At 49.7% G+C, this 144,179-nt stretch overlaps 4 protein-coding genes across 5 annotated transcripts in view; 3 read left to right on the top strand and 1 right to left on the bottom strand.

The window, feature by feature from the left end:
• MGP (matrix Gla protein) overlaps positions 1-11,238 on the top strand; it is a 12,141-nt gene extending 903 nt beyond the window's left edge. For both annotated transcript variants that reach the window (XM_089665273.1, XM_089665274.1), the window contains exons 2-5: positions 3,711-3,834; positions 6,333-6,368; positions 9,329-9,401; positions 10,496-11,238. In XM_089665273.1, coding sequence (XP_089521399.1) covers positions 3,774-3,834; positions 6,333-6,368; positions 9,329-9,401; positions 10,496-10,637 — 312 coding nt within the window. In that variant the 5' untranslated portion in view covers positions 3,711-3,773 and the 3' untranslated portion in view covers positions 10,638-11,238. The remainder of the gene's footprint in view (positions 1-3,710; positions 3,835-6,332; positions 6,369-9,328; positions 9,402-10,495) is intronic.
• A 13,580-nt stretch (positions 11,239-24,818) lies between these two features.
• Positions 24,819-35,086, top strand: LOC149432299 (osteocalcin-like). Its single transcript, XM_089665276.1, has 4 exons — positions 24,819-24,876; positions 26,819-26,860; positions 32,160-32,232; positions 34,568-35,086. The coding sequence occupies exons 1-4, from the start codon at positions 24,819-24,821 to the stop codon at positions 34,695-34,697; spliced, it is 303 nt and encodes a 100-aa protein (XP_089521402.1). The 3' UTR covers positions 34,698-35,086.
• Positions 35,087-37,554: 2,468 nt separating this feature from the next.
• LOC149432298 (WW domain-binding protein 11-like) lies at positions 37,555-61,100 on the top strand. The gene is made up of 12 exons (XM_089665272.1): positions 37,555-37,675; positions 39,994-40,106; positions 44,052-44,083; positions 45,058-45,151; positions 47,045-47,240; positions 49,274-49,408; positions 52,470-52,669; positions 55,001-55,195; positions 55,276-55,380; positions 55,581-55,880; positions 58,884-59,057; positions 60,547-61,100. The coding sequence occupies exons 2-12, from the start codon at positions 40,043-40,045 to the stop codon at positions 60,975-60,977; spliced, it is 1,926 nt and encodes a 641-aa protein (XP_089521398.1). The 5' UTR covers positions 37,555-37,675; positions 39,994-40,042; the 3' UTR covers positions 60,978-61,100.
• Positions 61,101-83,526: 22,426 nt separating this feature from the next.
• Positions 83,527-142,475, bottom strand: LOC149432297 (uncharacterized). The gene is made up of 25 exons (XM_089665277.1): positions 142,389-142,475; positions 140,931-140,969; positions 140,282-140,570; positions 134,905-135,059; positions 134,765-134,806; positions 134,373-134,658; positions 129,359-129,513; positions 126,345-126,368; positions 123,596-123,631; positions 120,702-120,761; positions 118,699-118,831; positions 116,931-116,941; positions 111,662-111,947; positions 108,871-109,028; positions 108,745-108,789; positions 107,305-107,346; positions 103,813-104,071; positions 100,024-100,178; positions 95,495-95,542; positions 93,487-93,772; positions 93,176-93,330; positions 91,208-91,240; positions 87,905-87,937; positions 87,586-87,618; positions 83,527-84,193 (listed from the first exon to the last, which is right to left on the bottom strand). The coding sequence occupies exons 1-25, from the start codon at positions 142,444-142,446 to the stop codon at positions 83,586-83,588; spliced, it is 3,429 nt and encodes a 1,142-aa protein (XP_089521403.1). The 5' UTR covers positions 142,447-142,475; the 3' UTR covers positions 83,527-83,585.
• Between the last annotated feature and the right edge of the window lie 1,704 nt (positions 142,476-144,179).

Here is a 144,179-nt window from a genome sequence, read left to right as displayed (position 1 = left end):
CACATTTATATGCATTTATAGTACATTTATATATATTTATTTCACATTTATAGCACATTTATATATATTTATATCACATTTATAGCACATTTATATATATTTATATCACATTTATAGCACATTTATATATATTTATATCACATTTATAGCACATTTATATATATTTATATACATTTATATCACATTTATAGCACATTTATATATATTTATATCACATTTATAGCACATTTATATATATTTATATACATTTATATCACATTTATAGTACATTTATATATATTTATATCACATTTATAGTACATTTATATATATTTATATACATTTATAGTATATTTATATCACATTTATAGCACATTTATATATTTAAATCACATTTATATGCATTTATAGTACATTTATATATATTTATATTACATTTGTATATTTATACCACATTTATAGTACATTTATATATATTTATATCACATTTATAGCACATTTATATATATTTATATCACATTTATAGCACATTTATATATATTTATATACATTTATAGCACATTTATATATATTTATAGCACATTTATAGCACATTTATATCACATTTATAGTACATTTATATATATTTATATACATTTATAGCACATTTATATATTTAAATCACATTTATAGCACATTTATATATTTATATGCATTTATAGTACATTTATATATATTTATATTACATTTGTATATTTATATCACACTTATAGTACATTTATATATATTTCTATACATTTCTATCACATTTATATATTTCTATCACATTTATATTACATACGCTGTATACACAGGTATATTTATAGTACATTTCTATTTATTTTAAATGTTAAATATCACAATTATAGTATATTTATATATTTATATCGCATTTATAGTACATTTTTATATATATACATTTATATCACATTTAAAGTAAATTTATATCACATTTATATATATATTGATATACATTTTATAGCACATTTATATTTCCATATATTTATATACATTTAGGTTACATTTGTATTTTATATTAGAGCTGACTGCGCTTTACTGTTCCACTTCCAAGACTAACCTACACTCTGGTAAACTGATGGCTCCTACTGCCTGCTTCTATCCCAGTACTTGTTCAGCATAGATGCTGATTGCAATATCTGACATAAAGAGAGCCAGTAGAGGGAGAAGGTACAAGCTGTGCATGGAACAGAGTGATGGAAATACGGGACGGCAATGACTGGGAGCAAAATGTGAGGATCAGATACAAAACTGCCTTCCCAGAAACTTTATAATAATTTATACACAGTTCTATTTATAGTACATTTATGTTACATTTCTATACATTTTTATATATATTACAGCTGAGGGCGCTTTGCTGTCCCACTTCTCCCCCCTGACTATCCTAACCCCTGATAAACTGATGGCTCCTACTGCCTGCCTATATCCCAGTACTTGTTCATCACAGATGCTGATTGCAATGTGTAACATAAAGGGATTGATTTACTAAAGGTAACTATACTGGGCGCTGTGAATGCAGTTGCTTTAGATGGGGAACTCAGTAGAAGAAGGAACCAGGAACACTGGTGGGGGACCCCAGGTGGTGGGAGGGACACTGTGCTGCACTGTGTGTGTCAATGCACCCACAGAGCGCTGCTTAGGATCAAGCCTGGACGATTGCCCCCATAGCAAGTGGCTATGGGGCACTCAGTAGGGGAAGGAGCCAGGAACACTGGTGGGGGACCCCAGGTGGTGGGAAGGAGGAACACTGGTGGGGGACCCCAGGTGGTGGGAGGGAGGAACGCTGGTGGGGGACGCCAGGTGGTGGGAGGGAGGAATGCTGGTGGGGGACCCCAGGAGGCTGGTGGGAGGCACACTGTGCTGCACTATGTGTGTCAATGCACCCACAGAGCGGTGCTTAGGATCAAGCCTGGACGAGTGCCCCCATAGCAAGTGGCTATGGGGCACTCAGTCGGGGAAGGAGCCAGGAACACTGGTGGGAGACCCCAGGTGGTGGGAAGGAGGAACACTGATGGGGGCCCCCAGGTGGTGGGAAGGAGGAACACTGGTGGGAGACCCCAGGTGGTGGGAAGGAGGAACACTGGTGGGGGCCCCAGGTGGTGGGAAGGAGGAACACTGGTGGGGGACCCCAGAAGAGGAATAGCAGGTGTGCTCTGTGGAAAACCACAAGGTAGGGCACAAGTTCAGATTGTGGGGAGAAGACTGGATTTGGTCTTTAGGAACTCTGTTCAGCAGCATGCTTCTGTACATTTGAATGCCTGAGCCGCGATGACGTCACTCCCGCGCATGTGCCACAACTGTGACACAGCGCCGATAGAGTGACGTCACGCTCAGTGCGCCCTCAATCCACGTCCCTGGCTTCAGAAGGAGGCACATTGAGGAGATACTCATCGTACCTACAGCTCTATTATACACTTACCTGTAGCAGCGAGTGACCAAGCGGCGCCCACTACCATGTTACCCGGTGACATAATGCACCCTAACCTGAGCGCTTGGAACAGTAGGAAAGAAGGAGCACCTGACACCCGAAAGAATGCACTTTTGATGGTAGATTAGGATTAGGAGGCATTTATTGAGAGGAACGACAAGCACATCAAACAAACGCGTTTTGGGAGAAAAGACGCTCCCTTCTTCAGGGCTGTTGCTGCACGCCGCTGTCATTCCAGGAGCAGCTTTTCCTCCTAAACCCGGCGTGGGAATTTTTCCCATTTAACAACGTGCGGCGACAGCCCTGAAGAAGGGAGCGTCTTTCCTCCCGAAACGCGTTGGCTTGTCGTTACTCTCAATACACGTCTCTTAATCTACCATCAAAAGTGCGTCCTTTTGGATGCCGGGCGCTCCTTCTTTTCTATTATTATTTTAAGTCTGGAAACAACCTCAAGGCCGTCCCAGAAAGGCAGCAGTCCAATCCTGAAGAGGGCTGACCAACAATATCCACCATTGGGTGCAGCTGACTGGAGGGCCTTCTCACTACCCACCAACACAACCACCCACCTACGCAACCACCCACCCACCTACGCACCCACCCACCTACGCACCCACCCACCTACGCAACCACCCACCTATGCATCCACCCACCCACCTACGCAACCACCCACCCACCTACGCAACCACCCACCCACCTACGCAACCACCCACCTATGCATCCACCCACCCACCAACACAACCACCCACCCACCTACGCAACCACCCACCCACCAACACAACCACCCACCTACGCAACCACCCCCCCACGCAACCACCCACCTAACCACCCACCCACCTACGCAATCACCCCCTCACGCAACCACCCACCCACCTAACCACCCACCCACCTACGCAACCACCCCCCCATGGAACCACCCCCCCACGCAATCACCCACCCACGCAACCACCCCCCCCATGCAATCACCACCCAAGCAATCATCCACCTACGACCAGTGACTGATCCAGTCCATCCAGCGCGGTCTCCGATACTCACCTGCGTTCATCACCGATCCTAAACAAAAGGCGCAGATGTGTTTGATGAAACCTCAATTCCGACCCATTGCTGAACTCAAACCTTTCCCCTTTTGTTCAGCCGCCCACCTTCCCCACCCCCCGCCTCTTGTCCCCCCCGGCGCTCCTTTTCTGGGCAGCATCCATACATGCGTCCCGTCAGAACCGCCCAGCCCAGATGTCGGGTCTAACAGAGAGTTTGCTGTGTTTGATTCTAGACGTGATCAGCACCTCCTCGGGTGGAAGACTTCCTTTCCTGTGGGAACCGGGCAGAGAGCAGAATGAAGACCCTGGGCGTCCTCCTCTTCCTGGCGCTGGCCGCTGCGGTCACCATCGCTTACGGTACGCAAAACGCAAAACGGTCGCTGATGTTCCCTAATGACAGAGTACACGGGGGGGGGGGGCTGGGGAGTACATGGGGGGGGGGGCTGGGATAGATGGGGCTCCTCCAAATGATAGGCTGCACGTGGGAAAGGAACAATGTGACAGTATAGTCAATGCAAGGGCGGGGGGGGGGAGGAGGGGACTAACATTGCAAATAAAGAACGCCAAAACCTTCAAAACGCAGGAAGAGTTTGCATTTTTGTCTGAGTTTGTCCTGAAAGGACTCTCGGCTAGGATTGGCCGAACCTCCAAAGCTGATGGTCGCCAACAGCGCCAGTGTTAAAAAACGACAAAGTTTTCCAACAAAAAGAAAGAAACGTATAAAGAAAGAAGACGCAGCGAGTTGCATCCGGGTTCCTAAATCCACGTCTTATGCCGGCCATACACGGGTAAAAATTCGAAATTCGGACCTAAGAATAATCGGCCGATTTTTGCTCTGTTAGTGGGGTCAATGGCACCGGCCAATTTTCGTGGCTCCTCCCGTTTTCAGTGATCGGGCATGATGGAAAATTCGGGAAAAACAACCGATTTTTGACTCAAATCAAATCGTACGATCGTTTTTCCGAAAAGAATATGCGCCATGAGCCGTGACCTGGAAGGAACAGAAGTTTCACATGTTATATGGAGTGAACTATATGACTCGGTCGGCCGATTTTTGAAATCATTAATGGCGCCATTGGATTACCGAGCGAACGTTTTCGATTTTCGGACGAAAAATTGTTTGGAATTCGAATCATGTATGGCCTGCATTAGGAGGATTCCGGGATTACTTACATGGGGAGATCCATAGATCTGGAGATCTGGAGATCAAGGAGAGCAACCAAAATTCCTGGGTGCCGGTCCGACTTGATGCACTCCAGAAAATTGCTGCTTTCACAACGATCGACAGCAAAAGTACAGCAAAAAGTCATACGTGTTTTCACCGTGTTTTTACCGCGCTTTTTGAGCTTTTTTTAAAGGACACGTGACTTAAAACCTGCAACAAAAATGCTTCTTGGAGGCGTTTTTGAGGCATTTTTTTTAGGTGTTTTCCATTTTATTTATGGTTTTTTTAAATTCATTTAAATTCATGATATTAATTAAAAGTCAAATATTTACAGGTAAACGTATGAGTTTTCATTAATTCTTTCATCCGGGTTTCATCCATTCTTTCATCCGTTTTTCATTCATTTACTTAAAAATGCTCCTGAGAGCGACCCATTCTTTCACCAATGTTTGTAAAAGCAGTCTGCATGCCTAGGGGATGATTGTATACACCTGTGTCCATGCAGGGGATTGGAACACCTGAATCACATGATATGGAGGGGATTGGAGCACCTGAATCACATGATATGGAGGGGATTGAAACACCTGAATCACATGATATGGAGGGGATTGGAACACCTGAATCACATGATATGGAGGGGATTGGAACACCTGAATCACATGATTGGGAAGGGATTGGAACACCTGAATCACGATATGGAGGGGATTGGAACACCTGAATCACATGATTGGGAAGGGATTGGAACACCTGAATCACATGATATGGAGGGGATTGGAACACCTGAATCACAATATGGAGGGGATTTGAACACCTGAATCACATGATTGGGAGGGGATTGGAACACCTGAATCACATGATTGGGAGGGGATTGGAACACCTGAATCACATGATATGGAGACGATTGGAACACCTGAATCACATGATATGGAGACGATTGGAACACTTGAATCACATGATATGGAGAGGATTGGAACACCTGAATCACATGATTGGAGGGGACTGGAACACCTGAATCACATGATAGGGAGGGGATTGGAACACCTGAATCACATGATTGGAGGGGACTGGAACACCTGAATCACATGATATGGAGGGGATTGGAACACCTGAATCACATGATATGGAGGGATTGGAACACCTAAATCACATGATATGGAGGGGATTGGGACACCTGAATCACATGATATGGAGGGGATTGGAACACCTGAATCACATGATTGGGAGGGGATTGGAACATCTGAATCATATGATTGGGAGGGGATTGGAGCACCTGAATCACATGATTGGGAGGGGATTGGAACACCTGAATCACATGATTGGGAGGGGATTGGAACACCTAAATCACATGATATGGAGGGGATTGGGACACCTGAATCACATGATATGGAGGGGATTGGAATACCTGAATCATATGATTGGGAGGGGATTGGAGCACCTGAATCACATGATTGTGAGGGGATTGGAGCACCTGAATCACATGATTGTGAGGGCGGGGCCAATACTTGGGGCAATATAGTGTAGGTGACCATATAGACTGGCCTAGAAGATAGCGCCCGTCGCTCCCAACCCCCGACACAAATGTTCTGTATATAGAGGGACGTATGATAACAGATGAGAGCAAAGTCTAGAATTGTTTTATGGTTTTCCCTACAAGTCACGTTATGAATGCCGACCATTTTATTGGTTTCAGATTCCCATGAGAGTCACGAGTCGTATGAGAGATACGGTAAGATCATTTGTTTTTCTTCAATCTTACGTAACGCCGAAGCCGCCCCCATGCCTGAGCCGAGCATTTTACCGCTCTCTGCTACCCAGATGTGACATTTTGGACGGGATTGCTGCTTGGAGGGAGAGACATCTGAGAAGATAGAAGGGAAAAAAAACACAAATTTTATAAAGTGTCGTCCAATCAGAACAGTTTTTGGTGAATGTTAGGAAAAAAATGTTTAGTCGTTAAATTCTCCTGGACAACGTTGGTGAGATCGCTGGCCTGAGATCCCACATTTCCTCTAACTGCCAGATGGGCGGAGCCAGGAATCATGGCAGACAGTTGTCGCCACAAAGGCCTTGAGAAGTCTATGGGCTCATGTACACGACGGCTCCTAAACGGGCGTTCCACGCGGGCGTTACGTGTTTTTGCTTCAATTCAGTCACATTTTTTCAAAGAAAAAACAGATGAGTTTCCATCTGTTTTTTCTTCCTTTATCAGTTTTTCATCCGTTTACATTGGTTTGCATCCGTTTTTCATCCATTTAGATCCGTTTTCATCCAACTACATCCGTTTTTTTGTCCGTTTACATCCATTTCTCCTCCATTCCGTTTTTTTTTTCTTCAGTTCAGTCACATTTTTTCAAAGAAAAAACGGATGAGTTTACATCTGTTTTTTCATCCGTTTTTTTCTTTTTTATCAGTTTTTCATCCATTTAGATCTGTTTACATCCGTTATTCATCCGCCTACATCCGTTTTTGGTCCGTTTACATCTGTTGACATCCATTTTTCATCCGTTCTGTTTTTTTTTCTTCATTTCAGTCACGTTTTTTCAAAGAAAAAACGGATGAGTTTACATCTGTTTTTTCATCCGTTTTTTTCTTTTTTATCAGTTTTTCATCCATTTAGATCTGTTTACATCCGTTATTCATCCGCCTACATCCGTTTTTGGTCCGTTTACATCTGTTGACATCCATTTTTCATCCGTTCTGTTTTTTTTTCTTCATTTCAGTCACGTTTTTTCAAAGAAAAAAACAGATGAGTTTACATCTGTTTTTTTCTTCCTTTTTTATTATCAGTTTTTCATCTGTTTACATCCATTTGTCATCTATCTACATCCGTTTTTGGTCCGATTACATCCGCTGACATCTGTTGACATCCGTTTTTCGTCCATTCTGTTTTTTTTCTTCAGTTCAGTCACATTTTTCAAAGAAAAAACGGATGAGTTTACATCCTTTTTTATCAGTTTTTCGTCCGCTTACATTGGTTTACATCCGTTTAGATCCGTCTACATCCGTTTTGGTCCGTTTACATCCGTTCCGGGTTTTTTTGCAGAAGAAAAATAGGGTTTTCTTCCGTTCAAAAAAAACAGATGTTAACGGATGCGGACATTAATGGATGTACATCCACATCACGTTTACGTCCGTAAGTCCATAGAAATACACGGGGGTCCTTTTTTCTTCTGTAAACGGACATACGGAACGCCCGCGGGAAAGAGGCCTAAACATGAGTTTAGGAGCTTTTGGCGTTTTTTTGACAAAGGCCCCGAACTCCACAGAGTCCCATGTACAGTACACACAAGCTTTTAGCAGAGTTTAGGAGCTGCCGCGTTTAGTTGACATCAAACCTCCCTCTTCTGAACATGGAAGGAACGTTTTGACTGCAGCAAAACGCGGCAACCGCAGTACCACGTTTTTGCGTTTTCCCGCGGCCGGCGGTCAGGGTAGGCTCGTGTACATGAAGCCTAACACTAAATATACTCACTGGTCTCAAAATATCACCCAAACCGTCCTCTTCTCTCCTCCCGTAATCTCCTGCTCTCTAGTTCCCTCCTCACCTCCTCCAGGACTTCTCCTGAGTCTCTCCCGTCCTCTGGAACTCTCTACCTCAATCTTTCCGGCTATCTCCTACTTTGGCCACCTTTAGGGGATCCCTGAAAACTCATCTCTTTAGGGAAGCCTATCCTACCTCCACCTAACAACTGCACCTTGAATTCTTCCATCAGCTCCTCCCCCACAGTTATCACCTTTTGTACCACCGGGCCCTCCCTATTAGAGTGTAAGCTCCCAGGATCAGCCCCTCCCTATTAGAGTGTAAGCTCCCAGGATCAGCCCCTCCCTATTAGAGTGTAAGCTCCCAGGATCGGCCCCTCCCTATTAGAGTGTAAGCTCCCAGGATCAGCCCCTCCCTATTAGAGTGTAAGCTCCCAGGATCAGCCCCTCCCTATTAGAGTGTAAGCTCCCAGGATCAGCCCCTCCCTATTAGAGTGTAAGCTCCCAGGATCAGCCCCTCCCTATTAGAGTGTAAGCTCCCAGGATCAGGGCCCTCCTCACCCTCTTGTATTGAATCGCACTGTTGCTGTACTGTCTCCCTTTACATTGTAAAGTGCTGAGCAAACTGTTGGCGCCATAGATCCTGTATAGATTTCCAACAAGCCCCTTCATGAGGCGTTGATCATTAGATTGACTTCTCACAAATGGCCACAGATGGTTCGAAATTCGTCCAATCCAGCCAACGTTTTCATCTATGAAAAGGGGACAGGAGCAACTGATCAGCAATGTGATTGTCCACAAATTGGGCTCCTGGCAGGGGAGGAGCTGATAGGCAACAATGGGAGAAGGAAAGACGACATTATCTGCACAACTATTCAGCATTTCTTTGGATACGCATTTCTCCACTGATGTCAGAGAGCTAGTCTCTCCCCCCCCCCATCCCCCAGTTTTTGCTTGCCACCCCCCACCCCCACAGCATCCCCTCACTCTGCTGCCGCCACCAATCTGCCCCCCCTGCCGAGGTAACATGGCCGAGTGCCAGAAAGTCTGCTCCCCTGCTGTGTCTGCATGTGGATTTGCCACCCCCCTCGATAGCCCCCCCCCCTCGATAGCCCCCCCCCCCTCGATAGCTTGGACAATCCTATATATCCGATGCTAATTTTTCTCCAAAATGAACATTTTTTTTTTTTTTTTTACTGTCCGCAGATCCCTTTGTGAACTCCAGAACTGCCAACACCTTCATGCGCACCCAGCAAAGACCCTCCAGAATGAATGAAAGGTAAGAAGCAAGTCACAGTTTTTTGTGAATGGGTAGCAGTACCATGTACCCCATCATTCACATTGGGGGGGGGGTTGGGATCTAGGGGCCCCTTGTTAAAGCCTCCGGCCCACAACCACAGCCCAGGATTGTGGGGAAGAGGCCCTTGTCCCCATCAACGTAAGGATAAGGTGCTTTGGGGGGAGCCCCCCTGCCCCAAATCACCCCCCCATGTTGAGGGCATGTGGCTCGCTTGTGCCCTTGTTATAGGGGGCTTCCAGATTCCGATAAGCCCCCCGCCCACAGACCCCCACAACCACAGCCCAGGGTTGTGGGGAAGAGGCCCTTCTCACCATCAACATGGGGACAAGGTGCTTTGGGGGGGGAGCCCCCCTGCCCCAAATCACCCCCCCCATGTTGAGGGTATGTGGCTCGCTCGTCCCCCCCCCCCCTTTTCCTGACTTGCCGGGCTGCATGCTCGGATAAGGGTTTGGTATGGATCTTGGGGGGTGGACCCCCACACCATTTTTAAAAATTTTTTTGCATGGGGGTTCCCCTCAAAATCCATACCAGACCCGCAGGGCTTGGAACGGATGGGAGGCATGGCATGAATGAATGTCTCACTACTAACATACTGCGTGACTTCATCATAGAACCTCCGCCGGATTGTAGTCACTGAGCGGGATCTCACCACATACTCAGATGCTGGAAGATACCGCTCAGTTGTTCGTGTTCAAAGTTCCCGATCGAACATTCTGTAGGTTTGGATGTTCGACGCGAACCGAACATGGAGGGGGGGGGGGGGTTGTTCGGCCCATCACTAGTCATCATCAGTGCACTATATGGAGGCCATGGCTTCTCTCCATAATGAATGGGAACAGTTGAGGCATGTGAGGAGCAGGGGTGGACTGACCCGAGGGCCCGGGGTCAGTAGGGGGCCCCATGAGATGCCCCTGGTACCTTTTTCATAGGCTTTTTTGAGTTTGGGCAAGGACACAAGGGCCCTATGATCCCCTATTGCCCGGGGGCCCCATGAGTTGTCAGTCCGCCCCTGGTGAGGAGTGACCGAAAATAACCAACAAATCGTCCCCGTGAACGAATTTCCTTTATTTCAGAATCCGCGAGCGCAACAAGAGCCCCCAGGAACGCCAGCGCGAGGTCTGCGAGGACTACAAACCCTGCGACCGCTACGCCCTGCGACACGGCTACACCGCCGCCTACAGGAGATACTTCGGGCAGCGCGCCGGGAGGAAGTAAGACGATCGGATGAGATCAGCAACCCCCACACATGAAGATCTCGGAGTCCACAGATTAGAGCGGCTGACATCAGGACGACTTACCATCCAACTTCTGGTCCCATCATGGGGGGGGGGGGGGGGGGCAACAAAACCAAATACATATGTAAAAGAGCTGACACTCCATCCAGATCTCCGTGTCACAGAATCCGTATTGTCCAGAGACAATGTATCAATGTCACTGCTTCGGCCTTTTGTTACTTTGTAACCATTTTGGGGTGAAGTCGGTTTATAGGAAGCGATTGGATGGGATTCCTGGGCGGGGCTTGATTTCCAATAGATCAATGAATGGTATCGAAGTCACTTCTATATAGACGAACCTATAACCATCGCCTTGGGCCCCCGAGGGCCCGCTGTTATCTGTTTCTGTATTTTATTATCTGTTGTCTGTTCAGCACTTTATACGTTTTATTGGATCCGGAATGGCGGCTGCGGCGAGTCCCGGGAAGGCGCCCGGCGATAACGCAGAGATCGTGCGTTCTCGTATTTCACTATCGTCTGTGTCTTGCTTTTGTCACATGACCTTTTTTTTTCCACAAATAAAATGCTGCTTTTATAACGGATATGCGCTCTCTGTGGTGTGATGTCATCAGAAGTCCTCGCGCTCGCCGGGCGCTTTATGGCTGGAAAAAGAAAAAACACAACTAGGGGGTTTAGCTGTAAAACGCAGCAAAATGCAGTAAAACGTGGCAAACCAGCGTTTTTGGGCTTTTTTCAGCAACAATTGTATTAATTTTTTGTGTAAAAGAAAAAAAAAAAAACGCTAATTCCTCACGCAAGCCGGGTGTTTTTTGGCTTGGAAATGAAAAAACAGAACTAGAAGTCGTTTTTTTTTAGCTGTAAAACGCAGCAAAATGCAATAAAACGCGGCAAACCGGCATTTTTGTCTTTTTTTTTTAGCAAAAATTGTATTAATTTTTTGTGTAAAAAAAAAAACGCTAATTCCTCACGCAAGCCGAGTGTTTTTTGGCTTGGAAATGAAAAAATAGAACTAACGGGTTTCTATAGGTGTTTTTTATTTCACTGGAAAAACGCTCTAATGCTGAAAAATGCGGTAAACCGGAGTTTTGGGGCTTTTTTTGAGCAAAAATGTTATTTTTTGGCGTAAAAAAATACTAATTCCTCACACAAGCCGGGTGTTTTTTGGCTTGAAAAAAAAAAAAAAAAAAACAGAACTAGGGGGTTCTAGAGGTTGTTTTTTTTTAGCTGTAAAACACAGCAAAATGCAGTAAAACGCGGCAAACTGCCATTTTTGTCTTTTATTTTTTTTTTTTTAGCAAAAATTGTATTTATAATGTGTAAAAAAAAAAAAAAAAAAAAAAACGCTAATTCCTCACGCAAGCCGGGTGTTTTTTGGCTTGGAAATGAAAAAACAGAACTAATGGGTTTTCTATAGGTGTTTTTTATTTCACTGGAAAAACGCTCTAATGCTGAAAAATGCGGTAAACCAGAGTTTTGGGGCTTTTTTTGAGCAAAATGTTATTTTTTGGCGTAAAAAAAATACTAATTCCTCACACAAGCCGGGTGTTTTTTGGCTTGGAAAAAAAAAAAAAAAAAACAGAACTAGGGGGTTTCTAGAGGTTGTTTTTTTTTTAGCTGTAAAACACAGCAAAATGCAGTAAAACGCGGCAAACTGCCATTTTTGTCTTTTTTTTTTTTTTTTTTTTTTTTTTTAGCAAAAATTGTATTTATAATGTGTAAAAAAAAAAAAAAAAAAAAAACGCTAATTCCTCCAGGTGTTTTTGGCTTGGAAATGAAAAAACAGAACTAATGGGTTTCTATAGGTGTTTTTTATTTCACTGGAAAAAACGCTCTAATGCTGAAAAATGCGGTAAACCGGAGTTTTGGGGCTTTTTTTGAGCAAAAACTGCCATTTTGTCTTTTTTTTTTTAGCAAAAATTGTATTTATAATGTGTAAAAAAAAAAAAAACGCTAATTCCTCACGCAAGCCGGGTGTTTTTTGGCTTGGAAATGAAAAAACAGAACTAATGGGTTTCTATAGGTGTTTTTTATTTCACTGGAAAAACGCTCTAATGCTGAAAAATGCGGTAAAACGCAGCAAACTGGCGTTTTTGGACTTTTTTGGTTAGCAAAAATGCGTCGTACAGACCTGACAGCGGGGGTGGGGGTTAAACACAATCTGGTGGCTGCAAGCCGCCAGGGAAGTAGTTGGGCAGCCGCGCCGCCGCCCGATTGCTCCTGCCACACCCCCAGTATCAGCGCGATCTGCATTGCAATACACTAAGTGGAGCCCAGAAGAGACATTGGGGGGTCTTTTGGACCCCAGATGTCTTATTAAAGAGAACCTGTCACCAGAAAAAATCATCACTTGAAAAAAAAAAGAATATGGAAAGTATTGCAATTCTGTTCATGTCGTGCGACTTTGATGCGACTTTACACTCTCTGGCACTTGAGTCGCATCAAAGTAGCGCAGGAACCTTTAGCCCGGGTTCACATACGTGTGGTATATCGCATGTGATTCGCACTGGGACCGCACCGTATTCCTGCATCACATGTGATTTGTGTGCGGTGCGATTGGATGAGTACATTATACATGACTCTAATCGCACCGCACCAAAACACGCAGGACCCTTTTTTTTGGGTCCACACTAGAATCGGATCGCACGGGTATTCACACCTATGTGATCGATTCTGCACATCGCACAGCGTTTGGCGGACCGCGTTTGGAGCGTTGCTAACTTAACATTCACACCCGCAGCGGTTCGCAGGAACGAGGTGCGATTCTGATGCGGTGCGGAATTCACACAGAAAATGCTCCGAATCAGTATTGTCACCGTATCAGTGTGCGTCCAAAGTCGCATGTTACGGGTAACATTTAACCCCAACTATCACCCTAAACCCGAACATGTGACTTTGGACGCAGTAAAACGTTCCTGCTCTACTTCGATGCGACTTGAGTGCCAGAGAGTCTAAAGTCACTTGAAAGTTGCACTACATGGACAGAACTGTCACACATTCCTAATAGCCCCTCCCCCCCCCCATAAAAAAACCGCAGAACACATAAAAAAACGCAACACTCGGTTCTGGGTCTGAAAACTAGACCCATAGGAAGCCATGTTAGATGGACTGTCGTGGGTTTTCTGGAAAACGCAATAAAAACAAACGCATCAGTGTGAGCCGAGGATGAGCATGATTGTACAGAAAAGTTCCGAAGGATCGGCGGAGGGGGGGGGGGGCGACATTGTCTCTATAGAGGGGCGGGTCCCCGCCCTGGAGGCTGGAAAAACACGTGAGAAAGACTCCAGGGCTCCACCTGCTGGATGAAAATGAGAAAACAGAATTTGAATATTCAATGCGTCACGTTTAATGAATGGAAAAAAAAAAAAAGCAGAAATATTTTAAAAATGTTTATTTTCGGACACTGACCATAATTAATGCGAGACTTGTAAACCTGCCGCACATTCCTCGCCGAGGGACCCGCCTTCTCGTGTTAATGATCCCCATCCGGCCGTCAGTACATTCCTCTGGAAGAAGAAGAGAAGGATGAGGATGTGCAGCCAGCAGGATACTCTGTGCCCTCGGCAAGGCCGGCTACTTGCACCCCCCCCAAATAAAACATCACTTGTAGTTCTACTTCACCCCTCCCCCTTCCCCTCAAATACTCCTCCCCAGCACAAATCCTCTCCCCAAATCCCCTCTCCTAGTACAACCCCCCCAATCCCCTCTCCTAGCACAACCCCCCCCCAATCCCCTCTCCTAGCACCCCTATCCTAGCACAACCCCCCCATCCCCTCTCCTAGCACCCCCCCCCAATCCCCTCTCCTAGCACAATCCCCCCCCAATCCCCCTCCTAGCACAACCCCCCCAATCCCCTCTCCTAGCACCCCCCCAATCCCCTCCCCTAGCACAACCCCCCAATCCCCTCTCCTAGAACAACCCCCTCCATACCCTCTCCTAGCACCCTCCCCCAATCCCCTCTCTTAGCACAACCCCCCAATCCCCTCTCCTAGCACAACCCCCCCCAATCCCCTCCCCTAGCACCCTCCCCCAATCCCCTCTCTTAGCACAACCCCCTCCAGTTTACCATTCCCAGCACAAATCCTTCCTCTCCACCCAAATCGCCCCTCCTAGCACGACACCCCCCCCCAATTCCTCCTCCTAGCACAAACCCCCATCCTCAATACCCCCTCCTAACACAAATCCACCCAAATCGCCCCTCCTAGCACAACCCCCCCCCCCCGTTTCCTCCTCCTAGCACAGTTCCCCCCCCCAATATCCCCTTCTAACATAAATCCCCCCAAACTCCCTCCCAAACACCACCCCCCACACCCACCTCCCTCTCCTAGCACAACCCCCCCAATTCCCCCTCCTAGCACAATTCCCCCCCCCATACCCCCTCCTAACACAAATCCACCCAAACTCCCTCTCCTAGCACAACCCCCCCCCCCAATTCCCCCTCCTAGCACAATTCCCCCCCCACACCCCCTCCTAACACAAATCCGCCCAAACTTGCTCTCAAGCACCCCCCCCCCCCAATTTCCTCCTCCTAGCACAAGCCCCCCCCAATTCCCCCTTCTAGCACAAACCCCCGCCCCCAATACCCCCTCCTAACAAAAATACACCCAAACCCCCTCTCCTAGCACAACCCCCCCATCCCCTCTCCTAGCACAAATTCACCCCCCCCTACTGGCCTCCACTCCCACTAACCTATTCCCCCCCCCCCTACTGGCCTCCACTCCCACTAACCTACCCCCCCCCCTACTGGCCTCCACTCCCACTAACCTACCCCCCCCCCTACTGGCCTCCACTCCCACTAACCTACCCCCCCCCTACTGGCCTCCACTCCCACTAACCTACCCCCCCCCCTACTGGCCTCCACTCCCACTAACCTACCCCCCCCCCCCCACTGGCCTCCTCTCCCACTAACCTATTCCCTCTACTTACCCCCCCCCCAAACCAATTCCACCCCCACTAACCTATTGTTTGCGATGTGCAGATCCCGTCCATGTGCACCTTCCTGCCACTGCTGGTTGTTGGTCGGGTCGGTCGCCATTCTTTGTGTAGTTGGATCATTGGGAGGCGCTGGATGGCTTCATTGTCATCTATCTATAGCTGGGCGTCCCTCTACCTGTCCCTGGGGGGAGGGGGGCTCCTGTACCTGTCCCTGGGGGGAGGGGGGGGCTCCTCTACCTGTCCCTGGGGGGGCTCCTCTACCTGTCCCTGGGGGGAGGGGGGGCTCCTCTACCTGTCCCTGGGGGGAGGGGGGGGCTCCTCTACCTGTCCCTGGGGGGGCTCCTCTACCTGTCCCTGGGGGGAGTGGGGGCTCCTCTACCTGTCCCTGGGGGGAGGGGGGGCTCCTCTACCTGTCCCTGGGGGGGCTCCTCTACCTGTCCCTGGGGGGGCTCCTCTACCTGTCCCTGGGGGGAGGGGGGGCTCCTCTACCTGTCCCTGGTGGGGCTCCTCTACCTGTCCCTGGGGGGAGGGGAGGGCTCCTCTACCAGTCCCTGGGGGGAGGGGAGGGCTCTTCTACCTGTCCCTGGGGGGGCTCCTCTACCTGTCCCCAGGGGGAGGGGAGGGCTCCTCTACCTGTCCCTGGGGGGGGGCTCCTCTACCTGTCCCTGGGGGGAGCGGAGGGCTCCTCTACCAGTCCCTGGGGGGAGGAGGGGGGCTCCTCTACCTGTCCCTGGGGGGGCTCCTCTACCTGTCCCTGGGGGGAGGGGGGGGGGCTCCTCTACCTGTCCCTGGGGGGGCTCCTCTACCTGTCCCTGGGGGGAGGGGGGGCTCCTCTACCTGTCCCTGGGGGGGCTCCTCTACCTGTCCCTGGGGGGAGGGGAGGGCTCCTCTACCAGTCCCTGGGGGGAGGGGAGGGCTCCTCTACCTGTCCCTGGGGGGGCTCCTCTACCTGTCCACAGGGGGAGGGGAGGGCTCCTCTACCTGTCCCTAGGGGGAGCGGAGGGCTCCTCTACCTGTCCCTGGGGGGGCTCCTCTACCTGTCCCTGGGGGGAGCGGAGGGCTTCTCTACCTGTCCCTGGGGGGAGGGGGGGCTCCTCTACCTGTCCCTGGGGGGAGCGGAGGGCTCCTCTACCTGTCCCTGGGGGGGCTCCTCTACCTGTCCCTGGGGGGAGGGGGGGCTCCTCTACCTGTCCCTGGGGGGGCTCCTCTACCTGTCCCCAGGGGGAGGGAGGGCTCCTCTACCTGTCCCTGGGGGGAGCGGAGGGCTCCTCTACCTGTCCCTGGGGGGGGCTCCTCTACCTGTCCCTGGGGGGAGCGGAGGGCTCCTCTACCTGTCCCCAGGGGGAGGGGAGGGCTCCTCTACCTGTCCCTGGGGGGAGCGGAGGGCTCCTCTACCTGTCCCCGGGGGGGGGGCTCCTCTACCTGTCCCTGGGGGGAGCGGAGGGCTCCTCTACCTGTCCCCAGGGGGAGGGGAGGGCTCCTCTACCTGTCCCTGGGGGGAGCGGAGGGCTCCTCTGCCTGTCCCTGGGGGGAGGGGGGGGCTCCTCTACCTGTCCCTGGGGGGGCTCCTCTACCTGTCTCTGGGGGGAGGGGGGGCTCCTCTACCTGTCCCTGGGGGGAGGGGGGGGCTCCTCTACCTGTCCCTGGGGGGGCTCCTCTACCTGTCCCTGGGGGGAGGGGGGGCTCCTCTACCTGTCCCTGGTGGGGCTCCTCTACCTGTCCCTGGGGGGAGGGGAGGGCTCCTCTACCAGTCCCTGGGGGGAGGGGAGGGCTCTTCTACCTGTCCCTGGGGGGGCTCCTCTACCTGTCCCCAGGGGGAGGGGAGGGCTCCTCTACCTGTCCCTGGGGGGGGGCTCCTCTACCTGTCCCTGGGGGGAGCGGAGGGCTCCTCTACCAGTCCCTGGGGGGAGGGGGGGGCTCCTCTACCTGTCCCTGGGGGGGCTCCTCTACCTGTCCCTGGGGGGAGGGGAGGGCTCCTCTACCAGTCCCTGGGGGGAGGGGGGGGGGCTCCTCTACCTGTCCCTGGGGGGGCTCCTCTACCTGTCCCTGGGGGGAGGGGGGGCTCCTCTACCTGTCCCTGGGGGGGCTCCTCTACCTGTCCCTGGGGGGAGGGGAGGGCTCCTCTACCAGTCCCTGGGGGGAGGGGAGGGCTCCTCTACCTGTCCCTAGGGGGAGCGGAGGGCTCCTCTACCTGTCCCTGGGGGGGGCTCCTCTACCTGTCCCTGGGGGGAGCGGAGGGCTTCTCTACCTGTCCCTGGGGGGAGGGGGGGCTCCTCTACCTGTCCCTGGGGGGAGCGGAGGGCTCCTCTACCTGTCCCTGGGGGGGCTCCTCTACCTGTCCCTGGGGGGAGGGGGGGCTCCTCTACCTGTCCCTGGGGGGGCTCCTCTACCTGTCCCCAGGGGGAGGGGAGGGCTCCTCTACCTGTCCCTGGGGGGAGCGGAGGGCTCCTCTACCTGTCCCTAGGGGGAGCGGAGGGCTCCTCTACCTGTCCCTGGGGGGGGCTCCTCTACCTGTCCCTGGGGGGAGCGGAGGGCTCCTCTACCTGTCCCTGGGAGGGCTCCTCTACCTGTCCCTGGGGGGAGCGGAGGGCTCCTCTACCTGTCCCTGGGGGGAGCGGAGGGCTCCTCTACCTGTCCCCAGGGGGAGGGGAGGGCTCCTCTACCTGTCCCTGGGGGGAGCGGAGGGCTCTCTGCCTGTCCCTGGGGGGAGCGGAGGGCTCCTCTACCTGTCCCCGGGGGGGGGCTCCTCTACCTGTCCCTGGGGGGAGCGGAGGGCTCCTCTACCTGTCCCTGGGGGGAGTGGAGGGCTCCTCTACCTGTCCCTGGGGGGAGGGGAGGGCTCCTCTACCTGTCCCTGGGGGGAGGAGGGGCTCCTCTACCTGTCCCTGGGGGGAGGGGGGGCTCCTCTACCTGTCCCTGGGGGGAGGGGTGGGCTCCTCTACCTGTCCCTGGGGGAGGGGGGCTCCTCTACCTGTCCCTGGGGGGAGGGGTGGGCTCCTCTACCTGTCCCTGGGGGGAGGGGTGGGCTCCTCTACCTGTCCCTGGGGGGAGGGGTGGGCTCCTCCAGGCACCGCCCTTACCTGTCCATTGACATATGAGCTCCCACTATGGGGGCTCTGGGAATGTTAGAGCTGAGTCCGAGCACACAGAGGAGCCGTGACACGGGACTGTGGCCCACACATGTGTGCGATCCATGACCTCCGCTACTGATGCAGACTGTCACACGGCACATTGGTTGTCGCAGGCCGGGAGATCCTTTGTGTGCGACGTGCAGCGCCCCTCCATGTGCACCTTGCTGCAAACCCTGGTTATTACCTCTATTCCCCCCCCCATAACCTCTACCCCCTACTAACCTCTACCCCCCCCCACTAACCTCTACCCCCTACTAACCTCTATCCCCCCCTACTAACCTCTATCCCCCCCTCACTACCTCTACCCCCCCCACTAACCTCTACCCCCCTACTAACCTCTATCCCCCCCCACTAACCTCTACCCCCCTACTAACCTCTACCCCCCCCACTAACCTCTACCCCCCCCCCCCCCACTAACCTCTACCCCCTACTAACCTCTATTCCCCCCCCACTAACCTCTACCCCCCCCACTAACCTCTACCCCCTACTAACCTCTATCCCCCCCCACTAACCTCTACCCCCCCCCACTAACCTCTACCCCCCTACTAAACCTCTATCCCCCCCACTAACCTCTACCCCCCCCACTAACCTCTACCCCCCCCCACTAACCTCTACCCCCCCCCCCACTAACCTCTACCCCCCCCCACTAACCTCTACCCCCCTACTAACCTCTACCCCCCCCACTAACCTCTACCCCCCTACTAACCTCTATCCCCCCCCACTAACCTCTACCCCCCTACTAACCTCTATCCCCCCCAACTAACCTCTACCCCCCTACTAACCTCTATCCCCCCCCACTAACCTCTACCCCCCTACTAACCTCTATCCCCCCCACTAACCTCTACCCCCTACTAACTCTACCCCCTACTAACCTCTATCCCCCCCACTAACCTCTACCCCCCCACTAACCTCTACCCCCCCCCCTACTAACCTCTACCCCCCTACTAACCTCTATTCCCCCCCACTAACCTCTACCCCCCCACTAACCTCTACCCCCCTACTAACCTCTATCCCCCCCCACTAACCTCTATCCCCCCCCACTAACCTCTACCCCCCCACTAACCTCTATCCCCCCCCACTAACCTCTATTCCCCACCCAATCCTCTACTCCCCCCACTAACCTCTACCCCCCCCACTAACCTCTATTCCCCCCCACTAACCTCTACCCCCCCCCACTAACCTCTATTCCCCCCCTACTAACCTCTATCCCCCCCACTAACCTCTACCCCCCCCCACTAACCTCTATTCCCCCCCACTAACCTCTATCCCCCCCACTAACCTCTACCCCCCCCCCACTAACCTCTATTCCCCCCCTACTAACCTCTATCCCCCCCCCCCCCACTAACCTCTATTCCCCCTACTTTCCACCCCCCCCCACTAACTTCTTTTCCCCTACTTGCCCCTCCCACTAACCTCTACTTGTCCCCCCCCTACTAACCTACATTTTCCCTACTTGCCCCCCAACTAACCTCTATTCCCCCTACTCCCCCCCCCCACTAACCTCTATTTCCCTACTTGCCCCCCCAACTAACCTCTATTCCCCCTACTCCCCCCCCCCACTAACTTATATTCCCCTACTTGTTCCCCCCCCACCCCACTAACCTCTATTCCCCCTACTCCCCCCCCCCCACTAACTTAAATTCCCCTACTTGTTCCCCCCCCCCCCCCCCCCACTAACCTCTATTCCCCTACTTCCCCCCCGACTAACCCATTCACTCCTTGTTCTAATTAATTTACCTTTTTTTTTTTCCCCCCCCCAGAAGGCATTTATTTGATTCCGGGCTCCACCTCAGATCCATCCTCTGTATTAGAGGGCCGGTGACCCCCCCCTCCCCCCCCCATGCCTGAATCCAGCCTAGAGCCCCGGAATGAAGATGCGCCCCCTATCCAGGCACTGATCTCCCCACCCCCACACAATGGCCTCCTCCTAGAACAATCCTTGGAAGTCCTGCAGCAGCTCCTTAACCTGCAGTGCAGACCACAGCGCACCCTGAACCGCATGAAGTGGGAGCCGCGGCGCCACCTCCTGGCTGTAGAGAGGCAGCTGAAAATTGTGGTCAGGCAAGTTCGCCGCAACCATCTGTGGCAGAACCGCCGTCTACAAAACGTGATGCGTGTGTTCCGTTGCCAAGGCCTGTGGGCGGAGCACACCGTGACAGACGTGTACTCCACCATGGACCAGTCCATGGTCATGATGGGGGGGAGACCGGCCCATGGAGGCCCCAGCCAAGGGCAGAACTCGGCTGAGCCAAGAGGATCCCCCAGGGGCCCGGGGACAGCATACCAGCAAAAGAAGACACCAACGTGGCCACATAGGACACGACCAAGAGGATCCCCCCAGGGGCCCGGGGACCGCATACCAGCAAAGGAAGACACCAACGTGGCCATATAGGACACGGCCAAGAGGGACCCCCCAGGGGCCCGGGGGACCGCATACCAGCAAAGGAAGACACCAACGTGGCCACATAGGACACGGCCAAGAGGATCCCCCCAGGGGCCCGGGGACAGCATACCAGCAAAGGAAGACACCAATGTGGCCACATAGGACACGGCCAAGAGGATCCCCCCAGGGGCCCGGGGACCGCATACCAGCAAAGGAAGACACCAACGTGGCCACATAGGACATGGCCAAGAGGATCCCCCCAGGGGCCCGGGGACAGCATACCAGCAAAAGAAGACACCAACGTGGCCACATAGGACACGGCCAAGAGGATCCCCCCAGGGGCCCGGGGACCGCATACCAGCAAAGGAAGACACCAACGTGGCCACATAGGACACGGCCAAGAGGGACCCCCCAGGGGCCCGGGGACCGCATACCAGCAAAGGAAGACACCAACGTGGCCACATAGGACACGGCCAAGAGGATCCCCCCAGGGGCCCGGGGACAGCATACCAGCAAAGGAAGACACCAATGTGGCCACATAGGACACGGCCAAGAGAATCCCCCCAGGGGCCCGGGGACCGCATACCAGCAAAGGAAGACACCAACGTGGCCACATAGGACACGGCCAAGAGGATCCCCCCAGGGGCCCGGGGACAGCATACCAGCAAAGGAAGACACCAATGTGGCCACATAGGACACGGCCAAGAGGATCCCCCCAGGGGCCCGGGGACAGCATACCAGCAAAGGAAGACACCAACGTGGCCACATAGGGACATGGCCAAGAGGATCCCCCCAGGGGCCCGGGGACAGCATACCAGCAAAGGAAGACACCAACGTGGCCGCATAGGACACGGCCAAGAGGATCCCCCCAGGGGCCCGGGGACCGCATACCAGCAAAGGAAGACACCAACGTGGCCACATAGGACATGGCCAAGAGGGACCCCCCAGGGGCCCGGGGACCGCATACCAGCAAAGGAACATGCCAACAAGGCCACATAGGACACGGCCAAGAGGGACCACTGGACCAAGTGGACCCCCCCCAATCCCCCCATCCCAGGAAGGGCTGTTTTTTGTTTGTCTCTTTTTGGAATATAAATTCGTCCTCTTCGGGGGTCACTTGTATTCAGTAAAAGGAAAACCATTTCAGTTCTACAAGTTGTCTGTTTGTTATTCAAATCCTAACGGCAGGAATCCGCGGTAAGAAAATTGAGGTCTTCCGTACAAGTGGAAGCGATGCAGTGTGCGTGGGCCCTTGTAGCCACGCCCTGCCGCCCAGAGCAAGCGTCCCCACGCCCTGCCGCCCAGAAGGAGCGTCCCCACGCCCTGCCGCCCGGAAGGAGCGTCCCCACGCCCTGCCGCCCGGAAGGAGCGCCCCACGCCCTGCCGCCCGGAAGGAGCGCCCCACGCCCTGCCGCCCGGAAGGAGCGTCCCCACGCCCTGCCACCTGGCTTAGCGAATGACAGTAGAGAGTCCCACGTTTACTAACACACGGCTCTGTACACGGAGAAGGGATGTCTGGTTTTTGTTTTTCTCCCTGCAAAGCAAAAGTTCCCACCCGGTGTCAGTTTGCACCACATTTCCCTCCACACTAATGGCTGATTATTATTATTATTATACAGTATTTATAAAGCGCCAATAGTTGGCTCAGCGCTGTACATTACAGAGGGGGACAGAACATGTGACAGAACAATACCAATACAATGCAAAACATGAGGGGATCGAGGGCCCTGATCCTTGGAGCTTACAATCTACAATTACCACTATTACTAGTATAAAAAAAATAATAATTCCAGTATACAGTATATACCGCGGTTTGTAGACGCGATAACACACCCAATCCATATATACTACAAAGACACCGAGCAGAATACACTGGGGCCAAAATTGATAAAGAAATTTGATTTTAAAAAAAATGTATTTGATGTTTTATAACCGAAAGTAAAAAATCCCGCTTTTTAAACATTTTTCATTTTATTACGACGCCTTTTCACATCTGTATTCCTCAACAGGAGCAGATTTCCCTTGATGGCTGTAATCACATCTCTGCAATGAGGAAGCGCCGCCGCCTACGACCCTGAAACGCGTTGCTCGCAGTACAAATAAAGTAACATGGAACTCATTTTTACTGAAGGTTGCTGTAAAATACAAATAAAGTAACACTTCTTTTTACTGAAGGTTGCGAATTATAATGACGCCTTTTCACATCTGTATTCTCCATCGGGGGGGGGGGGGGGGGAAATTTCCCTTGATGGCTGTAATCTGATCTCCGCAACGAAGAAGCGGCGTCACCTACAACCCTGAAACGCGTTGCTCACATTATGAATAAAGTAACATGGAACTTTTTTTTTTTCCCCTGAGGGTTGCTGATTATTGGTTGGCCTTTTCACATCTGTATTCTCCATCGGGGGGGAAATTTCCCTTGATGGCTGCAATCTCATCTCTGCAATGAGGAAGCGGCGCCGCCTACAACCCTGAAATGCGTTGCTCGCAGTACAAATAAAGCAACATGTAATTCTTTTTTTTTTTTTTTTTTTTTTACTAAAGGTTGCTGATTCTTTCACCTTTTCACATCTGTTTTCCCCATCGGGGGGGATATTTCCCTTGATGGCTACAATCTCATCTCTGCAGCGAGGATGCGGCGCCGCCTGGAACCCTGAAACGCGTTGCTCGCAGAACGAAGTACATTTTATTACTGCAAGTTGCTGATTATTTCGCCTTTTCACATCTGTATTCCCCATCGGGAGGAGATTTCCTTTGCTGGCTGTAATCTCATCTCTGTAATGAAGACTTTTGTTTGCTACGTGTCCCCCCCCCTTCCCCCCCTTCCCATGACACGTCCGCCAGACTGAAAAAATAAAGAACAAAAAAAAGAAACAAAGTAACAGAATAAGTTCTGTCCTATACATGTGGTGTCTTCTAGCACACGTATGATGGACAAATCCCTCAGGAGCCGCGGGGCGATAGGGCGGCTTCCAGACCCTCCGGATCCCCCTTCTCCAAGCATGAGCCGCCCCCCCCAGGAATTTGGCGAGCGACACTCCAGCACACGGTGCCGTTATATAAGAGGACGTAACGCAGAACAGACCCAGTCCCTGCTGACTGCCAGACACTCTCCAGCTGGGGGAGCGGAGCGAGCGACAGGAGGGATACGACGCGCAGCGACAGGAGGAATACGACGCGCAGCGACAGGAGGAATACGACGCGCAGCGACAGGCGGAATACGACGCGCAGCGACAGGAGGGATACGACGCGCTGCGACAGGAGGGATACGACGCGCTGCGACAGGAGGAATACGACGCGCAGCGACAGGCGGAATACGACGTGCAGCGACAGGAGGGATACGACGCGCTGCGACAGGAGGGATACGACGCGCAGCGACAGGAGGGATACGACGCGCAGCGACAGGCGGAATACGACGTGCAGCGACAGGAGGGATACGACGCGCTGCGACAGGAGGGATACGACGCGCAGCGACAGGAGGGATACGACGCGCAGCGACAGGAGGGATACGACGCGCAGCGACAGGCGGGATACGACGCGCAGCGACAGGAGGGATACGACGCGCAGCGACAGGAGGAACACGACGCGCAGCGACAGGAGGGATACGACGCGCTGCGACAGGAGGGATACGACGCGCTGCGACAGGCGGGATACGACGCGCAGCGACAGGAGGGATACGACGCGCTGCGACAGGAGGAATACGACGCACACCGCCATGAAGGCGCTCATTGTCCTGATGCTGCTGGGGATGGCGGCCGTCCTGACCCAACAAGGTGGGAGGATTTCAGCAGCTCTCAGCTTTTATTTCGACCTTTTCCCGCACCTTTTCCCGCACCCTGAGATACAAAATCCTAATCGGGATTCATGTTTGCCGGGAAGAGCTGATCGTTACATAGTCGCAGCTTCGCTTGTCGCTAATCCTTCCTGCTTTGTGTCACGGCGGCTGCGCTTTACTGCTCTGTCAATGACAATCAGATCAGGGCTGGAACACGCTGCAGTCCCCCATGTCATTGCTTTTATTTCTGCAGTCGTTCAGCATGGATGCTGACTGCACTGTCTGCACACAAGTCATCAATAGTGGCAGGACTGCAAATCTTTAGATGATTGGGTAAAGGAGTGCAGTCTGAATGTGTCATGATTTATACCCGAGAGGACAGGGTGAACATGCAAAACTGCACCACCCCCCCCAAAAAAAAAAAAATCTAGCACTAATCTGCATGCTTACCCCCCCCCCCCCGAAGCATTAATTCCCTCCCCAGTACAAATCTGCCACCTTGCTGAAATTACCCCTCCCAACAGAAATCTTTGCCCCCCCCCCAAAAAAGAAAATTTCCCTCCCAGCACAAATTCCCCCCCACCCATCTCGACTCCTAGCACAAATCCTCTCCCACAAACTTCCCCTCCTAGCACCCCCCAGTACCCCCTCCTAGCACAAATCCCCCCTCCCCCAACCATATGACCTCTTCTAGCACAAACCACCCAAATCACTTCTAGCACACATTTTCTTCCCCCCACCCAACACAATCCCCCCCCCCTCCAAATCACCAATCCTAGCACCTCCTCTCACATTTACCCTCCCCCAACCCTCTGCCTGCCCCCAAATTCCCTATGCAATACCATCATTATATAATCACTGGGTCTCTGTGCTTCCCTATGCAATACCATCATTATATAATCACTGGGTCTCTGTGCTTCCCTATGCAATACCATCATTATATAATCACTGGGTCTCTGTGCTTCCCTATGCAATGCAGCTGGCTATAGCTTCCTGGAAACGTCAAAGCTGAAGTTTAATCTGCTTGTATTTTGCCTTCCCAGGTCCTCCCCTGCACCCCCTCCCCCAACATGTTAACATATTTAAGTAAAACTGTTCCAATTTCATGACATATCCTATTTTAGATGTAGTGATGTCATCACTGGGTCTCTGTGCTTCTCTATGCAAGGCAGGCATGTCACAACTCCTGGGAGGAGCTGGTTGGGTTCTCTGGATGCCTCAGTAACCCTTTCCAGAGCCCTCGGTCCTGATACAAGCAGTGGGAGGAGTTATGTAAATATCACAATGCTTTGATCAATATGGAGGAGTGGGTGTTCCTAGGTAGGCTGTATTTGCATACATAACACCCCCATGTGATGCTGAGCCTCACTGATTGGAAGGACTGAAATCCAATGAATGAAAGGGGCGGGGCCAGGAACAGTCAGGCTGGGGGAGGAAGGAGCTAGATGATGCTGGATGTCAACCAGCCAGGAAATAAGACAGGCTCCTATGAATAAAAGGGGCGGGGCCAGGGACAGTCAGGCTGGGGGAGGAAAGTGCTAGATGACGCTGGGCGTCCTCCAGCCAGGAAATAAGGTGGGCTCCTATGAATGAAAGGGGCGGGGCCAGGGACAGTCAGGCTGGCAGAGGAAAGGGGTGGGGCCAGGGACAGTCAGGCTGGGAGAGGAAAGGGCTAGATGATGCTGGACGTCTTCCAGCCAGGAAATGAGGCGGGCTCCTATGAATGAAAGGGGCGGGACCAGGGACAGTCAGGCTGAGGGAGGAAAGCGCTAGATGATGCCGGACGTCCTCCAGCCAGGAAAGGAGGCGGAGCTCTCTCTGACTGGCTGCAGCTTCTAATGCACACTGTGAGAAGCTCCCAGTGTGCGGTGAGTTTCAGTGAAGCGAGGGGATCAGCATGACAACCAGAACAGAAACCTTCTCTTTTTATGTCCCTCCAGGTCCCGCGCCTCAGAAATCAAGAAAAGCGATCGACGCTGAAGGTGAACCAATCACAGCCTTCCTTTCCCATGATTGCTTTGCCCTGAATCCATCATCATGAAAGCCGCATAAAACAAACATTTATTATATATATCCTCATTATGCAGCTTACAAACGCTCAGACGGGACGGCTGCATTCACTTTCTTTCTTTTATTTTTCACCTGGCGATCCGGCCAGTAAGTCTGTTGTTTTCAGAAGAACAAGCTGTCCTGCAGATGTAGCAGTTTACAGGGATGAGACAAAACATTGGCGGGGGGGGGGCTGACAATGATCAGCGTTTATTGATTTAAAACCTTTTATCCCAAAACGGAATAAATACATTCAGGGCCTCCCCCCCCCCCCGGGCGCTCCTTCTGTCCGGTGTTCATCTGTCCGTTTACGGGTGAAAAACGACCCCCCCATGTATTTCTATGGACTTACGGATGTAAACGAATGAACATCTTTATACATCCATTAATGCATCCGTTAACATCTGTTTTTTTTAACGGAAGAAAACTCTATTTTTCTTCCACAAAAAACCCGTAACGGATGAAAAGCGGATGTCAACGGATGAAAAATGGACCAAAACCGGATGCAAACGTAAAAAATGGATGTAAACGGATGAAAATGGACCAAAACCGGATGTTCACTGATGTAAAACGGATGTCAATGGATGTAAACGGATGAAGAAATGGATGAAAAACAGATGTAGAAGGATTAAAAATGGATTTAAATGGAGGAAAACGGCCATAAATGGATGTAAACGGATGAAACAATAGATGAAGAAACGAATATCAACTGATGTAAACGGACCAAACATGGATGTAAACAGATGAAAAATGGATGAAACATCGTATGAAGAAGCGGATGTCAACAGATGGAAATGGATGTAAATGGACCAAAAACAAATGTAAACGGATGTAAAGGGGTGAAAACAGACATAAATGGATGTAAAGCAGATGAAAATGAATAAAACAGATGAAGAAATTGATGTCAACTGATGTCAATGGTTTTAAACAGACCAAAAACGGATATAAACAAACCAAAAACGGATGAAAAACTGGATGTAAACGGATGAAAATGGATGTAAATGGACCAAAAACAGATGTAAATGGGGGAAACGGACATAAATAGATGTAAAACGGATGTAAACAGATGAAGAAACGGATGTAAACAGATCAAACACGAATGGAAACAGATGAGAAAACGGATGAAGAAACAGATGTCAATGAATGTAAACGGATGAAAAATGGATGAAAAACGGATGAAGAAACGATGTCAATGAATGTAAACGGATGAAAAATGGATGAAAAACGGATGAAGAAACGATGTCAACGGATGTAAAAACGTGACTGAACTGATGGAAAAAACGGAACCTCCCATGTGAGCGCACCCTAAGGGATTATAAAGTAATAGCTGCAGTTTGCCTTCGATGTGTTAGTGTATCTAAATCTGCTAGTCTGTGTAACACTCCCCTCCCTCCAGGCTGACAATGCTGCTGTCCAAAGGTGCCCCCTGTGCTCCGTCCTCCAGAGTGGGGGCGCTCTAATGTAGGAGGGGTGTTACTGGCCGGATCAGCAGGTGACAACAGAGGGGAAAAAAGAAAACGAATGCAGCCGCCACATCTGATGATCGGTGAGGTGTGATAGATGAGATTTCTGGTTTTGGGTTTAATACGTTTATAATATACACGGCTCCAAAAACTGAAAGGAAGACTTTGTAGTCCGAAGTCCATGACACTCCTGGGATATGGATCTGGTCAGGGAAGTCGCAGAGGGGGATGTTCATCAGTTTCAGCTTCTTTGGTGTTCATGAAATTAATAGTTGCACTAGATGGGCATCAATGAGACGACCCCCAAAACAGGAATGATTTTACAGGTGGAGGACACTGACATTTTTCCCTCCTCATCTTTTCTGTTTTTCACTAGTTTTGCATTTGGCTCGGGTCAGTGTCACTACTGGTAGCATGAGGCCATACCTGGACCCTACAGAGGTTGCACAGGCAGCCCAACTCCTCCAGGATGGCCCATCAATACCTGCCATTGCCAGAAGGTTTGCTGTGTCTCCCAGCACAGTCTCAAGAGCATGGAGGAGATTCCAGGAGACGAGAGCATGGAGGAGATTCCAGGAGACAAGAGCATGGAGGAGATTCCAGGAGACAAGAGCACGGAGGAGATTCCAGGAGACGAGAGCATGGAGGAGATTCCAGGAGACAAGATCATGGAGGAGATTCCAGGAGACGAGAGCACGGAGGAGATTCCAGGAGACAAGAGCACGGAGGAGATTCCAGGAGACGAGAGCATGGAGGAGATTCCAGGAGACGAGAGCACGGAGGAGATTCCAGGAGACAAGAGCACGGAGGAGATTCCAGGAGACGAGAGCATGGAGGAGATTCCAGGAGACGAGAGCACGGAGGAGATTCCAGGAGACGAGAGCACGGAGGAGATTCCAGGAGACGAGCATGGAGGAGATTCCAGGAGACGAGAGCACGGAGGAGAATCCAGCAGACGAGAGCACGGAGGAGATTCCAGGAGACGAGAGCACGGAGGAGAATCCAGGAGACGAGAGCATGGAGGAGATTCCAGGAGACAAGAGCACGGAGGAGATTCCAGGAGACGAGAGCACGGAGGAGAATCCAGCAGACGAGAGCACGGAGGAGATTCCAGGAGACGAGAGCACGGAGGAGATTCCAGGAGACGAGAGCATGGAGGAGATTCCAGGAGACAGGCAGTTCCTCTAGGAGAGCTGGACAGGGCCATAGAAGGTCCTTAACCCATCAGCAGGACCGGTATCTGCTCCTTTGTACAAGGAGGACCAGGAGGAGCCCTGCCAGAGCCCTACAAAATGACCTCCAGCAGGCCACTGGTGTGAATGTCTCTGACCAAACAATCAGAAACAGACTTCATTATTATTATTATTATTATACAGTATTTATAAAGCTCCAATAGTTGGCTCAGCGCTGTACATTACAGAGGGGGACAGAACATGTGACAGAACAATACAATGCGATACATGAGGGGATCGAGGGCCCTGCTCCTTGGAGCTTACAATCTAGGAGGGAGGGGATAGGGGTACAGGAGGAGATAGCTGTGGGGGTGGAGTGGTAGGAAGAGTGGAGGAGGTCGGCAGGTTAGCAGGGGGTGGGGTAGGCTTCCCTGAAGAGATGGGTTTTCAGGGTGCGCCTAAAGGAGAGGAGAGTAGGTGATAATCTGATGGGTTGGGGCAGGGAGTTCCAGAGGATGGGGGACACCCTGGAGAAGTCCTGGAGGCGGGCATGGGAGGAGGAGACCAGGGAACTAGAGAGAAGGAGGTCTTGTGAGGAGCGGAGTGTGTGTGTTGGGCAGTACTTGGATATTAGGTCGGTGATGTAACTTGGGGCAGTATGGTGGACAGCTTTGTACGTCAGTGTTAGGATTTTGAATTTGATCCGTTGCGCAATCGGAAGCCAGTGGAGGGATTGGCAGAGGGGGGTGGAGGACACTGAGTGGAGGCCAGTGGAGGGATTGGCAGAGGGGGGGGGGGGGGGGTGGTGGACACTGAGTGGAGGGATTGGCAGAGGGGGGTGGTGGAGACAGAGCGGTTGGAAAGGTGAATGAGTCTGGCTGCCGTATTCAGGATGGACTGAAGCGGGGATAGCCTGTGGCGAGGCAGGCCAGTGAGGAGGGAGTTGCAGTAGTTGAGTCGTGATATGATGAGGGAGTGGATGAGCTGTTTAGTGGTTTCTGGGGTTAGGAACGTGCGGATTTTGGCGATGTTGCGGAGGTGGAGTCTGCATGTTGCGGAGGTGGAGTCTGCATGTTGCGGAGGCGGAGTCTGCATGTTGCGGAGGCGGAGTCTGCACGAGTTTGTTAAAGATTGGACTTGGGGCTGGAAGGATATGTTGTAGTCCAGAATGACACCAAGTACTCTGGCCTGCGGGGCGGGTTTGATGGTGGCCTGAGGGCCCGACGTCCTCTAGTGGGCCCTGTGCTCACTGCCCGGCACCATAGAGCTGGATTGGCATTTGCCATTGAACCCCAGACTTGGCGGCTCCACCACTGGCGCCCTGAGCTTTTCACAGATGAGAGTAGGTTCCCCCTGAGCACATGTGACAGACATGAAAGGGTCTGGAGAAGCCGTGGAGAACGTTCTGCTGCCTGTAACATGGTTCAGCATGACCGTTGTGGTGGTGGGTCAGTGATGGTCTGGGGAGGCATCTCCATGGAGGGACACACAGACCTCTACAGGCTAGACAATGGCACCCTGACTGCCATTAGGTATCGGGATGAAATCCTTGGACCCATTGTCAGATCCTACGCAGGTGCAGTGGGTCCTGGGTACCTCCTGGTGCAGGGGGTCCTGGGTTCCTCCTGGTGCAGTGGGTCCTGGGTTCCTCCTGGTGCAGTGGGTCCTGGGTTCCTCATGGTGCAGTGGGTCCTGGGTTCCTCCTGGTGCAGTGGGTCCTGGGTTCCTCCTGGTGCCGTGGGTCCTGGGTACCTCCTGGTGCCGTGGGTCCTGGGTTCCTCCTGGTGCAGTGGGTCCTGGGTTCCTCCTGGTGCAGTGGGTCCTGGGTTCCTCCTGGTGCAGTGGGTCCTGGGTTCCTCCTGGTGCAGTGGGTCCTGGGTTCCTCCTGGTGCAGTGGGTCCTGGGTTCCTCCTGGTGCAGTGGGTCCTGGGTTCCTCCTGGTGCAGTGGGTCCTGGGTTCCTCCTGGTGCAGGACAAAGCCCGGCCTCATGGGGGGAGAGTATGCAGGAAGTTCCTGGAGGATGAAGGAATTGATACCATTGAATGGCCCCCACGCTCTCCTGACCTAAATCCAATAGAACCCCTCTGGGATGTCATGTTTCGGTCCATCCGACACCGCCAGGTTACACCTCAGACTGCCCAGGAGCTCAGTGATGCCCTGGTCCAGATCTGGGAGGAAATCCCCCAGGACACCATCCGTGGTCTCATTAGGACCCTCCCCCGACATTGTCAGGCATGCATACAAGCACGTGGGGGCCACACAGACTACTGAGGACCATTCTGAGTAGCTGAAATGACATTTCAGCCAAATAGACTCGCCTGCTGCATCATTTCTTCACTTTGATTTTCGGGGTGTCTGTGAATTCAGTCCTCTGTAGGTCGATCATTTCCATCCAATGATGGGGCGTCCTTACGTTCCTCACCCATCCCCCGTCCATGTCAGGATAGAGATCCAGCAGGAGATTCCTCCCCATTGGGATCTGATGGGTTCTCAGAGTCTTCCTTTCATGTTTTTTGGGCCGTGTAGATAAAAGTGAAATATGTTATTATTGATTACAATCAGATCGATATTTCTGGACGCGTTTTACTTCTTCCAGACGTGAAGATGGCGAGGAGCTCAGCACATTCCCTCATCAAACTACACAAACGAGTCTACGACTATTATGAGAGGTAAGTCCACCATACGGAGCATGAAGAGGTCACTGCTGGAGGACTCCTCTCCTTCCTCTATAACTCCTCTCCTGAAGTACTCTGCGCTGCTGGAGGACTCCTCTCCTTCCTCTATAACTCTCCTCTCCTGAAATACTCTGCACTGCTGGAGGACTCCTCTCCTTCCTCTATAATAACTCCTCTCCTGAAATACTCTGCACTGCTGGAGGACTCCGCTCCTTCCTCTATAACTCTCCTCTCCTGAAATACTCTGCACTGCTGGAGGACTCCTCTCCTTCCTCTATAACTCCTCTCCTGAAATACTCTGCACTGCTGGAGGACTCCGCTCCTTCCTCTATAACTCCTCTCCTGAAATACTCTGCTCTGCTGGAGGACTCTGCTCCTTCCTCTATACCTCTCCTCTCCTGAAATACTCTGCACTGCCGGAGGACTCCGCTCCTTCCTCTATAACTCCTCTCCTGAAATACTCTGCACTGCTGGAGGACTCCTCTCCTTCCTCTATAACTCCTCTCCTGAAATACTCTGCGCTGCTGGAGGACTCCGCTCCTTCCTCTATAACTCTCCTCTCCTGAAATACTCTGCACTACTGTAGGACTCCGCTCCTTCCTCTATAACTCCTCTCCTGAAATACTCTGCACTGCTGGAGGACTCCGCTCCTTCCTCTATAACTCTCCTCTCCTGAAATACTCTGCGCTGCTGGAGGACTCCGCTCCTTCCTCTATAACTCTCCTCTCCTGAAATACTCTGCACTGCTGGAGGACTCCGCTCCTTCCTCTATAACTCCTCTCCTGAAATACTCTGCACTGCTGGAGGACTCCTCTCCTTCCTCTATAACTCCTCTCCTGAAATACTCTGCACTGCTGGAGGACTCCTCTCCTTCCTCTATAACTCTCCTCTCCTGAAATACTCTGCACTGCTGGAGGACTCCGCCCCTTCCTCTATAACTCCTCTCCTGAAATACTCTGCTCTGCTGGAGGACTCCTCTCCTTCCTCTATAACTCTCCTCTCCTGAAATACTCTGCACTGCTGGAGGACTCCGCCCCTTCCTCTATAACTCTCCTCTCCTAAAATACTCTGCACTGCTGGAGGACTCCTCTCCTTCCTCTATAATAACTCCTCTCCTGAAATACTCTGCACTGCTGGAGGACTCCGCTCCTTCCTCTATAACTCTCCTCTCCTGAAATACTCTGCACTGCTGGAGGACTCCGCTCCTTCCTCTATAACTCCTCTCCTGAAATACTCTGCACTGCTGGAGGACTCCGCTCCTTCCTCTATAACTCCTCTCCTGAAATACTCTGCTCTGCTGGAGGACTCTGCTCCTTCCTCTATACCTCTCCTCTCCTGAAATACTCTGCACTGCCGGAGGACTCCGCTCCTTCCTCTATAACTCCTCTCCTGAAATACTCTGCACTGCTGGAGGACTCCTCTCCTTCCTCTATAACTCCTCTCCTGAAATACTCTGCACTGCTGGAGGACTCCGCTCCTTCCTCTATAACTCTCCTCTCCTGAAATACTCTGCACTGCTGGAGGACTCCTCTCCTTCCTCTATAACTCTCCTCTCCTGAAATACTCTGCACTGCTGGAGGACTCCTCTCCTTCCTCTATAACTCTCCTCTCCTGAAATACTCTGCACTGCTGGAGGACTCCGCCACTTCCTCTATAACTCCTCTCCTGAAATACTCTGCACTGCTGGAGGACTCCTCTCCTTCCTCTATATCTCTCCTCTCCTGAAATACTCTGCGCTGCTGGAGGACTCTGCTCCTTCCTCTATAACTCTCCTCTCCTGAAATACTCTGCACTGCTGGAGGACTCCTCTCCTTCCTCTATATCTCTCCTCTCCTGAAATACTCTGCCCTGCTGGAGGACTCCTCTCCTTCCTCTATATCTCTCCTCTCCTGAAATACTCTGCACTGCTGGAGGACTCCGCTCCTTCCTCTATAACTCCTCTCCTGAAATACTCTGCACTGCCGGAGGACTCCTCTCCTTCCTCTATAACTCCTCTCCTGAAATACTCTGCTCTGCTGGAGGACTCCTCTCCTTCCTCTATAGCTCTCCTCTCCTGAAATACTCTGCACTGCCGGAGGACTCCGCTCCTTCCTCTATAGCTCTCCTCTCCTGAAATACTCTGCACTGCCGGAGGACTCCGCTCCTTCCTCTATAACTCCTCTCCTGAAATACTCTGCACTGCTGGAGGACTCCTCTCCTTCCTCTCCTCTCCTGAAATACTCTGCTCTGCTGGAGGACTCCGCTCCTTCCTCTATAACTCCTCTCCTGAAATACTCTGCACTGCTGGAGGACTCCGCTCCTTCCTCTATAACTCTCCTCTCCTCTCCAGGTTCTATCTTCCTATAAAGTCCCCCATGGAGGTGAAGAAGGAGCAGTGTGAGAATTATTGGCCCTGTGACCAGCTCTCTGAATGGTTCGGCTTCCACCCGGCTTACCAGACCTACTTTGGACGAGTGTGATGGACGAGGAGATGAGGAAATCCTACCGACAGCGCCAGCAATACTTCTCCTTCTTCCTTCTCCTTCCTCTCCTTCTTCTTCCTTCTCCTTCTTCTCCTCCTCCTTCTTCCTTCTCCTTCTTCCTTCTCCCTCTTCTTCTTCCTCCTCCTTCTTCCTTCTCCTTTCTTCCTGCTTCCTCTTCTTTTTTTCCTCTCTTTTTCCTCTTTCCCCTTTTCCCTCTTTTTTTCCCTCTTTTTCCTTCCTTCCACGGCAGACATTTTGGCTTTTGCATTATCAGCTTTTGATTTTGCTGTAATCCTCATTATATTTGCAGCGCAGCCGCACCTTCACAGAACGCGATGGCTGACTCTGTACAAGAAAAAAAAATAAAAATTTTCTCTGCCTAGAAACATTCTTTTCATTATTCTGCCTATATTTTGCCCTTCCTGGTTCCCCTCCCCCCTGATCAACATGCCAATTGCATTTTTAAAAATAAACCCGAATGCATCCGAATTTCCGAATGAGGAACTCAATTAAACGAAAATGTGAAATAACAAAAAGAAATTTCACCCAAAATAATACGAACCAAACTCAAAACGAATTTGGAAACAAAGTGGAACTGTCAACATATTGCTGCCTCTTGCTGATGTCCTTGGAAGCAGAACGCCGGTGACCATGTTATCGCCCCATGTGGTGATCCTGCGCCCGACCTCCAGCCATCGATTGTTCCTTCTCTCCAGTCTAGGGAAAAGCTATACTTACCCCGTCCTCCTCCTACCTTACCGAAAGTATCGGGCCCCGCCCTTTCCCCGAACATGACCTTTAATGCCCCCCCCAGTCGTAGCCCGTAGTGTTCAATATTGAGTTGGCCCCGCCCTTTCCCCGCACATGACCTTTAATGCCCCCCCAGTCGTAGCCCGTAGTGTTCAATATTGAGTTGGCCCCGCCCTTTCCACACACATGACCTTTAATGGCCCCCCCAGTCTTAGTCCGTAGGGTTCAATATTGAGTTGGCCCCGCCCTTTCAACACACATGACCTTTAATGGCCCCCCCAGTCTTAGTCCGTAGGGTTCAATATTGAGTTGGCCCCGCCCTTTGCACACACATGACCTTTAATGGCCCCCCAGTCTTAGTCCATAGGGGTCAATATTGAGTTGGCCCCGCCCTTTCCACACACATGACCTTTAATGGCCTCCCAGTATTAGTCCTTAGGGTTCAATATTGAGTTGGCCCCGCCCTTTCCACACACATGACCTTTAATGGCCCCCCAGTCGTAGCCCGTAGGGTTCAATATTGAGTTGGCCCCGCCCTTTCCACACACATGACCTTTCATGGCCCCCCAGTCTTAGTCCGTAGGGTTCAATATTGAGTTGGCCCCACCCTTTCCACACGCATGACCTTTAATGGTCTCCCAGTCTTAGTCCGTAGAGTTCAATATTGAATTGGCCCCGCCCTTTCCACACTCATGACCTTTAATGGCCTCCCAGTCTTAGTCCATAGGGTTCAATATTGAGTTGGCCCCGCCCTTTCCACACACATGACCTTTAATGGCCCCCCAGTCTTAGTCCGTAGGGTTCAATATTGAGTTGGCCCCGCCCTTTCCACACACATGACCTTTAATGGCCCCCCAGTCTTAGTCCATAGGGTTCAATATTGAGTTGGCCCCGCCCTTTGCAGCTATAACAGCTTCAACTCTTCTGGGAAGGCCGTCCACAAGGTTTAGGAGGGTGTCTATGGGAAGGTTGGACCATTCTTCCAGAAGCACATTTGTCAGGTCAGGCACTGATGTCGGGGGAGGGGGCCTGGCTCGCAGTCTCCGCTCTAATTCATCCCAAAGGTGTTCTATGGGGTTGAGGTCAGGACTCTGTGCAGGACTTTATATACTTTGATTAAAATAAGAGAAAGTAAACACTCTAAAAAAAAAAAGGGTTCATACATTAAAAAATAATTATTATATAGAATATCATAATAATAATTAATTAATTATAAATATATATATAAATGAAAGCCTATTTGGTTTATTTAATAAAGGATTACTTTTTCTAGTATCATCCATTTATATACTTTGATTAATAATATAAAGTAAAATCTCTAAAAAAAAAAGGGTTAATACGTTAAAAAATAATTATTGTATAAAATATAAAAATTAATTATAAATAAAAAATATATATAAATTAAAGGCTATTTGGTCTATTTATTAAAGGATTACTTATATCATCCATCCATCATATTTTAATGTCTAAGTGATATTAAAATAAAATAAATAAAATCCCCGGACAAGATTTAATACTTAACAAATAATTATTGTAAAGATCTCAGAGAATATAAGAAAAATTAATTATACATTAAAGCCTTTTTCATCTTTTTATTGGAGGAATAATATTTCTAGTATCATCCATATATATTTTATTATACTATTTTAATATCTAAGTGATATTAAAATAATATGAATATAAATCCCCCAAACAAGGATTATTATATACAAAAATAATTATTATAAAGATCTCCCTCTCTATGGAGTGGTGGGGGATGGGGTTATAGTTCCGAATTATCGATAGACATACAAATCAATAACTTTGAATCGATCAATAAATAACTTGGCTGTAGGAGCTGCACTGCTGACCTCAGAGTTTCATACAAGAATCTCAACACTGCCAGTAATTGCAGTCAGCGGAATGAGAGCACCAATATGGTACCTGCTGACTTAGGTGTACAAAGATGGCCGGAGGGGTGTAGCGCTGTAGTAGAACGGCAGTGTCCGCTCACGCGGAGCCATTTTTCTGGAGTCCTCGGTGCGGCCAACATAGACTGACAACAAGATGGCCGCCGCTCAGCGACATCAGGGAACTCTACCTCTAGTGGCGGATCGCCATGGGAAAGGAAAGACCTTCTAACGCCGGAAGTGGATGTTTGGTGACCCGGAGGCGGAAGTGGATGTGTAGAGCGCAGGATTGATGGTGGAGAGAGCGGGGAAGACGAGGCAGAGGTAGCCGGAGAGGTGAGAGGACGCTGGAGGACTACAACTCCCAGCAGACACTATACAGTACACTGTGGTGGGGGGACTGCAACTCCCAGCAGACACTGTATACTGTACACTATGGGGGAGTACAACTCCCAGCAGGGACTGTATACTGTACACCATGGGGGGACTACAACTCCCAGCAGGCACTGCATACTGTACACTATGGGGGATTACAACTCCCAGCAGACACTGTATACTGTACACTATGGGGGGGGACTACAACTCCCAGCAGGCACTGCATACTGTACACTATGGGGGATTACAACTCCCAGCAGGCACTGCATACTGTACACTATGAGGGGACTACAACTCCCAGCAGACACTGTATACTGTACACTATGGGGGGACTACAACTCCCAGCAGGGACTGTATACTATGGGGGACTACAACTCCCAGCAGGAACTGCATACTGTACACTAAGGGGACTACAACTCCCAGCAGGCACTGTATATTGTACACTCTGGGGGACTACAACTCCCAGCATGCACTGCATACTGTACACTATGGGGGACTACAACTCCCAGCAGGCACTGTATACTGTACACTCTGGGGGACTACAACTCCCAGCAGGCACTGTATACTGTACACTCTGGGGGACTACAACTCCCAGCAGGCCCAGCATACTGTACACTATGGGGGGACTACAACTCCCAGCAGGCACTGTATACGTTACACTATGGGGGGACCACAACACCCAGCAGACATTGTATACAGTAAACTATGGGGGAGGTGGGAGGGATTTCAACTTCAAGGCACTCTACCCACCCCCTGACCTCCATTATAGGACGTACACGGAGCGCCCCCCTCACTGGATGGAGTGTTATGTGGGGCTCGGCTCCCAGTTGTGGTTCCTCCAAACCACTTGGGGGGCCACCAGTCAGTGACTCGGGCTGTTCATCCAGCGGGGGGGTAGTTCCAGCTCTGACAGGTTCTCTTTATCCTCTGTCTTCCCCATCACATCACTTGTTCAGGTTGGACATTGTTTTCCATAAAGTTTCATGAATTGACCGAACTGAGATTTGTTCATGAATCTGGATTTCCTTCTCCATTATGAGCCGGAGAGCGTGATGTCATCAGACCGCCTGACTGCCTCGGCCAATTGGAGCTGGGGCCACACACGCTAGCTGGGGCCACATACACTTCATACAGCACTGAAAGCCGATGCAGCACTCAGGGCTGATTTACACTTCTGCCCACCAAGCGCCTACCGCTTCACGTGCCTGGGTTTTCTATTTGTTTTAAAGGGGCTCATTATTACTCCAGCTCATTAGTACCGTCACTCAGCAGATCCCCAGCTCCTTGTTACCTTTGTTCAGCAGATCCCCCGCTCAGTAGTAACCCCCAGCTCTGCTGATCCCCCGCTCATTAGTAACCCCCAGCTCTGCTGATCCCCCGCTCATTAATAACCCCCAGGTTTGCTGATCCCCCGCTCAGTAGTAATCCCAGCTCTGTTGATCCCCCACTCAGTTTTAACCCCTAGCTCTGCTGATCCCCCGCTCATTAATAACCCCCAGCTTTGCTGATCCCCCACTCAGTAGTAATCCCAGCTCTGTTGATCCCTCGCTCAGTATTAACCCTCCACTCTGTTGATCCCCTACTCAATTTTAACCCCCAGCTCTTCTGATCCCCCACTCAGTAGTAACCCCCAGCTCTTCTGATCCCCCACTCAGTAGTAACCCCCAGCTCTTCTGATCCCCCGTTCATTAGTAACCCCCATCTCTTCTGATCCCCCGTTCATTAGTAACCCCCATCTCTTCTGATCCCCCACTCATTAGTAACCCCCATCTCTTCTGATCCCCCGTTCATTAGTAACCCCCATCTCTTCTGATCCCCCACTCATTAGTAACCCCCATCTCTTCTGATCCCCCACTCATTAGTAACCCCCATCTCTTCTGATCCCCCGTTCATTAGTAACCCCCATCTCTTCTGATCCCCCGTTCATTAGTAACCCCCATCTCTTCTGATCCCCCACTCATTAGTAACCCCCATCTCTTCTGATCCCCCGTTCATTAGTAACCCCCATCTCTTCTGATCCCCCGTTCATTAGTAACCCCCATCTCTTCTGATCCCCCGTTCATTAGTAACCCCCATCTCTTCTGATCCCCCACTCATTAGTAACCCCCAGCTCTGGTGATCCCCTGCTCAGTAGTAACTCCCAGCTCTTCTGATCCCCCGCTCAGTAGCAACCCCCAGCTCTGTTGATCCTCCTGTGCGGGTGGGATGGAGGGGGGTCGTTAATGACAAAAAGTTTAGTTAATGGGTCCTCTTTAATGTCTTTTCTTTCCATATTTCAGGTTACCCTTTTTTTTCTTAGTGGGGAGGAGGACGTAGAACTCGGAAAACATGGGGCGGAGATCCACATCTTCCACCAAGAGTGGGAAGTTTATGAACCCCACCGACCAAGCCCGTGAGTATCGCCCAATCAGCCATCAGAGAGTGACACTGAACGATGTCCGATCATACAGAGACCACATCAAAACCATCGACCTTTTCAGTCCACCAAAGAAAAAAACAAATCTGTTGGAAGATTGATTATCACCCCCACACAGTACAATCTTCTATAGATAGTCGTGACTCAAAATATTGCCCTCCCGCATTTCCGTCAGATAACGCACCGCTTCACCCAGAAAATCGCTGCCATGACAAATGTTTCATCATTCTCGTGTTTATTTCTTTGGTTTGTATCGATGACACAAAAAAAGTGTAGAGAAAAAAAAAGCCAAATCTGACCCATTCCACCCAAAACCCCCAAAATGGACAAAATTATTGGCACCTTCTGCAAATTGTAAGAAATAATCGCATTCCAGGTTTGTGATTTTCCTGTAATTTGTCATTAAACTCCCCCGTATCCATGACCAGGTGCTGGCAATATAGAAATCCCACCGACAAACGGGGACAATGGTGACAAATGGCCTCCACCTTTGTGTTGTGTGTCTCTGTGTGTCACATGGAGGAGAGGAAGAGCAGCAAAGAATTGTCCGAGGATTGGAGAACAAAAATGGTGGAAAAGCATGGAGAATCTCAAGGTGACAAGTCCATCTCCAGAGATCTTCGTGTTCCTGTGTCCACTGTGCGCAGCATTGTCAGGAAGTGTACAGCCCATGGCACTGTAGCTGATCTCCCTGGATGTGGATGAAAGAGAAAAATTGATCAAAGATTGCAACAAAGAATTGTTGGAATGGCGGATAAAGAACCTCCATCAACTTCGAGACAAATCCAAGCCGACCTTCAGGCACCGGGTACAATGGTGTAACCTCGCACTATACGTCCCATCTGAATGAAAAGGGGTGCTTTGGTAGGAGACCCAGGAGGACCCCACTGCCGACACAGAGATATGGTGGGAGATCCAGGAGGACCCCACTGCTGACACAGAAATATGGTGGAAGGCCCAGGGGGACCCCATTGCTGACACAGAAATATGGGAGGAGATCCAGGAGAACCCCACTGCTGACACAGAAATATGGTAGGAGACCCAGGAGGACCCCACTGCTGACACAGAAATATGGTAGGAGACCCAGGAGGACCCCACTGCTGACACAGAAATATGGTAGGAGACCCAGGAGGACCCCACTGCTGACACAGAAACATGAGAGGAGATCCAGGAGGACCCCACTGCTGACACAGAAACATGAGAGGAGATCCAGGAGGACCCCACTGCTGACACAGAAACATGAGAGGAGATCCAGGAGGACCCCACCGCTGACACAGAAACATGAGAGGAGATCCAGGAGGACCCCACCGCTGACACAGAAATATGGGAGGAGACCCAGGAGGACCCCACTGCTGACACAGAAATATGGGAGGAGACCCAGGAGGACCCCACCGCTGACACAGAAATATGGTGGGAGACCCAGGAGGACCCCACTGCTGACACAGAAACATATTGGAAGCCAGATTGGAGTTTGCCAAAACTTACCTGAGGAAGCCAAAATCCTTCTGGGAGAATGTGCTGGGGACAGACGGAACCAAATGGCAACCTTTTGGTAAAGCCCATCATTCTTCTGATTTCAGGAACAGAAATGAAGCCTTAAAAAAATCCAGTCCCTCCAGTCACACATGGTGGGGGGTCACTGATGTTTTGGGGTTGCTGTGCTGCTTCAGGCACTGTATGTCTTGACCGTGTGCATGGCATTATGAAATCTGAAGACGCCAAAGAATTCTGGGGTGCAATGTAGGGCCCGGTGTCAGAAAGTTGGGTCTCCAGTGTCAGAGGTCATGGGTCTTACAGCAGGACAATGACCCAAAGCACACATCAAAAAGTCCCCAGAAATGGTTTCGGACAAAGTGCTGGAGAGGACTGAACTGACCAGCGATGAGTCCAGATCTCCATCCCATAGAGCTCCTGTGGAGAGATCTCAGAACATCAGTTGGGAAAAGGAACCTTCCAATCTGAGAGACCTGGAGCAGTTGGGGAAAGGAACCCTTCCAATCTGAGAGACCCGCAGCAGTTGGGGAAAGGAACCCTTCTAATCTGAGAGACCCGCAGCAGTTGGGGAAAGGAACCCTTCCAATCTGAGAGACCCGCAGCAGTTGGGGAAAGAAACCCTTCCAATCTGAGAGACCCGCAGCAGTTGGGGAAAGGAACCCTTCTAATCTGAGAGACCCGCAGCAGTTGGGGAAAGGAACCCTTCCAATCTGAGAGACCCGCAGCAGTTGGGGAAAGAAACCCTTCCAATCTGAGAGACCCGCAGCAGTTGGGGAAAGGAACCCTTCCAATCTGAGAGACCCGCAGCAGTTGGGGAAAGAAACCCTTCCAATCTGAGAGACCCGCAGCAGTTGGGGAAAGGAACCCCTCCAGTCTGAGAGACTTGGAGCAGTTGGCAAAAGGAACCTTTCCAATCTGAGAGACGCGGAGTAGTTGGGGGGGAAAGGAACCTTCCAATCTGAGAGACCTGGAGCAGTTGGGGAAAGGAACCCTTCCAATCTGAGAGACCCGGAGCAGTTGGGGAAAGGAACCCTTCCAATCTGAGAGACGCCGAGTAGTTGGGGGGAAAGGAACCTTCTAATCTGAGAGACCCGGAGCAGTTGGTGGAAGAAGAGCGATCCAAAATCCCAGTAGAGAGGTGGTCGAAAGTCATTGATGTTTCCTGGAAGCAATTGATTTCAGTGATTTTTCCCAAATATTTCCCAAATACTACATGAAAGGTGCCAATAATTTTGTCCGGTCCATTTTTGGAGTTTTGCGTGGAATGGGTCAAATTTGGCTTTTTGTTTCTCCACTTTTTTCTGTCACTGATACAAACCAAAGAAATAAACATGAGAATGTTGAAACATTCAGCATTGCAGCAATTTTCTGGGTGAAGTGGTGCTTTATCGGACAGAAATGCGGGAGGGGGGAAGGGGGGGCAGGATTTTTGGCCATGACTGTACATCAGTAGTAATGGAACATTTGTATTTTATAATTGCATTGCACCTGACTTGGACAACTCTGAAGTTTGCGCAGTGTGCTCTCTCGCTGACCGCTGAGCTCAGCCATTGCTGTGAAGTGAGAATGCGCTGTGCAGGGTTTGTACTAGAGATGCATCGAAATTTTGGTCGCCGAAACGTTTCGGCCAAAAACGCCCCTTTTGGCCCTTGGCCAAAATAAAAAAAGCACCAATACAGGTGCCGAAAAAACCTCACCGCTGCCCACTCCTTGTTTCTGCTCTGTGGAGATTTTTAGGTACCGCAGTTTCATGGTATTCCACGAGCGTGCGCAAATTTAAAGCGTGACATGTTGGGTATCTATTTACTCGCCGTAACATCCTCTTTCATATTGTACCAAAAACTTGGGGTATATATTGTTTTTTTTTTTTTTTTTAATCGGTGTATTTTTTTCCCAAAAATATTCATTTTTAAAAACTGCGCATTTTGGTTTCCGGCCAAGTGCATTTTGAATTTTCGTTTTCAACACCAGAATTTTCATTTTGGTGCACCAATGGTTTGTACCTGACCGAGCGCTCGTTCCTGCGGAGCTGGGGACACACACCTGACATGGCACATTCTGGCATCCATGCAGAACAGGGAGGTCCCTCACACTAGGACAGGCTTGGAGGAGGACGCACGCAGCCTACAGATAGGACAGAGAAGCTGCTCAGCGATTTTTAAATGATTGGGAACACCGGAATACCTGGGGACTTCTACTGGGAAGGGGAACTTATCATTTAAAGGGGCACACATACAAGGACTGGAAAAAACCCTCGTAGGGACATAAACCCAATAAAGCATAAATGAGATTTACTAGAGCTGAGTCTGCTGTACTGGAGATGGGAGGAGTCGAGGGAGATGGGAGGAGATGGGAGGAGTCCGGGGAGATCTGTCTGTGGTTTGTTCGTCTTCATCTGTACTGATTGCTGTGTTCTGCTCTGTGCAGGGAAGGAGGCCAGGAAGAGGGAACTGAAGAAGGTGAGCGGAGTTTAGTCATGTTTGTCTTTTGTTACTGCTGACCTCCCGTGTACTCTACGCTGCCAACCTCCCGTGTACTCTACAATGCCGACCTCCCGTGTACTCTACGCTGCCAACCTCCCGTGTACTCTACAATGCCGACCTCCCGTGTACTCTACAATGCCGACCTCCCGTGTACTCTACGCTGCCAACCTCCCGTGTACTCTACAATGCCGACCTCCCGTGCGCTCTACGCTGACGACCTCCCGTGCGCTCTACGCTGACGACCTCCCGTGCGCTCTACGCTGACGACCTCCCGTGCGCTCTACGCTGACGACCTCCCGTGCGCTCTACGCTGACGACCTCCCGTGCGCTCTACGCTGACGACCTCCCGTGCGCTCTACGCTGACGACCTCCCGTGCGCTCTACGCTGACGACCTCCCGTGCGCTCTACGCTGCTGACCTCCCGGCACGACCAGTCCCTCCCCAAATGACTACAGCTGCGGCCAATCCTGACACAGTCTCACAAGCGAACCCCGCCCACCGAGTGTTGTCTCCAGCCGGCTCTGGGCTGAGGGCGGGACTTACGTTTCCAGGGTGCTTGCGACTGTTGCTGCAGTGTGTCGGGGAGACGCGTGGCATGTGTGGCCCCCAGTCTGTGCTGAGGGAGAAGCGGGGATGAACAGATTCGGTACGGTCTGCGCTCTTGTATATGTTGTGCCCGGGGCGTGCGTTCACACACACACACACACAATGCCACTGCGCGGTAATGAAGCGGATGGCTGACAAATGCCCAGGCGCTAGGACACAATAGCTAGTTGCCATGGCAACCTGGCGCCTGGGATTTGTGAAGCCCTGCCCTGGGGAGCTGTCCTGGAATCCGTCTCTATACAGCCGGCTGTCCTACTGATGAAGGTGCAGATCAGGACTGCATGTGGTGTCGGGAAGGTTTCTGTGTTCTGCCTTGTTGATTGTATTTGTCAAATGTGTTCCAGAACAAGAAGCAGCGGATGATGGTGAGGGCGGCCGTGCTGAAGATGAAGGATCCCAAGCAGATCATCCGGGACATGGAGAAGCTGGATGAGATGGGTGAGCTGAGCCAACACACAAACATGTCTGCTGCACCCGGGATCCCGGAGCCCATGCAGAATCCATTAGTTGTGTCCTCACTAAGATGACATTCTTTGTCTGTAAAATAGTCCGCCTCTTCCCACCTCCATGTCAGGAGAGCAGACAGCTCATTGTTAGTATTGACCACAAACTCCCCCATCCATCCATGTCTTCATCCATCTGTCCATCCATGTCTCCATCCATTCATCCACCCACGTTTCCATCCATCCATACCTCCATTCATCCATCCATGTCTCCATCCATTCATCCACCCACGTTTCCATCCATCCATATCTCCATTCATCCATCCATGTCTCCATCCATTCATCCACCCACGTTTCCATCCATCCATACCTCCATTCATCCATCCATGTCTTCATCCATTCTTCCATCCATTTGTTTCCATCCATCCATGTCTCCATTCATTCATGTCTCCATCCATCTATCCATTCATGCCTCCATCCATCCATAGCTCCATTCAACAATCCATGTCTCCATCCATCCATGTCCTTATCCATTCATCCATCCATTTGTTTCCATACATCTGTCCATGCCTCCATCCATCAATTCATGCCTCCATCCATCCATTCATGCCTCCATCCATCCATTCATGCCTCCATCCATAGCTCCATTCATCAATCCATGTCTCCATCCACGTCTCCATTCATCCATCCACGTCTCCATTCATCCATCCACGTCTCCATTCATCCATCCACGTCTCCATTCATCCATCCACGTCTCCATTCATCCATCCACGTCTCCATTCATCCATCCACGTCTCCATTCATCCATCCACGTCTCCATTCATCCATTCATCCATCCTTGTCTCCATTCATCCATCCATATCACCATGCTTTATTTTGCTAGGAAATCGCCCCACTAGCATTTCTTGAGTAAGGGCCAATGACTCGTAGCATTTACTTCCTGGAATTCGGCTGTCCTTAGCTCAGGTATGCAGGCAGGAGGGTGTGTTTAGCTGATAAAGCCCCTCCTCTTCTCCTGAAGACTTCTGGGATGACGACATCATTTGCCTAGGCATGGAAACCAGAAAGTAACTGGAGAAATGTAAACAAAAAGTTCAAACCCAGTAAATCTAATACTTTCCTCTCTGATTACTAAGGCAAGCAGGGTGAGGATTGGTCCACGCCGATTAGGAGAGTGACGTCCTGCTGCAACACGACAATGACGTCCTGCTGCAACACGACAATGACGTCCTGCTGCAACACGACAATGACGTCCTGCTGCAACACGACAATGACGTCCCCTGCAGGTTGCACCATCAGTGAACTCGGGGAGAGAGAATTGTCTGAATGAGGGAAATCACTTGATTCCTTCATCCACATTACACAGCAGAGCTCTGCAGTGACAACTTATGAATTCTGTAAAAGAAAAAAGTCCTGCGGTGGCTGCAGAATTGTTTGTATGGCACACAGGGGCCACCATTGGGAATCCTGGGGCCCCGCACAGCCTACCTGGCAGGGATCCCCAAGCTTTGGACATGGTGAAGCTGCTGTCCTTGTGGCGAGCCCTGAAGCGCGTAGTGGAGGAATGCCACCAGTCATATGAACTGGCAGTCGGGATTTTTCCACACTGAAGTCACGCCATTGACCATCAGACTGGTTGTCACTGAGGAGGGACACCAATGTAAGGTGGAGCCGGCCCGGGCCCCAACTCCCGAGGGCAGGCGTTCCCACACCGAGCTGTGGATCCTGCACTGTGATTACTGCTGCCAGGCAAGGGGCCCCCTGCTGCCCTGAGGGGGCCTGGTATGGGAGTCCGGCGGCCATGGTGGTGTTTCTTCATTGTGTTGGAACTCTTGTGATGTCATAGTGATGTCATAGAATGAAATCTATCAACTCAAACTTTCCGCAGAATTCAACCCAGTCCAGCAGCCGCAGCTCAATGAGAAAGTCCTGAAAGACAAGCGGAAGAAGCTGCGGGAGACCTTCGAGCGCATTCTGCGTCTTTACGAGAAGGAGAACCCCGAGACCTACAAAGAGCTGCGCAAGATCGAGCTGGAGTACGAACACAAGAGGTCCCAGCTCAGCCAATACTTCGATGCCGTGAAGGTGAGATCCAGCAAAACTCCAGCCAATCATCAACATGAAAACTGCAGATATAGGAGATGGTATGACCAGCGGTGTGTGTTGGTTCTGTGCTGCCCTAGGCAAGGCTAAAATATGCCCCCCCCCCATCTAAATTTGTCCTACCCCTTGCTGTATAAGATCCACCCCTTCAGGACAGGAGGGGGGCAGCGTGATAGGGGGGCAGCATGACAGGGAAGCGGGACAGGAGGGGGGCAGCGTGATAGGGGGTCAGCATGACAGAGGGAAGCGGGACAGGAGGGGGGCAGCATGATGGGGGGGGAGGGACAGGAGGGGGGCAGCATGATGGGGGGGGGACAGGAGGGGGAAGCGGGACAGGAGGGGGGCAGCATGATGGGGGGGTCAACATGACAAGGGGAAGCGGGATAGGAGGGGGCAGCATGATGGGGTGGGGGGCAGGAGGGGGGTGGGTCAACATGGCGGGGAAGCGGGACAGGAGGGGAGGCAGCATGATGGGGGGGGGGGGGACAGGAGGAGGCGGGTCAACATGACGGGGAAGCTGGACAGGAGGGGGCAGCATGATGGGGGGGGACAGGAGGGGGAAGCGGGACAGGAGGGGGGCAGCATGATGGGGGGGGGGTCAACATGACAAGGGGAAGTGGGACAGGAGGGGGCAGCATGATGGGGGGGGGGGGGGGACAGGAGGGAGGAGGGTCAACATGACAGGGAAGCGGGACAGGAGGGGGGCAGCATGATGGGGGGTCAATATGACAAGGGGAAGCAGGACAGGAGGGGGGCAGCATGATGGGCGGGGGGGCAGGACAGGAAGGGGGTAGCATGATGGGCGGGGGACAGGAGGGGGAAGCGAGACAGGAGGGGGTCACCATGATGGGGGGTCAATATGACAGGGAAGCGAGACAGGAGGGGCGGAAGCATCAGGAGGGGGGCAGCATGATTTGGGGGGGGTCAACATGACAAGGGGAAGTGGGGCAGCATGATGGGGGGGCAGGAGGGGGAAGCGGAACAGGAGCGGGGCAGCATGATTGGTGGGGGTCAACATGACAAGGGGAAGTGGGACTGGAGTGGGGCAGCATGATGGGGGGGGGGGGGGTCAACATGACAAGGGGAAGTGGGACAGGAGTGGGGCAGCATAATGGGGGGGGGGGGGGTCAACATGACAAGGGAAAGTGGGACAGGAGTGGGGCAGCATGGTGGGAGGGGTGGCAGTAGGGGCAGTGGGATAGGAGGGGGCAGTGGGAAGGGGGGGTGGGGCACAGTGTGATGGGGCACGGGGGGTATCATGACAGGAGGGGGGAAGCATGATTGGGGGGGGGTGGCATTAGGGGCAGTGGGATAGGAGGGGGCAGTGGGAAGGGGGGGGTGGGGCACAGTGTGATGGGGGGGTATCATGACGGGGGGAAGCATTAGTCCTCCCTCCAAGCTCTTACCTGTCCAGCAGCGGCTCCTCCAGATGGTGTCCACCTCGCACAGCCCATAGCACACTGACAGCGGGCTCGGCCCTCGGGGATCCACCCACTACTCCGCCCTCCTCTGCAGCTGGTCCCCTGGGTCGCTCCTACTTGTGTGTCGGCTTGGCTGTATACCACCCACACCCCCTGACACATCTTCCCCACCCCCCCCCCCCAGCTGACACCCACGGTGTCCCTTCTGCCAGGGGGTGTCGCCGCCCCCATAGACAGCGGTTTTATTACAGGTAACTGGCCAAAGAGGAGAAGCCAGGAGCTCCGGGGGACCCCAGAAGAGGAGGATTGGGGATTCTTTCCACAAAACCATGGCACAGAACCGGTTAGTATGACCTAATGAGGGCGCTCTGGTCCAGTCACACGGACACCCCCGGGCGTGACGCACAGTACTAAGAGGGTGACAACATTTTCTAAACCTGGCAGCTATGTAGACGTCACCCATGGCCCTGTCTCTTGCCTTCTCATCCATCTCCAGTGATCTCCACCCTGAGCTCTGTCATGGACCTGCTCATGATGTTGGCTAGCTGCCCTGCACTGCCCGGATGGTAATGTGATTTCTGTTATCTGTGCAGAAACGCTCAGCATGTGGAGGTGGAGAGTATTCCGCTGCCGGACCTTCCTCACGCTCCTTCTAACATTCTCATTCAAGACATTCCTCTGCCCGGGACTCAGCCACCCTCCATTCTTAAGAAGACCTCCGCTTATGGGTAAGATGAGCCTCTATAATACACACGCCGTCCCCATGTTATCCCTTCTCTGCCGAACTGAAAATGGTCCTGAAGCCTTAAAAAGAGAAGTTTGGGCTTAGAAAATAATCATGCTTGCCTAGATGGCTGCAGCACCAGTCCCATCTGCAGTGCCCCCCAACCCCCGCCGCCATGAAGACCTGAACGATCAAGGATGGCTGGTGGCTCAGCTCTCCGTCTTCAGCCTCTGCCCCTCCAGTGCTCACTGGAGCACTTGCCTGGGGAGGGGGCGGGAGCAGCTGGTTCGGGCTCTCAGCGGATTGCCAAGGGGCTGAGCCACCTGCCAGTCCAGGCTTTTCAGGGGATCCTGACCATATGGTCGGGATCCTTTTAACCACTTCCCATCCGCTCATGTATATAAAGGGCCGGAGGGTGGCAGTGCAGGGTCGGGTGGACGTTTATAAATGGCCTCCCCACCCTTTGCTTGTGCACGCTCCCTGGGAGCGCAGCATCGCGATCCGTTGCCCGCCGTGTCTTTCAGACACAGTGGGATACTGATCGTCAGACGGGACCTCTGTGCGAGGTCCCGATCATGTGATCGCTGATTGGCCAATCAGTGATCACATACAGAGTAGTAAGCAAGATGTCACTTTTGACATCATTGCTTACTATGTGTGAAATCTGTGAATGATCACAGAGATCACATGGTACAGGGCCATTCACAACAGCCTTGTACCATGTGACAAGCTGTGACCAATCACCGCTCTCACAGTATTTCTCAATGGCTGCAAGAATGCAGCCAGAGAGAAGGAGAAATGATTGTACAGCCTTTATGGGTGTAAAAGCAATCAGTGTAAAAAAAAAAAGAAAAATCTTCATCACCCCCCACAAGTAGTACAGTGTCATAAACTAATTTGGGTTATTTTTTTTTTACTAAAAAGATAACTGGATACATTTTGGGCAAGATTTATGATAAATGTTATTTATTTGCAAAATTTTCTAAGACAAACACTTTTTTTCAAAATTTTTGGACTTTTTCATTTATATAGCAAAAAAAAAATAAAAATCCCAGCGGTGAATAAATACCACCAAAATAAAGCTTTATCTGTCTCAAAAAATGCAAAAAATTCATATGGTTACAGTGTTGCATGACCGCGCAATTGTCATTCAAAGTGTGATAGCGCTGACAGCTGAAAATTGGCCTGGGCAGGAAGGGGGGGAAGTGTCCGGACTGGAAGGGGGGGAAAGTGTCCGGACTGGAAGGGGGGAAAGTGTCCGGACTGGAAGGGGGGGAAAGTGTCCGGACTGGAAGGGGGGAAAGTGTCCGGACTGGAAGGGGGTGAAAGTGTCCGGACTGGAAGGGGGTGAAAGTGTCCGGACTGGAAGGGGGGGGAAAATGTCCGGACTGGAAGGGGGTGAAAGTGTCCGGACTGGAAGGGGGTGAAGTGTCCGGACTGGAAGGGGGTGAAAGTGTCCGGACTGGAAGGGGGTGAAAGTGTCCGGACTGGAAGGGGGTGAAAGTGTCCGGACTGGTAGGGGGGGGGAAAGTGTCCGGACTGGAAGGGGGGAAAGTGTCCGGACTGGAAGGGGGGGAAAGTGTCTGGACTGGAAGGGGCTGAAAGATGCAAATTGGCCTGGACAGGAAGGGGGGGGAAGTGTCCGGACTGGAAGGGGGGGGGGGGGAAGTGTCCGGACTGGAAGGGGGGGGAGTGTCCGGACTTGAAGTGGTTAAAGCCTGGACTGGGTCTGTGAAGTCAGCCAACAGTGGGCTCTAGCCAGCTGCTGGCTGAAAACGGGGTACAAGGGTGCAGAAGGAACTGCAGAACGATCCATTATAGTAGGGCCAAGGCTATGGCTATACTTCTCCTTTTTAAGGTTTTATTTTACCTTAATGCATTTTATGTGCTACTGGATCTCCCCCCCCCCCCCCCTTACACTTACCTGAGCCCGATATAGATCCAGTGCTGTGCCCAGGAGCCGCATCTTTCTCCTCACAGGGCAGATTGATGGCAGCGAGAGTTATTGGCTCCCACTGCTGTCAATCAAATTTTGTGAGGTGGGGGCAGAGCTGAGCCGCACTCCCTGTATATAGACACAGACAGGGTGGCTCAGGATCGAGCCTGCACGAGTGCCCCCATAGAAAGCGGTTTTCTTTGGGGGGAACTCGCCAAAGAGGAGAAGCCAGGAGAGCCAGGGGACCCCAGAAGAGGAGGATCGGGGATGCTTTGCACAAAACCATTGCACAGAGTAGGTAAGTATGACATGCTTTGAGGGCGCTCTGGTCCGGTCACGATTGGCTCCCAGAACCGGCTTCAGTTGGACAGCTGACTGTATACCCCATAGTAAGCCTATGGGTGATATCACCGCATAGGCTTTGCAGCCGTCTCTCCTCTTCATTGAAGCCCGCTGCTGGAGAGATCATGTGACTAGAGGAGCGGAGCGCCCTCAACAGGTATAGACATCTTCCCTTTTGCAGGGTAGTTAGAATGGGCATAGAATGGGGGTTGTGGCAGGTTTATGTATAGTTAGGATTTGATTGGACTTCCACTTTATGTTAGAGATGAGGACAAAAGGTGAAATTCTGTACTCCAGCAAAGAAGAATTCAGGCAGCTTGTAGTGAAGCTCTATGTACAAACATTAAGTAAAAAAAAACACATTCCTGGCATCCCCTTAGATATGCATACTTCTCCCTGCTGGCCACTGGGTGGTGTATATCTTAGCTTTGCAATCTGCTGATCAGCTGCTTGATTACAATCTATCAGACCTGCTTCTGGAACAAATTGCACAGCTAATGTCTGCAACAGCCAGCAGGGAGAAACATGCATGTCTAAAGGGATGCCAGGGTTATGTTCTTTCATAAAACTGTTAGAGCATGGCTTCTTCCGGGGGAAACCTGGAGCATACGTATGACAGTACCAACACAGAAAATGGGGTTAGCTGGCATAGCGTTGCCCCTATGGATAAGGAAGCAGAGGAAGATGAAAGGATAAACCAGGTACTTGCTATCTAAAAATATAGTAATAAAGGAAACAGGTGTGCTTTCGAAGATCATGGACGAATCTTTAAATTATTTTTTTCCAGACCTCAGGGGCGTGGAGTATCTGTGACCTATCCCCCGGGGCACGGTGTTCCTCGCTTACCACCCGGCAAGAAACCGCCTGGGCCGCCCTCAGGTCCACCCCCACCCCAGGTTCTACAGATGTACGGCCGGAAAGTCGGCTTTGCTTTGGACAACATTATGAGGAAGAAGGATGACGACGTGAGATACAGCCCTGATAGAGGTGAGGGTGTCGTGCTCTGCTTGAGAGGAAATCGTGCGTCGCAAGAGCGCCACCGTACCTGCTCCGCTATTGGCAGCTAGGGATGTCAATCATCGGGTCCGCCGGCACCCGGTGATCGTCTGGGAAAGCTGACAGACGATCATACATGATTTTGTATCACTGTGTAGGGACACGTGTGTGCCGCACTACCTGTGCTGCCATTGGCGGCTACAGCTGTCGATCACTGGGTCTAGCCGGGTGGGACGGCAGGTAGGTTAGGTCAGGGGAAGGGTGGGACGGCAGGTAGGTCAGATCAGGGGAAGGGTGGGAGGGCAGGTAGGTAGGTCAGGTCAGGGGAAGGGTAGGAGGGCAGGTAGGTAGGTCAGGTCAGGGAAAGGGTGGGATGGCGGTTAGGTCAGGGGAAGGGTGGGATGATGGGTAGGTCAGGGGAAGGGTTGGATGGCAGGTAGGTTAGGTCGGTGGAAGAGTGGGACGGTGGTTAGGTCAGTGGAAGGGTGGGATGGCGGTTAGGTCAGGGGAAGGGTGGGAAGGCGGTTAGGTTAGGTCAGGGGAAGGGTGGGATGGCGGTTAGGTCAGGGGAAGGGTGGGAAGGCGGTTAGGTTAGGTCAGGGGAAGGGTAGGATGTAGGTTCGGTCAGGGGAAGGGTGGGATGGCGGTTAGGTCAGGGGAAGGGTGGGATGGCGGTTAGGTCAGGGGAAGGGTGGGAAGGCGGTTAGGTTAGGTCAGGGGAAGGGTGGGATGGCGGTTAGGTCAGGGGAAGGGTGGGAAGGCGGTTAGGTTAGGTCAGGGGAAGGGTAGGATGTAGGTTAGGTCAGGGGAAGGGTGGGATGGCGGTTAGGTCAGGGGAAGGGTGGGATGGCGGTTAGGTCAGGGGAAGGGTGGGAAGGCAGTTAGGTTAGGTCTGGGGAAGGGTGGGATGGCGGTTAGGTCAGGGGACAGGTGGGACGGCGGTTAGGTCAGGGGAAAGGTGGGATGGTGGTTAGGTCAGGTCAGGGGAAGGGTGGGACGGTGGTTAGGTCAGGGGAAGGGTGGGACGGCGGTTAGGTCAGGGGAAGGGTGGGATGGCGGTTAGGTCAGGTCAGGGGAAGGGTGGGACAGCGGTTAGGTCAGGGGAAGGGTGGGACGGTGGTTAGGTCAGGGGAAGGGTGGGTTGGCGGTTAGGTCCGGGGAAGGGTGGGACGGTGGTTAGGTCAGGGGAAGGGTAGGATGGCGGTTAGGTCAGGGGAAGGGTGGGATGGCGGTTAGGTCAGGGGAAGGGTGGGATGGCGGTTAGGTCAGGGGAAGGGTGGGATGATGGGTAGGTCAGGGGAAGGGTTGGATGGCAGGTAGGTTAAGTCAGGGAAAGGGTGGGATGGCGGGTAGGTTAGGTCAGGGGAAGGGTGGGATGGTGGGTAGGTTAGGTCAGGGGAAGGGTGGGATGGCGGGTAGGTTAGGTCAGGGGAAGGGTGGGATGGCGGGTAGGTTAGGTCAGGGGAAGGGTGGGATGGTGGTTAGGTCAGGGGAAGGGTGAGATGATGGGTAGGTCAGGGGAAGGGTGGGATGGCGGGTAGGTTAGGTCAGGGAAAGGGTGGGATGGCGGGTAGGTTAGGTCAGGGGAAAGGTGGGATGGCGGTTAGGTCAGGTCAGGGGAAGGGTGGGATGGCGGTTAGGTCAGGTCAGGGGAAGGGTGGGATGGTGGTTAGGTCAGGTCAGGGGAAGGGTGGGATGGTGGTTAGGTCAGGTCAGGGGAAAGGTGGGATGGTGGTTAGGTCAGGTCAGGGGAAAGGTGGGACGGTGGTTAGGTCAGGTCAGGGGAAGGGTGGGACGGTGGTTAGGTCAGGTCAGGGGAAGGGTGGGATGGTGAATAGGTCAGGGGAAGGGTGGGACGGCGGTTAGGTCAGGGGAAGGGTGGGATGGCGGTTAGGTCAGGTCAGGGGAAGGGTGGGATGGTGGTTAGGTCAGGTCAGGGGAAGGGTGGGATGGTGGTTAGGTCAGGTCAGGGGAAGGGTGGGATGGTGAATAGGTCAGGTCAGGGGAAGGGTGGGATGGTGAATAGGTCAGGGGAAGGGTGGGACGGCGGTTAGGTCAGGTCAGGGGAAGGGTGGGATGGTGAATAGGTCAGGGGAAGGGTGGGACGGCGGTTAGGTCAGGGGAAGGGTGGGATGGCGGTTAGGTCAGGTCAGGGGAAGGGTGGGATGGTGGTTAGGTCAGGTCAGGGGAAGGGGGCAAAAAGCATAGGTGCATGTTGTTTTAAAATGCCTGAACTGGTAATCTGTTTGTCTGAGAGTAGATCCATGTTTGTCTCAAGCGTATCTAAATTCCGCCATTCTTCATCTTCTGTGTTCCCTGCAGGTGACAGAGGTCGCCATGACGCCTCCAGTTCCAGCGAGGACGAGGGCTACCCCAACGAGATGGAGCAAGATAAGGAGGAGGAGGGGAGCAGCGACGAGGACAGCGACAGCATTCAGTCGGATGTCCGGGACAGTGACGAAGGGGAGTACGCACAGCGGGACGAGGACAAAAAAGGCGGCGGTGAAAAGAAAGGAGGTGAGGGGACCCGCCATCTTCTATTTTTATATAAAGATCTCTCCTCATCTGTGGTTTCAGCTCTGTCTTCGTCTCCTCAGGGCACAGCGTCCGCTTCGCTGAATCTTCAGAGAAATCCCATAAGAAGAAGAAGAAGCCAGTGAAGGACATTACGCCCCTTCAAGCCATGATGTTACGAATGGCAGGTAGGTCACCCTGCTACTTACCGTTAGTTCCAGCTATGAGCACAACAGGGGATTGTAATTCAATGATATCCATAGAAGGAGGATTCCTCCTGCACCATTTACAAGGGTTGTAAGTGTCCAATATACTTTGACCGCATTGAACGGCCAGGACAGCCAGTTACTTGGGCAGGTCATGTGACCGGGGTCTCTCACTCTTGCAGGTCAGGAGATGACGGAGGAGGACGATGAACATGAAGCTGAAGACTATTCGTCTCCCTCATCATCCGAGGACGAGTCTGAGCCGGAGAATGAGCAGCGGACTGAAGAGTCAAAGGGAGAGAGCACAGAATCCGGCTCCTCCTCTACACAGGTGTCAGCTCCGCCTCCTGTTACTGTTCCACCCCCACCGCTGCAGATGCCGCCATCAATAATGACGGGACCTCCTCCTCTTGGCCCGCCGCCTGTTCCGCCACTACGGCCTCCTGGACCACCTACTGGAATGCCGCCTGGACCTCCTCCAGGTAATATGTTTGGTCTGGTAATTGTAAGGACAGGTCATAGGTCTCTCCTCTATTAAAGGGCACCTGTACTGCAGTCAGTGGAATGTAATACTGAAGGAGGAGGTTAGGGAGGTAGGAGGTGAGTGTCCTGTTTACAAAGCAGTAAGCCATTGTGTGCCTCTTGGTTAACTGAATTTTCATGATGCTAACCGTTTATCAGGATAGCGCCTTTCTCTACATCATTAGTGGTAGCAAAGATCTGCAGGTCCATCTATCCTCTGTAGCCTTGCCAACCCTTGTGTGCTTCAATGCTTCAAATCATATTGAAAAATTGCTGTGTCTATGGCTCACTCTACCTTGCTATTGATCCAAAGTTACCATGATCCAAAGTACAGTGGAGCGTGTGGATTCTGGTTGGATAGGTGGTCATTCTGATTGGATAGGGGGTCATTCTGGTTGGATAGGGGGTCATTCTGGTTGGAGAGGGGGTCATTCTGGTTGGAGAGGGGGCCATTCTGGTTTGATAGAGGTAATTTTGGTTGGCTAGGGGGTCATTTTGGTTGGAGAGGGGGCCATTCTGGTTGGATAGAGGTTATTTTGGTTGGATAGGGGGCTATTTTGGTTTGGCAGGGGTCATTCTGGATGGTGGACATTTTGGTTGGGTTCATTCCAGTTGGGTAGGGGTCATTCCGGTTGCATGGTGGCCATTCTGGTTGGGTAGGGGTCATTCTGGTTGGGTACAAGTCATTCCGGTTGGGTAGGGGTTGGTAACGGTTTATTCCATAGGTTAACTTACCAGTTGCTTGAATATTAAAAGTGGAGGTACAGCCAACCAAGAAAATATTTGGTTGGATGGGGATCGGGGTCATTGTGGTTGGGTAGGGGTCATTCCGGTTGGATGGGGCCATTCTGGTTGGGTAGGGGTCATTCTGGTTTGGTACAAGTCATTCCGGTTGGGTAGGGGTTGGTAACAGTTTATTCCATAGGTTAACTTACCAGTTGCTTGAATATAAAGAAGTGGAGGTACAGTCCACCAAGAAAATAATTGGTTGGATGGGGATCGGGGTCATTGTGGTTGGGTAGGGGTCATTCTGGTTGGATGGGGGCCATTCTGGTTGGGTAGGGGTTGGGAATGGTTTATTCTATAAGTCAACTTAGCAGTTGCTTGAAAATAAAGAAGTGAAGGTGCAGCCCGCCAAGAAAAGAATTGGTTGGATAGGTGCCATTCTGGTTGGGTAGGTGCCATTCTGGTTGGGTAGGTGCCATTCTGGTTGGGTAGGTGCCATTCTGGTTGGGTAGGTGCCATTCTGGTTGGGTAAAGGCCATTCTGGTTGGGTAGGGGTCATTCTGGTTGGGTAGGGGTCATTCTGGTTGGGTAGGGGTCATTCTGGTTGGGTAAAGGCCATTCTGGTTGGGTAAAGGCCATTCTGGTTGGGTAAAGGCCATTCTGGTTGGGTAAAGGCCATTCTGGTTGGGTAAAGGCCATTCTGGTTGGGTAAAGTCCTTTCTGGTTGGGTAAAGGCCATTCTGGTTGGGTAAAGGCCATTCTGGTTGGGTAAAGGCCATTCTGGTTGGGTAAAGGCCATTCTGGTTGGGAAAAGCCCATTCTGGTTGAGTAAAGGCAATTTTGGCTTGGTAGGGGTCATTCAGGTTGAGTGGGGGTTGTCAATGGTTTATTCCATAGATTAACAGCTCATCAAGAAATGCATTGGTTGGTTATTGATCATTCTAGTTGTGTATTGATCATTTTGGTTGAGTGGAGGTCATTTTGGTTGGGTACGGGGTCATTTTGGTTGAGTGGCGGTCATTTTGGTTGGGTACGGGGTCATTTTGGTTGGGTGGAGGTCATTTTGGTTGAGTGGAGGTCATTTTGGTTGAGTGGAGGTCATTTTGGTTGAGTGGAGGTCATTTTGGTTGGGTGGAGGTCATTTTGGTTGGGTGGAGGTCATTTTGGTTGGGTGTAGGTCATTTTGGTTGAGTGGAGGTCATTTTGGTTGAGTGGAGGTCATTTTGGTTGAGTGGAGGTCATTTTGGTTGGGTTCGAGGTCATTTTGGTTGAGTAGGGGGTCATTTTGGTTGAGTAGGGGGTCATTTTGTTTGGGTAGGGGGTCATTTTGGTTGAGTAGGGGGTCATTTTGGTTGGGTGGAGGTCATTTTGGTTGGGCAGGGGTCATTTTGGTTTGGCAGGGGGTCATTTTGGTTGAGTGGAGGTTATTTTGGTTGAGTAGGGGGTCATTTTGGTTGGGTGGAGGTCATTTTTGGTTGGGTGGAGGTCATTTTGGTTGGGTGGAGGTCATTTTGGTTGGGTGGAGGTCATTTTGGTTGAGTAGGGGGTCATTTTGGTTGGGTTTGAGGTCATTTTGGTTGAGTAGGGGATCATATTGGTTGGGTGGAGGTCATTTTTGTTGAGTGGAGGTCATTTTGGTTGGGCAGGGGGTCATTTTGGTTGAGCAGGGGGTCATTTTGGTTGAGCAGGGGGTCATTTTGGTTGAGTAGGGGGTCATTTTGGTTGGGTGGAGGTCATTTTGGTTGAGTAGGGGATCATATTGGTTGGGTGGAGGTCATTTTTGTTGAGTGGAGGTCATTTTGGTTGAGTGGAGGTCATTTTGGTTGAGTGGAGGTCATTTTGGTTGAGTGGAGGTCATTTTGGTTGAGTGGAGGTCATTTTGGTTGAGTGGAGGTCATTTTGGTTGGGTTCGAGGTCATTTTGGTTGGGTTCGAGGCCATTTTGGTTGGGTTCGAGGTCATTTTGGTTGGGTGGAGGTCATTTTGGTTGAGTGGAGGTCATTTTGGTTGGGTTCGGGGTCATTTTGGTTGGGTAGGGGCTGTGAGCAGTTCATTCCATAGCCACAATCAGCAATTACTGGAATATATAGAGTGAAGGGACAGCCTGTCAAGAAATGAATTGAATGATCATAAATGTTTTGTATATTTTCTGCCCTTTTCTTCTATATGGAATAATCTGTTCTCACAGCTGTTGCTCATTGTTTGGATCTTCCGCTGAACACCATATTTGTGTTTTAGGAGCGCCTCCGTTCTTGAGACCACCGGGTCTTCGCGGCCCCCCACCACGTCTCTTACCGCCAGGACCTCCACCGGGCCGACCTCCTGGCCCTCCCCCAGGGCCACCTCCAGGCTTACCACCAGGTCCTCCTCCACGTGGACCCCCACCCCGCCTGCCTCCACCGGCACCTCCAGGTAAAAAAAAGTGTTTTTCCTTATAAAATTTTGCAAATAAATAATCTTTCATCATAAATCTTGGCCAAAATTTATTCAGATATCTTTTTAGTAAAAAAAACAAAAACAAAAACAAATTAGTTTATAACCAAAAGTTATAATTTAAAAAAAAATATTTTTAAATTTTTATTTTATTTTTCTATATTATTATTTGTTTTTTTTTACATACTGACACCCTAGCAGTAGGGTCACCATGGTGACACTGTACTTGTGGGGGGTGATGAAGATTTTTTTTTTTTTTTTACACTGATTGCTTTTACACCCATTAAGGCTGTAAAGCAATCATTTCTCCTTTTCTCTGGCTGCATTCTTGGTTGGTCACAGCTTGTCACATGGTACAAGGCTGTTGTGAATAGCTCTGTACCATGTGATCTCTGTGATCATTCACAGATTTCACACGTAGTAAGCGATGATGTCAGAAGTGACATCTTGCTTACTACCCTTCATGTGATCACTGATTGGCCAGTCAGTGATCACATGATCGGGACCTCACACAGAGGTCCCGTACAGCGCTCGGTGTTCCACTGTGTCCTCCGGATTGACCCCATATCCCTCCATCTCTATGCCCAGCGCTGGGATCGATGGTTTCTCAGGTAAGGCTGAGAACTGGCGAGGGGCGGGGTTTTTTTGGCACCTGTTTTTTTTTTCATTTTGGCCAAACCGTTTCGGCCACCAAAATTTTCGTGCATCCCTACAAGCAGTGCAAGTACCTGAATTTATGTGGTGTCAGTCTCTTGCAACCCCTGCACAGCAGAGCTCAGACTGGGAGAGGAGGGGCAAGGTCTTGGAGCCAAAAATGGAAATTGAAGAGTGCCACACCGCTGCTAAAAGGTCCAGATACCATTTTTTTCCAATGAAACTTGGGGACAATCCAGAGAGCAGACAACGCTTTTTCGGGGGCTCTAAAAAAACGCCCCCTTCATCAAGCATCGGAATGGACCTTGAATGTTACTTCTTCCTGCGTGATTACAAGCACACAGGCCTTTTCAGCAACTGGTTTGGCCTGTGCTTGTAATCGCACTTCCCCATACGGGAGCCTTGTACGGAAGAAGACGGCCTCCATTTAGACGTGCACGCTCCTCCTCCTTGCCCACTGGGTGCTGCAGACTGTAGCTGTGCAATCTGCTGATCAGTTGCTTTGTAACCAAGCAACTGATGAGCAGATTACACAGCTAATTGGAATTATGCATGTCTAAAGGGATGCTCAAGATATGTTCTTTCATACGATGCTTGGGAACAGCAGTACAGTGACTGTTGCCAGCCCAAAAATGATAATAGCTGTGGGAGGGAGGCCACCGTAGCTCGTTTACATGGAATGGAATAATTGGTTTCAGCACAAGGGAGGACTTGGTACATGTAGGGGGGGGGGGGGGATCGGGATTAAAGGTAAGCCTTCAGCTTTAACATTTTTAACTGTTATTAATGTCCCTTTGTCCTGTTTCTCCCGCAGGAATGCCCCCTCTTCCTCGGCCCATGATGCGACCCCCAATGGTTCCCCCACCCGGCACCGCTCCCCCCGGCATCTACCCACCAACCCCGCTGGCAAACCCAGGCGTGCTGAGTGCGCCCCCCAGCTTGATACAGAGACCCAAATCGGACGAAAGCGGGGCCACCATCGAGAAGAAGGCCACCGCGACCATCAGCGCCAAACCCCAGATCACCAACCCCAAAGCCGAAGTTACGCGTTTCGTACCCACCGCCCTCCGCGTTCGCAGGGAGAACAAACCCACGACGACCGGCCAGACCCTGAAGAAACCCGAGGAGGAAGTGGTGACGCGGTCGGTGACCAAAGCCGGACCCAAGCTCGGGGCTCCGGTGGCGATACAAACCAAGGACGATATGTACGAAGCGTTCATGAAAGAGATGGAGGGGCTTCTGTAACATCGGTCGGCTGTAGGGGAACGAACTTTTACGTAGATTACCCGGCTAGGTCTTCTGCAACATCAATCCTGAGGAGGTGGAGCATGCGGGGAGGGCGGTCTGCGGGGAGCGGCTGTCTAGGGGGAGGGCGGTCTGCAGGGAGCAGCTGTCTAGGGGGAGGGCGGTCTGCGGGGAGCGGCTGTCTAGGGGGAGGGCGGTCTGCGGGGAGCAGCTGTCTAGGGGGAGGGCGGTCTGCGGGGAGCAGCTGTCTAGGGGAGGGCGGTCTGCGGGGAGCGGCTGTCTAGGGGGAGGACGGTCTGCGGGGAGCAGCTGTAGCGAGCGGCTGTCTGCGGGGAGCGCCATCTGCAGGCCGGTTGTGCCAATGCAAAGATGATTCTTGTTTTGTCTTGACTACTGTGACTCCATTTTGTGTCCCGCCCGGAAATACCGCGAGTCCCATTTCAGGTTTTATTTTTTCATGTTCTGCGAGTATTAAACTTGTGTGATTTAAATTAATTCCACTGCCGCTGTGGTTTTGTTTTTGTAGTCTTTTTGTTTTTGTGGTTTTTTGTTTTTGTGGTTTTCTTGTTTTTGTGGTTTTCTTGTTTTTGTGGTTTTCTTGTTTTTATGTTTTTTTGTTTGTTTTTTGTTTTTTTTGTGGTTTTTTTTTTTTTTTTTTTTTTTTTTTATGGTTTTTTGTTTGCGTTTTTTTGTTTGTTTTTGGGGGGTTTTTTTTGTTTTTTTTTTTGTGGGTTTTTTTTCTTCACTTTTGTGACCTGTAGTCCAGTCGCCTCGATGCGGAGATAGACAACCCTGGAGAGGTGGAGATCTGCCCAGACTGCATGGAGATCGCCTAGCGAGGCCCCATTACAAAGATCGATTTTTGCGGAGGTCGGGTGAGTAGGAAGTAATCCAGTTCAGCGGTATGTAACGCAGAGCTTAAATGTCGGAGAAGGACCTGGGGTACACAGATTCCCAGTCCGTCCCACCCACCAAGGACCTGGGGTACACAGATTCCCAGTCCGTCCCGCCCACCAAGGACCTGGTGTATACAGATTCCCAGTCCGTCCCGCCCACCAAGGACCTGGAGTACACAGATTCCCAGTCCGTCCCGCCCACCAAGGACCTGGTGTATACAGATTCCCAGTCCGTCCCGCCCACCAAGGACCTGGGGTACACAGATTCCCAGTCCGTCCCGCCCACCAAGGACCTGGTGTATACAGATTCCCAGTCCGTCCCGCCCACCAAGGACCTGGAGTACACAGATTCCCAGTCCGTCCCGCCCACCAAGGACCCGGGGTACACAGATTCCCAGTCCGTCCCGCCCACCAAGGACCTGGGGTATACAGATTCCCAGTCAGTCTCACCCACCAAGGACCTGGGGTATACAGATTCCCAGTCCGTCCCGCCCACCATGGACCTGGGTTATACAGATTCCCAGTCCGTCCCACCCACCAAGGACCTGGGGTACACAGATTCCCAGTCCATCCCACCCACCAAGGACCTGGTGTATACAGATTCCCAGTCCGTCCCGCCCACCAAGGACCTGGGGTACACAGATTCCCAGTCCGTCCCGCCCACCAAGGACCTGGTGTATACAGATTCCCAGTCCGTCCCGCCCACCAAGGACCTGGAGTACACAGATTCCCAGTCCGTCCCGCCCACCAAGGACCTGGTGTATACAGATTCCCAGTCCGTCCCGCCCACCAAGGACCTGGGGTACACAGATTCCCAGTCCGTCCCGCCCACCAAGGACCTGGTGTATACAGATTCCCAGTCCGTCCCGCCCACCAAGGACCTGGAGTACACAGATTCCCAGTCCGTCCCGCCCACCAAGGACCCGGGGGTACACAGATTCCCAGTCCGTCCCGCCCACCAAGGACCTGGGGTATACAGATTCCCAGTCAGTCTCACCCACCAAGGACCTGGGGTATACAGATTCCCAGTCCGTCCCGCCCACCATGGACCTGGGTTATACAGATTCCCAGTCCGTCCCACCCACCAAGGACCTGGGGTACACAGATTCCCAGTCCGTCCCACCCACCAAGGACCTGGGGTACACAGATTCCCAGTCCATCCCACCCGCCAAGGACCTGAGCTACACAGATTCCCAGTCCATCCCACCCACCAAGGACCTGGGCTACACAGATTCCCAGTCCGTCCCACTCACCAAGGACCTGGCGTACACAGATTCCCAGTCCGTCCCACCCACCAAGGACCTGGGCTGCACAGATTCCCAGTCCGTCCCACCAACCAAGGACCTGGGGTACACAGATTCCCAGTCCATCCCACCCACCAAGGACCTGGGGTACACAGATTCCCAGTCCGTCCCACCAACCAAGGACCTGGGGTACACAGATTCCCATTCCATCCCACCCGCCAAGGACCTGGGGTACACAGATTCCCAGTCCGTCCCACTCACCAAGGACCTGGCGTACACAGATTCCCAGTCCGTCCCACCCACCAAGGACCTGGGCTGCACAGATTCCCAGTCCGTCCCACCAACCAAGGACCTGGGGTACACAGATTCCCAGTCCGTCCCACCAACCAAGGACCTGGGGTACACAGATTCCCAGTCCATCCCACCCACCAAGGACCTGGGGTACACAGATTCCCAGTCCGTCCCACCAACCAAGGACCTGGGGTACACAGATTCCCATTCCATCCCACCCGCCAAGGACTTGGGGTACACAGATTCCCAGTCCGTCCCACCCACCAAGGACCTGGGCTGCACAGATTCCCAGTCCGTCCCACCAACCAAGGACCTGGGGTACACAGATTCCCAGTCCGTCCCACCAACCAAGGACCTGGGGTACACAGATTCCCAGTCCATCCCACCCACCAAGGACCTGGGCTGCACAGATTCCCAGTCCATCCCACCCACCAAGGACCTGGGGTACACAGATTCCCAGTCCGTCCCACCCACCAAGGACCTGGGGTACACAGATTCTCAGTCTGTCCCACCCACCAAGGACCTGGGGTACACAGATTCCCAGTCCATCCCACCCACCAAGGACCTGGGGTACACAGATTCCCAGTCCGTCCCGCCCACCAAGGACCTGGGGTACACAGATTCCCAGTCCATCCCACCCACCAAGGACCTGGGGTACACATCCCACCCACCAAGGACCTGGGGTACACATCCCACCCACCAAGGACCTGGGGTACACAGATTCCCAGTCCGTCCCACCAACCAAGGACCTGGGGTACACAGATTCCCAGTCCATCCCACCCACCAAGGACCTGGGGTACACAGATTCCCAGTCCGTCCCACCAACCAAGGACCTGGGGTACACAGATTCCCAGTCCATCCCACCCACCAAGGACCTGGGGTACACAGATTCCCAGTCCGTCCCACCAACCAAGGACCTGGGGTACACAGATTCCCAGTCCATCCCACCCACCAAGGACCTGGGGTACACAGATTCCCAGTCCGTCCCACCAACCAAGGACCTGGGGTACACAGATTCCCAGTCCGTCCCGCCCACCAAGGACCTGGGGTACACAGATTCCCAGTCCGTCCCACCCACCAAGGACCTGGGCTACACAGATTCCCAGTCCATCCCACCCACCAAGGACCTGGGCTACACAGATTCCCAGTCCGTCCCACCAACCAAGGACCTGGGCTACACAGATTCCCAGTCCGTCCCGCCCACCAAGGACCTGGGCGACACAGATTCCCAGTCCGTCCCACCCGCCAAGGACCTGGGCGACACAGATTCCCAGTCCGTCCCACCAACCAAGGACCTGGGGTACACAGATTCCCAGTCCATCCCACCCACCAAGGACCTGGGGTACACAGATTCCCAGTCCGTCCCACCAACCAAGGACCTGGGGTACACAGATTCCCATTCCGTCCCACCCGCCAAGGACCTGGGGTACACAGATTCCCAGTCCGTCCCACTCACCAAGGACCTGGCGTACACAGATTCCCAGTCCGTCCCACCCACCAAGGACCTGGGCTGCACAGATTCCCAGTCCGTCCAACCAACCAAGGACCTGGGGTACACAGATTCCCAGTCCGTCCCACCAACCAAGGACCTGGGGTACACAGATTCCCAGTCCGTCCCACCCACCAAGGACCTGGGGTACACAGATTCTCAGTCTGTCCCACCCACCAAGGACCTGGGGTACACAGATTCCCAGTCCATCCCACCCACCAAGGACCTGGGGTACACAGATTCCCAGTCCGTCCCGCCCACCAAGGACCTGGGGTACACAGATTCCCAGTCCATCCCACCCACCAAGGACCTGGGGTACACATCCCACCCACCAAGGACCTGGGGTACACATCCCACCCACCAAGGACCTGGGGTACACAGATTCCCAGTCCGTCCCACCAACCAAGGACCTGGGGTACACAGATTCCCAGTCCATCCCACCCACCAAGGACCTGGGGTACACAGATTCCCAGTCCGTCCCACCAACCAAGGACCTGGGGTACACAGATTCCCATTCCATACCACCCGCCAAGGACCTGGGGTACACAGATTCCCAGTCCGTCCCACCCACCAAGGACCTGGGCTACACAGATTCCCAGTCCGTCCCACCAACCTAGGACCTGGGGTACACAGATTCCCAGTCCGTCCCGCCCACCAAGGACCTGGGGTACACAGATTCCCAGTCCATCCCACCCACCAAGGACCTGGGGTACACATCCCACCCACCAAGGACCTGGGGTACACATCCCACCCACCAAGGACCTGGGGTACACAGATTCCCAGTCCGTCCCACCAACCAAGGACCTGGGGTACACAGATTCCCAGTCCATCCCACCCACCAAGGACCTGGGGTACACAGATTCCCAGTCCGTCCCACCAACCAAGGACCTGGGGTACACAGATTCCCATTCCATACCACCCGCCAAGGACCTGGGGTACACAGATTCCCAGTCCGTCCCACCCACCAAGGACCTGGGCTACACAGATTCCCAGTCCGTCCCACCAACCTAGGACCTGGGGTACACAGATTCCCAGTCCGTCCCGCCCACCAAGGACCTGGGGTACACAGATTCCCAGTCCGTCCCACCCACCAAGGACCTGGGCTACACAGATTCCCAGTCCATCCCACCCACCAAGGACCTGGGCTACACAGATTCCCAGTCCGTCCCACCAACCAAGGACCTGGGCTACACAGATTCCCAGTCCGTCCCGCCCACCAAGGACCTGGGCGACACAGATTCCCAGTCCGTCCCACCCGCCAAGGACCTGGGCGACACAGATTCCCAGTCCGTCCCACCAACCAAGGACCTGGGGTACACAGATTCCCAGTCCATCCCACCCACCAAGGACCTGGGGTACACAGATTCCCAGTCCGTCCCACCAACCAAGGACCTGGGGTACACAGATTCCCAGTCCGTCCCACCAACCAAGGACCTGGGGTACACAGATTCCCATTCCGTCCCACCCGCCAAGGACCTGGGGTACACAGATTCCCAGTCCGTCCCACCCGCCAAGGACCTGGCGTACACAGATTCCCAGTCCGTCCCACCCACCAAGGACCTGGGCTGCACAGATTCCCAGTCCGTCCAACCAACCAAGGACCTGGGGTACACAGATTCCCAGTCCGTCCCACCAACCAAGGACCTGGGGTACACAGATTCCCAGTCCATCCCACCCACCAAGGACCTGGGCTGCACAGATTCCCATTCCATCCCACCCACCAAGGACCTGGGGTACACAGATTCCCAGTCCGTCCCACCCACCAAGGACCTGGGGTACACAGATTCCCAGTCCATCCCACCCACCAAGGACCTGGGGTACACAGATTCCCAGTCCGTCCCGCCCACCAAGGACCTGGGGTACACAGATTCCCAGTCTGTCCCACCCACCAAGGACCTGGAGTACACAGATTCCCAGTCCGTCCCACCAACCTAGGACCTGGGGTACACAGATTCCCAGTCCGTCCCGCCCACCAAGGACCTGGGGTACACAGATTCCCAGTCCGTCCCACCCACCAAGGACCTGGGCTACACAGATTCCCAGTCCATCCCACCCACCAAGGACCTGGGCTACACAGATTCCCAGTCCGTCCCACCAACCTAGGACCTGGGGTACACAGATTCCCAGTCCGTCCCGCCCACCAAGGACCTGGGCGACACAGATTCCCAGTCCGTCCCACCCGCCAAGGACCTGGGCTACACAGATTCCCAGTCCGTCCCACCCACCAAGGACCTGGGGTACACAGATTCCCAGTCCATCCCACCCACCAAGGACCTGGGGTACACAGATTCTCAGTCCGTCCCACCCACCAAGGACCTGGGGTACACAGATTCCCAGTCCGTCCCGCCCACCAAGGACCTGGGGTACACAGATTCCCAGTCCGTCCCGCCCACCAAGGACCTGGGGTACACAGATTCCCAGTCCATCCCACCCACCAAGGACCTGGGGTACACATCCCACCCACCAAGGACCTGGGGTACACATCCCACCCACCAAGGACCTGGGCTACACAGATTCCCAGTCCGTCCCACCAACCTAGGACCTGGGGTACACAGATTCCCAGTCCGTCCCACCAACCAAGGACCTGGGGTACACAGATTCCCAGTCCATCCCACCCACCAAGGACCTGGGGTACACAGATTCCCAGTCCGTCCCACCAACCAAGGACCTGGGGTACACAGATTCCCATTCCATCCCACCCGCCAAGGACCTGGGGTACACAGATTCCCAGTCCGTCCCACCCACCAAGGACCTGGGCTGCACAGATTCCCAGTCCGTCCCACCAACCAAGGACCTGGGGTACACAGATTCCCAGTCCGTCCCACCAACCAAGGACCTGGGCTGCACAGATTCCCAGTCCATCCCACCCACCAAGGACCTGGGGTACACAGATTCTCAGTCCGTCCCACCCACCAAGGACCTGGGGTACACAGATTCCCAGTCCATCCCACCCACCAAGGACCTGGGGTACACAGATTCCCAGTCCGTCCCGCCCACCAAGGACCTGGGGTACACAGATTCCCAGTCCATCCCACCCACCAAGGACCTGGGGTACACATCCCACCCACCAAGGACCTGGGGTACACATCCCACCCACCAAGGACCTGGGGTACACAGATTCCCAGTCCGTCCCACCAACCAAGGACCTGGGGTACACAGATTCCCAGTCCATCCCACCCACCAAGGACCTGGGGTAGACAGATTCCCAGTCCGTCCCACCCACCAAGGACCTGGGGTACACAGATTCCCATTCCATCCCACCCGCCAAGGACCTGGGGTACACAGATTCCCAGTCCGTCCCACCCACCAAGGACCTGGGCTACACAGATTCCCAGTCCGTCCCACCAACCTAGGACCTGGGGTACACAGATTCCCAGTCCGTCCCGCCCACCAAGGACCTGGGGTACACAGATTCCCAGTCCGTCCCACCCACCAAGGACCTGGGCTACACAGATTCCCAGTCCATCCCACCCACCAAGGACCTGGGCGACACAGATTCCCAGTCCGTCCCACCCGCCAAGGACCTGGGCTACACAGATTCCCAGTCCGTCCCACCAACCAAGGACCTGGGGTACACAGATTCCCAGTCCATCCCACCCACCAAGGACCTGGGGTACACAGATTCCCAGTCCGTCCCACCAACCAAGGACCTGGGGTACACAGATTCCCATTCCGTCCCACCAACCAAGGACCTGGGGTACACAGATTCCCATTCCGTCCCACCCGCCAAGGACCTGGGGTACACAGATTCCCAGTCCGTCCCACTCACCAAGGACCTGGCGTACACAGATTCCCAGTCCGTCCCACCCACCAAGGACCTGGGCTGCACAGATTCCCAGTCCGTCCAACCAACCAAGGACCTGGGGTACACAGATTCCCAGTCCATCCCACCCACCAAGGACCTGGGGTACACAGATTCCCAGTCCGTCCCACCCACCAAGGACCTGGGGTACACAGATTCCCAGTCCATCCCACCCACCAAGGACCTGGGGTACACAGATTCCCAGTCCGTCCCACCCACCAAGGACCTGGGGTACACAGATTCTCAGTCCGTCCCACCCACCAAGGACCTGGGGTACGCAGATTCCCAGTCCATCCCACCCACCAAGGACCTGGGGTACGCAGATTCCCAGTCCGTCCCGCCCACCAAGGACCTGGGCGACACAGATTCCCAGTCCGTCCCACCCGCCAAGGACCTGGGCTACACAGATTCCCAGTCCGTCCCACCAACCAAGGACCTGGGGTACACAGATTCCCAGTCCATCCCACCCACCAAGGACCTGGGGTACACAGATTCCCAGTCCGTCCCACCAACCAAGGACCTGGGGTACACAGATTCCCAGTCCGTCCCACCAACCAAGGACCTGGGGTACACAGATTCCCAGTCCGTCCCACCCACCAAGGACCTGGGGTACACAGATTCCCAGTCCGTCCCACCCACCAAGGACCTGGGGTACACAGATTCTCAGTCCGTCCCACCCACCAAGGACCTGGGGTACACAGATTCCAAGTCCATCCCACCCACCAAGGACCTGGGGTACACAGATTCCCAGTCCATCCCACCCACCAAGGACCTGGGGTACACAGATTCCCAGTCCGTCCCACCCACCAAGGACCTGGGGTACACAGATTCCCAGTCCGTCCCACCCGCCAAGGACCTGGGGTACACAGATTCCCAGTCCGTCCCGCCCACCAAGGACCTGGGCTGCACAGATTCCCAGTCCGTCCCACCAACCAAGGACCTGGGCTGCACAGATTCCCAGTCCGTCCCACCCACCAAGGACCTGGGCTGCACAGATTCCCAGTCCGTCCCACCAACCAAGGACCTGGAGTACACAGATTCCCAGTCCGTCCCACCAACCTAGGACCTGGGGTACACAGATTCCCAGTCCATCCCACCCACCAAGGACCTGGGGTACACAGATTCCCAGTCCGTCCCACCAACTAAGGACCTGGGGTACACAGATTCCCAGTCCGTCCCACCAACCAAGGACCTGGGGTACACAGATTCCCAGTCCATCCCACCCACCAAGGACCTGGGCTGCACAGATTCCCAGTCCATCCCACCAACTAAGGACCTGGAGTACACAGATTCCCAGTCCGTCCCACCCACCAAGGACCTGGAGTACACAGATTCCCAGTCCGTCCCACCAACCTAGGACCTGGGCTGCACAGATTCCCGCTCTGTCCCGCCCACCAATGACTGCAAGGACTGATTGACAGCACAGAGATTTCCGCTCTGTCCCGCCTACAAATGACAGGAAGGAGATTCTTGATTACTGATGACTGCAAGGAATGGTGTCATCTCACTGGTGTCGGTGGGAGGGATGGTGCCATTATTTGTTGGAATACATTTTGATTGGTTGGGGGTTGGTGTGTGAATATCGCTTATTATGTACATGGAAAAGTCATTTGCAGCGAATTATCCCTTCCTGGGGCGCAAGGCAGTGCAATTGGTACGTCTCATCACTTTCTGTTGATTCCTGGATTTGCTCCTCCAAACCTCCCATCATACTTAGGCGCCAATAGACCCATGCAGAAGGGTCCAGGCCGGGGTCAGGAAATCTCATGAGGGTAACACTTGGTGTCAGGACACCATCCATGAAGGAGGAGCGTGTATGTCAACAAACAGGCTAGGCACTTCTGCCAGGTCCTGCGTGGGCACGCTCCCTTGAGACCTCATCTTCATTCCTATTGACCACCTGTGTATGACCTCGCTTGGCTCCTGACTTTAGCTTTAACCCTTCTGGTCTATGATCCTGACCACCCTGTTATCTTCAGTCCTACTGACCTCCCATCTATGATCCTGACCACCCTGTTATCTTCAGTCCTACTGACCTCCCATCTATGACCCTGACCACCCTGTTATCTTCAGTCCTACTGACCTCCCATCTATGACCCTGACCACCCTGTTATCTTCAGTCCTACTGACCTCCCATCTATGACCCTGACCACTCTGTTATCTTCAGTCCTACTGACCACCCATCTATGACCCTGACCTCTCTCTTATCTTCAATCATACCGACCACCCGTCTATGACCCTGCCTTGGACTCCTGACCGTTCTGTAATAATTTTTACTGACCACCTGTGTATGACCTTGGCTTGGCTCCTGACCACTTTATCTTTAATCCTACTGATCACCCATCTATGACCCTGACCACTCTCGTCTTAATGACACCTGTGTATGACCCTGACCACTCTGTTATCTTCAGTCCTACTGACCACCCATCTATGACCCTGACCACTCTGTTATCTTCAGTCCTACTGACCACCCATCTATGACCCTGACCACTCTGTTATCTTCAGTCCTACTGACCACCCATCTATGACCCTGACCACTCTCATCTTAATGACACCTGTGTATGACCCTGACTTGGACTCCTGACCATTCTGTTATATTCAATCCTACTGAACACCTGTGTATGAGTTCGGCTCCTGACCACTTTATCCTACTGATCACCCATCTATGACTTTGACCATTCTGTTATCTTCAGTCCTACTGAACACACGTCTATGACCCTGTCTTGGGCTCCTGACCCTTCTGTACTCTTCAGTCCTACTGACCACCTGTGTATGACCTTAACTTGGCTCCTGACCATTTTGTTATCCTACTGATCACCCATCTATGACCTTGACCATTCTGTTATCTTCAGTCCTGCTGACCACCTGTCTATGACCCTGGCTTTATCTCCTGATCACTCTATTTTCAACCCTACTGACCACCTGTCTATGACCCTGGCTTGGGCTCCTGACCACCCTCTTACCTTCAATCCTACTGAGCACCCGTCTATGACCCTGGCTTGGGCTCCTGACCACCCTCTTACCTTCAATTCTACTGACCACCCGTCTTTGACCCTGGCTTGGGCTCCTGACCACCCTCTTACCTTCAATCCTACTGACCACCCGTCTATGACCCTGGTTTGGGCTCCTGACCACCCTCTTACCTTCAATCCTACTGAGCACCCGTCTATGACCCTGGCTTGGGCTCCTGACCACCCTCTTACCTTCAATCCTACTGAGCACCAGTCTATGACCCTGGCTTGGGCTCCTGACCACCCTCTTACCTTCAATTCTACTGACCACCCGTCTTTGACCCTGGCTTGGGCTCCTGACCACCCTCTTACCTTCAATCCTACTGACCACCCGTCTATGACCCTGGTTTGGGCTCCTGACCACCCTCTTACCTTCAATTCTACTGACCACCCGTCTTTGACCCTGGCTTGGGCTCCTGACCACCCTCTTACCTTCAATCCTACTGACTTCCCTTCAACGATCTGTTTGGCTCCTGACCTCAATCCAGTTCTTTTCTGCTGGCCATTTCCTGCATCCCCCCTGCCTACTGCTGGGGTTGGCATTCCACCAGCTGCTGGGCCTGACCTGCTCATCTACAGTGTACTTCAAGAGACTCCTCTCCTGAGAGCTGCCCTGCTGATCACCTTCAGCAGCAGCCACCAGAAAACTGGTCTATTGGCATCTGTGCCCCTTTGTACCTTCCACTGCCTGCATCCACCTCCAGGGGTGTTCAGACCAGAGCTGCAAGGGAAGCCCGCTCTTCACTTTGGCCTCCAACAAGGTGCGGGACACATGGGCTATCACTGTCCTCTTCTGAAAATGCTAGTTGCCTGGATCTAATGCTGGCACAGACTGCTTTGAATACTTTGGGCCCCCAACCCTAGAGCAAGTATAGCGAGAAGGCCTGTCTTTTCATTGACAGTCCTAATCTGCTTGTTCCAGATGAGTTAAAGCCCTCTATCTCTCTTTGTAGCCACCATTCAGATGAACGGAGAGCAGAGAATATAATTTATAATAAACAAGCCCGAATGAAAGAACACATCCTAGGTATCCCTTTAGATGAGCATGTTCCTCCCTGCTGACCACTGGATGGTGCAGAATTTATTTCAGTCCAAGTGAAAAAAACACATCTTTGGTATCCCTTTAGATGAGCATAATTCTCCCTGCTGACTTTATCTAAGCCCAAGTGAAAGATCAAATACTTGGTATCCCTTTAGATGAGCCTGTTCCTCCCTGCTGGCCAATGAGTAAAAATTACTAATGGAGATAAGGTAATCTATCATATAAACACCAGTCAATTACAACAAAAAAATATATGAAAACATTTTTAAGTTTTATTCGTACACAAGCAATATTTAGGAATAAAAAAAAAAAAAACTGGGAAAGGGATTTCTTAGTTTAATACCGGTAGGTAATATTTCCACATGTACAAAATATTCTGCGAAGAGCCTAATGAAACAGCCCAATGGCTAAACATACAGAACACACTGACGTTAGAGCCGCACACTTACAACCACCCAACTAATATTGAGTAGGTCCCCCTTCCGCTGCCAAAACAGCCCTGACCCGTCTCGGCATGGACTCCACTAGACCTCTGAAGGTATGCTGTGGTATCTGGCACCAAGCTGTCAGTAGCAGGTCCTTCAAGTCTTGTAAGTGGCGAGGTGGGGCCTCCATGGATTGGACTTGTTTTTCCAGCACCTCCCACAGATGCTCAATTGGATTGAGATCTGGAGAATTTGGAGGCCAAGTCAACACCTCAAACTCATTGTTGTGTTCCTCAAACCATTCTTGAACCATTTTTGCAGTGTGGTAGGGTGCATTAGCCTGCTGAAACAGGCCACTGCCGTCAGGGAATACCGTTTGCATGAAGGGGTGTACTTGGTCAGCAACAATGTTTAAATAGGTGGTACTTCCATCCACGTGAATGGCAGGACCCAAGGTTTGCCAGCAGAACATGGCCCAAAGCATGACACTGCCTCCGCTGCCTCCTAAACCCATCTCTTCCCCAGGCACGCGACGCACACACACCTGGCCATCCACCTCGTGTAAAAAGAACCGTGATTCATCAGACCAGGCCACGTTCTTCCATCGCTCCGTGGTCCATTTCTCATACTCGTGTGCCCATTGTAGGCGCTTTTGGCTGTAGGTCAGCATGGGCTCCCGCACCGATCTGCGCCTACGCATCCCCATACGCAACAAACTACGATGCACCGTGTGTTCCGACACCTTTCTATTGGAACCAGCGTTTACTTTTTCAGCAATTTCAGATACGGTAGCTCCTCTATTGGATTGGACTACGTCGGTCAGCCTTTGCTCCCCACATGAATCAATAAGCCTTGGCCGCCCGTGACCCTGGCGCCGGTTGACCGGTTCTCCCTCCTGTAAGCACTTTTGGTAGATCCCGACCACAGCAGACCGAGAACATCCCACAAGAGCGGCAGTTTCGGCGATGCTCTGGCCCAGTCGTCTGGCCATCACAATTTGGCCCTTGTCAAAGTCGCTCAGATCCTTACCCTTCCCCATTTCTTCTGCTTTCAGCACATCCGTCGTAACCTGAAATGATAAATACACAATGACGAACTCCGACCAACGGAAGTCGGTGTGATCAGAGAACAGCATGACAGGATACACATGTGCATATCTCTCGTCCCTCCCCCGGCCTGTAGAATACCTAGAAAATGGATGGAAAAGGCTGAGTAAGGCCTCGTTCACATGCGCCTACTATAGTATATACTGTGCCAGGGCGGTGTTCACCCACATGGGGATACACATGCGTTCTGAGCATCCTCGTGCAGGAAGTCCCATTCATTCCACCACTCCTAATCTGACAGCCGTGCAAGTGTACTGAACGCATACTGTGGGCAAACATGGCCCTCACGTAGATGTAGTACACCTGTGTGAACGAGGCCCCAGTGTCTGTACGCCAACCAGAGCAGGGGAAAAGGCCAAACACTGAGACCTGCCATCCTCCCAGGTGGATGGAAAAGGGGTTTTTGTCCCCCCTCCATCAATAAGCCTTCCCTCCCCTATCTCCATCAATGAGCCTTCCCTCCCCTATCTCCATCAATGAGCCTTCCCTCCCCACCTCCATCAATGAGCCTTCCCTCCCCACCTCCATCAATGAGCCTTTCTTCCCCTCCTCCATCAATGAACCTTCCCTCCCCCACCTTCATCAATGAACCTTCCCTCCCCTACCTCCAATAATAAGCATTCCCTCTCCACCTCCATCAATGAGTCTTCCCCCACCTCCATCAATGAGCCCCCCCCCCCCCCACCTCCTTCAATGAGCTTTCCCTCCCCACCTCCATCATGAGCATTCCCTACCCCACCTCCACCAATGGGCCTTCCCTACCCCACCTCCACCAATGGTCCTTTCCCTCCCCACCTCCATCAATGGGCCTTTCCCTCCCCACCTCCACCAATGGGCCTTTCCCTCCCCACCTCCACCAATGAGCCTACACCAATGAGCCTTCCCTACCCCACCTCCATCAATGGGCCTTCCCTACCCCACCTCCATCAATGGGCCTTCCCTACCCCACCTCCAGCAATGGGCCTTTCCCTCCCCACCTCCAGCAATGGGCCTTTCCCTCCCCACCTCCTTCAATGAGCCTTTCCCGCCCCACCTCCACCAATGAGCCTTCCCTCCCCTACCTTCATCATGAGCCTTCCCTACCCCACCTCCATCAATGGGCCTTCCCTACCCCACCTCCATCAATGGGCCTTCCCTACCCCACCTCCATCAATGGGCCTTTCCCTCCCCACCTCCATCAATGGGCCTTTCCCTCCCCACCTCCATCAATGGGCCTGATCGCCACCATTATTAGTATAAAAAAAAAATCCCAGTATCTGTACCGCCATTTGTAGACGCTATAACGTTCACCTAAACCAATTAATTTACACATATTGGGATTTTTTTTTTAGCAAAGACACGGAGCGGGAGACATTTTGGCCGAAATTTATGATGAAATTTGATTTTTATTTTTTTTTCCTGGATGTGTTTTATATCAAAAAGTCAAAAATATTGTTTGTTTTTTTTCAAAATTGTTTATAGCGCAAAATATAAAAACAGCACAGGCGATCAAATACCACGAAGAGAAGGACGTAAATTTAATTTGGGTGCAGAGTTGCAGGACCGCGCAATTGTCAAAGTAACGCAGTGCCATATCGCAAAAAATGGTCTGGTCAGGAAGGGGGGGAATCCTCCGGAGGGGAAGCGGATAAAGACAACTTGTCACGCCGTATTTCTATCACAAGAGATGTTTACATTTCTTGTGATAGGAATGAAAGTGATAAAAAATCCTCTGGAGGGGGAGGGGGAGAATCCTCTGGGGAGGAATAAGGGGGAATCCTTTGGAGGGGGGGAAATCCTCTGGAGAGGGAATCCTTTGGAAGGGGAGGAGAGGGGGAAATCATCTGGAGGGGGAATGAAAGTGATAAAAAAAAATCCTCTGGAGGGGGAATCCTCTGGAGCAGAGGGGAATCCTTTGGAGGGGGGGGAGTCCTCTGGAGGGGGGGGGGGAATCATCTGCAGGGGGAATCCTCTGGAGCAGAGGGGGAATCGTTTGGAAGGGAGGCAGGGGGGGATCCTCTGGAGGGGGAGGAGAAATCATCTGGAGGGGGGGAAATCCTCTGGGAAGGAATAAGGGGGAATCCTCTGGAGGGGGAGGAGAAATAATCTGGAGGGGAAATCCTCTGAAGCAGAGGGGAATCCTTTGGAAGGGGAGCAGGGGGGGGGATCCTCTGGAAGGGGAGGAGAAAGCATCTGGAGGGGGAATCATCTGGAGGGGGAATCCTTTGGAATGGGGGGGGGGGGGGTAATCCTCTGTAGGGGGAGGGGTTAAAAAAGCACTGAAAATAGTACATTGGCGCGGCTCGCGGGCATGCGCAAAGACTAAGCGTCACGAAGCAGCCAGAAACCAGGAAAATCCCAGAAATGAACCCTTCATACCTGCTACACTGACAAGAGAGGAGCTCCAGACTAAAAATCACCGGAGATCTCCGTCCTCCCAGCTAGGAGGAGCCCACAACTTCGCCCCTCCCCGCTTCCGGTCCAAGCCGGAAGTGACATCACCTCTGGAACCAGGGCAAGAAACAGCCTCTGGTCCCCAAACACCAACCCCCCACCACCCTAGCAGAGAGATAGAGAAGTAAGGCAGCCATCGCCCCGCAGCCCCAGCGCCACGTTCACCGGAAAGCCGTGGCAATCGCGGAATAGCGTTTCACCGTGGAACGCAAACCGCCGGCGCCATTTGGCCCGACGCACATCAAGAAGGCGCGGCGCCCCGAAATGATGTCATCACGTCGCTGCACGACTTGAACGTAACAATAGTACAGGGAAGCGCCGGTCCGTTGCTCAGCAACCAGGCGAGAGCCAGAAAGGAGCAAAAATAAAGACAAAAAAAACCATAAATCTGATGAATATAATAGAAATAAAAATAAGAAGCCATATCTCCTCATTCACTTAAAGACCAAAACAAACCCCAACACCCGATGCACATTTCTGTCTGTACGTATCACCGCAAAAAAGTGCTGGTCAGCAGGAAAAATAGCCGCTTGTCTACATTATTATTTAATTTAAATCATTTTTTGATAAAATTTACTGTAACCCCCCCAAAAAATCATTTATTTTTCTGAAGTCAGGGGCCCTGGTCTCCACTCAGTGTCCTCGATCCCTCTTTGCCAATCCCTCCACTGGCCTCCATTCAGTGTCCTCCACCCCTCTCTGCCAATCCCTCCACTGGCCTCCACTCAGTGTCCTCCAACCCTCTCTGCCAATCCCTCCACTCAGTGTCCTCCACCCCTCTCTGCCAATCCCTCCACTGGCCTCCAATCAGTGTCCTCCACCCCTCTCTGCCAATCTTTCCACTGGCCTCCATTCAGTGTCCTCCACCCCTCTGTGCCAATCCCTCCACTGCCCTCCACTCAGTGTCCTCCACCCCTCTCTGCCAATCCCTCCACTGGCCTCCACTCAGTGTCCTCCACCCCTCTCTGCCAATCCCTCCACTGGCCTCCATTCAGTGTCCTTCACCCGTCTCTGCCAATCCCTCCACTGGCCACCACTCAGTGTCCTCCACCCCTCTCTGCCAATCCCTCCACTGGTCTCCACTCAGTGTCCTCCACCCCTCTCTGCCAATCCCTCCACTGGCCTCCACTCAGTGTCCTCCACCCCTCTCTGCCAATCCCTCCACTGGCCTCCACTCAGTGTCCTCCACCCCTCTCTGCCAATCCCTCCACTGGCTTCCCATTGCCCAACGGATAAAATTCAAAACATTAACAATAACGTATAAAGACATTTATAACTCCACCCCAAATTACATCACCGACCTTGTCTCCACATTTCACCCAAACCGTACTCTCTGCTCCTCCCACAACCTCCTGCTCTCTAGCTCCCTTGTCTCCTCCTCCCATACTCATCTCCAGGACTTCTGCAGAGCTTCCCCCATCCTCTGGAACTCTCTACCCCAATTTATCAGACTATCACCTACTCTGCTCACTTTTAGGCGATCTCTGAAAACCGATCTCTTCAGGGAAGCCTATCCTGCCCTCAGCTAATAATGGAATCTTCTACTCTTCCAACCAGTCCATCCCCCAAAGTTGCTACCTTTTGTACCACCAGCCCCTCCCTCCTAGATTGTAAGCTCCCAGGATCAGGCCCTCCTATCCCTCTTGTATTGAACTGTATTGTTGCTGTACTGTCTCCCTTTATATTGTACAGCGCTGAGCACACTGTTGGCGCCATAAATCCTGTATAATAATAATAAGTCTTAAACTCAAGAAGCGGTTCAGATAACAATCCCCCATAGGCCTTAAAAATGAGACCCGTAGAATGACTTCCTTGTACTATACCGTCCAAAATAGGGACCAAAATAAAAACAAAAGCGGTCGGAGCCAAACATTGGGTGTTCAGAGCAAGTCTGAATTGTAGATATTGAAAAAAAAAAACCCATCTTTGACCCAAGTCGTAGTCCATACAGAGTTGTTGGTATGTTTTCAACACCCCATAGGAGTACAGTTGCTGCAAAGTAGTGATCCCCACACGTTTTATTTACAGGCGTACCTCGGTTTACATATTTAATGTGTTCTGCGGGACTTTTCGTACTGTGCAAATTGTAGCCTCCGTTTCCTGTTCTTAGATGACAGGAGTGGCACCCAGTGTGGTCTTCTGATGACAGGAGTGGCACCCAGTGTGGTCTTCTGATGACAGGAGTGGCACCCGGTGTGGTCTGATGACAGGAGTGGCACCCGGTGTGGTCTTCTGATGACAGGAGTGGCACCCAGTGTGGTCTTCTGATGACAGGAGTGGCACCCGGTGTGGTCTTCTGATGACAGGAGTGGCACCCAGTGTGGTCTTCTGATGACAGGAGTGGCACCCGGTGTGGTCTTCTGATGACAGGAGTGGCACCCAGTGTAGTCTTCTGATGGCAGAAGTGGCACCCGGTGTGGTCTTCTGATGACAGGAGTGGCACCCGGTGTGGTCTGATGACAGGAGTGGCACCCGGTTTGGTCTTCTGATGACAGGAGCGGCACCCAGTGTGGTCTTCTGATGACAGGAGTGGCACCCGGTGTGGTCTTCTGATGACAGGAGTGGCACCCAGTGTAGTCTTCTGATGGCAGAAGTGGCACCCGGTGTGGTCTTCTGATGACAGGAGTGGCACCCGGTGTGGTCTGATGACAGGAGTGGCACCTGGTGTGGTCTGCTGATGACAGGAGTGGCACCCGGTGTGGTCTTCTGCTGCTGTAGCCCATCTGCTTCAAAGTTGGACGTGTTGTGCATTCAGAGATGGGATTCTGCATACCTTGGGTGTAACGAGGGGTTATTGGAGTTACTGTTGCCTTTCTATCATCTGAAACCAGTCTGCCCATTCTCCTCTGACCTCTGACCTCAACAAGGCATTTTCCTCTACACAACTGCCACTCACTGGATATTTTCTCTTTTTCGGACCATTCTCTGTAAACCCTAGAGATGGCTGTGAGGGAAAATCCGAGTAGATCAGCAGTTTTTGAAATACTCAGACCGGCCCGTCTGGTGCCAACCACCATGCCACGTTCAAAGTCACTTCAATCCCCTTTCTTCCCCATTCTGATGCCCAGTTTGAACTTCAGCAAGTCGTCTTCACCATGTCCAGATGCCTAAATGCATGGAGTTGCTGCCACGTGATTGGCTGATTAGCAATTTGTGTTACCAAGCAATTTAACAGGTGGAACTAATAAAGTGTATATAATATATATACAGTGGGGATGGAAAGTTTGGGCACCCCAGCTAAAAATTTGTATTAATGTGCATAAAGAAGCCAAGGAAAGATGGAAAAATCTCCAAAAGGCATCAAATTACAGATTAGACATTCTTATAATATGTCAACAAAAGTTAGATTTTATTTCCATCATTTACACTTTCAAAATAACAGAAAACTAAAAAATGGCGTCTGCAAAAGTTTGGGCACCCTGCAGAGTTAATATCTTGTACTGCCCCCTTTGCCAAGCTGAGACCTGCCAGTGTCATGGATTGTTCTCAATCATCGTCTGGGAAGACCAGGTGATGTCAATCTCAAAGGTTTTAAATGCCCCGACTCATCTGACCTTGCCCCAACAATCAGCACCATGGGTTCTTCTAAGCAGTTGTCTAGAAAACTGAAACTGAAAATAGTTGACGCTCACAAAGCTGGACAAGGCTATAAGAAGCTAGCAAAGCGTTTTCAGATGTCAATATCCTCAGTTTGGAATGTAATTAAGAAATGGCAGTCATCAGGAACAGTGGAAGTTAAAGCAAGATCTGGAAGACCAAGAAAAATATCAGACAGAACAGCTCGCAGGATTGTGAGAAAAACAATTCAAAACCCACGTTTGACTGCACGATCCCTCCAGAAAGATCTGGCAGACACTGGAGTTGTGGTCACTATTCCACTATAAAGAGATACTTGTACAAATATGGTCTTCATGGAAGAGTCATCAGAAGAAAACCTCTTCTACGTCCTCACCACAAAAATCATCGTTTGAACTTTGCAAATGCACATATAGACAAGCCTGATGCATTTTGGAAACAAGTTCTGTGGACCGATGAGGTTAAAATTGAACTTTTTGGCCGGAATGAGCAAAGGTACGTTTGGAGAAGAAGGGGCACAGAATTTAATGAAAAGAACCTCTGTCCAACTGTGAAGCATGGGGTTGGATCAATCATGCTTTGGGGTTGTGTTGCAGCCAGTGGCACAGGGAACATCTCATGAGTAGAAGGAAAAATGGATTCAATAAAATTTCAGCAAATTTTGGATGGTAACTTGATGCCATCTGTGAAAAAGCTGAAGTTAAAGAGAGGATGGCTTCTACAAATGGATAATGATCCTAAACACACCTCGAAATCCACGGGGGATTACATCAAGAGGCGTAAACTGAAGGTTTTGCCATGGCCTTCACAATCTCCTGACCTCAACATCATTGAAAATCTATGGATAGACCTTAAAAGAGCAGTGCGTGACAGACAGCCCAGAAATCTCAAAGAACTGGAAGACTTTTGTAAGGAAGAATGGGCAAAGATACCTCAAACAAGAATTGAAAGACTCTTGGCTGGCTACAAAAAGCGTTTACAAGCCGTGATACTTGCCAAAGGGGGCAGTACAAGATATTAACTCTGCAGGGGGCCCAAACCTTTGCAGATGCCATTTTTTTGTTTTCTGTTATTTTGAAAGTGTAAATGATGGAAATAAAATCTAACTTTTGTTGACATATTATAAGAATGTCTAATCTGTAATTTGATGCCTTTTGGAGATTTTTCCATCTTTCCTTGGCTTCTTTATGCACATTAATACAAATTTTTAGCTGGGGTGCCCAAACTTTTGATCCCCACTGTATATTTGTTGTTTTTTTTACACATTTTATTTTTTTCTTACGTTATTGCTATTACAAGGGGCTAAGAAGTCTGCTATCTGATAGCATTGGGGTGGTGACAGGTCCTCTATATGGAGACATCAGGAGTCTATTAGACCTCCACTGGAGGCACAATTTGTGTTCATTTATAGGTCATCACTTCTGGTAAGAAGCTGGAGGGTCAATGTTGGATCACAGAGGATGTCATACTTCATGTGGCGTGTCATTATCACATGTTGATGCTATGCTGGCCCTTTTGGTCACATGACATATGGACGTGTTGGACTGATATTTCATTCACCTCAGTGATTTCATTTATTTTTTTGTTTTAATATAGTGCCACTGTTTTTTTACTTTCGTAATCTGTTGGTTGGAGGTTGTCATTCTGTGTTTATTATTTCAAATTATTATGAATATTTCTTGCACTTTTGTATACAATTACATTGTGGCGTCTTACGTAGAACAGCACCTAATCGTCTGGAAGAAACGGGTAAAAACCCGAAAAACACATCAACGGAGGGGGACACCTGTTCCTGCCTTTCCATGTTTCTATCTATTATATACCACCGTATTATACTGGATGGAACGTCAAAGATGTTCTATAGGTTTACCCTTTGGGCTCTTTTGTTAGGTCCTTCACCAGATATGTCCTACATGTGGAACTTTCAACGACTGGCACCAAACACTGAAAACAAAATCCTTTTCCCTGTTTGGTTATCTCAAAAAAATGTTACAAATAAAATTTATTATATGTTTTTATATTTTTGGGGTTTTTTTGTGGTACGTTGTAATTGGCCGGTGTTAATGTGATGGACTACTTTATCTCCATTAGTACTTTTTTGTCTCTACAAGTTCTAGAAGTGATCAAGACAGCGGTGTCAGGAGATCGGTAGATCCTCCAACGAATGTTTTAGGAAGGATTGGTAAGGTACTTTTTTGTCTCTACAAGTTCTAGAGGTGATCAAGACAGCGATATCAAGAGATCGGTAGATCCTCCAACAATTGTTTTAGGAAGGATTGGTAAGGTACGTTTTTGTCTCTACAAGTTCTAGAGGTGATCAAGACAGCGGTGTCAGGAGATCGGTAGATCCTCCAACGAATGTTTTAGGAAGGATTGGTAAGGTACTTTTTTGTCTCTACAAGTTCTAGAGGTGATCAAGACAGCGGTGTCAGGAGATCAGTAGATCCTCCAACTAATATTTTAGGAAAGATTAGTAAGGTACTTTTTTGTCTCTACAAGTTCTAGAGGTGATCAAGACAGCGGTGTCAGGAGATCGGTAGATCCTCCAACGAATGTTTTAGGAAGGATTGGTAAGGTACTTTTTTGTCTCTACAAGTTCTAGAGGTGATTAAGACAGCGATATCAAGAGATCAGTAGATCCTCCAACAGATGTTTTAGGAAGGATTGGTAAGGTACTTTTTTGTCTCTACAAGTTCTAGAGGTGATTAAGACAGCGATGTCAAGAGATCGGTAGATCCTCCAACAAATGTTTTAGGAAGGATTGGTAAGGTCTACACCCTCCAGTGGCCAGCTCCCTCTCTGGAATATTCACGGGATGGGTTTTCTCTTTTGCAATCAGCAGGAAGTCGATGTATCACTCAACCTATTCAATTCTTGAGGATCAGCAGGAGTATGACCCATCTATAAAAACAGATGTTCCAACATAGCATTGATAATGTAGATTATGTTGTAACTAGGGATGCACCAAGGAGCCGATACCGAGTACTCGTGAAAATACACCCTGAAATCTGATGGGGTGCCTCCAGGTTTCTTCAGGGGTGCCTTAGCAGAATGCCTAAACATTGCCCAGAAATTGTATGCAAGCCAGGGGTGGAGAAAAAGACACCTGTAACGATAGGCGACCTATGTAATTAAATATATAATTCTTGTGTTCTTGGTACCAGTAAATTCCGTTTATTTTTTTATTTTCTTAATTTAAAATGTTAAAAAAAAAAAGAATCGAGTAAGCCAAGGTGATTCAAGTCATTTTTTAATTCCGGACATATTAGGAGGTACAATGTCTCAGATAGATGTCAGACGGCCTCCACGATTTGCACGTTGCCTTTCTTAGAGAACGTCAGCTGGCTCCAGTCGAAGACGTTCCCTTTGGTCTTCTCCTTTCCTCTGAACATTGACCGCAAAGTCTTGAGTGACAGAACTTTATTCCACATGTTCAGGTCTTTGATTTTTCCCACAAAGCTTTGCGAGCCGTCGAAGTCGTGCCCAAGGGAGTCTTGGTCCTGGCCGAGCATGGCGATGCCTCCTGGTCGCACCTTGTGTCCCTTGCTATAAACCCTGTTGGCGTACCTTCTCCCGTTCACCCACACCTCGCTGCGCCCATACTTCGACTCCCACGTCAGGCAGATGTGTTGCCACTCTTTGCTCCTGTCCAGCGTTGGGAACATGAGGCCGTCTCCGCTCATGTAGAACCCCAGCTTCCCGGACTTTTCCAGCCACAAATTCAGCTCGTCGTAGAAGAGAGTGCGGTAAGAGAATAGGATGGTTTCTCTGTTTTTTGGAACATTTAAAGACACTTTCATGCTGAGGGTGAAGGCGTTTAATTTCAGCGGCAGGGCAGGGGACAAGTCGATGTAACTGCTGTTACTTTCTTCGGGGAACAGGAAGTATTTTCCTGTAAGATCTGAAAAAGGAAAGGAAGTATTGGGTTAAAATTGGTCAAAAGGATGCAACCAAAAAAACTATGATAGGGGTCTATTGAAAAAAGTATGCATATGGCCTCAGGGCCGTGGATAAGGGGGTACCACCAGTCCTCCTGTACGGGGCCCAGGCAGCTGTGTAAATTGGATGTGGGCAGGAAGGATGATCAGCATGGTGGGGGAGGGGCAAGTACTGGAACTGATCCCCTGTGTGGCTCCCTCTGCAGAGGCTGAAAGCTTGCTTCTTCTCCTCTCTCTCCCACTGGCTTTTAGCTGCTGCAGAGGGAGCCATACAGGGGATCTGTTCCAGTAATTGCCTCCTGACACACCCATCACCCTCCCTGTGCACCATACATTTCCATCTGCTGCCACCACCCCTGCAGTGTTGCCAACTTCCCTCCTCTCCTTCCCACCGGCAGCTGCAAGCACACAACAGGATCATCAGGATGGAGAGCGGAAGGAAGGGTCTGGTAAATATGTCACATTTGCCAAGCCCATTCCTTTCCTGAATGAACACAATGAATGATCGGTAAAAATCACTCATTATGTTCATTCATAATTGAAGCTTAGTAAACTTTTTTTTTTGTGGGGAGGAGAGGGCTTGTAAGGTTGGCTGTATGGGGCACCGTGGTTTGGGGGGCCTTGTCAGGTTGGCTATATGGGGCCCCGTGGTGTGGGGGGCCTTGTCAGGTTGGCTGTATGGGGCACCGTGGTGTGGGGGGCCTTGTCAGGTTGGCTGTATGGGGCACCGTGGTGTGGGGGGCCTTGTCAGGTTGGCTGTATGGGGCACCGTGGTGTGGGGGGCCTTGTCAGGTTGGCTGTATGGGGCCCCGTGGTGTGGGGGGCCTTGTCAGGTTGGGTGTATGGGGCCCCGTGGTGTGGGGGGCCTTGTCAGGTTGGCTGTATGGGGCACTGTGGTTTGGGGGGCCTTGTCAGGTTGGCTGTATGGGGCACCGTGGTGTGGGGGGCCTTGTCAGGTTGGCTATATGGGGCACCGTGGTGTGGGGGGCCTTGTCAGGTTGGCTGTATGGGGCCCCGTGGTGTGGGGGGCCTTGTAAGGTTGGCTGTATGGGGCACTGTGGTTTGGGGGGCCTTGTCAGGTTGGCTGTATGGGGCACCGTGGTGTGGTGGGCCTTGTCAGGTTGGCTGTATGGGGCCCCGTGGTGTGGGGGGCCTTGTAAGGTTGGCTGTATGGGGCACCGTGGTTTGGGGGGCCTTGTCAGGTTGGTTGTATGGGGCCCCGTGGTTTCAATGGACTTTGTGCAGGATGTCATGGGGATGCCCTCTTAGTGAAAGCTACAATCCAAAGGAAGCGCCAAACAAACGTCCAAGAATCCAAGAAAATTCAGTGATAAAATTGATTCATAGCAAAATAGAGCCAACGTGTTTCGGGGGGCCCCTTCATTAGGGCTTAGGAATTCTGACTGCGCTGAAATGGACTCAGGTGAGCAGATACCAAATAAAACTGCACTGTGATTCGCTGATTGGAAAGTTTCAGGGAGGAAGGTTACGCCTGTGTTGGTGAATGCAGCAATGGACTGACCCCAACTCTAACCCTAACCCTATATCACTGACTGCCCACTGCTGGGACCATATCCAAAAGGGAAGAAGACCCTGGTCTTCATGTAGACTGAAGTTGCACCCAAGGGGTGGGCAGGAGGGGCAGCCGCCCAGGGTAGAGAGATAGGGGAGGGCGCCCCCTCACTGTGCACAAGGTCCACATCAATGGCTGACAACCAGTAGGCTGCAGCTTCATGTCTGCTCTGACAGCTACTGCTGTCACGTTGTGCTCCAACATACCAGCTCTCCAGCCACAGCTGACACAAGAACAAACCACGCATGTGCAGCTACCTTCCAGCTACGTAAGGAAGCAAGCGTTTGGCCACGAATGGGCAGTGTGTACTCCATGCCAACCATAAACAGCCAGAGCAAGGGTCAAAGAATAGGCACAAGGTGGTATACCCATTCTACGGCATGTGTTGGGGGGGGGGGGCACAGTTTTGCATCCTTGCCCTGAGCACTGGACAATACTGTCCCAGTACTGGCCACACCAAGGTATAGCCATCTAGATATAGATTTGTCCCAAGATAAAACTGCATTACAAAGTTCACACGCTTCGGGGGTCTGAGGACACCCCCTTCATCGGGGCTTGAAATGAAAGACAACATATACTGGACTGATGCAAAATATACATTTGTTTTTGGACCAAACTGGTAAAAAGAAGAGTCTGTCATCAGCTGCCGAAGGACTCAAACAAATACATGTTTTGTATCAGTCATGAATACCTTTTATTTACAGGGATGCTCTCTCTCCTTCCCTCTCCCCCCCCTCTCTCTCTCCCTCTCTCTCCCTTCCCCTCTCTCTCCCTCCCCTCTCCCCCCCTCTCTCTTCCCCCCCTCTCTCTCTCCCCCCCCTCTCCCTCTTTCTCTGCCCTCTTTCCCCTCCATCTCCCCCCTCTCTCTCGTCCCACCTCCCCTTTCTCTCCCTCCCTCCCCTCCCCATATCTCCCCCCTCTCTCTCCCTCCCCTTTCTCCCTCTATCACTCTCCCTCCCCTCCCCCCCCCTCTCTCACTCTCCCTCCCTCTCTCCCTCTCTCTCCCCTCTCTCTGTGCCCTCTCCCCCTCTCTCTCTCTCTCTCCTCCCCCCCTCTCTCACTCTCCCTCCTTCCCCTCCCCCTCTCTCACCCCCCCTCTCCCCCTCTCTCTCCCTCCCCTTTGCCTCTCTCACTCTCCCTCCCTCTCCATCTCTCTCCCCTCTCTCTGTGCCCTCTCCCCCTCCCTCTCTCTCTCCTCCCCCCTCTCCCCCTCCCCCCCTCTCTCTCTCTAGCACCTATACCGATGGAGGCTTTTCAGGTACCGTAGTTTGGTGGCGTTCCGAGGGCGTACACAATTTTAAAACGTCACATGTTTGGTATCTACTTACACGGCATAACATCCATCTTTTACATGTTACCGAAAATTGGGTGTCGTGTTTTTGCGCATTAAAATTCACGAAATCGTGAATTTTTTCAGAAAATTTGCTTCTGGAAAAAAAACACTGCACAAATATCATGTGACATATGAATAGGCAACGACCACCATTTTATTCTCTAGGGCAGAGGTCACCAAACGTTTTATACAAAGAGACAGTTTATTGTTCTTCAGACTTTAGGGGGGGCTGGTGGCAGTGGATGAAATAGTGCTCCAAGGGTCAGTTAAAGAAAACGGCCGTATCTGGCCCCCGGGCCACAGTTTGGAGACCACTGCTTGAAAATATATATATAATGTTTGGGGATTCTAAGTAGTTTTCTAGCAAAAAAAATGATGCTTTTTACATGTAGGAGAAAGGTCAGAATTGGGGCGGACTGGAAGGTGTTAAAGTAACTGAAAAAACATACCAGATGCTATCGATTTTTCAGACTCTTCACTGCCTGGGAGAAAGATGTAAAAGTAAAAATAGGTAAGGAATAATGAGCCGGTGGACACACGGGGCAGGTTTACATTTTCTAAATATAACTTAAAATTTGTGCCGGATCCTATGGGTAAAAGTCCTGCAGCTTCTCCAACATTACATAAAACACACTCAATGACAAACAAAAATGATAATAAATTCTCCAATCATTCTAATATTCTACCCATAGGGGCCATCAATATCAGTCAGTTATGTTTATCAAATGAACTACAACTTAAAACTGAACGAAAATTGGAAAAACTTACCTGGAGCTACTGCGGCTTGAGGTTCCGAGGCAACTTAACAAAAAACAGAAAACATTTGTCTTCATCACCGAAAACCTACCCAGAAAACATTCTATCTTACAAGCACCCAGGGCAGGTACATAGATCTGTACATGGTCAGGATGGAGGACATAGATCTGTACATGGTCAGGATGGAGGACATAGATCTGTACATGGTCAGGATGGAGGACATAGATCTGTACATGGTCAGGATGGAGGACATAGATCTGTACATGGTCAGGATGGAGGACATACAGTCATGGCCGAAATTGTTGGCACCCTTGATATTTCTCCAGGAAATCATGTATTTCTCACGAAACGTATTGCATTAACACATGTTTTGCTATACACATGTTTATTCCCTTTGTGTGTATTGGGACAAAACAAAAAAAGGGAGGAAAGAAAGCAAATTCGACATAATGTCACACAAACCTCCAAAAATGGGCTGGACAAAAGTATTGGCACCCTTTCACAACTGCGGATAAATAAGAATGTTACAAGCATGTGATGCTCCTGTAAACTCACCTGGGGCAAGTAACAGGTGTGGGCAATATAGAAATCACACCTGAAAGCAGATAAAAAGGAGAGACGTTCACTTAACCTTTGCATTGTGTGTCTGTCTGTGCCACACTAAGCATGGACAACAGAAAGAGGAGACGAGAACTGTCTGAGGACCTGAGAACCAAAATTGTGGCAAAATATCAACAATCTCAAGGTTACAAGTCCATCTCCAGAGAACTAGATTTGCCTTTGTCCACAGTGCGCAACATTATCAAGAAGTTTGCAACCCATGGCACTGTAGCTAATCTCCCTGGTCGTGGACGGATGAGGAAAATTGATGAAAGATTGCAACGCAGAATAGTCCGGATGGTGGATAAGCAGCCCCAAACATGTTCCAAAGACATTCAAGCTGTCCTGCAGGCTCAGGGAGCATCAGTGTCAGCGCGAACTATCCGTCGACATTTAAATGAAATGAAACGCTATGGCAGGAGACCCAGGAGGACCCCACTGCTGACACAGAGACATAAAAAAGCAAGACTACAGTTTGCCAAAATGTACTTGAGTAAGCCAAAAGCCTTCTGGGAAAACGTCTTGTGGACAGATGAGACCAAGATAGAGCTTTTCGGTAAAGCACATCATTCTACTGTTTACCGAAAACGGAATGAGGCCTACAAAGAACAAAACACAGTACCTACGGTAAAATATGGTGGAGGTTCAATGATGTTTTGGGGTTGTTTTGCTGCCTCTGGCACTGGGTGCCTTGACTGTGTGCAAGGCATCATGAAATCTGAGGATTACCAAAGGATTTTGGGTCGCACTGTAGGGCCCAGTGTCAGAAAGCTGGGTTTGCGTCCAAGATCCTGGGTCTTCCAGCAGGACAATGACCCCAAACATACGTCAAAAAGCACTCAGAAATGGATGGCAAAGAAGCGCTGGAGAGTTCTGAAGTGGCCAGCAATGAGCCCAGATCTAAATCCCATTGAACACCTGTGGAGAGATCTTAAAATTGCTGTTGGGAAAAGGTGTCCTTCCAATAAGAGAGACCTGGAGCTGTTTGCAAAGGAAGAGTGGTCCAAAATTCCGGGTGAGAGGTGTCAGAAGCTTATTGATGGTTATAGGAAGCGACTGATTTCAGTTATGTTTTCCAAAGGGTGTGCAACCAAATATTAAGTTAAGGGTGCCAATACTTTTGTCCAGCCCATTTTTGGGGTTTTGTGTGACATTATGTCATATTTGCTTTTCTGCCTCTGTTTTATATTTGTTCCAATACATACAAAGGGAATAAACATGTGTATAGCAAAACATGTGTTAATGCAATACCTTTTTTGTGTGAAATACTTGATTTTCAGGAAAAATATCAAGGGTGCCAACAATTTCGGCCATGACTGTAGATCTGTACATAGTCAGGATGGAGGACATAGATCTGTACATAGTCAGGATGGAGGATATAGATCTGTACATGGTCAGGATGGCAGAACATAGATCTATACATGGTCAGGATGGAGGACATAGATCTGTACATGGTCAGGATGGAGGACATAGATCTGTACATGGTCAGGATGGAGGACATAGATCTATACATGGTCAGAATGGAGGGCATAGATCTGTACATGGTCAGGATGGCAGAACATAGATCTGTACATGGTCAGGATGGAGGACATAGATCTATACATGGTCAGGATGGAGGACATAGATCAGTACATGGTCAGGATATATGTCCTCCAACCTGACCATGTACAGATCTATGTCCTCCAACCTGACCATGTACAGATCTATGTCCTCCAACCTGACCATGTACAGATCTATGTCCTCCATCCCGACCATGTACAGATCTATGTCCTCCATCCCGACCATGTACAGATCTATGTCCCCCATCCTGTCCATGTACAGATATATTGTATATCCTCCATCCTGACTATGTACAGATCTATGTCCTCCATCCTGACCATGTACAGATATATTGTATATCCTCCATCCTGACCACGTACAGATCTATGTCCTCCATCCCGACCATGTACAGATCTATGTCCTCCATCCTGACCATGTACAGATATATTGTATATCCTCCATCCTGACCACATACAGATCTATGTCCTCCATCCTGACCACGTACAGATCTATGTCCTCCATCCTGACCACGTACAGATCTATGTCCTCCATCCTGACCACGTACAGATCTATGTCCTCCATCCTGACCACGTACAGATCTATGTCCTCCATCCTGACCACGTACAGATCTATGTCCTCCATCCTGACCACGTACAGATCTTTGTCCTCCATCCTGACCACGTACAGATCTATGTCCTCCATCCTGACCACGTACAGATCTATGTCCTCCATCCTGACCACGAACAGATCTATGTCCTCCATCCTGACCACGAACAGATCTATGTCCTCCATCCTGACCATTACATATCTATGTCCTCCATCATGACCATATACAGATATATGTCCTCCATCCTGACCATGTACAAATCTATGTCTTTCATCCTGACCATGTACATATCTATGTCCTCCATCCTGACCATGTATAGATATATGTTCTCCATCCTTACTATGTACATATCTATGTCCTCCATCCTGACCATGACAGATCTATATCCTCCATCCTGACCATGTACAGATCTATGTCCTCCAACTTGACCATGTACAGATGACAAACAAAAATGATAATAAATTCTCCAATCATTCTAATATTCTACCCATAGGGGCCATCAATAGCAGTCAGTTATGTTTATCAAATGAACTACAACTTAGAACTGAACAAAAATTAGAAAAACTTACCTGGAGCTTCTGTGGCTTGAGGTTCCGAGACAACTAAACAAAAAACAGAAAACATACAGATTTATATCCTCCATCCTGACCATGTACAGATCTATGTCCTCCATCCTGACCATGTACAGATCTATGTCCTCCATCCTGACCATGTACAGATCTATGTCCTCCATCCTGACCATGTACAGATCTATGTCCTCCATCCTGATCATGTACAGATATATGTCCTCCATCCTGATCATGTACAGATATATGTCCTCCATCCTGGCCATGTACAGATCTATGTCCTCCATCCTGACCATGTACATATCTATGTCCTCCATCCTGACCATGTACAGATCTATGTCCTCCATCCTGACCATGTACAGATCTATGTCCTCCATCCTGACCATGTACAGATCTATGTCCTCCATCCTGACCATGTACAGATCTATGTCCTCCATCCTGACCATGTACATATCTATGTCCTCCATCCTGACCATTACATATCTATGTCCTCCATCCTGACCATTACATATTTATGTCCTCCATCATGACCATATACAGATATATGTCCTCCATCCTGACCATGTACAAATCTATGTCTTTCATCCTGACCATGTACATATCTATGTCCTCCATCCTGACCATGTATAGATATATGTTCTCCATCCTTACTATGTACATATCTATGTCCTCCATCCTGACCATGACAGATCTATATCCTCCATCCTGACCATGTACAGATCTATGTCCTCCATCCTGACCATGTACAGATCTATGTCTTCCATCCTGACCATTACATATCTATGTCCTCCATCCTGACCATTACATATCTATGTCCTCCATCCTGACCATTACATATCTATGTCCTCCATCCTGACCATTACATATTTATGTCCTCCATCATGACCATATACAGATATATGTCCTCCATCCTGACCATGTACAAATCTATGTCTTTCATGCTGACCATGTACATATCTATGTCCTCCATCCTGACCATGTATAGATATATGTTCTCCATCCTTACTATGTACATATCTATGTCCTCCATCCTGACCATGACAGATCTATATCCTCCATCCTGACCATGTACAGATCTATGTCCTCCATCCTGACCATGTACAGATCTATGTCTTCCATCCTGACCATGTACAAATCTATGTCCTCCAACTTGACCATGTACAGATCTATGTCCTCCTTCCTGACCATGTACAGATCTATGTCCTCCTTCCTGACCATGTACAGAGATTTTTCCTCCATCCTGACCATGTACAGATCTATGTCCTCCATCCTGACCACGTACATATCTATGTCTTCCATCCTGACCACGTACAGATCTATGTCCTTCATCCTGACCATGTACATATCTATGTCCTCCATCATGACCATGTACAGATATACAGTATGTCCTCCATCCTGACCATGTACAGAGATTTGTCCTCCATCCTGACCATGTACAGATCTATGTCCTCCATCATGACCATGTACAGATATACAGTATGTCCTCCATCCTGACCATGTACAGAGATTTGTCCTCCATCCTGACCATGTACAGATCTATGTCCTCCATCATGACCATGTACAGATATACAGTATGTCCTCCAGCCTGACCATGTACAGAGATTTGTCCTCCATCTTGACCATGTACATATCTATGTCCTCCATCCTGACCACGTACAGATCTATGTCCTCCATCCTGACCACGTACAGATCTATGTCCTCCATCCTGACCACGTACAGATCTATGTCCTCCATCCTGACCACGTACAGATCTATGTTCTCCTTTGTTTTTTGGGGCCCTTATCAGTTATAAACACAATTTCCATACTTCCATATAAAATGCATTATCCTGTCTGCCTGTTATAAATTAAAGTATCCCAACCTCCCCCATCCCTCAAAAACCAATGAATCAGCTGACTTTTTAGACACAGGCGCACAATATTTGAAACAAAACACTTCTTTAGAATGATAAAAGTAACGCTCTGTACATACCTTGCTGAGCAACAGGTTCCCCAAATACTTGGACTTCACAGAGGGTTAAGTATTTTTTTTCATTGGGCAAATGAATGGAAACGTACTGGCCCTCCATTCCTCTGCAGTTAAAGGCCATTGTCTCCCCATAATTCATTTTGAATATTGTTTCGCATCTGCAAGATGAAATAAAGTGAACCTGTCATGATGGGAGCTGCAGCTACTCACCTGATTTAGAAGCTACATGTTGGGTTGTTGTCCTCCTTCTCTGGAGCTCCTCTCTGCACACTGCAGGTTGATGGGTTCAGTGATTGTTCTACAATATTACCTACCTGGGGTTGCCGATTCCTCCCTTGTCTGTAGAATTTCCAATACGGATCTCAGCACCATTAATTCTCTCTCGACAGCAGTCACCACGATTGGTGATGGCCACGGATTGGATGCGATGGGGGGATTTCAAATTCACTTTCCACCAGGGGTTCTTGTCATACTTAGTGTGAGTGCACTGATGGAGCATGGAATTACTCTGCAGGGATCCATCAATGGCTCTTCCCGGGTGATCTCGGGGGCTGTAAAAGGATGACTGGGAGGGAAGGCCTCTTAGAGCCACATTCTTCACTGTTGGATATATAAAAATCCTTAGAATTTACCTCGATTCTTCTCCCTCTCCTCGACTCTCCATCTTCCTCTCCCTCTCTATTGTCCTTTCCCTCTCCTTTCCTCTCATCTCCCTCTCCTCTCCTCTGCTCTCCTCTCCATCTTTCACTCCTCTCCCTCTCCTTTCCATCATCCTCTCCCTCTCCTTTCCTCTCCTCTCCATTTTCCTCTCATCTCCCTCTTCCCTCCCTCACCATCTTCCTTTCCTCTCCTCTCTATTTTTCTCTCCCTCTCCTCTCCATCATCCTCTCCTCTCAATCTTCCTCTCCTCTCCATCTTCCTCTCCTTTCCATAGTCCTCTCCCTCTCCTTTCCTTTCCTCTCCATTTTCCTCTCATCTCCCTCTTCCCTCACCTCTCCATCTTTCTCTCCCTCTCCATCTTCCTCTCCTTTCTAATTTTTCTCTCCCTCTTCTCTCCATCTTCCTCTCCTCACCTCTCCATCTTCCTCTCTATTTTTGTCTTCCTCTCCTCTCCATCTTCCTCTCCTCTCTATCTTCCTCTCATCTCCATCTCCCTCTCATCTCCCTCTCCTTTCTTCTCCACTCCTCTCCATCTTCCTCTTCTTTATTCTCCCTCTCTTCTCCTCTCCATCATCCTCTCTCTCTATTTTTTCCTATCCTCTCCTCTCCCTCTTCCCTCTCCATCTTCCTCACCTCTCCTCTGCTCACCTCTCCATCTTTCACTCCTCTCCCTCTCCTTTCCATCATCCTCTCCCTCTCCTTTCCTCTCCTCTCCATTTTCCTCTCATCTCCCTCTTCCCTCCCTCACCATCTTCCTTTCCTCTCCTCTCCTCTCTATTTTTCTCTCACTCTCCTCTCCATCTTCCTCTCCTCTCCATCTTTCACTCCTCTCCCTGTCCTTTCCATAGTCCTCTCCCTCTCCTTTCCATAGTCCTCTCCCTCTCCTTTCCATAGTCCTCTCCCTCTCCTTTCCATAGTCCTCTCCCTCTCCTTTCCATAGTCCTCTCCCTCTCCTCTCCCTCTCCTCTCCATTTTCCTCTCATCTCCCTCTTCCCTCACCTCTCCATCTTTCTCTCCTCTCCTTTCTATTTTTCTCTCCCTCTTCTCTCAATCTTCCTCTCCTCACCTATCCATCTTCCTCTACATTTTTGTCTTCCTCTCCTCTCCTCTCCATCTTCCTCTCCTTTCCATCTTCCTCTCCTCTCTATCTTCCTCTCATCTCCATCTCCCTCTCCTTTCTTCTCCACTCCTCTCCATCTTCCTCTTCTTTCTTCTCCCTCTCTTCTCCTCTCCATCATCCTCTCTCTCTATTTTTTCCTATCCTCTCCTCTCCCTCTACCTGTCCTCTTCTTCATCCTCTTCCCTGTCCTATCCCTCTTCCTCTCCCCCCCCATCCCCATATCTCTCCTTTGCTATCTTTTCTATCTCTTTCTCTCCCTCTCCATCTTCCTCTCCTTTCCTCTCCCTCTCTTCTCCTCTCCATCATCCTCTCTCTCTAATTTTTCCTATCCTCTCCTCTCCCTCTACCTGTCCTCTTCCTCTTCTTCATCATCTTCCCTATCCTTTTCCTCTTCCTCTCCCCCCCTCCCCATATCTCTCATTTGCTATCTTTTCTATCTCTTTCCCTCTCCTCTCTCATTGACTCTCCAAGCATTTGCTCCCCCTCCCCCTCTCATTCTCTGTTCTTTTGTCGGTAATTCCAATATATTGGATGACCTTTACCTCCATGATGTTGTTTCTGGAGCTCGAGATCCCCGTTCCAACCTTCGCCTGAGAATGAATTACAGAAATAAAGATTAGTGATTGTAAAGTCATTTTTTAAAAAATAGCAAACCGGCTATACTCATCTGCAGACCGATCCTCCTCGTTTTGGGTCCCCCGCTGGCACTCCTGGCTTATCTTCTTCTCGGGTCCCCCCGCTGGCGCTCCTGGCTTATCTTCTTCTCGGGTCCCCCCGCTGGCGCTCCTGACTTATCTTCTTCTCGGGTCCCCCGCTGGCGCTCCTGGCTTATCTTCTTCTTGGGTCCCCCGCTGGCGCTCCTGGCTTATCTTCTTCTCGGGTCCCCCGCTGGCGCTCCTGGCTTATTTTCTTCTCGGGTCCCCCGCTGGCGCTCCTGATTTATCTTCTTTTCGGGTCCCCCGCTGGCGCTCCTGGCTTATCTTCTCGGGTCCCCTGCTGGCGCTCCTGACTTATCTTCTTCTCGGGTCCCCCGCTGGCGCTCCTGACTTATCTTCTTTTCGGGTCCCCCGCTGGCGCTCCTGGCTTATCTTCTCGGGTCCCCCGCTGGCACTCCCGACTTATCTTCTTCTCGGGTCCCCCGCTGGCACTCCTGACTTATCTTCTTCTCGGGTCCCCCGCTGGCGCTCCCGACTTATCTTCTTCTCGGGTCCCCCCGCTGGCACTCCTGGCTTATCTTCTTCTCGGGTCCCCCGCTGGCGCTCCTGACTTATCTTCTTCTCGGGTCCCCCGCTGGCGCTCCTGACTTATCTTCTTCTCGGGTCCCCCGCTGGCGCTCCTGGCTTATCTTCTCGGGTCCCCCGCTGGCGCTCCTGACTTATCTTCTTCTCGGGTCCCCCGCTGGCGCTCCTGACTTATCTTCTTCTCGGGTCCCCCGCTGGCGCTCCTGGCTTATCTTCTCGGGTCCCCCGCTGGCGCTCCTGACTTATCTTCTTCTCGGGTCCCCCGCTGGCGCTCCTGACTTATCTTCTTCTCGGGTCCCCCGCTGCCGCTCCTGACTTATCTTCTTCTCGGGTCCCCCGCTGGCGCTCCTGACTTATCTTCTTCTCGGGTCCCCCGCTGGCGCTCCTGACTTATCTTCTTCTCGGGTCCCCCGCTGGCGCTCCTGACTTATCTTCTTCTCGGGTCCCCCGCTGGCGCTCCTGACTTATCTTCTTCTCGGGTCCCCCGCTGGCGCTCCTGGCTTATCTTCTTCTCGGGTCCCCCGCTGGCGCTCCTGACTTATCTTCTTCTCGGGTCCCCCGCTGGCGCTCCTGACTTATCTTCTTCTCGGGTCCCCCGCTGGCGCTCCTGACTTATCTTCTTCTCGGGTCCCCCGCTGGCGCTCCTGACTTATCTTCTTCTCGGGTCCCCCGCTGGCGCTCCTGACTTATCTTCTTCTCGGGTCCCCCGCTGGCGCTCCTGACTTATCTTCTTCTCGGGTCCCCCGCTGGCGCTCCTGACTTATCTTCTTCTCGGGTCCCCCGCTGGCGCTCCTGACTTATCTTCTTCTCGGGTCCCCCGCTGGCGCTCCTGGCTTATCTTCTTCTCGGGTCCCCCGCTGGCGCTCCTGACTTATCTTCTTTTCGGGTCCCCCGCTGGCGCTCCTGGCTTATCTTCTCGGGTCCCCTGCTGGCGCTCCTGGCTTATCTTCTCGGGTCCCCTGCTGGCACTCCTGGCTTATCTTCTTCTCGGGTCCCCCGCTGGCGCTCCTGGCTTATCTTCTTCTCGGGTCCCCCGCTGGCGCTCCTGGCTTATCTTCTTCTCGGGTCCCCCGCTGGCGTTCCTGGCTTATCTTCTTCTCGGGTCCCCCGCTGGCGTTCCTGACTTATCTTCTTCTCGGGTCCCCCGCTGGCGCTCCTGACTTATCTTCTTCTCGGTGTGACTCCATAAGAAGCCGCTTCCTATGGTGGCCATCCTGTTAGCTCAGTTCTAACCTGACAGATAACCCCACTGTGCCAGCAACTGACGAGTTTCGAGGGCGTGCCCCCTTCTTCAGAGTTAGGCCTACACGAGGGGGCTCTACATATGGAGAGGAGCTACAAAGTCTAGTAATGGATTGGATGAGGTGGAAGAGAAATAATAACTGTCAATGTGACCTCCTATGATGAGAATACATTGTTGTCTACAGCCAGAGATTGTTACATCTGTCTGGGTGGGGGTTGGTCAAGACTGAATAGTAAGTTGGTATCAGTGAAAAGAATAATGTCCCATCGTTGGTATCAGTGGGAGAAATAGTACCCTATTGTTGGTGTTAGTGGGAGGAATAGTGCCCCATCATTGGTGTCAGTGGGAGGAATAGTGCCCCATCATTGGTGTCAGTGGGAGGAATAGTGCCCCATCATTGGTGTCAGTGGGAGGAATAGTGCCCCATCATTGGTGTCAGTGGGAGGAATAGTACCCCATCATTGGTGTCAGTGGGAGGAATAGTGCCCCATCATTGGTGTCAGTGGGAGGAATAGTGCCCCATCATTGGTGTCAGTGGGGGGAATAGTACCCTATTGTTGGTGTTAGTGGGAGGAATAGTGCTCCATCATTGGTGTCAGTAGGAGGAATAGTGCCTATCATTGGTGTCAGTGGAAGGAATAGTGCTCCATCATTGATGTCAGTAGGAGGAATAGTGTCCCATCATTGGTGTCAGTGGGAGGAATAGTGCCCCATCATTGGTATCAGTGGAAGGAATAGTGCCCCATCATTGGTGTCAGTGGGAGGAATAGTGCCCCATCATTGGTGTCAGTGGGAGGAATAGTGCCCCATCATTGGTGTCAGTAGGAGGAATAGTACCCCATCATTGGTGTCAGTGGGAGGAATAGTGCCTCATCATTGGTGTCAGTGGGAGGAATAGTGCCTCATCATTGGTGTTAGTGGGAGGAATAGTGCCCCATCATTGGTATCAGTAGGAGGAATAGTGCCTCATCATTGGTGTCAGTGGGAGGAATAGTGCCCCATCATTGGTGTCAGTGGGAGGAATAGTGCCCCATCATTGGTGTCAGTGGGGGGAATAGTGCCCCATCATTGGTGTCAGTGGGAGGAATAGTGCCCCATCATTGGTGTCAGTGGGAGGAATAGTGCCCCATCATTGGTGTCAGTGGGAGGAATAGTGCCCCATCATTGGTGTCAGTGGGAGGAATAGTGCCCCATCATTGGTATCAGTGGGAGGAATAGTGCCCCATCATTGGTATCAGTAGGAGGAATAGTGCCCCATCATTGGTGTCAGTGGGAGGAATAGTTCCCATCATTGGTGTCAGTGCGAGGAATAGTGCCCCATCATTGGTATCAGTGGGAGGAATAGTGCCTCATCATTGGTGTCAGTGGGAGGAATAGTGCCCCATCATTGGTGTCAGTGGAATAGTATCCCATCATTGGTGTCAGTGGGAGGAATAGTGCCCCATCATTGGTGTCAGTGGGAGGAATAGTTCCCATCATTGGTGTCAGTGGGAGGAATAGTGCCCCATCATTGGTATCAGTGGGAGGAATAGTGCCTCATCATTGGTGTCAGTGGGAGGAATAGTGCCCCATCATTGGTGTCAGTGGAATAGTATCCCATCATTGGTGTCAGTGGGAGGAATAGTGCCCCATCATTGGTGTCAGTGGGAGGAATAGTGCCCCATCATTGGTATCAGTAGGAGGAATAGTGCCCCATCATTGGTGTCAGTGGGAGGAATAGTGCCTCATCATTGGTGTCAGTGGGAGGAATAGTGCCCCATCATTGGTGTCAGTGGGAGGAATAGTGCCCCATCATTGGTATCAGTAGGAGGAATAGTGCCTCATCATTGGTGTCAGTGGGAGGAATAGTGCCCCATCATTGGTGTCAGTGGAATAGTATCCCATCATTGGTGTCAGTGGGAGGAATAGTGCCCCATCATTGGTGTCAGTGGGAGGAATAGTGCCCCATCATTGGTATCAGTGGGAGGAATAGTGCCCCATCATTGGTGTCAGTGGGAGGAATAGTGCCCCATCATTGGTGTCAGTGGGAGGAATAGTGCCCCATCATTGGTGTCAGTGGGAGGAATAGTGCCCCATCATTGGTGTCAGTGGGAGGAATAGTGCCCCATCATTGGTATCAGTGGGAGGAATAGTGCCCCATCATTGGTGTCAGTGGGAGGAATAGTGCCCCATCATTGGTGTCAGTGGGAGGAATAGTGTCCCATCATTGGTATCAGTGGGAGGAATAGTGCCCCTTCATTGGTGTCAGTGGGAGGAATAGTGTCCCATCATTGGTATCAGTGGGAGGAATAGTGCCTCATCATTGGTGTCAGTGGGAGGAATAGTGCCCCATCATTGGTGTCAGTGGGAGGAATAGTGCCCCATCATTGGTGTCAGTGGGAGGAATAGTGCCCCATTGCAGGAGTCAGGAGGAGGAATGGTCCCCCCAGGACCGGATAAAGGCAAGCAAAGGGCTGCATTTGACCCATGGGCCGCAGTTTGGAGACCACTGATGGAAAGGTAAGAATGGCTCGGCTCCACGGATGGTGTAGAGGAGTGAGACTACAACTGGTTAAACAATCCTTAGAGGGAATACAGTAAATCTTACTCGGGGTATCGATGTGAAGACCGAACACTTGAACTTCACACAGTTCCAGGCGTGTCTCCTTGTCCGGGATGACGATATTGATGTATCGGCCCTCCATCCCGTCACAGTTAAACGAGAAGGTTTCTCCGGGGCCGATGGATGACACCGTCCCACACCTGCATGATAAGGAGGGCAATGATGGTGATTCCGGGATTTATATGAACATTTCTGTCTTCAATGTATAGATCTGATGTATCGCTCAAAAAGACAACGATCGCTTTGTACTGTACATCTTATTTCGGCTGCCTTTTTTTTTTGTCATCTGTTGACTTTGCCCGCCCCTAAAACCATTGTAATACACGTCAACCAATCAGAAAAGCAGAGTTTTCAGTGTTGGTGGAGGCCAGGGGGGTGCTAGTGGTGGTGGGGGCCAGGGGGGTGCTAGTGGTGGTGGGGGCCAGGGGGGTGATAGTGGTGGTGGGGGCCAGGGGGGTGCTAGTGGTGTTGGGGCCAGGGGGGTGCTAGTGGTGGGGGGCACTCAATTTTAGCGTTGCCTAGAGCGGCACAAGAGAAAAATACCCCACTGCCGGTACATCCTCTTCTTAATTATTGTTTACCCACCTAACCACTTAGGACGTAACTACATGTTCCATCACCCTTAGGACGTACCTACACGTTCCATCACCCTTAGGACGTACCTGCACATTCCATCACCACTTAGGACGTACCTACATGTTCCATCACCCTTAGGACGTACCTACACGTTCCATCACCCTTAGGACGTACCTACACGTTCCATCACCCTTAGGACGTACCTGCACGTTCCATCACCACTTAGGACGTACCTACACGTTCCATCACCCTTAGGACGTACCTGCACGTTCCATCACCACTTAGGACGTACCTACACGTTCCATCACCCTTAGGACGTACCTACACGTTCCATCACCCTTAGGACGTACCTACACGTTCCATCACCCTTAGGACGTACCTACACGTTCCATCACCCTTAGGACGTACCTACACGTTCCATCACCCTTAGGACGTACCTGCACGTTCCATCACCACTTAGGACGTACCTACACGTTCCATCACCCTTAGGACGTACCTACACGTTCCATCACCCTTAGGACGTACCTACACGTTCCATCACCCTTAGGACGTACCTGCACGTTCCATCACCCTTAGGACGTACCTGCACGTTCCATCACCCTTAGGACGTACCTGCACGTTCCATCACCCTTAGGACGTACCTGCACGTTCCATCACCCTTAGGACGTACCTACATGTTCCATCACCCTTAGGACGTACCTACATGTTCCATCACCCTTAGGACGTACCTACATGTTCCATCACCCTTAGGACGTACCTACATGTTCCATCACCCTTAGGACGTACCTACATGTTCTATCACCCTTAGGACATACCTGTACATTCCATCACCCTTAGAACATACCTACATGTTCTATCACCCTTAGAATGTACCTACACGTTCTACCACCCTTAGGACATACCTACATGTTCTATCACCCTTAGGATGTACCTACACGTTCTACCACCCTTAGGACGTACCTGCATGTTCCATCACCCTTAGGACGTACCTGCACATTCCATCACCCTTAGGATGTACCTACATGTTCTATCACCCTTAGGACATACCTGCACATTCCATCACCCTTAGAACATACCTGCACATTCCATCACCCTTAGGATGTACCTGCACGTTCTACCACCTGTAGGATGTACCTGCACGTTCCATCACCCCTAGGACGTACCTGCACGTTCTATCACCCTTAGGATGTACCTGCACATTCTATCACCCTTAGGATGTACCTGCACGTTCTATCACCCTTAGGATGAACCTGCACGTTCTATCACCCTTAGGATGTACCTGCACGTTCTATCACCCTTAGGATGTACCTGCACGTTCTATCACCCTTAGGTTGTACCTGCACGTTCTATCACCCTTAGGATGTACCTGCACGTTCTATCACCCTTAGGATGTACCTGCACGTTCTATCACCCTTAGGATGTACCTGCACGTTCTATCACCCTTAGGATGTACCTGCACGTTCTACCACCCTTAGGATGTACCTGCACGTTCTACCACCCTTAGGACGTACCTGCACGTTCTATCACCCTTAGGATGTACCTACACATTCTCGTCCTAGTTATTATTTCCCCACTTCACCGCTTAGGTCGTAGCTGTACATCTTCAGGTTGAACAGGTTCTACATGGCTACATTTATCCTAGCCTCAAAATTTGTGGTCGGCGATGGGCTTTCCTGTAGAAGTGATCCAAGCAGCTCTACAGCCACTGGATCACTTCCACATGCCATGGAAGGGGCCCCCTTTCCCAACGCCACTCTCTACCCATCATGGAGCCCAGTACCACTACGACCTGTCTGTCAGGCATCTACCTAAAGAGGAAATGCGCGCACATCTGTACCCGCCCCTCCTCTCTGACATCAGAACCCAGAAGCAATGAGAATTTCATCTCTTACAGTTTTGGTTTGTTCCCCGTTGTAAAGCATCTGATCCAACCAATTTCTGTTCGATCAGAAGCTTTTGAGAGCAGAGGAGAGATCAGGGGTCTAATAGAGTGGCTAAAGTTCCACCGGGCGTTGTGGTGGGCTGCCTTGGTAATAAAAGGGTCATGCGTGGTTTCTTTTTCATTCGTTGTGGTGGGCTGCCTTGGCAATAAAAGGGTCATATATGGGTTTTTTTCATTTGTTGTGGTGGGCTGCCTTTGAAATAAAAGGGTCATACATGGGTTTTTTTTCATTCGTTGTGGTGGGCTGCCTTGGTAATAAAAGGGTCATGCATGGGGTTTTTTGCATTCGTTGTGGTGGGCTGCCTTTGAAAAAAAACCCATGCATGACCCTTTTATTACGAAGGCAGCCCACCACAACAAATGAAAAAAAACCCCATATATGACCCTTTTAGTACCAAGGCAGCCCACCACAACAAATGAAAAAAAAAAACCATGCATGACCCTTTTATTACGAAGGCAGCCCAACACAACGAATGAAAAAAACCCCATGCATGACCCTTTTATTACCAAGGCAGCCCACCACAACGAATGAAAAAAAACATGTATGACCCTTTTATTACCAAGGCAGCCCACCACAAAAAATTAAAAAAAACCCATATATGACCCTTTTATTACAAAGGCAGCCCACCACAACAAATTAAAAAAAAAACCCATGCATGACCCTTTTATTACCAAGGCAGCCCACCACAACGAATGAAAAAAAACTATGACCCTTTTATTATGAAGGCAGACCACCACAACGAATGAAAAAAAACCATGTATGACCTTTTTATTACCTTTGTTGTGGTGGGCTGCTTTGGTAATAAAAGGGTCATATATGGGTTTTTTTCGTTCGTTGTGGTGGGCTGCCTTGGTAATAAAAGGATCATATATGGTGTTTTTTTCATTCGTTATGGTGGGCTGCCTTTGAAAAAAAACCCATGCAAGACCCTTTTATGACCAAGGCAGCCCACCACAACGAATGAAAAAACCCATGCATGACCAAGGCAGCCCACCACAACGAATGAAAAAACAAACATGCTTGACCCTTTTACGACCAAGGCAGCCCACCATAACGAATGAAAAAAACCCATGCATGACCCTTTTATTACCTTTGTTGTGGTGGGCTGCTTTGGTAATAAAAGGGTCATACATGGGGTTTTTTTTTTCATTCGATGTGGTGTGTTGGCAGCACTTGGTGCAAATGACCTGTAGGGTCTCATGGGCACCTTTGAGTTCCATAGCTAACATAAGTAGGGATTAAACGTGAGGCGTACACTGGGTTCTTCTTCCAGGCCGTAGCAGAGGTTCCTACATGGATCTCGGCTCCATCAAGGCTTCCGGATTCGGAGTTCTTCCTGCTGGTCAATGCCACGAAGAAGACTTTGTGGGTTGATTTCAGGTCCAGAAGCCACCAGGGGTTACTCTCCACCGTGGTCTGAGTACAGGTGGATAGGTCGCCATCGGTGGCTTTGCTGGAGTCACCTCCATCCGTGGTCAGTTGGGAGGTCTTACCATTAGGCGCTATGTTAGGTGCTGAAGAAGATACACAACATCCAAAATTATTATTGCGGTAATCGTTATTATCATCTGAAACGTTAAAGGAAAATTCCAATCTAAGAATACAAAAGGAAACAACGGATTTCTGAAACGTTTATCCAAAAACAAAACTATTTGCTAAAACCCAGTCAAGATTTTATTGCTCCATAATTCATCATCAATTCAGGAGCATTGGACGGCTCAACCAGTATTAAAAAGATACATCGGGTTCAGCTTGGACTTCAGTAGGTGTTCCCACAGGGGAAAGTGAAAAGAAAGAAAATAATTCATTTGAAATAAAAATTATTTAAAATTTTGTTATAAATTCAATTCAAACAGATGAGATATACAAATGAATGCGACAGAAAATAACCTCCTACCAAAGTCAGCCTAAACAGTGTTTGCATACTTATTTAAAAACAAAATTACAAGAACAGATTAATACACAAAAATAACTTTTATAAAAAATATTATAAAAAAAAAAAAGCTAAAGAAAAATAATTTTTTTAAATTAAAAAAATGTATATAAATTAAGTATAAATTATATTTATATATATGGGGCAGCACAGTGGCTAAATGGTTAGCACTTCTGCCTGGCAGCACTAGGGTCATTGGTTCGAATCCCAGCCACGGCACCACCTGCCTGGAGTTTGCATCCTCTCCCTGTGCCTGCGTGGGTACTCCGGTTTCCTCCCACACTCCAAAGACATAATGGTAGGTTAATTAGCTCCTGTCTAAATTGGCCCTAGTATGTGTATGTATGAATGTGAGTTAGGGACCTTAGATTGCACGCTCCTCAGGGGCGGGGACTGATGTGAATGTACAATATATATGGACATTGCTGTGTACATTGATGGCGCTATATAAGTACCTGAAATAAATATATACACAGTGAAGGAAATGTGTATTTGCTCTCCGGCTGATGGTGAATGTTCGCCCCTCACACAGAAATGATCGGTCTAACAATGGAATGTTCGTCCTTCACACAGAAATGATCGGTCTAACAATGGAATGTTCGCCCCTCACACAGAAATGATCGGTCTAACAATGGAATGTTCGCCCCTCACACAGAAATGATCGGTCTAACAATGGAATGTTCGCCCCTCACACAGAAATGATCGGTCTAACAATGGAATGTTCGCCCCTCACACAGAAATGATCGGTCTAACAATGGAATGTTCGGTGTAACACTGAGAGACAGAATACAACAACAAATTCAGCAGAAATGCGTCTAACAAATGATGACTGATCTGCATGTTCATGAGGGAAAGAAGGATTTGATCCCCTTCACAGAACATGACTTAGTACTTGGTGGCCAATCCCTTGTTGGCCATCACAGAGGTCAGACATTTCCTGGAGTTGGCCCCCAGGTTCGCACACATCTCAGGAGGGATTTTGGCCCACTCCTCTTGGCAGATCCTCTCCAAGTCATTAAGGTTCGGTGGCTGATGTTTGGCAACTCAAACATTCAGCTCCCTCCACAGATTATCAATCGGATGAAGGTGTGGAGACTGGCTAGGCCACTCCAGGACCTTAATGTGCTTCTTCTTGAGCCGCTCCTTTGTTGCCTTGGCCGTGTGTTTTGGGTCATTGTCATGCTGGAACACCCATCCACCACCCATTTTCAATGCCCTGGCTGAGGGAAGAAGTTTCTCACCCAAGATTTGATGGTACATTGCCCCGTCCATCGTCCCTTTGATGCGGTGCAGTTGTCCTGTCCCCTTAGCAGAAACCCCCCCAAAGCAGAATGTTTCCACCATGTTTCACAGTTGGGATGGTGTTCTTGGGGTCATAGGCAGCATTCCTCTTCCACCAAACACGGCGAGTTGAGTTGATGCCAAAGAGCTGGATTTTGGTCTCATCTGACCACACTTCCCACCAGTCCTCCTCTGCATCATTCAGATGTTCAGTGGCAGACTTCAGACGGGCCTGGACATGGGCTTTCTTGAGCAGAGGGACCGTGCGGGCACTGCAGGATTTCAGTCCTTGTCGGCGTAGTGTGTTACCAATTGTTTTCTTGGTGACTGTGGTCCCAGCTGCCTGGAGATCATTGACAAGATCCTCACGTGTAGTTCTGGGATGATTCCTCACTGTTCTCATGATCATTGACACTCCACGAGGTGAGATCTTGCATGGTGCACCAGACCTAGGGAGACTGACACTTGTTTTGTGTTTCTTCCATTTGTGAATGATTGCACCAACTGTTGTCACCTTCTCACCAAGCTGCTTGGCCATAGTTTGGTAGCCCAGTCCAGCCTTGTGTAGGTCTACCATCTTGTCCCTGACATCCTTGGACAGCTCTTTGGTCTTTGCCATGGTGGAGAGTTTGGAATCTGATGGTTTGATGGCTCCTGTGGACAGGTGTCTTTTATACAGGTAACATGAGATTAGCAGCACTCCCTTTAAGAGACTGCTTCTAATCTCAGCTTGTTACCTGTATGAGAGACACCTGGGAGCCAGAAATCCTGCTGAATGATAGGGGATCAAATCCTTCTTTCCCTCATGAACATGCAGATCAGTCATCATTTGTTAGATGCATTTCTGCTGAATTTGTTGTTGTATTCTGTCTCTCAGTGTTACATTACACAGGATTCACCCTCTCTATTTGTCCAGGACACCGTTGTCACCAAGGCAGGAAGTGATGGGAATCCATAATTCTACATTTCCACCTTCCAGTGGGGACACTCACTAGAGAGACAACTTTCTAAGAAAAATATTTGGAGTCACAGGCTAAGTGTTTTTGACCACATCAATCATCCCTGAAGAAGGTGATTGTCAGGACCTGGATAACCTGCTGGTGGCACTGTGGTTTTGTGGGTGGAAGGTTGCAGTTCCAGTGTCCACCAGCGTGTCTCCTAGCAGACAGTAGCTTCCCTTAACCAGTCTCCACCAGATATCGGCCGCTGGGGAGACACCTAGTGGTAGACAGTGGAACTACAACCCTCCACCCAGGGAACCACAGTGCCACCAGCAGGTGATCCAGGTCCTGACAGTGATGCCGATCCTTGAAATATGTTGACTATGGTTAGACAGGACAGGGGGTGCAGGGACCATCTCACACATGAGATCCATGCAGCAAACAACAGGGACTTTATCTCTTCCCTACTTGAAGTAGTATTTGATGCTGCTGGGGGACTACTAGTCTCAGGACATTTCCGCAGGACTTGCTGGGATTTGTAGTCTCCCATCAGGTACAGGGGCGAATCTTGTCAATATTGTTCAGTCCTTACCAGCACTGGAATGCTTCAGAATATTCATCAACTCCTTGGCACCTGCAGTAAAGAAATTCGATCAAAAAAAAAATATTAGAGGACATCAAAGCAACATTTAATGAAATGAATGAAAGTTCGTCCAGCCTGAAGTCCCGTGAGGTGGTCCCTCCCTGTGCGCATACGCTTAGCAATCTCCATTGACTACAAAACACCTCCCCCTATTATATGGAGAGGGGAGGGGATCTAGAGTCCTAAAACACACCTTTTCTATGGTGTCACTGACCATTTGGGAACTCAGGCACTGCTGGAGGGCCCGGGGTCAGTAGGGGGCCCCATGAGATGCCCCTGGTACCTTTCATAGGCTTTTTTGGGTGTGGTTTGAGTGTGGGCGAGGACACAGGGGCCCCATGATCCCCTATTGCACAGGGGCCCCATGATTTGGCATGAGATGCCCCTGGTACCTTTCATAGGCTTTTTTGGGTGTGGTTTGAGTGTGGGCGAGGACACAGGGGCCCCATGATCCCCTCTTGCCCAGGGGCCCCATGATTTGGCATGAGATGCCCCTGGTACCTTTCATAGGCTTTTTTGGGTGTGGTTTGAGTGTGGGCGAGGACACAGGGGCCCCATGATCCCCTATTGCACAGGGGCCCCATGATTTGGCATGAGATGCCCCTGGTACCTTTTATAGGCTTTTTTGGGTGTGGTTTGAGTGTGGGCGAGGACACAGGGGCCCCATGATCCCCTCTTGCCCAGGGGCCCCATGATTTGTCAGTCCGCCTCTGGTTGTCACCTTAGGACAGGAGGTGAAGGACCCAGCTGGTGCAAAGTCCTTATGAACTGGTGATGTCAGCTGCCTGGTCCCAGGCCAGGGGTTCCCTCCCTTATTTAGAGCAGGCCCTTTAAGTCTGGTATGAATTTAAAAGGAATACCCCCCCCCCCCAAAGAAAAAAAATGTGGTAGGACCCCAAGGTGGTACATTATCCAGGGGTGACCCCCCCCATAACAAATCATCTTGTCTCCATGTTGATGGGTGCCAGAAGACCTTGGCCCAGCACTGGTAAGGGAGGACCTAAATACCCTCCCAGCAGCCAGCATCAGTTGGAAACCGATTACTGGGATCTGCTGGCTGCTGGGAGACACCCGCTGGTGGACACCAGAACTACAACCTTCTACTTTGGGAAAGCTACATGTAGATGTGATGAGTTCAATTACAAACATTTTGACTTTGGGAAGCACAGCGCCACCAGCAGGTGATCCAGGTCCTCACAGTATCCTGATATTTTCTCTTACCGCTCCTTGTATTCTGAGAACCGTGTCTTAAATTGAATTATTAATAATAAAAATGAACAAGAGATTTGGCAGAGGGTGGGCATGGAACTTACATGTAGATGTGATGGGTCTAATTATAAACATTTTGGTGATTTCTGACATAATTCTGAATATAAATGGTGGACTTACTCTCGTGTTCTGCACTGTCGGAGGAGTCGCTGTAGACCGGCATGACTGAAAGGACAAAGTTATTATATTATTGGGAGGGAAAAGAGATTTTCACATAAACTATGACCTCTTTGATATTTTTCTTACCTTCATAATTATCTGGGAGGTCTGAGCCGTAAACTTTCACCTCGCACAGCGTCAGATAACTGGCTCTCCCCGGTATGGTAACCGTGACGTACTGACCAACCATCCCACACACGTACTCTTGCTCCTTCCCCAGGTCCAGAGATGTAATTTTCGCACATCTGAGTGAAAGAGTGATATACTTGCTGTACATTATATAATACATCATAAAAATGATATAATAACGCCCTACAGTCATTTTTTCTTCCAGGATAGAGTAGTAGTTGTAGTTTCGCAACAACTGGAGGGCCGCCAGTTTGGCACCCCTGCTTCAGAACGTCTAGTCCAATGAGGCATTGCACGCCTGACAGTTACAAGCATGACTCCCAAAAGGCAGAGGCATGATGGGACTTGTAGTTTTGCAACAGCTGGAGGGCCTCCAGTTTGACACCCCTGCTTCAGAACTACAAGTCCCATGAGGCATTGCACGTCTGACAGTTACAAGCATGACTCCCAAAAGGCAGAGGCATGATGGGACTTGTAGTTTTGCAACAGCTGGAGGGCCTCCAGTTTGACACCCCTGCTTCAGAACGTCTAGTCCCATGAGGCATTGCACGTCTGACAGTTACAAGCATGACTCCCAAAAGGCAGAGGCATGATGGGACTTGTAGTTTTGCAACAGCTGGAGGGCCGCCAGTTTGGCACCCCTGACCTAGGCGAGCGGAAATGGACATTGGACATTGTCCTCCTCTCCTCCCTCCCTGTAGATTTCTGGGACACGTGACAGGTCCCAGAAGACTACGGGACCATTCAGAAAGCGCAGTGGGCACTCAGCTGTAAAGCCGCAAGCTGTCACAGCCGGGTGACCACACTGAAGATGCCGGAGCCGGGAAAACAGGGCGGCCGGTGAAACAGGCTGCAAGGGGGGGGGGACGGGAACCGAGGGACAGGTGAGTGTCTGCTTTCTAAAAGTCAGCAGCTACAGTTTTTGTAGTTTATGTAGCCGCTGACTTTTATTTATTTTTTTTATTTTCCCCGGAACTCCGCTTTAACTTACTGTATTGCCTGTTTGGAGATGCTACCGCATTGTAGATTCTGTTACATTCCTGTCTGGGCGTGGCAGCAAGTAATACAGACTTTTTTTTTTTTTTTAAAAAAAGGTGGAAATTGCAACAGCAGATTCTGTGAATGGTAGGTGCCTCAATTAAAACGTATGGTGGAAGCTACCATTTTGTACGTGTAAAGGGTTATCTGTAGAGTTAGAGTGATTCTAAAGGCGTAATTAAAAAAAAACAAACAAACAAACAAAAACATCTATAGTTACCTGCTGTGGGCAGTGGTTTTGCACAGAGCAGCCCGGATCCTCCTCTTCTCGGGTCCCCCGCAGGCTCTCCCGGCTCCTCTCTCCTGTCGGGTGCCCCCACAGCAAGCGACTTGCTATGGGAGCACCCGCTGCTCACACACGGAGCCGTGGCTCAGCCCCGCCCTCTCTCTCTTCTCATTAGCTCACTTGCTGTCAGGGACGGACTGACAACGCATGGGACGCCCGGGCATTAGGGGAGCATGGGGCCCCTGTGTCCTCACCCACACTCAGACCACACCTAAAAAAGCCTATGAAAGGTACTAGGGGCATCTCATGGGGCCCCGTACTGACCCTGGGCCCTCGGGCAGTGCCCGAGAGCCCGAATGGTCAGTCCGCCCCTGCTAGCTGTGATTGATTGGCTCCTGCTTTTGTCTCAGACAATGAGCAGAGGGAGTCCCAGGATTGCCGAGACTCCAGTGCACATCACTCGATCGAAGGGGGGGGGCTTAGCTGAGTATTAGGGGGGGCTGGGAGGAATACTGCATGAAGGTAAAACACCTTCAACCTTCGCAACCCTTTTAACCTCTTGGCGCCGGCACCTCCTGGCCCTTTAAGGGTTTCAGAAGCCGGGAGGGCGGGGTTTTGGGTCATGTGACCGCCGTGGCACGCCATCACGGCGGTCACATGATCGGGAAAAGTCCTGATCGAAAGAGGAGATCGGGAGCTTTCCGTGAGTACCGTACACGTGAGCTGGGAGCGCGCTGTCAGCACATATGTTCTTTTTTAATAGAACGCAATGTGCGGCCGCTCAGCGTCTAGGCCCAGACACCGGGAGGCCGCACATTTGCGTTTGGCCGGCGTGAAGAGGTTAACTTGCCCCAGGAATGATTATTATTAGACTGCTGGTACTTAGATTGTTGGAGCTGGAAAATCTCTGTGCATGGTGAGGGTGAGCTACCTAATGAACGCCTAACCACTTGAAGGCCTCATGCACGCCGGGCGTTTTTACAGCGGCTGTTTTGGGCATTGGGCATTTGCTTTCTGCAGCCAGTAAACCCCCTTGGCATGTTATCCTGTGTGTCCGTACACACGTAGGCTTTTATCAGTGTTTCTTTTGGCAGGGGCGTTTTCAGGCTGGGAAAAACCTCCCCAGAACTACTGCGTTTGAGGAGGGCTTCTTCAGTTGGAAAACACGGCTATCCAGCGTTTTTGAGCTTTTGCTAAAAATGCTAAAAATATGCAAAAGTCTGAAAGACGCTAACGCAAAGCCACTAAAAAAGGTGTCAAAACTCGTGTTTTTAGTGCAGCATTCTACTGCTAATGCTACCGGCGTTTTTTTTTATTGTCCGACGTACATGAGGCCTAAGTGTGTTTATATCTGCTTGCCAGTTCAGTCTCACAGGTAAGTCTTTATGCAGCCACAATCCACATCACGTCATATTTCCTCAAAAAGAAATTAGGAAAGGTGCTGGGAAGCGCTATCATGGCCCACATCAAGTTTGAAGGCCTCACCTTGGGTTTCGTGTGCCTCCTCTCTCAGAAGATGTTCCAATTCTGAGCTCAGCCCCTTCGATCCGTTCTTTGCAGCAGTCGCCTCTGTTTAGGATTTTGACTTTGGTGACGTTGCAGACTTTGGTAAGGTCCACCCTCCACCAGGGCTCTATGTCCAGGTCAGTGTGGGAGCAGTGTTTGGACATGTAATTGGTATTTGTAGAGCCGTCGATGGCGTTTTCTGGAGCTCCAAATTTATCGTAAGTGCTGGACTGAGAGCTGATTCCTCGGAAAGCAAGATTTTCACCTTGAAAGAGCCAAAGATTATTTAGTTACTTCTTTATAAACTTTATCGCTCATGGGTCTACGTTTGTGGACACATGACCATCATACCTTGTTAGTCATCCCACTGCAACACTAAAAAAAAACCTTTGTGTCAGGGTCCTGTCTATGGCAGAAGTTCTGGAAGATCTGGCATTTCTGCCAGTACTCTGCATGGCCGCAGAAGTACTCATCAGCCTCAGTCTGGTGCCAGAGGCTCATCACTTTACCAAGTTGCTGGATGATCTCTAGCTCCCCGTGCCCTGTTCCTGGTTCCTGTTTCCTGTGATTCTGACCTGTGATTTCCTGTTACCGACTCGGCTTGCTCCTGTCTACTCTGATTTACCCCTGACCTGACCTCGACTTGGATTACGGATACTCTCTCTCTCTCGCTCCTCTGTGTATGACCTCGGCTATCCCATCTGGCTACGTCTGCTCTGATTCCCACCTGGTACCTGACCTTAGCTTGAACCGACTACACAGTGCACATCTAAATCCAGGAAGGGCTTGCAAACCACGCACAGGCACCTCCTGTCTGCAGACCTATCTCCGTGCACCAGCTGTGCTTCTGAGTGGATCACCAACCAGCACTCCTACAGGTGACCTGTGCCACTTTGGGCCAGACTCCCTCTGTCCCACTCTCAGGAGAGTCCGGAACTTAGCCGCAAGGGAAGCCCTCTCTCCATTGGCCTCCATCACCAGGTACGTGATACTTTGGGTCTATAAATCCTCCACTTATTTAGGAAAATTTTCCAAAAGATTTTAAAGTGGGTCTGTGGCCATTCAGTCAAAAGATCATTTATGAGGTCAAGACCTGAGGCTGGCTGAGAAGACTTGGATTGCAATTGTTATTCCAGTTAATCCCAAATGGGTTCTACTGGATTGAGGTACAGGTCACTCATGTTCCTCAACACCAAACAGGTCATATGATGTCTTTATGTAGCTGGCTTTGTACACGGGGGGGCACAGACATTCTGAAACAGGAAAGGACCGTTCCAAAACTGTTACCACGCCTGTCTACAATGTCTTTGTAGGCCTTCATATTAACCAAACCCTTCACTGGAAGCATCTGAACTTAGTTATTTTTAGGGGTTTCTGCATGCCTTCGGGGATACAGTAGGTGTGATGGTTAGGGGTTCACAAATATTGTAACAATATATTGAATGGCATTAGATCAAACTTCAGCTCACACACAGTTTAAATCACAGTTGTAGATGAATATTGAAAAGGACGTGGACCATGAAGTACACCCATTGCAGTTCCCATGTGTATTATAAACAATGACCTACAAATGAAGACAGGAACTACAATCTACATTCCATAATTCTTTCATTTCACCTAAACATCTGTAAGCTGTTGAATTTGCAGTTTTAAAGCTTTTCTGGCTTAGAATATTGAGAATATTCAACAAGAATATTGAAAAAGTAACATTGAGGATGTGGACTATGGAATACACCCATTGCAGTTCCCATGTGTATTATAAACAATGACCTACAAAGGAAGACAGGAACTACAATCTACCTTCCTTCATTCTTTCATAGAAACGTAGAAAAGTGACGGCGGCTGAAAAAGGCCGAGTGGTCCATCAAGTCTGCCCATATTTTTTTTTAATGTGTTTTTTTGTTAACTTTTTTGTGTAGAGCTATGCTGTCCCATGCATGTTTATAGCCACTTACTGCTGACTGACTTACTACCTCTGCTGGAAGTTTACTCCAAGCATCTACTTTTTCAGTAAAATAGTGCTTTCTGAACTTAGTTTTGAACTTTCCTCCAGTTAGTCTAAGATCATGTCCCCATTCATTTCACTTAAACCTCTGTAAGCAGATGAATTTGCAGTTTTAAAGCTTTTCTGGCTTACTTTCATCTTCTGTACTCATGAGTATATAGTAGGTGTTAATGGTCAGGAGTCCACAGACTTTTGGCCGCATATTGTAACAATTTATTGGATCGTATTAGATCAAAGTTCAATTCCCACACAACTTATATTATCGTTTCAGAAGCATATTGAAAAGGTAACATTGAGGATGTGGACTATGGGATACACCCATTGCAGTTCCCATGTGTATTATGAACAATGACCTACAAATGCAGACAGGAACTACAATCTACTTTAAATAATTCCTTAATTTCATTTAAATAACTTTAAGCTGTGGAATTTGAAGTTTTAAAGTGTTTCTGGATTACTTTCAATTTCTGTACTCATGAGTAGGTGTTAATGGTCAGGAGTCCACAGGCTTTTGGCCATATATTGTAACAATTTATTGGATCATATTAGATCAAAGTTCAGTTCACACACAACGTATATTAGCATTTCAGAAGAATATTGAAAAAGTAACATTGAGGATGTGGACTATGGAATACACCCATTGCAGTTGCCATGTGTATTATGAACAATGACCTACAAATGAAGACAGGAACTACAGTCTACCTTCCATCATTCTTCATAGAAACAGAAAAGTGACGACAGAAAAAGACCGAGTGGTCCATGAAGTCTGCCCATATCTTTTTTTTTATGTGTTTTTTTGTTAACTTTTTTGTCTGAGAATAGATCTATGCTTGTCCCAAGCATCTTTGAAGATACAGTTGTGACCAAAATTATTCAACCCCCACTGAAATTGAGTGTTTTGGCCAGTTTGACATTGCTTTTGATCATTCAGTCATCTTGCTTACATTTACATTAAAGAGGCACTTGTAGGTCAGACAAATATAACATAACAGTTATAATGAAATAACCACAAATGTCTTTTCTGTGCTCACAGCATTATCAGTTTTATTCAACCCCCAAGTGACATTCAATCTTAGTACTTAGTACAGCATCCTTTTACAGTTATAACAGCTTTTAAACGTGAAGCATAGCTTGACACAAGTGTCTTGCAGCGATCTACGGGTATCTTCGCCCATTCTTCATGGGCAAAGGCCTCCAGTTCAGTCACATTCTTAGGCTTGCGCACTGCAACTGCTTTCTTTAAGTCCCACCAGAGGTTCTCAATCGGATTTAAGTCTGGTGACTGCGATGGCCACTCCAAAATGTTCCAGCCTTTCCTCTGCAACCATGCTCTAGTGGACTTGGAGGTATGCTTGGGATCATTGTCCTGTTGAAAGGTCCAACGTCTCCCAAGCCTCAGGTGTGTGACGGACTGCATCACGTTTCCATCCAATATCTCCTGGTACTGAAGAGAATTCATGGTACCTTGCACACGCTGAAGCTTCCCTGTACCTGCAGAAGCAAAACAGCCCCAAAGCATGATTGACCCTCCACCATGCTTCACAGTAGGCAAGGTGTTCTTTTCATCATAGGCCTTGTTCTTCCTCCTCCAAACATAGCGTTGATCCATGGGCCCAAACAGTTCTAATTTTGTTTCATCAGTCCACAGAACACTATCCCACAACTTTTGTGGTTTGTCCACATGGCTTTTGGCATACTGCAGTCGACTCTTCTTATTCTTTGGAGACAGCAAGGGGGTACGCCTGGGAGTTCTGGCACGGAGGCCTTCATTACGCAGTGTGCGTCTTATTGTCTGGGCTGAAACTTCTGTACCCACATCTGACAAATCTTTTCTCAGTTCCTCAGCAGTCACACGGGGACTTCTCTCCACTCTACGCTTCAGGTAGCGCACAGCAGTCGAAGTCAGCATCTTCTTTCTGCCACGACCAGGTAGCGTTTCAACAGTGCCCTTTGCCTTGAATTTGCGAATGATGCTTCCTAAGGTGTCTCTTGGTATGTTTAACATCTTTGCAATCTTCTTATAGCCATTGCCCTTCCTGTGAAGAGAAATCACCTCTTCTCTTGTCTTCCTGGACCATTCTCTTGCCTTCACCATGTTTGTAACCACACCAGTAAATGTCTAGAAGGAGCTGAGTATCACAGTCATTTTAAAGCTGCCTAATTGGTGCTTATTATGCTTGATTGCTGCTCGGTGACATCCACAGGTGTTTTCAATACCTGATGGAAAGCACCTGTATGAACCTCTGTTCTTCAGAGTGGTAGTCTTTAAGGGGTTGAATAATTGTGGCAATGAAGAAACCACATAAGAACCATTTACTACTGTATTACATAAACAATTGATGTCATTTTAGTTGCATTTGGGTAGTTACAACGTCCTTGTAGGATTTGATTCTGAATACAATTCCAAATGTACACTATAGTCCCTAAACCCCTTTACAGCATTGGGGGTTGAATAATTTTGGTCACAACTGTATTTACTGTTGACTGGCTCACTACCTCTGCTGGAAATTTATTCCAAGCATCAACTACTTTTTCAGTAAAATAGTACTTTCTGAGATTAGTTTTGAACTTTCCTCCAGTTAGTTTAAGGTCATGTCCCCATTAATTTCACTTAAACATCTGTAAGCTGTTGAATTTGCAGTTTTAAAACTTTTCTGGATTACTTTCAATTTCTGTACTCATGGGTATATACTGTAGTAGGTGTTAATGGTCAGGAGTCTGCATATTTTTGGCCATATATTGTAACAATTTATTGAATAGTATTAGCTCAAAGTTTAGTTCACACACAACATATCACAGTTTCAGAAGAATATTGAAAAGGTAACTTTGAGGATGTGGACTATGGAATACACCCATTGCAGTTCCCATGTGTATTATGAACAATGACCTACAAATGAAGACAGGAACTACAATCTACTTTACATAATTCTTTCATTTCACTTAAATAACTTTAGGCTGTTGAATTCGCAGTTTTAAAGCTTTTCTGGCTTACTTTCATATTCTGTACTCAGGGGTATATAGTAGGTGTTATTGGTCAGGAGTCCACAGGCTTTTGGCCATATATTGTAACAATTTATTGAATAGCATTAGTTCAAAGTTCAGTTCACACACAATTTATATTACCATTTCAGAAGACTATTGAAAAGGTAACATTGAGGATGCAGGCCATGGGATACACCCATTGCAGTTCCCATGTGTATTATGAACAATTACCTACCAATGAAGACAGGAACTACAATCTACCTTCCATAATTCTTTCATAGACACATAGAAAAGGGACGGCAGAAAAAGACCGAGTGGTCCATCAAGTCTACCTATTATTTTTTTTGTATGTGTTTTTTTGTTAACTTTTTTGTCTGAGTATAGATCTATGCTTGTCCCAAGCATCTTTGAAGCTATTTACTGTTGACTGGCTCACTACCTCTGCTGGAAATTTATTCCAAGCATCAACTACCCTCTCTGTAAAATAGTACTTTCTGAGATTAGTTTTGAACTTTCCTCCAGTTAGTTTAAGATCACGTCCCCGTTCATTTCACTTAAACATCTGTAAGCTGATGAATTTGCAGATTTAAAGCTTTTCTGGCTTACTTTCAATTTCTGTACTCATGGGTATATAGTAGATCTTATTGGTCAGGAGTTCACAGACTTTTGGCTGTATATTGTAACAATTTATTGAATAGCATTAATTCAAAGTTCAGTTCACACACAACTTATATTACCATTTCAGAAGAATATTGAAAAGGTAACATTGAGGATGTGGACTATGGGATACACCCATTGCAGTTCCCATGTGTATTATAAACAATGACCTACAAACGGAGACAGGAACTACAATCTACTTTCCATAATTCTTTCATTTCTCTTAAACTGTTGTAAGCTGTTGAATTTGGCTGTGGACTATGGGATACACCCATTGCAGTTCCCATGTGTATTATAAACAAAGGCCTACAAAAAAAGACAGGAACTACAATCTACCGTCTATAATTCTTTCATTTCAGCTAAACATCTGTAAGCTGTTGAATTTGCAGTTTTAAAGCTTTTCTGGCTTACTTTCAATTTCTGTACTCAGGGGTATATAGTAGGTGTTAATGGTCAGGCGTTCACAGACTTTTGACCATATATTGTAACAATTTATTGAATAGCATTAATTCAAAGTTCAGTTCACACACAACTTATATTACCATTTCAGAAGAATATTGAAAAGGTAACATTGAGGATGTGGACTATGGGATACACCCATTGCAGTTCCCATGTGTATTATAAACAATGACCTACAAATGAAGACAGGAACTACAATCTATTTTCCATAATTCTTTCATTTCTCTTAAACAGTTGTAAGCTGTTGAATTTGCAGTTTTAAAGCTTTCCTGGCTTATTTTCAATTCTGTACTCATGAGTATATAGTAGGTGTTGGCATTGAGGATGTGGAATATGGAATACACCCATTGCAGTTCCCATGTGTATTATAAACAATGACCTACAAATGAAGACAGGAACTACAATCTACCCTCTATAATTCTTTCATTTCACTTAAACATCTGTAAGCTCTTAAAGTTGCTGTTTTAAATCTTTATCTGGCTTACCTTCATCTTTTGTACTCTCTTGGGCCACAATTACTGAAAATCAGAAAAGACAAAAATGGTAAAAATGCAATGTTACAACGACACAAACAATTTAAACAAACATTTTTGCAAGCTTCTTTTTAATAAGTGTAATGCAAATGCCAATGTTTTATTTCTAAATTCTCCATTTTTATCCAATCCTGCTCCCGTCTTTTCTTTTCATTTCCCAAATCAGCAACCTGTATTTCTTTCTCACAGACAGCATTCTCCTCTGTACTTTAAACAGCAACCCTGTAAAATACGTAGTCAGGAGTCATTGCCAAAAATGAGATTGAGAAAGACGTTTATGGTCAAGAAGAAGCTACCATAACCTTAACCTTGTTACATTCCTGTCTGAGTGTGACAGCGAGTAATACACACTTGTTTTTTTTTTTACAGTTCAGAATTGCAACAGCAGATACTGTGACAGGAACCACAATCTACTTTCCATAATTCTTTCACATAAACATCTATAAGCTATTAAATTTATAGCTTTTAAAGCTTCATCTGGCTTACCACCATCATCTTCTTTGTCTCCAAGTACTGAAAATCAGAAAAAAAAAAAAAAAATAAAGCCAATGGCCAATGTTGTAGCAAGACCATGAACATTTTAACTAGTTTCAGACTTTGGATGTGCTACACAAGCCCAAAAACATCATCATTGTACACAGGACGCCCTCCCCGGATCCTGCATTCACTATATCCGCTCTCTCCGGACCCAGCATTCACTATATGCGCTCTCCCTGGACTCCGCATTCACTATATCCGCTCTCTCCGGACCCCGCATTCACTATATGCGCTCTCCCTGGACCCCGCATTCACTATATGCGCTCTCCCTGGACCCCGCATTCACTATATCCGCTCTCCCCGGACCCCGCATTCACTATATCCGCTCTCCCCGGACCCGGCATTCACTATATCCGCTCTCCCCGGACCACGCATTCACTATATCCTCTCTCCCCGGACCCGGCATTCACTATATCCGCTCTCCCCGGACCACGCATTCACTATATCCGCTCTCCCCGGACCCCGCATTCACTATATCCGCTCTCCCCGGACCCCGCATTCACTATATCCGCTCTCCTCGGACCCCGCATTCACTATATCCGCTCTCCCCGGACCTCGCATTCACAATATCCGCTCTCCCCGGACCCCGCATTCACTATATCCGCTCTCCCCGGACCCCGCATTCACTATATCCGTTCTCCCCGGACCCCGCATTCACTATATCCGCTCTCCCCGGACCCCGCATTCACTATATCCGCTCTCCCCGGACCCCGCATTCACTATATCCGCTCTCCCCGGACCCCGCATTCACTATATCCGCTCTCCCCGGACCCCGCATTCACTATATCCGCTCTCCCCGGACCCCGCATTCACTATATCCGCTCTCCCCGGACCCCGCATTCACTATATCCGCTCTCCCCGGATCCCGCATTCACTATATCCGCTCTCCCCGGACCCCGCATTCACTATATCCGCTCTCCCCGGACCCCGCATTCACTATATCCGCTCTCCCCGGACCCCGCATTCACTATATCCGCTCTCCCCGGACCCCGCATTCACTATATCCCCTCTCCTCCTTTCTTTCTCCTCTGACTTTCCTAGGAGGCTGCATGACCCCTGATCCTATGTCTGGACAGTGCTGATTGGTCTTTCGCCAATCACATCTACTCCCCCCCCCCCCCCAAAAAAAAAAAAACCTCTCTAGCAATATACACTAAACTGAGCATGTGTAGAGTGTCTCCTAGGGCTCTGTATTATCAGCAGATGGATTGGGGACAGTAGAAGAAGAGGAGGTTCAGACAAGACAGGATCAAGCAACCTTTTTACACAATGCTGAGGATTAACCCCTTAGATTCCACAATGAGTATAACAAGCATGCTTTATTGCCTATACAGACTGATTGTACTGTTGGGGGTTTAGTAACACTTTAAGCAGCCCTGGTATGTGTATGTGGGGACTGATGTGAATGTACAATATATATGTAAAGCACTGCGTAAATTGACGGCGCTATAAGTGCCTGTATAATAATAATAAATCTCTAAATGAGCCAACTAGAAACTAAGGAATTCTGCCTCACTGAAGAAGCTGCCGTAGTCAGAAGTCTGCTACTTTCCTGTCTGGGTGTGGCAGAGAGTAATGCACATTTTTTTTAAATGCCCGAATTGTAACAGCAGATGCTGTGAATGGTGAAAACTTCTACTAAAACTTGTGGTGGCAGCTACCGCGTGTGTGTGTAAAGGGTTAATTGTATGGTTGACCTGCCCCCCTGCAACGGTCACTCTCATTCTGCTGGCACTTAAATTGTTTCCACGATGGAAAATCACTGCACAGGGTGACGTTGACATTGTGTAGGTCACAGAGGGTTCCAACCCTTCTCCCCTCCGGCCAATAACAAATAAATACTCACTGAAGTCCAGGTAGTCGGTGGCGTCGTCCTCATCAACTAATAGACCCCAGAGATAGTCAACTGCAAGGACAACAACGCATGTCAGTACCACGTTCCTTGCACCAGTTCACTTCATTTAAAACATTTTCTTTCACACTAGGGTGCGGGTGTCAAACACCCTGAATCAAGCCCGTCTGGCCATTTCATGAGGCCCTTCACCTCTCCTGTCACAAATACATATATATATATACATCCATATGTATACATACATATATACACATATACATACATACATACATATATACACATATACATACATATACACATATATATATACATATACATACATACATATATACACATATACATATATACATACATATATACACATATACATACAAATATACATACATACATACTGTATATACATACATATATACACATATATACACATATACATACATACACATACATATATACATACATATATACACATATACATACACATATACATATATACACATATACATACACATACATATATACATACATATATACACATATACACACATATATACATACATATATACACATATACATACACATATACATACACATATACATACACATATACATACACATATACATATACACATATACAGTTGCAAGAAAAAGTATGTGAACCCCTTGGGATTCCGTGGAGTTTTGCATGAATTGGGCATAAAATGAGCTCTGAACGTCATCTAAGTCACAACAATAGAAGAACACAGTCTGCTGAACATAATACTACACAAACATTAGATGTTGCCATGGTTTAATTGCACATAACATGTAAACATTCACAGTGCAGGGAGGAAAAAGTATGTGAGGCCCTAGCTTAATGACTTCTCCCAGAGCTAATTGGAGCCAGGAGTGAGCCAACCTTGACTCCAATCAGTGGGATGATATTGGATGTGTTGCTGACACCTGTTTTGGGTTTACTGGTTTCAAGAAGCACTGTCTGATGTGAACCATGCCTTGCAGAAAAGAGCTCTCAGAAGACCTACGATCAAGAATTGTTGACTTGCATGAAGCTGGAAAGGGTTACAGAAGTATCTCCAAAAGCCTTGATGTTCATGTGTCCACGGTAAGACAGACTGTCTACAAATGGAGAAAGTTTAGCACTGTTGCTACTCTCCCTAGGCGTGGTCGTCCTGTAAAAATGGCTGCAAGAGCACAGCGCAGAATGCTGCATGAGGTAAAGAAGAATCCCAGAGTGTCAGCTAAAGACCTACAGAAATCTCTGGCACATGCTAACATTTTTGTTGACACATCTACAATAAGGAAAACATGAAACAAGAATGGAGTACATGGGAGGACACCACGGAGGAAGCCATTGCTGGCCAAAAAGAAGATTGCAGCACGTTTGAAGTTTGCAAAAGAGCACCTGGATGATCCACAGCACTACTGGCAGAATATACTGTGGACAGATGAAACCAAGATGGAGTTGTTTGGGAAGAACACACAACACTATGTGTGGAGAAAAAAAGGCACAGCACACCAACATCAAAACCTCATCCCCACTGTGAAACATGGCGGAGGGAGCATCATGGTTTGGGGCTGCTTTGCTGCCTCAGGGCCTGGATGGATTGTTGTCATTGATGGGAAAATGAATTCCAGAGTTTATCAAGACATTTTGCAGGAAAACGTACGACCATCTGTCCGCCAACTGAAGCTCCGCAGAGGATGGGTGATGCAACAGGACAATGACCCAAAGCATACAAGTCATTCAACAAAACAATGGCTGCAACAGCACAGAATACGCCTTCTGGAGTGGCCCAGTCAGAGTCCTGACCTCAACCCCATTGAAATGCTGTGGCATGACCTTAAGAGAGCGATTCACACCAGACATCCCAAGAATATTGCTACACTGAAACAGTTTTGTGAAGAGGAGTGGTCCAAAATGACTCCAGATCATTGTGCAGGTCTGATCTGCAACTACAGGAAACGTTTGGTTGAGGTTATTGCTGCCAAAGGAGGGTCAACCAGTTATTAAGTCCAAAGGTTCACATACTTTTTCCTCCCTGCACTGTGAATGTTTACATGTTATGTGCAATTAAACCATGGCAACATCTAATGTTTGTGTAGTATTATGTTCAGCAGACTGTGTTCTTCTATTGCTGTGACTTAGATGACGTTCAGAGCACATTTTATGCCCAATTCATGCAAAACTCCACGGAATCCCAAGGGGTTCACATACTTTTTCTTGCAACTGTATATATATCAACAACCAACCAAATGACTTTGATCGTGAAGCTGTGGCATTATTAAAAATGTATCATGATGGTTTGTTGTGGTGTCTTAGAACAGTTTTCTCTGATTTTTGATGAGAGGGTCAGCCCCCCATGTACTGTACATTACATATATTATAATCTATTGACATATATTTTGAAATATACTGAACACGTTCAAAATTGTAGTATTTCAAATATATGTCAATAGATTTGGGAAGAATATCTTTAGAATATATTTCAAATATATTTTTCTTCCATGTGGGGGACCTTAGACTGTACGCTCCTCGGGGGCGGGGACTGCTGTGAATGTACAATATATATATATAAAGCGCTGCGTACATTTATGGCGCTATACAAGTACCCGAAATAGATAAATACAATAAATGCACTGGAGGCAGGTCGCAGGTTAAGTTCTCCTCCTGCCTTATGTTACCCCGCAGATAAAAAAAACAAAAATAAATAAAGTGAGACTCCAGACAAAGTTTTTCTTTTCATTGGACCTCCTCATTGCTGTTGCTGTCCATCCCGTAGAAATAACAGTCACCTCCCCCACTCCAAACTAAACTACGGATTGTCTGGAGATCCCCTTTAAGGCCCCACAGATTATGTGCAGGAATAGAATGTTACAGAAAGAAGCCTTACATGTCCATTTGGTGGCGTTGGAGATACTCACGAGAGCTGTAGAGGATACATAGCGAGGGTAAGAAGACACAAAGTATCACATCTTGCAGCCAGAACAATAAATGATGAACTTGCACCCGTCAGACACAACTTGATGACCAATGACAGATAAAGGGAATAACATGGATTATCTGGTGACAATGGCTTCTGAAAGCAGGTGGGATATATTATGTATATATATGTGTTGAAAGCAGAAATAATGGCCGAGTGTAAGGATTGGAGGGACTTTGACAAGGACCAAATTGTAATGTCTGGATGACTGGGTCAGAGCAACTCCAAAACTGCAGCTCTTGTGGGATGTTCTCGGTCTGCGGTGGTCAGGACCAAAAAGTAATCCAAGTAAGGAAAACCGCCTAACTGGAACCAGGGTCATGGATGGAGGTGGGGAGGGAAGGCTCATTGATGGGGGGGGGGGGAGAGAGAAGGCTCATTGGAGGTGGAGAGGGAAGGCTCATTGATGGAGGTGGGGGAGGGAAGGCTCATTGATGGAGATGGAGAGGGAAGGTTCATTGATGGAGGTGGGGGAGGGAAGGCTCATTGATGGAGGTGGAGAGGGAAGGCTCATGGATGGAGGTGGGGAGGGAAGGCTCATTGATGGGGGGGGGAGAGAAGGCTCATTGGAGGTGGAGAGGGAAGGCTCATTGATGGAGGTGGGGGAGGGAAGGCTCATTGATGGAGATGGAGAGGGAAGGTTCATTGATGGAGGTGGGGGAGGGAAGGCTCATTGATGGAGGTGGAGAGGGAAGGCTCTTGGATGGAGGTGGGGGTGAGGCTCATTGATGCACATGGGCAGGGAAGGCTCATTGATGGAGGTGGGGGAGAGGGAAGGCTCACTGATGAAGATGGGGGAAGGAAGGCTCTTGGATGGAGGTGGGGGGAGGGAAGGCTCTTGGATGGCTGTGGGGGAAGTCTCATTGATGGAGGTGGGGGAGGGAAGGCTCATTCATGGAGGTAGGGGAGGGAAGGCTCTTGACTGGAGGTGGGGGGAGGGAAGGCTTTTGGATGGAGGTGGGAGCAAGGAAGGCTCTTGGATGGAGGTGGGGGGAAAGGCTCATTGAGGCACATGGGAAGTGAAGGCTCATTGATGGAGATGGGGGAAGGAAGTCTCTTGGCTGGAGGTGGGGGGAGGGAAGGCTTTTGGATGGAGGTGGGGGGAAGTCTCATTGATGGAGGTGGGGGAGGGAAGGCTGGGGGAAGGGAAGGCTCATTCATGGAAGTGGGGGAAGCAAGACTCTTGGCTGGAGGTGGGGGGAGGGAAGGCTTTTGGATGGAGATGGGGGGAAGTCTCATTGATGCACGCGGGAAGTGAAGGCTCATTGATGGAAGTGGGGAGGGAAGGCTCATTGATGGATTTGGGGAGGGAAGGCTTATTGATGGATGTGGGGGGAGGGAAGGCTCTTGGATGGAGGTGGGGGGACAGGTTCATTGATGCACGTGGGGAAGTGAAGGCTCATTGATGGAGGTGGGGGAGTGAAGGCTCATTGATGGAGATGGGGGAAGGAAGGCTCTTGGCTGGAAGTGGGAGAGGAAAGGCTCATTGATGGAGGAGGGCATGGAAGGGTCATTGATGGAGGTGGGGAGGGAAGGCTAATTGATGGAGGTGGGGAGGGAAATCTCATTGATGGAGGTGGGGAGGAAAGGCTCATTGATGGAGGTGGGGAGGAAAGGCTCATTGATGGAGGTGGGGAGGGAAGGCTCATTGATGGAGGTGGGGAGGAAAGGCTCATTGATGGAGGTGGGGAGGAAAGGCTCATTGATGGAGGAGGGGAGGGAAGGCTGGTCTGTGTAGTCCGATCCAATATAAGAGCTACTGGAGCTCAAATTGCTGAAAAAGTGAATGCTTCTTCTGATAGAAAGGTGTCAGGACACACAAAGCATCGCAGTTTGTTTTGTATGAGGCTGTTTAGCCGCAGACCAGTCAGGGGGTCCATGCTGAGCCATGTCCACAGCCAAAAGTGCCTACAATGGGCACGTGAGCATCAGAACTGGAGCACAGAGAAATGGAAGAAGGTGGCCTGGTCTGATAAATCACGTTTCCTTTTACATCATATGGTTGGCCACATGTGTGTGTCACGTACACAGGGAAGAGATGGTACCAGGATGCAGTATGGGAAGAAGACAAGCCGGTGGAGGCAGGGTGATGCTTTGGGCGATGTTCTGCTGGGAAACCTTGGATCCTGCCATTCATGTGGATGTTATGTGACACTTACCACCTACCTAAACATTGTTGGTGACCAACTACACCCCTTCATGGAAATGGTATTCCCCGATGGCAGTGACCTCTTTCAGCAGGATAATTCACCCTCCCACACTGAAAAAAATGGTTCAAGAAAGGTTGGAGGAACACAGCAATGAGTTTGACGTGTTGACTTGGTCTCCAGGTTCTCCACATCTCAATCCAATCATCGATCATCTGTGGGATATGCTGCAAAAACAAATCCGATCCATGGAGGCCCCACCTAACAACTTACAAGATCTGTTACCGACGGCTTGGTGCCAGATACCACAGTGTACCTTCACAGGTCTGGTGGAGTCCATGGTGGGATGGGTCAGGGATGATTTGGCAGCAAAATGGGGATCTACTAAACACTAGGTGGGTGGTCATATAGTTATGGCTGATGGGTGTAAATATTCACACAATTGTTTTTCCTATTATTGGTAAAGATAAGAATTTAAAGGTTTGAAGGAATACATAGATAAATGAACTTACCTTCGTTGATCTTTGGAGTGTCATCTAGGAATATAGAAACACATAAATGCAATAAATTATTTCTAATAAAATATAACAAAGAGTTTAATACTTCATGTTCTCCCTGCCCGCATCGGACTGATGACATCATCTCAGCCTTGGCAAAGTCACTGACTGGACCTCAAGGATGGGTTTTTACTATAGTAGGTGGAGCGTTTCTGAATCATAATACCCGTTACCAGGGGCGGACTGACAACTCATGGGGCCCCCGGGCAATAGGAAATCATGGGACCCCTATGTCTTCACCCAGCGTGTTCTGGGAGGACGTCATATGACTTCCACCCAGAACCAGCCGGCCGCAGTGCAGCCGTCATTCGGCTATCTGCGGTCAGCAAGAGGTTAATAACGTTTTTATTTTTTTATCATCCTTTGTTGCACCTTTTACTGCTGTCCTCCTTCATCCCCTGAAAGCCACAACGTGCACTCGCTCAACCATTGGCTGTTCATTGCCGTTCTTCACCGGCTTCCTGATAGGTTGGACCATGCCTGTATAATGCGCATTCCTATGGATGTGCCTAGTCTTCGTCAGGGGTGCCTAGGACAGGGTGGCAGTTCAGGAGCACGGTCGAGTGACAGTTGTCAACCTATAAGTAGAATCACTGGAACGAGGACCTTCATGGAAGGGTAGTTAGGGATTCTTTGAATTAGTGCAAAAAGCCTAAAAGTACAATTATCCATTAGGACCAGGGGCGGACTGACAACTCCTGGGCCCCCCTGGGCAATAGGGGATCATGGGGCCCCTGTGTCCTCGACCACACTCAAACCACACCCACAAAAGCCCATGAAAGGTACCAGGGGCATCTCAAGGGGGCCCCTACTGACCCCAGGCCCGAATGGCGAAATAGTCAGTCCACCCCTGCCCGTTACTGTACAGCATGATGAGGGATGAGCTTCCAGTTGAAAGCTCACTGGTTTTTGTGTTATCACATGACAGCTTGCTCTCAAATTGTTCTGTTAAGGATTGCAAATGTATCCGAAGCAAAACCCTCCGACTTAAAAATGGATTACCGAGCCCAATGTTTGCGCTGTGAAAACGAGCTACAAATGTAAGCGCAATTTCCTCTATAGTAGATCAGCTTTAACAGCTTCCACATAAAAAGCGAATATGACTTCAGATGTGTTTGAACATTTGTTACTCGGTGTAAAAAATTGTTATCGAACCAGGTAGGTTTGCTGTGAGTCCCTGTCTGAGAACCGCCCCTTGCCAACGCATTTCGCTCTTAGAGGCTTAGGTGTAGAGACATGACTAAGCCTGTGAAGGTGAAACGCATGAAGAGGGGTTATCAGGGAACAAGAAGATCGCCGCAGCGCATGAATCTGCGCAGGCGCAGGATCCCGACAAGGCAGGCGGCCACTGGGATCCAGGCGCGCCTGTCACCAATGACGGCACCGGGCAGGCACTAGGACCCAGGCGCGCCTGTCGGCGCTGGGCGGGCTATTTAAAGAACACCTCGGTGCTGATTCAGTGCTGACTGGTCTTTAGCTCCCCCCCCCCCCGTGTCCTGCTTGTTTCCTGTGCGATTCCTTTGGTGCTGACCCGACTTGTTCCTGACCCGACTGAGTTCTCTTCTGCCCCCCCGGTTCCTGACTTCGGCTCTGATTCTGACTTTGGCTTTTCCTCCTGATCCTGTACCACGCTGCCCGACTGTTATGACCCTGGCTATCCTATGACTCCGCTCCAGTCCTGTGTCCTGGCTACATACCTGGCTCTGCTGTGCATCTGGCAATCCACTGTACCTGCCTGGTCTATTTCTACAGTGTCCGAATCAGTGGATATCCTGCTTACCAAGGTCATCTGCAAAAACCCTGGTGCTCTTGTCCCCCTGGTCCTTAGACGCCCTCTGTTCCAACCTCAGCGGGCTCAGGATTAGTGACACAAGTGAGGCCGACCTCGTCAATTCCGTCTCCCATCAGGTACGTGACAGGGGTGGATCTCAGGTGGGGACTCACAGCGAACCTACCTGGTTTAATACCATTTTCTGACATCATTGGCGCCCAAGCCTTTTAATTTCTTGTATGGAGGACACAAAAAACAGGGATAGGCTGCTCTGGTTTCAGGACGCTGGTGCTCTGCAGTGTCGCGCCGGGCGTCGCATGCGCAGAACACCAGTCCTCACTAGCGCACGAGCGACGAGACCTGGGCGTGCACGGCAGCGGCGGTATTCGTGCATGCGCACTTGCGAGCACGGACACGCGCCCAGCACCAATGACAGCGCGGGGCGGGCTATTTAAACATGGAACAGGTATGTCAAGTTGCCGTTTGGTCTTACCTGTTCTGTTCCTGATTTGCGTTCCTGTGTTATCCGTTGCCGACCTCTGCTTGTTCCTGACCCTGCCTATTCTCCTGATTAACCCCTGGCTTGCCTGACCATCCTTCTGCCTGATCCTTGGTACCGCGCTGCCTGCTACCTGCTGAACCTGGCTTGTGACCCCGACCATTCTCTGCTTGCTCCTCCTGTACCACGCTGCCCGCACTATACCGACCCGGCCTGTCTGACTACGCTTACTTCACCCGACGATCCATCCATCCCGCACAGATCACCTTTAGTAAGTCTGCCTGCCTCTTCCCATCAGACTCCGTTCCTGCACTCCCCTGCCAGTACACTCTACCACAGCCGGACGCACTCGGGGGTCGCGACCTGGTTCCAGTCTGCACCAAGTCCATCCCCACCATCAGGGGCCCTGGTGAATAGCAGGCTGGGACTTAGACCCCGCGCCCTGAGGAAATCCGTGCTGTGGGCTGCTAGAGACACTGCCAGGCGGCACCTAACATATGGCCAGCACCCTAGTGCACCCCCAGCAGATGAGAATTTTGGAGTCTAGAGTAGTGTGGTTCGAGTAGTGTGGTTCGAGTAGTGTGGTTCGAGTAGTGTGGTTCGAGTAGTGTGGTTCGAGTAGTGTGGTTCGAGTAGTGTGGTTCTTTTGCAGACTCTACCGTTTGAAGGTTTGTTGTTGTATCTACAGTATATAATCACCTGAGACGACGCTCGGTAGTCCAAACACTTGGACCTCACAGAGAGTTAATGAGGTCATTTTTCCAGGGATGAAGATGGTCACATATTGTCCAACCATGCCGTCACATTCAAAGGCCAGGGTCTCACCGCTTGCCATTGTTGGAATTGTTCCACATCTGGAAATTGATAAGCAAAGAGAAAGAGGAGTCAGCTTCAAAATACATTGTGGCTACGTTACACGAAGTTCTACCATTCTTATGTCTCAGACTCATCAAAGACGGGAATATGTTCATCCTTGGAGCGGCTGTATACAGCTGGGGCAAAACCCTCAAAATGGAACAGGAGGGACTGACCGGCAGGGCCGGCGCTGGACTACTTTGTGCCCCTAGCAGTGAGTGTATATTTCCCAGCTATCCTGAGAATGCCTTGGGACTGTCTAGGAAGAGCTGGAGTATATGGCCATTCCTTGACTGACCCTCAAAAAAACTTCACTCAAAGCTGAAGTGGAAAAAAAAGTCACCCTTTGTATCCATCCCCTACCCACCTTTCCCCTTGACAAGGTCCCCTAATTCATCTTGAAAGCAAGTGGAATGGTAGGGTTTGGGTGGGGCATGCTTGTACATCTATGGCTACGTTGAACCAATTTGGTCCTTGCACGTCACTTCGCAACGAGATGTACCCTGGGTTTTTTTTCCTCAGAAAGTAGGTGCAGATAATTCCCCCCTTCCAAGTTGCCCCTTGCATCCATTCCCTACCCACCTCTGAGCACCTTCCCTTGGTTTTATCCCCTATACACCTTCCAGTATGGCCCCTTTTAGAGAATACAGAACCAATGATTATTTTGTGGTGCCAGTGCTTCGTTCTGAACTCCTGGGACTTGTTTGCAGCTGACAGTGGGATAAAGTCTGCTGTTGGCAGGGCGTATTTACCACAAGGCAAACAAGGCAGTTGCCTAGGGTGGCATTTTCCAGGGGTGAAGCACCGCCCTGTAAGCCGTGTACCGGGGTGGGCTCCCCAGGATACAGTGAAGTCACGAACGAGGAAAGCAACCCCAACACCAGCTTTTGTCACAACAGAATTTTACCTAAGGCTGAGACCCTTGTGCTGCACAGCATGGCACCTTCTGATGGATGAAGGTAGAAAGTGGAGTAATTTACCTACTGGGGGGCACAACTAAGCTGCCACACCTTACCTGTTATTACCCTACAGAGCAGGAATCAGTGTATGGGGGTACGGTATGGGCTAGCCTGCGGTGCAGCACAACAGCTTACAATCTTACAAAAATCTACAGTATTCCCCCCCCCCCATAACTGGTCCTGTAGCACGTGCCTGAGTATTCCTTCTGAGCAAAACGCCAGTCTGGCTTGAGTTTGTAGGATTTTATCAGCTCTCCAATGTGAAATGTCACTTTAAGTTGTGGAGTCCTTCCAATGATCAGTAACAACACTTGCGGCCTGACACAAACAGAGACCCTAACTAACTATAGGCCTGGACTCAGTCTCTGGAGGCGCCAACACTGAAATGAGGTGCGCGCACGATCTTACCGACCCGGGTCTGCTTTGTATCCGCTGGTGACTCTGAACAGAACAAATGTCTCTCCACTGAGCATGCAAGATTATCAGCAATGTGTGTTGCTTTGCTCCTGTGTCCTCATCAGCTTCCTTTCAGCAAATCTTCCCCTCTTTGAACAGGATTAGCGTCTTGAACACCATCAGCTTCACACAATGGGATTTCTGATTACGGAGGGCAGTCTCCACAGCTGGATGGCAACGGATTTTCCGATCACTCAGCCTTCTTCTCTCTCCAGTATGGCTTCTCTTTCTCTTCCTGTTCACTCTCCTTGAGAAAACCCCACCCCTTATTGAATATAGAAATATCTATGCAGTCTGAGGCTGTGTTAGAAACAGTTACATCTTGTGGCCAAACTGCATAACGTCAGTCAGGACACTCTCTAATTTACTTCACACAGTATTCTAACAATGACAGCTGTTTCCCATCTTACAGCCCACCGGAAGAAGGGATGCTTGAGGCATGGGGACCAGATGGGAGCTGAGAGAGACTTGCAACTGCTTGATGGTGTATGCAGAGCCCGCCTCTTGTTCCCTGTTGGCTGCCGTCATTCAGCTGGTCCAGGCTGGAGAAACATCCTGACTTTAAAGTCGGGATCCGACCAGATCCCTGGACCAGCACTCCGCTGAGAGCCTGAGCCACGTCCTCCTGCCCCCTCCACAGTCCAGCGCTCCAGTGAGTGTGTGTGTGGGGGGGGGGGGGGCAGATCAGAGAATGGTGACTGGCACCAGCTCTCTACTCACAGAGCATGGAGCGATCAGTGGTCTTTGACCTGGCGGCGGGGGGGGGGGTTTGGGACAAATGCAGCATCCATCTAGATAATGATGATTAAAAAAAAAAAACAAAAAAACCTCAACTTCTCTTTTAATGATAACACCAAAAGTACTAAAATAGATCCCCTGCAGCCAGCAACAATAGACCCCCTAACAGCAACAAAAGATTCCCTCAGCAACACCAGATCCTCTGAGCAACAATAGATCCTCCCTTCAACAAATCCCCCCCCCAGCAACAATAGGTCCACCCCAGCAATAAGAAAGCTCCCAGCAACAATAGATCTCCCAACATCCATCATCAATAGTCCCTCCAGCAGCCAGCAACAATAGACCCCTCCCTCAACAGTAGACCCCTTCCAACAATAATCGACCCCCCTCAGCAACATAACCCCCCTAGAAAAAGATCTCCCACCAGCAACAATAAACCTCCCCAGCAATATTAAACCCCCTGCAACAATAGATCCCCTCAGCAGCCAGCATCAGTAGACCCTCCAGCACACCCCCTATCATTACATACATTCAGGGCTGCAGGTGGTTCCCCTGCAAAAGCAACGGGTATACCTGGGCTAGGGTATACCTAGGAATGCGCATTATACAGGCATGGTCCAACCTACCCCGGGGGTGTGCACCTGGCAATCTCTGTGATCGCTGTGTCCTACGGACAGAGCTGATCACGTGATATGGTAAAAGGCCAATCACAGCAGCCTTTTACTACATGATCAGTTATGTCCAATGACAGGCTGATCACCGGGACAGCGTGAGGAAAGTACTGCCGAGAACCAGCAGTTGTCAGTGGAGGGATCAGCACCGATCATCAGTGCCCTAATGATCGTTGCCCAGCAGTGACACCCACCAGTTCCACCCACAAGTGCTCAGCAGTGCCGCCCACCTGTGTCCAGCAGTGCCCATCAGTGCAGCCTAGCAGTACCATCCATCAGTGCTGCCCAGCAGTGCAACCCATCAGTGCCCAGCAGTGCTGCCAATCAGTGCCGAGCAGTGCCACCAGTCAGTGCCCAGCAGTCAGTGCCACCCATCATTGCTTAGCCGTGCCGCCAGTCCGTGCCCATCATCAGTGCCAGCTCAACAGTGCTGCCCATCAGTGCCGCCCATCAGTGCCGCCCATCAGTGCCGCCCATCAGTGCCCATCAGTACTGCCTATTAGTGCAGCCTCATCAACACAGATCAGTGAAGGAGAAAAATTACTTGTTTGCAAAATTTTATAACAGAAGCAAAAAAACTTTTTTTTTCAAACGTTTTGCTTTTTTTTCGTTTATAGCGCAAAAAATAAAACCCCCAGTGGCCAGTAAATACCACCAAAAGAAGGCTCTGTTTGTGTGAAAAAAAATGATAAAACTTTAATATGGGTGCAGGGTTGCATGACCGTGCAATTGTCATTCAAAGTGTGGCAGCGCTGAAAGCTGAAAATTGGCCTGGGCAGGAAGGGGGTAGAAGTGTCCTGTAGGCAGGAAGGGGGTAGAAGTGTCCTGTAGGCAGGAAGGGGGTAGAAGTGTCCGGTAGGCAGGAAGGGGGTAGAATTGTCCGGTAGGCAGGAAGGGGGTAGAAGTGTCCTGTAGGCAGGAAGGGGGTAGAAGTGTCCGGTAGGCAGGAAGGGGGTAGAAGTGTCCGGTAGGCAGGAAGGGGGCAGAAGTGCCCGGTAGGCAGGAAGGGGGCAGAAGTGTCCTGTAGGCAGGAAGGGGGCAGAAGTGTCCTGTAGGCAGGAAGGGGGCAGAAGTGTCCTGTAGGCAGGAAGGGGGTAGAAGTGTCCGGTAGGCAGGAAGGGGGTAGAAGTGTCCGGTAGGCAGGAAGGGGGTAGAAGTGCCCTGTAGGCAGGAAGGGAGTAGAAGTGCCCTGTAGGCAGGAAGGGGGTAGAAGTGCCCTGTAGGCAGGAAGGGGGTAGAAGTGTACTGTAGGCAGGAAGGGGGTAGAAGTGCCCGGTGGGCAGGAAGGGGGTAGAAGTGCCCGGTGGGCAGGAAGGGGGTAGAAGTGCCCGGTGGGCAGGAAGGGGGTAGAAGTGTCCTGTGGGCAGGAAGGGGGTAGAAGTGCCCGGTAGGCAGGAAGGGGGTAGAAGTGCCCGGTAGGCAGGAAGGGGGTAGAAGTGCCCGGTAGGCAGGAAGGGGGTAGAATTGCCCGGTAGGCAGGAAGGGGGTAGAATTGCCCGGTAGGCAGGAAGGGGGTAGAAGTGCCCGGTAGGCAGGAAGGGGGTAGAAATGTCCGGTAGGCAGGAAGGGGGTAGAAGTGCCCGGTAGGCAGGAAGGGGGTAGAAGTGCCCGGTAGGCAGGAAGGGGGTAGAAGTGCCCTGTAGGCAGGAAGGGGGTAGAAGTGCCCGGTACGCAGGACGGGGGTAGAAGTGCCCTGTAGGCAGGAAGGGGGTAGAAGTGCCTGGTAGGCAGGAAGGGGGTAGAAGTGCCCGGTAGGTGAGTGGCTAAAAAAACAAAGCTTGGAATGTGTCTACGATGCACCATGCACATGGAACTGAAGGTCATCGGGTTAAGGGCATCTACATCTACTTTGATAAATGATGTTGTAATTTGTAAGTGAGAATGTTTTTGTTTCCAACATTTCAACAGAGACAAACATACTTTGGACATTTATAGAACGCCTACTCGTTCAAACACAGGAAGACCTTTGAACTTTTTCAAGGACAGTTTACATACTAGAAGGTGAATAAACTAAAAGAAAAAAAAATGACTTACATGGGATTGTTGGTTCCTCCATCTTCAGCCAAGTTTCCAATTCTTATCTGGGCCCCGTTGATCTTGTCTGCACAGCAGTCTCCTCGATTGGTCACTGCGACTGTGAAGACCTTAAATTGTCCCTTGAGATCGACCGTCCACCAGGGGTTGTCCTGCTCAGAGGTGCCGCTACACTGGATGTAAAGGTAGTTGCTGTCTAGAGACCCGTCAATGGCGTTTTTGGCTTCTCCATACATGTTATAGAGGCTGGATTGCTGAGGGACACCATGGACAGCCACGTTTGGAGCTGCAAAAAGTTCAAACTCAATAGAAAATCTAATTCTTCCAACAAATACTAATGAAGAGTATGAGATAGCCGCAGATCGATACACACACCAAACAATTCACCTTACCTCCATTTGGAGTCTTTAACACATTTGGGGCCGTCACTTCATCTAGAGTAATGGTGGAAAGAGAATTTGTTGTTTTCCTTTTTTCGTTATCCTTTGTTCATTGTCATTCATTTTCTTTTTTGTGAAATCCTGCACCTTACCTCCACTGCTTGCTGGGAATCCAAAGACCTGGACTTCACACAAGACAAGATGTTCAACCCGTCCTGGGATGGTGATGGTCACAAACTGGCCTATCATTCCTTGGCAAGAGAAGGAGAGCGTCTCTCCTGATTCAATGGATGAGATGACGCCACAACTGAAACAACAAGAGGACGTTTTCTTAAAGCGGACATGTTTCCATTCTCATACTACGTCTGAAGGCCAGTAGACTGTGTCAGCGGTGGGAAAGGTGCTTATCTCTAGATCTTACTGAAGAGTCTTGTTCCATACCCATAGGGATTCGGTCAACATGAATACGCAAGAAACTGGATACAAATTATTTTCTGCCTGGTATAAAGCCCCTGAACTCCTCCACAAAACTTCCAGCTCTCTTTCACCTCTCTGTTGGCGGTGTGGTTCCCCCCCAGGCTCCCGTTGCATATTTGGTGGGAATGTCCCAAATGACGACGATATTGGTCTACGGTACATGCTCTCATTGCTAGGATCACTACATATAACCTAGATTACACACCTGCCCAATGCCTCCTGCATCATTCATCTTTGCTCCCGTTCTGTTTACCATAGATCCTTAGCTATGCACCTTGTAAATGCTGCCAGACGATGCATTCCATTGAAATGGAACTCCACACATCCCCCGACTGTAGCGGAATGGTTCCAACGTATCAGTCATATAGCCGAAATGGAGGAACGTATACACATAGTGTGACGGGAGTCACTTTGGGTGAGGGACCCATGGAACACAGCTCACTTTGGAGAGGTGGGGAGACCCCTGTCTCAGCTCCCCATATCCCTCTTATGTGTAAGTCACCCTGTGCCTGTTAGGGGTACAGGGTGATCTGTCCTAATATTGTGTAGACATGTCTAGGAGATAGGTGAGGGTTCTGGATTGTCTGGTGTTGTGTGGTTGCATCCCATTGTTCTGTTGTGTGTCTTGCTTGGGAGCAAACTATTATTGGATGTATGTGTTTGTGTATTGGCTTAGTGTGTGTGTGTGTGGGGGGTGTCTCCAGCAGCCCTCCCTCCTGATGGGACTGTCTGCTGGTGTGAAGTTTGAATACCTGTGTGTCTCTTGTTACTAAATGTAGATTGCCCCGCCCTGTGTCATTATGCAGGGAGGGGGGATTGTACCCTGAGTGTATATGTCTTGTATCTGTGTTCAAATAAAGTAGTCTACCTTCTGGATTACTTCAAAACTGGTGTCGTCTAGTCTTGTATGGTCTGCTGTGGTCTGTGGTCGGTGTTCAGACGGGAAAGCGGTAGTCTAACTAAAGTACCCAAATGCAGTCTGGGTCGGTTCCGTTACACATAGCACATGACACCCCGACTAAATTCACCCATATACGGGCCTGTTGGTTCCATTATCAAGACTCAGCAGATTATCTGAACGACAAGTCTACATGCACCTAGTTCACTTAGCGAATCTGGACCCCAGATCCTATACCTCTTTCTTTCCCGAGGGGAAGTGGAGGTGCTTCCTGACCTATTCCCAACCCCATTTTCAAAAAGCCTTTTTTTTTTCCCCCTTCATTTTTACAGTTCCCCTATTTGGGGTCCACTCTTACAAAAGAGTTTTACTGGTCTATTTATGTATGCTTTGCTTGTGTTTGCCATATCATTACCTGTAGCAGGATTTGTTCATTATCCTCCATTGAGTGTTCTGTAATGCATTTTGATATGTTTGTTCCACTGAACATTGGTCTTATGTGTTCCCCCCCCCGTTTTACCATCATGATTTCTTGTGTGTTTCCTTCTATACTGCCATTAAGAGTTGATATGCGATCTCATTGTACATGTCTGTACTCTTGGCTTGTTTTACTGAATAAAATCCTTGAAATATAAAGCGTACCTGAACTCAAAAATTAAGCCTCAAATCAAAAATCACTACCCCAGCAGTAACCTTAGAATTGATTTGAATGCCTCCTGGAAAAATAGCACTGCTCTGCCCAGACACTCCTGTTCTGTAACCTCATAGCTGTATATGGGCAGTGTGAGATCATCTAAGGCACTCTCTGTCTGACTATTGATGCCACTACAGTGCTGTTCACTGTTGTCCTTGCTGGAGAGGAAGCTGTACCTGTGGACATGCAGTGCAAGGATCTCCTTGCTTCCAATCCTGGTAGTCTCAGGAGATTTGGTGATGTCACTACTGTGCTGCTCACTGTTCTCCTTGCTGGAGAGGAAACTGTACTTGAGGACCTGCAGTGCATGGACCTCCCTGCTTCCAAATCTATAATCTAAGGAGATTTGATGACGTCAATACTGTGCTGATTAATGTTCTCCTTGCTGGAGAGGAAGCTGTACTTGAGGACCTGCAGTGCATGGACCTCCCTGCTTCCAAATCTATAATCTAAGGAGATTTGATGACGTCAATACTGTGCTGATTAATGTTCTCCTTGCTGGAGAGGAAGCTGTACTTGAGGACCTGCAGTGCAAGGATCTCCCTGCTTCAAAATATGGTAGTCTCAGGAGATTCGGTGAAGTTACTACTGTGCTGCTCACTGTTCTCCTTCCTGGAGAGGAAGCTATACCTGTGGACCTGCTTCCAATCCTGGTAGTGTCAGGAGATTTGATGATGTCACTGCTGTGCTGCTCATGGTTGTCCTTACTAGAGAGGAAGCTGTACTTGAGGGCATACAGTGCAAAGATCTCCCTGCTTTTAAACCTGATGGTCTCAGGAGATTTGGTGATGGCACTACTGTGCTGCTCATTGTTCTCCTTGCTGAAGAGGACGCTGTACCTGAGGACCTGCAGTGCAAGGATCTCCTTGCTTCCAACCCTGGTAGTCTCAGGAGATTTGGTGATGGCACTACTGTGCTGCTCATTGTTGTTCTTGCTGGAGAGGAAGCTGTACCTGAGGACCTGCAGTACAAGGATCTCCCTGCGTTGGCTTTTTCCATTCTGTGGTCCTGTGCTTCATCCACTTATTTATTTATTACACATACTTATATAACGCTGCCAATTTACACAGTGCTTTGCGTACATATAGTACATTCACAGCAGTCCCTGCCTTCAAGGAGCCTACAATCCAACATTTCTAACTCACATTCACAAATACTACGGCCAAATTAGACAGGATTCAATTAACCTACCAGCATGCCTTTGGAGTGTGGGAGTACCCGGAGGAAACCCACACAGGCACAGGGACAACATGCAAACTCCAGGCATGTGGTGCCATGGCTGGGAGTCAAACCAACGACCATAGACAGAAATGTTAACCACAGCCACTGTGCTGCCCACGCTTCTCCTGCTCTTTCTGATTTTCCCACCCGTCTGCAAACCACCAGTGATTGAAGGAGTGGGGGAAGCTCTAATATGTGGAAGCAAAGCCCTGCTCCTCTAAGAACGTGGTTACCTCCGAACAGAGACACAACGCACAATGATAGAGCACAGTCAATGCAACGATGGCACTGGTACAGGGGCGGACTGACAAATCATGGGGCCCCTGGGCAATAGGGGATCATGGGGCCCCTGTGTCCTTGCCCACACTCAAAGCACACCCAAAACAGCCTATAAAAGGTACCAGGGGCATCTCATGGGGCCCCCTACTGACTCCGGGCCCTCGGGCAGTGCCCTAGTGCTCGAATGGTCAGTCCTCCCCTGCACCGGTATAATATACTTCTCCTGCACTCACACAACCCAGGGTGTCATTATTTGAGTCCAGTAGGTACTGTGATGGATGTTAAAGTCCTGATGGGGGATGCTAGTTGGCCCCTCGAAACGCGTTGGATTCTTGTGGTCGTATTTTTGTCATTTGTGGATGAATGAAATTCACTCTCGGACTCTCATCACGTGTCTCTGGTGCTCGACTACACGTAGATTACCCACAGCTGGTGACCCCCTGGATTGGGAAGACCCTTGCTTTGATCTGTGACACCCAGGCTATTTTAGGCCAAACTAAAGACTTTCCGTTATCTACAAAATATTTTGTATCTGGCACCTCCCCTCCATTGATCAGTGCGAAGCAAGGCATGGTATGTATATTGGGGGTTAATGATTGACTGCAGGGAGACCACGGGCAATACTGGTGGCCAGGCTTCGTCCTCTGCTTGTCTTTTTTGGGTGCCTCTTCCATAGTGCCGCTTCTCTTTACAAAGTGCGTCTATATTACTTCTATACTCCCGCACAACTGGTGAGAAGAGTAGTCAGAGTCAGCAAGTGAGCGCCAAACTGCCAAATGTGGCCCTTTGCTTGCCTTTATCCAGGCCTTAGGGCACCATTTCTGTCACTGACACCAACAATAAAGCACCATTCCTTCCACTGACCAATGATGAGACACTATTCCTTCCACTGATACCAGCAATAAAGTGCCATTCCTTCCACTGACCAATGATGAGATACTATTCCTTCCACTGATACCAGCAATAAAGTGCCATTCCTTCCACTGACACCAATGATAAGGGAATATTCCTTCCACTGATACCAGCAATAAAGTGCCATTCCTCCCACTGACACCAATGATGGGGCACTATTCCTTCCACTGATACCAACAATAAAGCGCCATTCCTTCCACTGACACCATTGATGAGACACTATTCCTTCCACTGATACCAGCAATAAAGTGCCATTCCTTCCACTAACACCAATGATAAGGGAATATTCCTTCTACTGACACCAACAATGGGACACTATTCCTCCACTTGACATAAGGCATTAATTCTTCCCACTGATACCAGGAATGGGTCACAATTCCTCCCACTGATACCATAGATGGGGCACTACACCTTCCATTGACACCAACAAGGGGACACTATTGTTCCCACTGAAACCAACGATGGGGTACTATTCCGTGCACTGACACCAACGATGGGGCACTATTCCTTCTACTGACACCAACGATGGGGCACTATTCCTTCTACTGACACCAACGATGGGGCACTATTCCTCCCACTGACACCAATGATGGGGCACTATTCCTCCCACTGACACCAATGATGGGGCACTATTCCTCCCGCTGACACCAATGAAGGGGCACAAAACCTCCCACTGACACCAACAATGGGGCAAAATATCTCCCACTGACACTAACAATGGGATACTATTCTTCCTGCTCAAACCAACAACTCCTTCCACTGACACCAACATAGGGGCACCATTCTTATCACTGAAACCAACAATGGGGAACTATTCTTTTTTTTTTTTTATTTAATTGTGGCCAACCCCACTGACAGCTGAAACAATAAAGAATGTTTTTACCCCGTACTCAGATGCTGCTTATTGAATTGTCTCCTCTGTTTGAAGTTCACCATCAAACTTTTGTTGGGTTTGGATGTTGGACCATGAACCGCACGGGGGGGGGGGTTTGATCCATCACTAATAAAGAGCTAACAAAGCCACAAACACAACACATAGAAGGCTCACCTGGGGTTCGCTGTCCCTCCTTTGGTTGCATTGTTCCCGATTCGGATCTCTGCCCCAAAAATCCGTTCCTTGCAACATTCCAGGACGCGGTTGGTGACGGCCACAGACATAATCTTGTGAGGTCTTTTAAGGTCCACCATCCACCAGGGCCCATCATCCTGCTTGGTATGGGAGCACTGAGCCCTCAGGTAGTTCCGGGCCAAAGAGCCGTCATTGGCGTTCCGTGGGCTTCCATAATAAGACATGGTGCTGGATTGGGTGGGAATGCCACGAAGAGCCACGTTTGGAGCTGAGATACAGAATAACAATGTGTGAGGGATTCATCCTATACACAGCACTGTGGGATCACCAATATCTCCATCACATCTACAAAGGCCCAATATGTACAATGTAGCAATGTCTAGTCATTCCTGGGTTCAATATTCCCGATGGGCTAATCGGGCTGAACTGCCGAACCATGTGACTGCAGATCACCAATCACAGAGGGGAGGGGGGTACAAAGGAGTCATCCCTACAACTAGAACAATGAGCAGTGAGAGCGCCAATGTCCCAAAATCAGCAAAATCATCGCAACCTGCCCATGTCTGCGACTCGCATTGTGCAGAGATAATCCGAATACAAAATATAGAAACAAATACAATTCTCTCACCTGGCTGAGCGTTCATCTCTGAAGGAGGGATCACCGCATCTGGAGAGATCACATGATACATTACAGAGGTTTTATCGATTCATCTGTCTATCCATCCATCCATCCATCCATCCATCCATCTATCTATTCATCCATCCATCCATTCATCCATCTATCCATCATCTATCTATCCATCATCTATCTATCTATTATCTATCTATCTATCTATTATCTATTATCTATCTATCTATCTATTATCTATCTATCTATCTATCTATTATCTATTATCTATCTATCTATCTATTATCTATTATCTATCTATCTATCATCTATTATCTATTATCTATCTATCTATCTATCTATCTATCTATCTATCTATTATCTATCTATTATCTATCTATCTATTATCTATCTATCTATCTATCTATTATCTATCTATCTATCTATTATCTATCTATCTATCTATCTATTATCTATCTATCTATCTATCTATCTATTATCTATCTATCTATCTATCTATCTATCTATCTATCTATCTATCTATCTATTATCTATCTATCTATCTATCTATCTATCTATCTATCTATCTATTATCTATTATCTATCTATCTATCTATCTATCTATTATCTATCTATCTATCTATCTATCTATCTATCTATCTATCTATCTATCTATCTATCTATTATCTATTATCTATCTATCTATCTATCTATCTATCTATCTATCTATTATCTATCTATCTATCTATCTATCTATCTATCTATTATCTATCTATCTATCTATCTATCTATCTATCTATCTATCTATTATCTATCTATCTATCTATCTATCTATCTATCTATCTATCTATTATCTATCTATCTATCTATCTATCTATTATCTATCTATCTATCTATCTATCTATCTATCTATCTATTATCTATCTATCTATCTATCTATCTATCTATCTATCTATCTATTATCTATCTATCTATCTATCTATCTATCTATCTATTATCTATCTATCTATCTATCTATCTATCTATCTATTATCTATCTATCTATCTATCTATCTATCTATCTATCTATCTATCTATTATCTATCTATCTATCTATCTATCTATCTATCTATCTATCTATCTATTATCTATCTATTATCTATCTATCTATCTATCTATCTATCTATCTATCTATCTATTATCTATCTATCTATCTATCTATCTATCTATCTATCTATCTATTATCTATCTATCTATCTATCTATCTATCTATTATCTATCTATCTATCTATCTATCTATCTATCTATCTATCTATTATCTATCTATCTATCTATTATCTATCTATCTATCTATCTATCTATCTATCTATCTATCTATCTATCTATTATCTATCTATTATCTATCTATCTATCTATCTATCTATCTATCTATCTATCTATCTATCTATCTATCTATCTATCTAATATCTATCTATCCATCTATGTCTGTCGGTGGCTGACCTATGTTTGCCCCATACAGAGCAGCCAGAAGAAGGAGTTTCCAGATGGAGGATTCCATGGTGCGGAGCTCTTCCTGCAGCTTCTGGTGAATCAGATTTTTCGCTCTCTTTGGTTTTATATGTTTCGTAAAACAAACATTCCGCTCTCAGAAAAGGGCAAAGTAGCAGTTCTGTTTGCTGACGTTCAGTTTGCTCACGTTGTGCCCAAATCCTTTTATGAAGTCTTTTGCTGCAAATACAGATCCATTATCTCTGGTGTCATTGAGGACACGGAGGAGACCGACCTGCAGAACAGACCCCCCCCGAACATTGCATCCAGATTTATAGTTTTCTTCTTCACACAGGTGAAAGTTTATTTAAAGCCCCAAAACTATTTCTAACTTTAGGATAAAGTAGGGAAGGGTTAAACCCGGGCCTTATACCCTGTCTGTGTCCATTATGGGAGATTCCTCCTCGTGTTCCCTTCTGGAGACACAACAGGGAGTGAGAGGAAATATCCATAGACTGAAGAGGGAATCCCCACTTAGACAGTTGTCACCAGAACAATTGCCCCCATTGGAAGATTTCACCTCTATTACTGTTTTATTTTTCTTGTACCCCCCCCAATGTAAGGGACATTCTTCCCACTGACTCCCCCCCAATGTAAGGGACATTCTTCCCACTGACTCCCCCCCAATGTAAGGGACATTCTTCCCACTGATTCCCCCCCAATGTAAGGGACATTCTTCCCACTGACTCCCCCGCAATGTAAGGGACATTCTTCCCACTGACCCCCAATGTAAGGGACATTCTTCCCACTGACCCCCAATGTAAGGGACATTCTTCCCACTGACCCCCAATGTAAGGGACATTCTTCCCACTGACCCCCAATGTAAGGGACATTCTTCCCACTGACCCCCAATGTAAGGGACATTCTTCCCACTGACCCCCAATGTAAGGGACATTCTTCCCACTGACCCCCCCCCCCAATGTAAGGGACATTCTTCCCACTGACCTCCAATGTAAGGGACATTCTTCCCACTGACCCCCAATGTAAGGGACATTCTTCCCACTGACCACCAATGTAAGGGACATTCTTCCCACTGACCACCAATGTAAGGGACATTCTTCCCACTGACCCCCAATGTAAGGGACATTCTTCCCACTGATCCCCCAATGTAAGGGACATTCTTCCCACTGATCACCAATGTAAGGGACATTCTTCCCCCCTGCCCCCCCCAATGTAAGGGACATTCTTCCCACTGACCCCCAATGTAAGGGACATTCTTCCCACTGACCCCCCAATGTAAGGGACATTCTTCCCACTGATCACCAATGTAAGGGACATTCTTCCCACTGACCCCCCCAATGTAAGGGACATTCTTCCCACTGACCCCCAATGTAAGGGACATTCTTCCCACTGACCACCAATGTAAGGGACATTCTTCCCACTGATCACCAATGTAAGGGACATTCTTCCCACTGACTCCCCCCCAATGTAAGGGACAGTCTTCCCACTGACCACCAATGTAAGGGACATTCTTCCCACTGACCCCCAATGTAACGGACATTCTTCCCACTGACCCCCAATGTAACGGACATTCTTCCCTCTGACCACCAATGTAAGGGTCATTCTTCCCACTGATCACCAATGTAAGGGTCATTCTTCCCACTGATCACCAATGTAAGGGTCATTCTTCCCACTGATCCCCAATGTAAGGGACATTCTTCCCACTGACCCCCAATGTAAGGGACATTCTTCCCACTGACCACCAATGTAAGGGACATTCTTCCCACTGACCACCAATGTAAG

Source organism: Staurois parvus, unplaced genomic scaffold (assembly GCF_062004578.1).
Source record: "Staurois parvus isolate SC_StPar_1 unplaced genomic scaffold, SC_StPar_1.0 ptg002171l, whole genome shotgun sequence".
Lineage (NCBI taxonomy): Eukaryota > Metazoa > Chordata > Amphibia > Anura > Ranidae > Staurois > Staurois parvus.
This window is presented reverse-complemented; position numbering and strand designations above follow the sequence as displayed.

Excerpts from the sequence above, each read along its gene's own strand:
- LOC149432299 (XM_089665276.1), top strand. The coding sequence starts at position 24,819 with ATGAAGGCGCTCATTGTCCTGATGCTGCTGGGGATGGCGGCCGTCCTG. Across the intron at positions 24,877-26,818 it reads GGCCGTCCTGACCCAACAAG|GTCCCGCGCCTCAGAAATCA; the intron begins GTGGGAGGATTT and ends ATGTCCCTCCAG. Across the intron at positions 32,233-34,567 it reads GTCTACGACTATTATGAGAG|GTTCTATCTTCCTATAAAGT; the intron begins GTAAGTCCACCA and ends TCTCCTCTCCAG.
- LOC149432298 (XM_089665272.1), top strand. The coding sequence starts at position 40,043 with ATGGGGCGGAGATCCACATCTTCCACCAAGAGTGGGAAGTTTATGAAC. Across the intron at positions 55,196-55,275 it reads CGGCGGTGAAAAGAAAGGAG|GGCACAGCGTCCGCTTCGCT; the intron begins GTGAGGGGACCC and ends TCGTCTCCTCAG. Across the intron at positions 55,381-55,580 it reads CATGATGTTACGAATGGCAG|GTCAGGAGATGACGGAGGAG; the intron begins GTAGGTCACCCT and ends TCACTCTTGCAG.
- LOC149432297 (XM_089665277.1), bottom strand. The coding sequence starts at position 142,446 with ATGGAATCCTCCATCTGGAAACTCCTTCTTCTGGCTGCTCTGTATGGG. Across the intron at positions 134,659-134,764 it reads GTTAAAGACTCCAAATGGAG|CTCCAAACGTGGCTGTCCAT; the intron begins GTAAGGTGAATT and ends AACTTTTTGCAG. Across the intron at positions 129,514-134,372 it reads GGAGGAACCAACAATCCCAT|ATGTGGAACAATTCCAACAA; the intron begins GTAAGTCATTTT and ends ATCAATTTCCAG.